The 112,588-nt window shown below is 49.6% G+C and overlaps 2 protein-coding genes across 6 annotated transcripts; one reads left to right on the plus strand and one right to left on the minus strand.

The window, feature by feature from the left end:
• Positions 1 to 3,991: 3,991 nt before the first annotated feature.
• On the plus strand, positions 3,992 to 33,235 carry LOC122372315 (chromodomain-helicase-DNA-binding protein 1-like; the record flags this gene model as incomplete). The annotated part of the gene is made up of 12 exons (XM_043349384.1): positions 3,992 to 4,180; positions 6,056 to 6,160; positions 11,462 to 11,608; positions 12,824 to 13,055; positions 13,406 to 13,571; positions 27,201 to 27,405; positions 28,486 to 28,911; positions 29,892 to 30,070; positions 30,573 to 30,732; positions 30,992 to 31,206; positions 31,872 to 32,114; positions 32,482 to 33,235. Coding segments are annotated over 12 exons (2,550 nt in total), but the record flags the coding sequence as incomplete, so codon positions are not given.
• Positions 33,236 to 36,818: 3,583 nt separating this feature from the next.
• On the minus strand, positions 36,819 to 71,237 carry LOC122372314 (arginine kinase Scy p 2.0101-like). 5 transcript variants are annotated; one of them, XM_043349378.1, is made up of 4 exons: positions 70,692 to 71,237; positions 54,138 to 54,364; positions 38,269 to 38,405; positions 36,819 to 37,857 (listed from the first exon to the last, which is right to left on the minus strand). In XM_043349378.1, exons 1-4 carry the CDS (start codon positions 70,751 to 70,753, stop codon positions 37,093 to 37,095), a joined length of 1,191 nt encoding a protein of 396 aa, XP_043205313.1. In that variant the 5' UTR covers positions 70,754 to 71,237; the 3' UTR covers positions 36,819 to 37,092. The 5 variants fall into 5 exon arrangements, with proteins under 5 accessions (XP_043205313.1, XP_043205314.1, XP_043205315.1 ...); XM_043349379.1 differs by lacking the exon at positions 70,692 to 71,237 and adding an exon at positions 65,237 to 65,742; XM_043349380.1 differs by lacking the exon at positions 70,692 to 71,237 and adding an exon at positions 56,893 to 57,637.
• Positions 71,238 to 112,588: the final 41,351 nt, after the last annotated feature.

The raw sequence follows: 112,588 nt of genomic DNA on the forward strand, positions 1-112,588 counted from the left end.
TCTTTCTTTCTTTTTCTTTCATTACTTCGTCCTTTCTGTCTTTCTTTATTTTTTTCTTTCTTTTTCTATTCTTTTTTTTACTTCCTAGATTATAATATTTTCTCTTTGGTGGGGAAAGGATCATTCTTGAGTGATCTCAACCCTTTCCTGCCCTGGGCGCGGTCACAGGTGTCTCAGGAGCGTCCAATTCCATGTATTTAGTTGACGTATGGCGGACGATGTTCATTTCCGCCCATCTCCGTCACCCTAGGCGCGGCATTCTGATCTGAGGCGACAGCTCCCCTTGTCGTCTGATCGGTGGTGAGAGAGCTCTGGATTAGGGGACGTTCTCGGCGCAGGTGGCACTTCTAGATTACCCCGTCAGGCATTTAATCAGGGCTGTAATTGATGCTGATCTTTGTTGGTATGTCTACGGCGAATGCGATGATACAGTGTCAGTTTAGGAGTGTCATCCGCCCTTCCTTTGTGACGATCTACCGACTGATCCAGTCTGTGGCTATATGGTCTTACGGTGATATTTCTGTGGTGTCTGGGTGTTATTGAGATAAATGGAGGTCGGACTTTAAGTGGGCTGAGGCGTAGGCTTACCATCGCTGCTCTGTTATCCCGAGAGGAGACCGATCTTAGTGATAGATGGGGGAGTGTCGAATGCTCACTGGCCGCCCATGCTCTGATTCATGGGAGGTCACCGGTTAAATTATATATCCCCGAGTGGTTTATGTCTCTTTTGTCGGTTAGGACCAACTGCCATATAGCGCACATGACACAGGATTTAAGAAGTTTATTTTGGTTTATTATTTAAATGAATAAGTATCGACAATGGGCATAGTACATGTGCACTGTGCAGCGTGCAGCTCAATGATTAATCAGGCCATGGAAAAGAACTGAAAGAGGGCAATGCGGACGCTTCCTCGTTGGCCGTGAGCCAACGGGAAGGGAAGATCTACCCTGCATTGGCATCAGTTGCACTTAACCCCCCCCCCCCCCTCCTTCTCTCCCTGTCATCGCCTGGACGTCCGGTGACCTTGCGAAACACCCCCCCCCCCCCCGCCTCATTCCTGGTCTGACCCGCCTCGGTCGCCCCCCCCCCCCTCCCCTGCCGTGACCTTGTGCTCCTCAGTCCTCTGCTGAGGGCCCGCGCTGGCCACTGAGCTGCGTGTGAACTCTGCACACTGCAGGGGTCGTTACAGAGGTTTATTGTCGCGACCTGCGCTCCTGCAATATCCGCGTACACGAGATCGCCGGATCGCTCTCTCTCCCTCTCTCTCTAGCTCTCCATATCTCTCATCCTCTCTCTCCCTCCATTCCTCTCACTCATTCTTTCTCTCCTCCTCGTCCTCTCTCTCCATTCCCGTCGTCCGTCCCTCCTTCATTCTCCCTGTCTTTCCGTCTTCTCCCTGCCTTCCCTTTCCCCTTCCCCTCCCTTTCCCATTCCTCCCACTTAAGCCGGACGCGTTGAATAGAGAAGTGTCCAGGCGGTACCGAGAACAGACGCCAGCTGCACAACGGGACCGGCCCGGTCAGCAGAGCTCCCGGCTCCCGGGACTTTCCTAACGGGATGTCTTTGTGACAGAGGTCAATCTGACTTGTCGCCACTCAAACTGCAGTAAACTAGGGACGTTTGAGGTCACGGGACGGGCACTTGACAAAGGGCACTTGAGGTCGTGATGGAATGCTAGGACACATATGTGTTTGGAGGAATAGGTAGGACATCGTCTTTGAGATGCATGATTCTGAAGGAAAAGCTCTGCAATGTTTGCTACATCTTTATGAGACATGAGAGAATAAAAGCGTAGCATAACGTAAAAATGTGTTATGCGGGGCGGGGTTCATGTGGAACGCTAGTTTTGATATATCTGTGACAGCTGAATACCTGGGAGGGTGCCGATGACTTGGTCTGCTGGTCAGTGGTCATTGACCTGAGGCCAGTTTTACCAGCAGAAAAATCGCCTGCTGTCGGTATTGTGTTTCTTAAAGTCTCCCACAAGATTAACCAACCACGCGGAAAAGTAATCGTTTATGTGAAAACATATCAGTTAGGCTTGCTGATATTATTCAATTCGGCTTTTTTTCTGTCGTGGCAGACAAAAATCCTGAGGTGGACTTAGTGAAATAAATAACTGCAGAGAAATAAATAACTGGAGTCGACAATTTTCTTATTTGCTGGTAAAACTGGCCCATGACCCCCACGACCTACCAATAACCTGACTTACTACGGGCACTGACCTTATCTGCCTCTGGCTTGACCTCTCACTGATCCAACCGATTGATGACCTAACCTGTCGGCTACCTTATCTGACACTGATCCAATCCTCTGACTACCTGACCCGCCAATGACCTGACCTGTCGTTGACCCCGTGGTACGCTGACTCAGCCCCCTCCCTACCCGTCCACACTGCGCCGTCTCGGAGAATGCCGTCGGACCGGGCCGGGCGGTACATCCACGTCATCTAAGGACGTCGAACGTCCTTGGTAGGCCGACGGGCACGCCGCGCGGAACGTCGCGCGGAACGGCCGACTACGTCAGAGCACGACGGGAGACGTGCGCAGACCGGCACGGACGTATGCGGGGCATTGCGGACGTGCTCTGGGGACTGTGGGATGGGATGGCATAGCTGTGATGCCGGTAGAGAATGCTATAGGGAGATCGTGGCGTCATGGTACCGGCATAGTTCTGGCACCGGTAGTGAATGCTGGATTTACTTGGGGAGGGAGGTCATGCCGTCGTGACGCATCGGTGAAAACGTATCGTTGAGCACTTCAGGCTTTGTTCAGAAAACAGGCTGTGCCCGTATCGGCGAGAAAGTCGTACACGCTAAATAAATAGTTCAGCATATTTACGTTTTAGTAAGCGTCATGAATCTCATCTGCGACCCAATTAATCACAGAGAAAGAACATAATTTTAACAAACGTATTTCGTTTTCTAAATTCTCCCCTCCACTTCAATGAGTCCCTACCGGCCGGCGTTCTGTCGCTCGTATAGCTTGTTGTTACCAAAATGCGTGACAATTTAGCGATCTTCTCTGGGGAATGGTGACAGGATGTCTCATGATGTCTCCCACGCTGCGGTAGACCCGATGCTTTGTTGTGGTCAATGTCCCGGGCCTACCTAAGCTGTCGTGATGTCGCTACTGGTCCATCTCCCATGAATACCCAGAATGCAGCACTGCGAATACCGAATCCGTTAGGCCGTGCTGTGTCATGAATGTTGAGTAGCCAGTAGCCACATAAACTAGGAATATCATAAAAACCGAAGCGCTATGGAAGTGACATGCCACGTAACTGGAAACGTGCAGTTCCTCTGTAAATCCGGTGACGTATGATGCGGGCTGGTGAGCGACCTTGAGTGGCCTTGCGTGACCCCTACTGGTCACTGGAGTCTAATGGTAGTGATTCATCTGACGTCATGGGCCCGGTGACGTCAGTAATTCCCAGTGACGTCATTGAATGGAGACAGTTGCGGGGTAGTCTCACTCCGGACATTGCTGCGGAGCGGGTCGCTTCCTCTCTCCTCTACCCCAGGTTTGACAGGCCTATCTGTGCGATGACAGCTACCTGCTCGAGATATGACCTTCGGTGACAACGCACCGCAGTGACTCAGATGAACTGTTGGACGCCATGCAAACGGCGTGGACAGCTCCTCATTCTCCTGATGATAACCTGATGATTAGGCACAGATCCTGTCTCAGTATGAAAATTAATGTGACATCGCCTCAACCCTAGCCTCAGTTTTAAGCTGGCTTGACCCCATCTGGTCTTTCCTGATGTGACCTCATAGCTGGCCTGATCTCACCCCTGAGCTGATATCGCCCCTAACCTGACCTCACTTGACCTGAGGCCTCTTGCACCAAATTCCTCTTGTGCCAATGCTTGGATTATTTTGCATCGCACACCCAATCCAAGAGTCAAATGTGACAATTTGCGTGTAAAATTTACCAAGCACCTGTAGGATTATGTATTGGGCTATCTGACTTCTGACCTCTTTTTCAGCAATGCGACATCGACCTGATCCTGCAGCGCGCCGAGACTCGCGAGGATGAACCGGAGCACGCGCCGGGAAACGAGCTGCTCTCGGCGTTCAAGGTGGCCAGTTTCCAGGTGGATGAGGACGATGTTGCCACCCTTCCTTCCGCAGAGGAGAAGGCGGCTGCCGCCCCGCCGCCGGATGAGAAAGACTGGGCGAGTTCGGGAGGTGTTTGGGGGATATGTGGGATTTGTGGGATGGTTGGATCGCTATGAGGAGGTGGAAATGGCAGGTGTGTGGTGTGTGGGTTCGGTTTTGAATTCCAGGCTACGTTGTGATCGTGGTCAGCAGAGCAGCTGATTGGATGAGTTTGTGAATTTGCTTATCAACATTGTATCAACGGACCGAGACCCGAAATGCTGGTGACGCCACGTAGTTATTAGTGAATTCACTTAATAACTGATCAAGTCATAGTCATTGGTGTTGTATGCATCAGGGACGCTGGAACAAGTAGCTTTGCTGTTCTGGACTGATAACAATCGTTATGCATACTCTGACACCGCTCTTCACGAACGCCAAAAGTACCGCCTGCCTGAAGGAGAAAGAAAACAATCCATCAACGTCCTCCAAAATATTTTCTGTCCTGTTGACGGAAAAGGCCCTCTCGCAAAGCTGATCTCACACTACAAAATGTCAAGGACCAAAGTATCGATCAGCGGAGCAGCGGCATTCTTTATCAGTATTTCTGGCACTCTTATCCCGCCATCGAACTCAGTATCTACAAGTTATCAGGCTCATCGCCTTCGCACTGTTTTGATTCCCAGATATTATCTAGCATTGTTGGACGATGTAGCACAATATTTATGTCTCTTGACAAAATTCGGCGGTCGATCACGCAGCCTTGGCATTAAAGTGCAGGCACATATTTCCACGGGCCATTTATTGTTTAATCAGTGTATGATAAAATACTCGGCGTGAGTTTAAAAAGTGGGGATCTCTCCCCTGAGCCCCGTGGTATTGTCGGGAGCATATCGTGCAAGTCCTCGATGCTCCAACTGGTCTGTGTGATATAAAACTGTGAACCTTTTTTCCGTGCGTGCCTTCAAATGAACCACGATAGCATCAGTAGAAGATACCCATGTCAGAACAAAGGAATTAAATGGAAATGCGCTCATAAATACCAACTCTGGAGTGCTGGGCGTATGCTCATTGCTGGCAGCGGCATTCATGCAGCGTCCTCCCTGATCTCTGCGATGATAAATGGTTATCGCGCACTGTATTCTACGGAATCCGTCAACTGCGGCAGAAGCTGTCGGACGAGCCGGTCCGTTACCGTGTGTGACAGTGACTGTCGGCTGCCAAATTGGCGTGACAGTTCGGTGGCAGAACGTGAGGCACGCTACTATTGACAAAACGGGAGTTGTTTCTCTTCACGTTTTCAACCAAGGATGGTGTGAATGAATTGTAACACTTAAAATACATTTTGAAATTTTGACCAATGATATCTAAGTTCAGTAAATATATGCATATTTGTGGTGAAGTGAGCTGTCAATTATGATGTCGTACCTACATGTTTACGAATATCTGATGTATCAATCGAAATTCCATTGTTATTTCTTCCTGTTGCCATGTGATGTTTGGGTACGGATTATACCGTATGGCTCGTGATGAGGGCTGAGGTCAGCCAAAAATCAAAATAAAACCATTGCTTGTTATCCTGTCGAGATAAAGCCTCGTCAGCATAAGCTGTTCGTTAATCCATGACCCCGTGGCCGGTTAATTGATCTTTGACGTTATCCCGCGATGTTTGTTCGTGGCGTTGATCCATGAGTTTGTGACATTGATCTGTAACGCTGTTCGACGACGTTATCTTGAAGCGTTATTCCATGACTTTGGTCGGTGACTTTGGTCTGTAACGCTGGTTTGTAACGTTCGGTGTCTTGAAACGCTGTCTCGTGACGGTGTCTTGTATTGGTATCTTGTTTGAATGGTCTGTAAATTTACCCATGTGATGATCGATGGTCTGTGACGCTGTTCCGTTATTTTTGGTACGAGGTAACATTTTGTGACGGTCATATTTCCGCCTACAGGACGAGATCATCCCGTCGGACCTGCGGGAGAAGGTGGAGGAGGAGCAGCGACAGAAGGAGATGGAGGACCTCTACCTGCCGCCGCGGTCACGGAAAACCGTCCAGGTACGCGCCGCAAACCGACCCCTGACCTCTGACCTGAACTGACTCGACCCGATACCTACTGGGCTCAGTTCAGTTCTGAACTGACTATGGGTCACCATACCAAAGGCGAGGAGTTAACACGTGGGCTGAAGCTACTTTCAGTTATTACCAGACTTTACTGCAAAGTATGGGTTTTCCGGTGTGTTTCCAGGTTTGTTGGTGTCAACGTTATTGCTGCCAACTGAGTAGAATGTGTTTTGCTTCCAGTTTAAGCATGATTGTAGTCGTCGCATAAGGTCATCCGTAGCTCGCCTCTAAGCTGCAAATGCTGGAAGCACGGGTTTTTGCAAAAATCCGGGTCAAGCTTGGCCTAGCGCGCAAAATTAACATAATCCGCAGCATTCTTAGACACGTCTCCAGAAGTCAACATTTACTATTCGATATCGGCATTCTAACGCATTAATCATACCGCTAATTGACCGCCACTGCCAAACGTGGAGCTCAACTCGTCCTTTGGACAGCCTTGGCCGGTGTACGACCTCCCGGCTAGTATTTTCAACTTTCAACCGAGCCAGCCCTGTCCAAAGCCCGGTCTCCGCTAGACGCGCAGTAGAAGTCCTAGCGGATGTCACTGAGCGTGGCTTTCAATTGGCACGTGGCTTAGACAACAACGACCATCGAGCGGCCTTGTCTGCGGACTTGTCTGCTGCGTAATCGGTTTAGAGATAATGGTCAGTGCGTTTTATAGTCAACGGCGGTAGTTGGAAGCCAGAGGAACCCTGCCGGACCTGGCTGCTACGTGTGCTCTCGGAGCGTAATCGGCTCAATTTGATCCCGCATGGACCGACCGGCATAGCTCAGTGTTGAGATGCATTCCTGGGTGAACTGTCCTTCCCGGAGGTACGCCTCGTGGGCGCCGGACCGGCGTCGTGCTTGTGGTGTGCGGACGTACAAACGCCTGATAGCCGTCGTACGATTAATGCTGTATAGCTGTACAAACTCCGTACTAGCGCTGGCCTGGCGTCGACGCCGCTTTTAACTAGTGTCCCACTGTCGACGTGTGAATGGCGTAACGGAAGCAATAACGGGTGGTCAGTATGAAACTGGACAAAGCTTGAATTGTTACTGTGTCGAAAGTTTTCAAGCGAAAGCAACGAAAATCGCGTTACTGTGCCATTATTTTAGTGTGATCACGCTTGCCCTAATGGATGTGCGACACTGGACCTCTGTCAGCCTCCAAGCGCACGCGCGCTGGCAGCCCCGCTATTGTCTTTCGCGGCACCTCCGGGTCGATTTGACGGATGGTCTGCTGGATTCTTCGCTTCAATTGTGCGTCTCAGCTGACCTGTCACCTTCCCTTATACACTTTCTGTTTGATGAGCCCCCACAGATCGTCAATGGGCTAAATCTGAGGGGTACATGGTGGGTTCATGTCACGTGCTATTTCGGGCACCCCAGCCTCCTCAAGAAGTTTCGTGTTCTAGCGCACGTACTGTGACTGTTGCAAGGTCGGAACCTAACAGAGCATCATGCTCTGTGTTCTGAGACTCAAGAAGTGGTAATAACACGCCATTCAAACACTTTTCATAGCACACTTCGCCCTTCATATTGCCTGTGCTCGGCAAGTAACTTGACGCGTGAGCCCCTCGGACTCATGGCAAGCCAGACGGGCATCTCGGGTGGATGCTTGCTCTCAGGTCGAAAGCGAAGGTGCGATCCACATGTGGAATAGTGTCTCCACCAGCTGAGGTGTAAAATTCGGCAATGGAAGGCATTTGGCTGCCACTGCAATTGAAATAAGATTCATCGTCCATATGCACCTCCATGTTTTTGCTACCCTGCATTGGACCCTGTGACAGACGGCGCAGGCGGGTTTTCTGCGAACGAAATTGTGCCTCCGTCCCGTCACCTTTATCCTATTCTTGTACCTGCTTCGTGCTTGTTGACACATTAATTGGTCATATGTTTTGAAGATTCCAAAATTTCTTCCCAAAGATCACAAGGAGTGCCCCAACTGTTCGGTGACGGCGCCGGTTTGTTTCTTCCGGTGCTGAATGAGCCTTTTCTTGGTGATCTTGCCGTTCCCACCATGCAAAACATCTGCAAGTCCTCAGAATTCATCGATGATCACATATTCTTAAGATCTGGTTACACCCTATGGCGTAATGTGACGCATAATGGTAACATTTTTGTAATTTGTGTTATTTTTACAAACTTGCGCGAACAGGTTCCGGAACGCTTGCTGACTTACCGGAGCAATGTTTTCTTCTAGTTAATAGCAGAAAGTTGAAATATGAGCTGGTAATATAGAATAACTGGAAGCATTCACCTGCCAAAAATAATTAAAATATGTCCACAATTAGAGATGCTATGCATAATCAAATTTTGTCCAGTTTAATACTGACCACCCGTTATCTATGATCTAACTTCTACAGCTCTTTTACCTTCATCGAGCGTTTCGCTTTCATCGCTTTTTGATTTATTTCATCCATTGTGCCAATTGAATCACTTCTCTCCAAGGCCGTTTCTGACGTTTATCTCCTGATTGAGTTTTTTCGATCACATTTTTTTACCGTTGACGTCAGATGATACTAGTGTTCTCGGCCTTTACGTCTTTTCCTAACAGCGACTTGTTGCAATTCTATTGAAATCATTTCCGACTTGCTAGCGTCCGCGTCGCGACTAATAAATCCTCAAAATGGGAGGCATTGTCTGACGAGACGAGTAGTGGAAGACTGGATATGCATGGGCGGGCCCCAGCCTTCCAGCTCCTGTCTGCGGTCTCCCTCCACCTTTCTGTAGAGTGGGTGAGGGGACATGTCCGGGGTGCGCCGTTATCAGACGGGGACATAATGTCGGTGACCTGTCTGGCTTCCGAAACACGTCCGTCCGTCTTCCCGATGCGTCAGACAGAACAGCTGGAGGGAGGGAAGGGGAGAAAAGGCAGACAGAATGTCTGTGTTTTCTGGAGGATGATTTGGGCTGTCTGCTATTCGGGAGAGAGAAGGGGGCGATAAATGTCTGATTGAGATAAATGTCTGATTGGGACGGACGAACTGTCTGTTGCGCTTGGAAAACAAGACAAGCTCATTGTAAGGTCAGGGGGGGGGGGGGGTAGATGGGCATGTCCGGAGGGAGATATGTTCTTTTTTTGGCGTTAGGAGGATGTAAGGTCAGGATTGTGCTAGTCAGGGTGGGGCGACAGACTGTTTTGCCTGTAGGGAGAGCCAGGCTGTCTGGTATGTCCCAATCCAACGACGCATTGTTTTTCCGTCAAGAGGAGTGGTAGACTGTGGTATGTTTAGAGGGACACCGAAATATCTGCTGGCCTGCGTCCAAGCTCATATATCGCTGTTTGGTTGGATATCGTATGCAGGTCGTCGAGGGGATTATGACTGTATAGTGTATGTGCATCGCTGTCATTGGGTCACCAGCGTCAATTAGTGAGCTGAATGGAACCGGCTCCGTTTGACTGCTGCACGCAGGTGGTGGCTAATGGCTTGATGTCTGGGCTCAACGAGTAAATCTGACTGCCTTGTTGAGCACTTTGGTTGTATTACACCAATGATCTCTCGTCATTTGTCATTTACTTTGTTTGGGCCACCTCGCCTTGTACAGACATTGCCTTGGCAACTGATGGCTATGTTCAAAGGTCCTAAATACGCCTGATGCACAGTAGTATATTCCTGTGTTAAATACGCCTCTTTTTTACCCTTCAAAGGTAACCCGTTCTGAATCCTGGGCCCAATCTTACCAAATGCCGTGAATGCGCATTCACGGCATTTGGTAACATTCAGAACTATTCCACATTCACTTATTCGTTCGTTCAGGCAACATTCATAATCATTCACGCTATCAAAATCATTGGACAAGATTAGCTAGATGTAAATAAAAAGGATATATTTGATATCAAATCCGTTAACTCCGGCCTGTGCTGCCAAATCCTATTTACGGCATTGGTAAGACTGGGCCCTGGATTGACGCCAACTGCATAAGTTAACCCTATTAGTGGCAGGCTCCTGGCTACCCCATATTAGTGGCAGGGGGGGGGGGCTGTTTACGACCCCCCCTTGATATCTCGAGATCTAACGGGCCGATTTTCAAAATTCAAACGGCATTCGATTTGGCTCAACGAGATCTACATTTCTAAAAAAATAAAATTAAAAAATGTCAATAGGGGGGGTAGAGGGGGGTAAAAAAGGGCAAATTGCAGATACATTTTAGACTGTTTATCACGGCCAGGTTTCTGAACCAATCTTAACGCAACTTTTGCCGATCGATAGAGAATGAACCAGGAATTCACATGGATCCTAAAAATATGCATTTTCAAAAATCATAGGCGGATACAGATCATTGAGATTGGGGGTACACAAAAAGTATAGTAAATAAGGTTTTTGTTGGTACTGTTTCTAAAAAGGGTGGCAATGGTCTTGTTATGTTACAATTTTCTTATGAGAGAACGACTAAAATTGTATTGGTCATGCATAGGCGGTGTCAGGGCACCTATGTTGGGAGGTAAAAAATAACCCCCCTTTTTGGACGCCTGGATCCGCCTATTATAGCAAAAACGTGTCAAAAGAGGATGCACAATAACTTTGTATATGTTATCACATGATACCTTTCATTCACTGTTCGTAAAACTGGTGCAGCATCGTGATCTTCGCCCAAATGACTCGCTTCACGAATAGGACCCCCCAATTCCCAGTGCTCTGGAGCCGCCCCTGGTAAAGTTATGAACTTGAAATTTCCAGGGAATGTGCCCAATTTAGTTTTAGGAAAAGTCAGAAAATTTCAGCATCGTAGCTTCAGCGGTTTCGGAGATATTCCCGAAAAACCTGAGGGGTGGATAAAAACAACCCCCCCCCCCCTGCCACTAATAGGGTTAACTGCAAATTTAAGTCAGCCTGTGAACTCTATGAATTTGTAATGCGCTACCTACGTGTTCCTCTCGCTGCGCTTTTTCTAACGTAGACTCTCGCGAGATTAAGCGGTAGGTTTTGCTTTTAGATTCCCGGTTATATCTCAGAAACTAATCGATCTGTGATGAAGCCATTTTACACGATCATGGCCGGCTTGTGAACCAACAAGTCGATCGCATCTTCAACACTTAAAACCTTAAGACGACGAAGATATAGCCTGAAGTACACTAAATTTTCTAGGTGCAAACCCTTTCGTTAAAACCCGCGAGACCTGTACTTTGAGTTTGATCTTTGCTGAAAGCAAGTAAACTTTCATCCGCCGTTTAGGCACAAGTAGCTATTTGTCGCCACCCCCTCTTGGTTTCCCATATACTATCCATTTACCTATCATCTTCTCCCCCAGGCGGCGACGGCAGAGGAGGAGGACGAGAGAGAGCAGCGGAGGAAGCGGCGACGAGACGCTTCTGACGCCGAGTCGGACTCTGAGCAGGCCAAGAAGCGGCCCAGGAAGAACATGAAGGAGCGTGTCAAAGGATTCACGACGGACGAGGTACGGTGCTGTCAGAATCTGAGTTAGGGGGATAGCGCAATGGGCGACTGGAGCGATGGGGGCTGGCAATCATGTGGGATTAGTAGGCTGTTGGCCTGATACTGACTTTCGTCATACATGCTCTTGTTTATCATCGGAGTCGGATTCCGGAGTAGGTTTTGTGTTGTGAAGTCAGGCTGTTTTCTTTTGGGACTGAGTGTGAATTGTCATAGGAAGTAGTTTTTTTCGATCGGGATAGAAGGCTAGTGAACTGAGCTGTCATGGACTTGTGATAAAGAGAATAGACACCAGCTAACAACCAATCGGCGACAATGTAGTGCTGGGCGTTACGCTTCACAATTATATAGTCTTTTTGGCCATCATGGTATCGCAATTTGCAGGTGCCATAACTGGTGTATTCCACCTTCAAGATGCATACCAGTTATGTCCCACCCCTCTCGTATCAATACGACAGTCAGAACGTCAGTGTACTAAACCCCGATATGGCACCGTTAAAACCCAGTACAAAACGTTTGCGGATTTAAGGTGTTCCGGCTAATTCAGCTCACACTGATTTTGGCTTTGATTGCATATCGCTGTGCAGTTATTCGGCTGGTTATTCAGCACATTTTGTTCGGTATTCATGTAACACAGTTCGCGACATTCATACACACGGTCCGCCCACGGACAGGTGAATTACAAATAGCCGAGACTCGTGGAACCGTAACCGAGCGGAGGCGAGCAGAGCTGTCGCGATCTTGTTCGATAACGCACGCAGAGCTTCTCTGTCAGATCATTTCCGAGAAGTCTAAAACGGCAGAATTTCACATGTTAGCATGATAACGATGTTGTATGAAGGTGTGTCGCGTTTTAGATCCGCGTGAGGTGAATGTCCCTCTCAGGGCCGGTGGGTAGGAGGTGAGGGAGGGGTGGGATGTCACAGGACGTGGTTGTGGTCTAGTTAAGGTTCGGCTCGCCGGCTGTGACCATCGGGAAGTACGGGATCGAATACAGGCCGGTGGTTATGTCGGCGGTATAGTGGTGTTCCTCCTTACCATCCTTATGACGCTTCTGACCAATATTTTGCCGGTGTTAACAGCCGCTTCTGTTCCCCTTCGTGCAGTTAAAAGTGTGAGCACTAAACGGCAATATAAAAATATTTAAGTGTAGGTAGACTGTTTTTTTTTCACTGTGTCTGTATCCTCCTACTCACTTTTCCTCCTTCCCCCTTTACAGGTGCGTCGGTTCTTCAAGGCGTTCCGCCGATTCGGCTGCCCGATGGAGCGACTCGAGTCCATTGCCACCGAGGCAGAACTGCAGGAGAAGCCCCAGTCCGATCTGCGCCGACTGGGGGAGACGATCCTGGCCAACTGTCACGAGGCTATGCAGTCACAGAAAGAGGCGAAGGATAACGGGACGGCGCCGCCGCCGGCCGCCGCGGAGACCGAGAACGGGGACGCGCAGAAAGGTGGGGATAATGAAGAAAGGGAGGAGAGAGAGAGAAAGGGAGGTTTGTGAGGAAGTGACTGGAGGTTTAACATAGTGTTTGAAGATGGATTTGAGGCGCAACACATTGATAATGCGTTTTTGAAGACATGCCAGAAGTAGAAAACAGCGTTAGAAGACTAGTCCATAGTGATGTATTTTGGTGATTTGCTAGTGAATATGTCAAATAAGATCATATTGTTCTGAGGTCTTGGTCTTCGTTCCGCTAAATGTGCTGGCAGGGCCCGCAGCACGACCTGTTACTGCTGACATGTCTCCAACTCATTCCTGTGTCTCTGACATGCTAATAACTTCCCCGGTCCCTCTCGTCAGGAGTGCGCAAGAAGCGCGAGTGCGGCCCGTCGTTCCGTCTCTCTGGCGTGGCCATCAACGCCAAGACGACGCTGCAAACGCTGGAGGATCTGGAGCCGCTGCACCGAGCCATGCCTTCTGATCCCAAACAGCGCCGTCACTGGCGCCTCGAGCCGCCCAACGGACGGTCAGTGACGAACGTGGAAAGTGACGGGGAATGAGGAGGGCTGGGGATGGTTATTATCTGTCTGTCTGGGATAGATGCATGCGTTTCTGCTGGGGCGTTTTTTTTTTTTTTTTTTTGAATGTACACTTCTCACTCAGGGCTTCTGTTTTCCCGTTTCATCCCATTTTCCTTACACATTCTTTCACTAACTCGCTTACCACCTCACTCACTCACTCACTCACTGTTTCACTCACTCACTCACTCACTCACTCACTCACTCACTCACTCACTCACTGTTTCACTCACTCACTCAAATCCATATACCCCGTAAAACGTTTTTCATGCTACAAGATTCCAACCAGGGAAAAGTTCTATACGCGACACAGAACAATGCTCGTTGCGTTCCGAGACAGCCTGATCATCTCTACCCACCCCCATTCTTGCGTGCTGGCATAACGGATCACTGACCGACCAAAAACGGAACGCTAGACATTGTCTCTCCAGAGAACACTGCAAAAGGCGGTAGTGTGATTCAATAATTCAATATACCCTGGTGTGCTTTACGAAACTGGAGGGACCGGAATAAGGACTTTTTCGAAAATGTGTCGTGAGCTGAGAGTCATTTTATAGTTGTTCACGTGCTTTTGTTGATGGTTGCTCCCCATTCTGAGGTGGAGCTCAACGTTTATCCTTTATGTGGGCCTCTCGATGAGAGTTGCAAAATTTCCCTACCGCGCTACCGGCATGCCGGTAATTTTTCACTACCGCAGGTTTTTCCGTGGTATCTGGCATGTCTTGCCGGTAGCATGCCGGTATTTTTGATTTTGCACAAAAAAAATTATCAGCATATGATTCAAACTTTGGACACTAGGAGGCTATTGAATTGTAATAACAGCAATCTTAGCCACTGCAAAATACATTTTGTGATAGAAGTTCCATTGCTAATGGTAGGGGTAAACAATGAAAACACATGAACCTCAGCACAGGCACGTATCCAGGATTTCGCTCAGGGGGGGGGGGGGGCGACAGCTGAGAAGGGCCCGGAGGTCAGCTAAAAGGGGCCCCACAGCGACTGCCTATCCTGGTGTGAAAAAAAATCGAGAATGCCGAAAAACAGTAAATTTACGATAGAATTCGACCTGTTGTAAATGAAAATGCATTGTCTTGCGTTTTTTGACCTTGGTAAAATGTTTGCAGTTAACTTCCGTTGAAGTTCGTTTTTGCAGCTCACTTCCGTTGAAGTTCGACGTTCTGAACATTATGAACAGTTAGTTATTAATCGTGACTCGTGCCAATATTACCTCTTTACACCCCACTGACTTTTTCACCGGTTGCGTTTATTCATGACATTGGAAGCAGCATCAGCCTTCAGCAAGCATGATTATGTACAGTGGATCTTATTAGGATCTCCAGACGTAACTAGATGGCGTTGAGCCTTAGTCGAGTCCATGTCAAATTCAAGGAGAGGTCACTACCGAGCTGGGCCCGATGGGGAGGTGGGCGGGGAGGGGGGGCGGGTGGCGAGGTCACGGTGCGGGTGACCTGTCAAACAGCCCCGGCGCGGTGGGGCACTGCCGTAGGCAAATGGCGCACTCCAGTGTTGTTCCATATCGCGGTGGTGGGCCGGGCGGCCGGTTAGCTTGGCAGCTTGGAAGGAAAGGATAATGAGGCATGGTTTTGCTGTGGCCGGTTCACCTACTGTTATTTATGATGCACCCAGAGTAATGCAAATGTGGCGTTGATAATGCAGCTGGCAATGGAATGCTAGCGAATGCTCCGAGCGCCTAGCTATAAGGATTAAGATTTTTTATGTCTCCTGAAATTTTCATTGAATATAATTCAAGCACTAGAGAGATCGTATTCGTTCGCCAGTTTTTGACCGGCTGGCGTTTCTTGCGTAGAGCGCCCTTGGGCAAATATTTAGGTATAACGCAGGTGATTTTTTTTTTTGCTGGTAAGACGCCTTTAGGGTCAAATCAAGCAGTGGCGGCGGAACACCTTTAATGAAGTGGGGGCACTGCCGACTTTTGGTCCCATTCTTCCCATGCAACGCCCATAGCGCTAATGTTAAAATGCCAAAATCAAACGGGGGCACGGTGCCCCGATGCCCCCCTCCCCCCCGTTCCGCCACCACATGAAATCAAGTCGCTAAGAGACGATGAGGAAAAGTGGACGAACGCCACATTTCTGTGCATGAAGTCTCGAGTTATAAAAAGCTAAAAGTTATTTTACGTGTAAGCTAAAAAACAATAAGATCAGTTAATAAAAATATTTGACCCGAAATTAACTTCTGTTTTGTCTGACCATGATTGCATGTATGACCCCGGTCCAGCCTGGTTCAACTCGGCCCAGCCTGGTTCGGCTCCCCCTTTTTTAATTTGACCCGAACCTTTTGAATGGAAGGAATCACAAGGACAGAGTCCCCGCTAAGCTGAGCTTGTTAAGCGTTGAAACCTGCCATCTACCCTCCGATCAAGCAATTCCTGGTCTATTGCAGACTATGGTTTTGAGGTTTAGTCTATGGCAAAATGGTCTGTGGTTTAGAGTCCAAATTTTAACGTGCGCACATAGCCGCGCACGGCCGGTCCCCTCGCTGACTTCGCCTGGCAGCGGCCTGCCACCAACCACAACCATACCCGTCAGGAGGCTAAAAAACGTCAAGCACACGTCGTGTTTTGAACCCGGACTTTTGCAACCGGGACGTGCGCCTTCACCACATGGCACATGGAGTCCAACGCTCTACCGACCGAGCTACCGGGACGGACATTTACCTTGGGGTTTCGCCTCGTGACATTGACAGACGTCAGACACTTTGGCCGAACTTTAGCCGAAACACTGAGCAAGCTGCGCAGGGCGATAGGTGCTCGTAGCGTTGAGGTTGAGTAACCTGTGAGCTGAACGCGATGTCGTGAGTTCGAGCCCCACTCCCGGGTCTGGTTTTATCTAGACACAACCAAAACCTTTCCTTCTACTGCAACACAGCTAAGCACGATGACATCTTTCCCCAATATCTTTCCCCAATATCCTCCCCAAAAGTCAAAATTATCGCTTATAAACGTTTAGCTAAGTTTCATTTTTTAGGAAAATATTTTTGGTCATTTGTCTGGAGCCATTTCAACTCTTTTTTCTTTTCTGATTCTTTTCGACCCGATAAAACCCACCAAAACTGAACGTGCCAAATGAAAAATATCTAACTCAAATAACAGTTTAGAAAAGCCTCATCATGCATCATGAAAAGCATCATGCAACTATCGACTGAAAAGTTGCATGCTATGAATACGTCCTAGATTGTTTCAATTATCATTGTTCAACATTTTGGCTGGAACTGACGCTGCCTCTGGCTTGCCCGTTTGTTTGAGATAATGATTCCCTTCAGTCGCGTTCTTGCCGGTTCCACATGAACAGGATACCACCATACCGGAGTGAACGCACCCGCAACCATCATCCCCTCCCCTCAGCCTCGGCGCAGTGGCGGGCGGCCCTGGGCGGCCCACTCCCGGTGCTACGCAGTTACGCACGCCCCATGCGCGGTGATACCGCGTCACTCCCCCTCCCTCCTTCCCCCACAATGACCGGTGACCTCACTTCCCTCGGGATTTGGACTCGCCCTACCCCGACCGTAGCGCCACGTGGTGGCTCTGGAGATCTTAAATAGACCCACTGTACAAGGGTGTAATTTTATATCTCTTTGTGGGGGCAGATGCATCCACAATCCTGAAATATGCCCCCACAATGATGAAAATGCACCCACAAGTCTTATGTCACAAGCGCCCTTTCGAGAGCACGGCGCCCTTCGCATGCTCTAACGGCGTCCTCCTGACCGCCTCGCGTTCCTGGATAATATAGCGTTTTTAATCACTCGGCGCCCTTCTGGGAGAATGGCGCCCTTTTGAAGGCACTGCACCCTTCTCATGGTCTAACGGCGCCCTCCTGACCGTCTCGCGCCCTTATGTCTCTGTCCACCGTGCATCCCTCGACTGTTCGGCGCCCTTCTGGCCTCTCAGCGCCCCTGGACCACATAGCGTTTTCAATCACTCGGCGCCTTTCTATGAGAATGGCGCCCCTTTTCATGGTCTCACGGCGCCCTCGTAACCGTCTGGCGCCCCTATGTCCCCGCCAACTTAGCACTACTGACTGTTCGACACCCTTCTGGCCTCTCAGCGCCCCTGGACCACATAGCGTTTTCAATCACTCGGCGCCTTTCTATGAGAATGGCGCCCCTTTTCATGGTCTCACGGCGCCCTCGTAACCGTCTGGCGCCCCTATGTCCCCGCCAACTTAGCACTACTGACTGTTCGACACCCTTCTGGCCTCTCAGCGCCCATGGACCACATAGCGTTTTCAATCACCCGGCGCCCTTCTAGGAGAATTTTATGAGAGACCATGCCCTATTTTATGAGAGACCGTGAGACCATGCCCTTTGCATGATCTCACGGCGCCCTCGTAACCGTCTGGCGCCCCTACGTCCCCACCAACTTAGCATTACTGACGGTGCGGCGCCCTTCTGACCTCTCTGCGCCCCTGGATAATATAGCATTTTTAATCACTTGACGCCCTTCTGGGAGAATGGCGCCCTTGTCATGATCTCTCGGCGCTCTTGTAACCTTCTGGCGCCCCTACGTCCCCTAAGCGGCCTGGCGCCCCTACAGCTGGGCACCCACAATCATTTTGGGAAAATTACACCCCTGATAATGTACACTTGTGATCGATCCTAATTGACACTTCTTTGCCTCCTATCAGTCTCATCTCACATTTTACCACCAATGGCATTTCCGGTTGAACAAAAGGCACATACATGCTCGGTAAATAACAGCGTCACAGACCAAGCAACAAGCGACCAAGCAACCACACGTTACCAAACCAACAGTCACACCACTTGCCGTGGACGATGCACGGACTCGGACTCACCGGACGGAGTCGCTGGCCCCCGCCCGCGCCGCCTCGCACCTCAGTGCGGCTATCTACGCGAAGCGGCGCCCCCTGACCACCGGCCAGTACCACGGGCCACCGGCGCGGCGGTTCGCGGGACGGGCCGGCGGCCCCCATATGGCGGCCCGGCCCGCCCACTGCACAGCAGATGCTGGGGGGCCGGGCACGGGTTAGCCCGGATGGGGTAGGGCGGGGGCCACAAATCGCACGTAACGACCCCGCTCACGACACACACAGCCCAAGAGGGGCGAGACAGGCAGACGTGCGGGTGGGGGTGGGGGGAGACGATTACAACCAGGCACTGAAGGTAAGGCCATTTGCCGTTCACAAACGTTCCGGATGTTTGTTAAGTTTTCGTCACATTCGTCTGCACGTTGCAGAAGCATGCATTAAAAAGCTGCCAAATGCGCTTCAAATGAAGGAAGAAACAAGGTAAAAAAAAGCATGCGAATTGGAAATGATACCTTCTGTACAGAATGCTTGCTTATAATAAAAAGTAGTTTAGCTTAGTTTAGTTATGTATTGTTGGAGCTCATTTTCTTTGGAGAACTGTAAACCGGAGCATCCCCACGAGGTCAGTCGACAGGGGCCCATCATCGGCTGTTGCCTGTTCCTCGGGCCCGATGGCCTGAGCAAGGCCTTCTCAGCGGGCCCTTCCGTTTCTGGGGCCCGGCCAGGACAAGCTGTTCCTGAGACTGAGCCGGAAGTGAATATCTGGGCCCGCTTTCTTGATACATTGTCGAGGCCGAGGACCCATTACTCAAGCTCAAAAGCCTGGTCCAAGGCCTTCTAAGCGGGCCCTTCCGCTTTCGGAGACCTCCCGGGCCCCAGATTGTCATTGGCTTGACCCGATCCGCTTTTGGGGCCCGGCCAGGGAGCACCGGCAAGGCCTCATGGGGCCCTTTTTGGACCCGAAAGCCTGGGCAAGACTTTCCCAGCGGGCCCTTCCACTTCTAGGGCCCGGACAGTCCCTGTGACTGGGCCTGGAAGAGGAGTTTTCGGATCCGCTTTTCATAACCTCTCGAGGGCCAATTAGCTCAAAAGCGGGACCTTCGCGCCCGGTAAGGGACCCGTTTGGGGCCCGGCAGGCGGCAGGGCCATAGGAGCCCTTCCTCAAGCCTGAAGGCTCGAACAAATTCTTCTGAACAGGCCCTTCCACTTTTTGGCCCTGCCGGCCCAAAACTGTCCCTGGTTTGGCCCAAAGCTCACGGGCTGCCTAGCGGGCCCGCTTTTGGGGCCCGGCAGGGCCCAGGGGGGGGCGACCGCCCCCGTCGCCCCCCCCCCCCCCTTGGATACGTCCCTGACAGGCCCTTCCGCTTTTTGGCCCTGCCGGCCCAAAACTGTCCCTGGTTTGGCCCAAAAGCGGGCCCTTCGGGCCCGCTCACGGGCTGCCTAGCGGGCCCTACCGGGCCCGCTTTTGGGGCCCGGCAGGGCCCAGGGGGGGCGACCGCCCCCGTCGCCCCCCCTTGGATACGTCCCTGCCTCAGCATTTCACAGGTTTGGCTCTAAAATTGGAATTGTCAAGAATCTACTGTGGTCTATTAAAGGAAGAATACTCATTCATGTTGCAAAAGCACAACCAATTAGTAAGTCTTATGGTAGGTAGTAGGTATATTACAATAAAATAAATAAATGTTCATGGCAACATTCCCTAGGCAAAAGGCAGAATCAAAACAACACAAAACACGGAAACTTGAACTGGCCTGGAGTCCTGAGATGTGGTCTGAGATGCTCTACAAAAAAATTTGACACTGAAAATCCGGCTGAAAAGGCAGGTGTTGGTAGCCCTGAGCCTAACTGGTCCCAAAATGAAATGAAAATGAATTAAACTGGCATTTTGTCTTATCTTTGCAAGAAAACACAACATGCAGACCAATTGAATACAAAGTGGCGCAATATGATCTCCAAGGATTGACTTTTAAGATCATCTGTCCCCTAAAGAAAGGATGTAAGCTGATGACGTAATATTTATTCATATGCCCTCTTGGTTGAATTACTTAAGAGAAATGAATTTTCTTGTAGTGAATAACACTCACAGTGTTGATTTCAATTGGAATTTAATATTGTTCACGAGGCAGTAGTTTGCAGTCCTAAAACCTTTTACGCAGTGTTTTAATCAGCTGGTTAAGAACTGTGTTATGGCGCATCTGTTTCGAAATGCTTTGTAACCTTGTGTTTGTTCCCGCGTTTGAGATGGGGGGAGGATATTATATCGTTTTTATACATATTATTTGGTGACTTCTCAGGACAAGTGAGTTATTAACACATATTTTTACATGATTCGTATCTTACTCACGAGCCAGCAGGCCATGGCGGATAGGATGGCCTTAGCAGATAGGAAAAGCAGATGTTGATCTCGCTTCCTCAGTTAGGAACATGGCCGAATCTGTAGTTTTTTATATTGTGATTTGAGACAATGGGCCTGTTCCAGCGCCTCCAGTAGAAATTCTTGACTGGAGGCTCTACCAGAGGTTTCACTGGAGGCGCTGGAATGCAATCTGGAGATTTCTGGAGATTGGCGTCATAGATACCAAAAGAATGACGATTGTTCTCTCTTGAAACGCAAAATTTGTTTTCAATTTTAGTAAAAAAGATTTACAAAAATATAGCAATGTAATTTTCTTTACATTCAAGTTGTAAAATTCTCAGTCAAAAGTTCTTTGTTTACATTCGTGATTGTCACATGTGCGCCATAATTGTAGACTTGAGCCTCCAGAGAAATTTGGACCTCCCAACTCTCTGGAGGCTACTGGAGGTTTCTGGAGCTTTGGCGAGAGCTTTCTGGAGCTTTCTGGAGGCGCTGGAACGCTCTCTGGAGGATTCTAGAGCTTTCTGGAGGTTTCTGGAGGTTTCTGGAGGCGCTGGAACAGGCCCTATCTATAGTTCATTATTTGGTTGGTACCTGCAACATTTTAGGAGAATGTGGAAAAACGCTTGTGGTAAATGTGATTGCTGCTCACTGTGCAGTCTTCAAAAACACATTTCAGTAATTCAAGTTCTTTTTGTCCTTGCTTTTTTATGAATGTGTTAATGCATTTTGTAGGCAATACCTCTTGGATTACAGGTTATTACGGAGCGAGCGAAGCGAGCGTAGTCTTTCCTTATATTAACGGAAATTTCTGAGTATGAGCGGCCGGCCGGCCGTGGTCACGCTTTTGCGAGGCTTATATCTCAGCAACCACTTGACCGATTTACACGCGGTAATTTTTGTAGGGTAGCTTCATTCCTTCTACCAAGTATTGGACTATTGCCGATGCATGTGGGTGACCCCTTATGCACGTGCCACGTGCAAAACGAAGAGGTGTCACTTTTGTAATTGTTGCAATATCTCGGTAACTACTTGGCCGATTGCGCTGAAAGTTGGCATGTAGGTAGGCACCCACTAGGCAATGCATATCCATGTGCTAGAGTTGGGGTGCTGCTGCACGTGCGCACGTGCAGGGGTCGATTCCAAATCTCGAGAACGGCTGGACCGATGGCGCTCAAATTTGGCACATGGTTAGGGACCGGTTAGTAGGGTGCCGTGCAAAAGTCAGTTGGGACCCATTTTGCACGTGCGCACGTGCAGGGTGCCGATTCCAGATCTCGAGAACGGCTGGGCCGATTGTGCTCAAATTTGGCACATCGCTAGAGACCGGTTAGTAGGGTGCCGTGCACAAGTCAGCTGGAGGTACCCCCTCGAAATTTCGCACGTGCAAGGCTCACCCTCTCGCTCGCTCCGTTAGTCGCCCATAAGGCGTTATACTGGTATTTTAACAGCTGTAGACTGGAATTGAGTTTCAAAATTGTGGTATTTGTGGGGCCAACTCAGCCAAAATCAGGCTGCTGGTAGTTTTGGTTGGACAATGGGTGGCTGCTGGGTGGGGCGGTTACTGAAATTGCCAAAATGTGGCATCTCATGTAGGGGTAAGCCAGAATCAAGAATGGAGGTTTTTTAGCATGCCGGAAATTTGGCGATTTTTTTTGCTTGGGGCGTGGTAGCATGCCGGTATCACAGAAATTTTTTGTGGGGCGGGGCGGTGCCGGTAGCAGCCCATTGGGAAAACTTTGCAACTCTACTCTCGATGTTTGCAAATACGCTGATTTGAAAGTCAATCTGACAAGGCAGTTAGCGTTCACATGTGGTTGATTTGCCTGCTTTTCAACTGTCATCAGTTAAATTCGCAACATCTGTCAACTAAGCGTTCTGCTTCATCGCTGTCCTCTCTCTCTCTCTCTCTCTCTCTCTCTCTCTCTCTCTCTCTCTCTCTCTCTCTCTCTCTCTCTCTCTCTCTCTCTCTCTCTCTCTCTCTCTCTCTCTCTCTGTCTCTGTCTCTGTCTCTCTGTCTCTCTGTCTCTCTGTCTCTCTGTCTCTCTGTCTCTCTGTCTCTCTGTCTCTCTGTCTCTCTGTCTCTCTGTCTCTCTCTCTCTCTCTCTCTCTCTCTCTCTCTCTCTCTCTCTCTCTCTCTCCCTCTCTCCCTCCCTCTCTCTTCTCTACGCTAGTTTTTCCTGTCCACCACCTCCCACCAGCCAGCTCTCTCAAAATTCCCTCTATACTCCAAACAAAGAAATCCGTACGCACTCAATGCCCACCGGCCCCGCCGCCGACTTTGCAAATCCCCCGGTCAGCAGGGTCGCAGTCTGCAAACCACACACGTAGTCCTAGATGATGGAGTGGACCTGATCAGATCCTACTGTGTTCTGTCTGACTGGGGGTGTTGGACGTTTTGTTCGACTGTCACGTGCTCAGGCTGTATTAATATGTCGATCCATCCTCTCGGGGTTTGGTGACCAACCGTGGGGAGGGGTGAGGGAGGTATGCTGAACGCCAGTAATTGTAGGGGATGATGTGACGTGCACGTGCGCGGAGGATGAGGGGGCAGTAGGGTGACTGGTGATGATATTAGATATGTGGTGCCGTGCAGTGTATTGGTATTGTGATGCGGCGGTAATGTATGTGAATGAGTGCGGTCATAGAATGGAGTGAGGAACTTGTTTTGAGCTAGCGAGATAATCTCAGTTTTGTCAGTCGATATGGTGGTCTGGCTAGTTTTTTTTTTCAAGCTTCTAGCAAGTGCGGATGTTCTCTTTGGTTGGAGCTTCTATGTCTATTAAAGTGACTCAGCGATTCTTGGGTAAGCCGATTGGCACTAGCAAACGGAGCAACATTACCTAACCAGCTAACCCTGAACGGATAGGTATATGCGGCCGTCAATACCAGAGCCGGACTTGACCCCGCCTTATGCCCCGGAGAACCCTACACTGATCTCGACCACAACCTGCTCCCAACACCTCCGTAAGGCAACCCTATTTCCGGCGTCTGAAGTGTGCGGGATGTCCCGGCCCTTCAAACCTGTTCCCCCACGCGGTCGTCCGGGGGGGGTGGGCGGAAGGGGTGCGGTTCCGGTCCGCAGCGGGCACAGGATTCTCTGTGGCCAATTGAATGTTAATGGCTGTCACTGTCAGTCCAGGATTCCCTATATGGGAGATCGGTGCCGCAACTGGTTTGGACTGGATGGTCGTGAGTCGTGAGGGAGAATGGGGGGGGGCCTTAGGAGCGTATATGGGCTGACTTGACCGGTGCGAGTGCACACTGGCACTGCGCAGTAATGTAAAATGTCAATTGCGCAGTGCTCGTAGGACACTCTCTCTGTGCAAGCACTTTGTTGGTGATATGCTAAGATATATGCAGCGATACGTAAGCTAGCGAGAACATTTAATATGCAGGTTTCTTGGTCATACCTATCCGTAAAGTCTTTTTATCCTTTCCACCGTAGATGACGAGCTTAGATGATAGCATGTAGATCACAAGCTTACAAGCCCACTTCTGATGCGTATTTCTATTTCAAGCGACTTCGCTCATCCCAGCTCGTTTCATTTCATTGCAACAATAATCCAGTGACATCAGCTGTGGGGCTCGCGGACTCAAGCTGCTTTGCGCCTGGGTGGGCCGCTGTAAGGTGGTTTTATTGCGGTCGAAACGTGAGGTGTTTCATGCTAGTCCTCCGGGCTGCAGAGGCCGAGGTCAGCCGTGACCAATGGATGGTGCTGCAACTGTTCGCTTGAACGGTCAGAGGGGGATGGGTGAACGACGCAGACATTGGGAATCTCATTGAGAATGCTACATCAAACTTGATAGAGGATAATGGGTAATCATCGATGCCATGCGGATCGAAGTAGCGTCGGGAAAAAATCTGAAAATAATGCGGCAGTGCTTCTATGCATTAGCCGGGTTTTGGAGTACGAATCTAAGAACACCTAATCCCATCCTAAGCAGCTGAATCTGTGGCAGTCCCGCTGTGTATTCCTCGCGTGCCGCTTTTGACGTGCTGTCCTCGTCTCGGAACATCATGAAATCCGCCTCGATATGGTAAACCCCGTTATCCCTCCGTTCTCGAGGTGACATCGCATGGCTCCACGGCGAATCCATGGTGAATATTTAATTCAACTACCCACCTAGCATCAGCAGGACGTCTGTCTGCCCTTGCTCCGATGACGGGTTATGGGACGCGACAGCCGGTCTCCTCTGTTCTAGAGACAGGTTACTGAATATGGCAGCCAACTGCCGCTGGATTTGTCTCTGTACAGATAAACTCCGGGCTGTTAATGGGCTCATGTGGAACCCGAGGGTCGTACTGAGGTATGGGGCTACGCCGCGATATGACCGTGTTTGTCAAATCGCCGACCGTAAAGTGATAAACGCTCTGCGGTTATGTTTAATGCTGTAAGGATGGGTTATGTTTTCGTTTGTATGATTCACGTAATTCTGGTAATTCTGGCCCTACACATGACGAGATAGTCTCATTATGACGTTCCCTTTTATAATTAACCTTGCAAGGACGTAAGCGAACTGTGTTTGTGTTTTACTCAGCCTCACTTCACTCATGTATAATGCAACTCATGTAGGTATGCACGTAGAAGTGCAAAATGGGCCAACTTGAGCACATGATACAGTATGACACGACTTATTCCGTGTACGCTTGAAATGCCTCTTTATAAATTGTTTCGTAAAACAATTTAAAGTGACCGTAAGCGTGACAAAGAAGCGCTGTCAAGGCAGTAAGCTGCAGCCTGTCTAAATATTCATGTCACCTCATGAGATGAAATGACGATAAAGTCGCCGCCAGTCACACCTGCCGTCTCGACCCCGGCCCATGGGTTAGCGCCAGTGGCCCGTGTCATACACCGTATTACGGCCAAATTGTACGCCCGGCCGGTGGCCGTGTCACACGCCGTATTAGAGACAGTTTATACGCCCCGTTGGATTGCAGCCACCTCAGGGAATGGGCTCTGAGTTTGTTTTCCTGTGTTATGCAAATCCTCGGTTTTCTGGTACGGGTGCTAGATGAATCTGTCGCTAAAATCCTCGAGAGCTCCTGTGCAGTGGCCTGCATTATGCACAACGGTGCACTCTGCTGTTGAATCACACACACTGCTGCATCCGAAAGCGAGATGTCCCTGGTTTCCGGGAAATACCGCTAGTTGATATCACAGGTCAGCTGTGCTACGGACATTCACACTGAGTTTACCCCGGGAGTTGGAGTTTCCAGTGACAGTGGGTCGGTAGCCGGCCTTGTGACGATTGGGAAGCCTCAGCAAGTCTGCATATTGTGAGATGGGGAACGGCATGAGAGGATCGCCTATTCACCGACACACTTGTGCATTGGGCGGAAATGGATACAATTTCTCGTTGTGACTGGTAGTGTGCCGTACGGCGTACACCCATGAATGCAATACACCTGGCTTAAATACTATCACCCTTTCACACATTGAGAGTTTTTTTCAGATTAGTTAGCTGACGTCTCTTCACATGCTCCGCTCGCCTTTCATCATCTTCCTCTCTGAAAACTACCACTTGTGTCCCCCCCCCCCACACACACTCATTCATTTCCTCAGCCGAATTGCGTAGTTGGCCAGTCTGGCATGAGACACTTGTGCCAATATACCCTAACCGCATGTGTGCGTGTGTGTCTGTGGGTGTATGTTGTGACGCGTAGCTGACGATATGGCCAGTGGCAATCGACCGGTGTTGGACCCGCCGTGTGTCTGTTTCCGGCTTTCTGTCCTGACGAAAGAAGGGAGGGAGATAATGGTTTTGCTTTTTTGACTAGTTTTCTAAGTACCCCTTATCCTAACCCATCACGCCCAGTTACCATCCTCCCCCCTCCCCCTCCCCTCTTTCCGCCCCTCGCACCGTTCGTAGTTCTCAACTAACCGACGTGGCGCTCCGCCTGCCGGCCACGTCGGTTTAGCGTCAGCCATCCCAGCCCCCTCTCCCACTTACCCCCTGTGAACCCCGAATCAGTTCCCGACCAGCTGTGGCGCACTGTGGCACGGAAGTGCGTGTGTTGGAAGCGTAGTCGGAATCAGCATAGCCGTCAGTTGGCTACTCGAAGGCTTGTGAGTGTGAGTGTGAATATTTAGTGTGATCTGAGAGTGATCTTTGACTGAGCATGAAGCTTGTGACTCCAGGGTGGATGTTTGTCCTGACTCGGTCTGTGATATGAACCAAGGTTCATATGAACATTGAACATGTAATATTCTGACCTGTGGTTCTTCAGAGTGAAGGCTTGTCCTGGTTTGTAGCGTGACCCCCTACCTTTGACCTGACGTATGTCCATGATGGACATTTTGGGACGTAAACCCTGACCCCTGACCTGTGACATGACTTCTGGCCTGTGACCTCACAGAGTCTGGGAGGTGGACCCTGATCCCTAATCTGACCTGACCTCTGACCCACAGAGTCAAGGACACCCACTGGGACGTGGACTGGAGTATCGAAGAGGACTCTCGACTCCTCCAGGGAGTATACGAGTACGGAGTCGGCGCCTGGGAGTCCATCAAGATCGACCCGGCCCTCCGACTCGAGGGCAAGATTCTGCTGGAGAAGGCAGAGTCAAAGCCTCAGGCCAAACAGCTACAGACGCGAACAGACTACCTGCTCAAGGTCAGGATCACTAGAGGTGTAGAATCGGCTACAGCTGATGACGCTTGTTGTTGCCTGTTAGTGTTGGTGTCATTGAGTCAGCTAAGCTGAATTCTGTCTCCAAAATTCGCTGCCAGAACGATGAGGTAGATCTCGGAACAGGAAGTGTTATCGTCTGAACTAATTCCATGCACAACATGGCAAAGCTTCATATCAGATAAGATACACAGAACATGAGGCACGTGAATCCACTAAACTATACAAATTCAAAGTCCACGAAATATCTTCTTTCGCGTGTTGTAGTAAGACGAGGGCCTCCTCTTAAACAAGTGTCGCTTTTGCGGGTTGATGATCGCTACATCTTGATTTTCTGTGGTCGCAGTCTCCTCACCATAAGATATGTGTGGCGATTAAATCATCTCTAAGGCGGGAAGTGGCACTTTGCGGTCTGAAATCGTGCTACCAGTGAAATATTGACGTCAGTCGTCACGTGAATGGTAGAAAAGTGCGAAGATTGACGCGTTTGGAATTCAAACTGCGGAATAAAGCTGGCGGGAAAAGAGCGAACTGGGCAGATCTGGGTCACCTGACCACAGGCCGGTCTGACTTACTCCGAGGTGTCTAGGCATGAGATTTATTTACAAAAATATGACTCGTTTTATACCATAGCTAAGGAAGCGGAAAGCTAAGCTGTGCTTGATCTAGGATTTGTATTATCTGAGAAGTCAGATTCAGGACGTCGTTTTTAGTTAACTTGTGCCAACTGCAAGTCATTCCACTGGGGTATTAGCAGCACATAAGTCATATGCGCGACATGGTTCACTGTTCTGACGCCTTTAGCCTTGGCGCAGTGTTCTATGGTCCTCATTCTTACAAACTTTGGTCACATGACTCGCATTTTGTGTCGATCGTAAACATAAACCGATCGTAAAGCGGTTTATGTTATACATTGATTCCTGTTGATCGCTGCTACCATTTTGATAATCTGTTTTACTTGCAGTAATAACATATCGACCCACTTACTAGGGGTCCTTTGGCTCTCTGTCTTACTGCAACAAACAACTGAGCTGTATCTTAACAATGCTCGTCTGTTCTGTTCAGATCCTCCGTAAGCAGCAGCTGCAGACACACCACGGGGGCGGCGGCTCCAAACGGGGCGGCAAGCGATCGTCAACCGTCGGACGAACCAAGAAAGCCGTCAGTCGAGAAATCATCGACGACGACATCTCATCAGACGAGAACACCCAGAGCTCCCTCCCCTCGACGGCGGCCAAAGACGGCCATAAGGAGCATCATCATCATCACAAGGAGCACCATCATAAGGATCATCACCATAAGGAGAAGGACTCCAAGGAGGGTGCGGGCAAGGAGACGGCCAAGGAGCAGAAGGAGACTAAGGAGCCGGTGAAGAAGGAGGTGAAGAAGCGCCGGAAGAAGCCGCCGGCGCCTCCGATGCACTTCACGGCCAACCATGAGCCGGTACAAATCAGCTCCACGGAGGAGCTACCCGAGAGCGTCTTCTTGGAGGTGAGTGATGTGGCCAGAGGCCAGGCCGGGTCGAGGTTAACCCACGAGCCGCTGGGGGGGGGGGGGGGCATAAAGTTGCCCCCCCCCCTTTACGTTTTGTAAAATATCTCCGAAACCTGATGAGCTACGAACGTGAAACTTAGCATAGCTTCAAATGAATACCTAGGCAATGTTTGAGCAAAGTTTGGTGGTTGTAGCACCTAAGATGACGTCACAGTGACGTCATAAAGTTTTGTCGTTTTCCGATATGGACCGTTTCTGATGATGCTGAGCATGAAACTCAACTGTAAATGAACTAGAAAGCACCTGCTGTCATCCTAAAACATCTAACTACACTTCCATCTAGTTTCTGACCATTAATCGACCCTTTATATTCGGTCCCATATATCTGATGTATCGTGAGGAATATGAGAGTCGCAAATCTATAATTTCACTTATGACGTCACTGTGACGTCATTTCAAGTGGGATCGACACCAAATTTGGACACAACCTTGGCTAGGTATTCAGGAAGATGTGTGCAAAGTTTCGCTTCTCTATCTCTTCGCGTTGCGACGATATCGTCGCAGAAGTAAAGGGGGGGCAACTATATGCCCCCCCCCCCAGCGGCCGGCGGGTGGCGCGGAGGCCCAGCGGCCGCCGGGTTAAATGAGCTCTATGGATTGTCCCGGCGGTGAGGTCGGTTACGAGGTCAGGGTTCGATGAGGTGCCGTATACCGTCTTCTTGGAGTTTTGAAGTGCAGGGCCATTGTTCAATACGGTTTGGTACATGTGTGTTACAAATTTCCCCGTTTCTTCTCTTCTTTCCGCAGCGTGAAATTGTGCCACTAAATTAAGTTTGATTAAGTCTTCCTCTCTTACCTTTGTGAGATAATACTCGGCTCACCCTCTGCTTTGCCTGCCAATGTAGCATTTAAACATGTCGCACATCCCTGTCATTATATTGTTCTCTAACCATCGCCATGTCCCTCTCCGCCACCAGTGTAAGGAGAAGATGCGCCCCGTGAAGCGCGCTCTGAAGGCGCTGGACAGTCCCGACCCGAGTCTGTCAGACGCCGAACAAGTGAACCACACCCGCCAGTGCCTGATCCAGATCGGCGCCCACATCGATCTCTGTCTCAAACAGCTGCAGCACGCCGACAAAGTCAAGGAGTGGCGCAGGTGCGTGACGGGGGATGTGTGTGCCTTTGTGTCCTCTACCATCTGATAGAAAAATGTCAGTCAGCCGATCAGTTGGAATCGTAGGCTGCAGGGTTGGAGAAGTTCTATTTGTCAGAGTAATCCCAATTGAGTTTCGTTTGGAAGGCTATCGCGCCCAGATCTTATAAATGGTTTGCTGGGCTCCCTTTCCCGTTCAGTCTGGTCTGTAGCCTGTGTGCTGGTGGTCGGAACGCTGAGCAGTAGCCCGCGCCATCTAGTGAGAGATTACGGGCGGCCGGGCTGTGTCTGACATCCATCGCTGCAGGGGACGCTTCCTACTCTCTGACCGGGCGGCCGAACCCATCCATGACTGTTACCCCGTGGCCGACCTTGTCACCTTGCCACGACCTCCATTTTTACCTAAATTTCCCTCATTTTCCAAACCTCAGCAGCAATCTACCCCTTCCCACGATTTAACCATGTTTGGTAGCTAGTCTGACAAAGTTTTCATCCCTTCCCACAGCAATTTGTGGCACTTTGTGTCTCAATTCACCGAGTTCGACCCTCGCAAACTGTACAAACTCTACAAGCACGCCGTGAAGAAGATGGGCGGCTCGACGGCACCGGTGGCGGCGGCGGCGACCGCCCCGGCGTCACATCAGCATCATCATCACGAGGAGCGGGTAGGTGGAGTGGGAAGGAGAGGAGTTCAGAGAATGCTGTGCGCGTCAGGGTACGTTTTCGGTTCGTTTGTGCATTTTATGTCTACGTGTGGCTCTTGCATTCAGTACGATATTTCGAAAACACATTTGGTTAGTGGCTATTCGCTGTTCAGTGCTCTCTCGAATCCGCCGATGCCAGCGCCGCCTAGCATCGGCCGTTTCTGGAGCCCGACTCTCGTGAATATTCCCCACGACTTGACTCGTCTCATCTCTCCCCCAGGCTGTGTCTAAGGACCGGGACCGTCCCCACCACCACAAGGACAAAAAGAAACGAAAGCGGGACTCTCCAGACCCAGGCGGGGAGGGGGACCCCCGCTCCGCCGCCGCCGCCGCCGCCGCCGCCCCCGGGCGGACAGGGGACGAGCCGCCCTCGGCCGCTGCCGCCCCCGCCGCCACCGCCCACAGGCATGGCGACGATAACGACCGGGACCGGAAGTAAGTGTTCGACGATGAATCAGAAAGGCAGCACACGTTTGCCGCGATTCTACTGTGCTTAAATGAGAGATATGAGGGATAGGTTTGAACTCAAGCTAAAGAGATTGTTTCAACGTAAGTAAGCCTTACTCACTACTAAGCGAGCATTCTTCTTTATTTGTTAACGTCAGGGCGTGCTCGAAATAACTAGGCTGGTTACTGTTTGCCTATCCGGAACATTTTTCGCTGGATGCTGTATCTACCGTGTATTGCCATACCCTCCTTACTTCATTTTCCGTGGTGCTCAGCCTTACTCCCTTTCTCCTTCTCCTCTCCTGTCTTATAAAATGCCGTACTATTCTATTTACGGCATTTGGTAACATTCACAGTGATACCAGTGCTGACAAAGGTCTATCCGATTCAACGAAATGATTCTTTAGACCGTCAAATTACGATGGTCTGAAATGCGTGAAAACCATTTTGCATTTGATAGTCGTTTTCTGCAGCTGAACTTCAGCCAGTGCTGCCATATCCATTCCACGGCGTTTATAAGATTGAGCCCTGGCCTCTCGTCTCCGCTCCTCCGTTCTCCTCTGTCCTTCCCTTCAACTCACTCGTATTCTCTATCTGTTCCTCTCCCTCTCTGTCACCTTCTCTGTCTCACCTGTCTCGTTCTCTACCCCCAGTAAACGGGACCGGCCCCGTCACAGCGACGACCGTCCGAACCGTGACGGCGGTCACGACCCGCGCCAGTCACGTGACCCCCGTGACCCGCGTGACGGCCGGGGCGGCGACCGGCGCGACTCGTGGAGACGCGAGTACCCGGCCGGAGCGGGCCACGGCAGTCCGGGCGGCCCCCACCCCGGCGGTCACCACAGAGAGGGCGGTTATGGAGAGCATAGAGATGGATACGGACGGGATAGGGATAGGTGAGTGAAGAGGGAGGGACGGGAGGGAACAAGGGAAAGAAAGAAAGAGCTAATTGCCTGACAGTTTGGGTCAATGTTAGAAGGAATAAAATATGCAAGGGCTTTTTCTTATTGTTTCTAACGTGTAGGGTTATTGTTGTAAGCATAGTTAATTTTGGTCATGCGTTGCGTGCGAATGATCAGTTATCAGTATCGCATTTGTATCAGTTTTCGCTTGCTAAAAGGTCTTGTTGTGTTTCGTTAGCGGTTCATTATTCAAACGTACATTTTGAGCAGTTAAGATCACACCTTGTGAGCTGCATCTACCCGGCCCAATGAAAAGGTTCACTACACCTTTCTGACCCTGACCCCTCCCCTATTCCGACAGGTCCCGTGACCGAGACCGAGACCGAGACCGGGACTACCGCGGCGGTGACAACTACCACCACCATCACCATCACCACGGGGGAGGGGGCGGCGGCGGCGGCTACCGCGGCTGGCAACAGCACGGCCGGCCCGCCGGCTACGACCGGCACGGCTACGGCGGCGGAAACTACGGCGGCCGGCACTACGGCGGAGGCGAGGACAGGTGGCGAGACCGAGACCGGTCCGATGAGAGGCCAGACCAGCGGCGGGACGACCGCCGGCCGCCGCCCACCAGTGGCTCATAGCGACGGCACGGGCCGAGTGGTGAGCGGGAGATTTAGGATCATTGAGGGCGTGTTCACTGCGCATGGATTGAATGCATGTAAGTGGACGCCTGTGAACGGACTGCGGGATTGTGAACTCAGAACGTGGCTTTTTGTCGCGGGAACCTTTGTGTTGATTAGGTTTGTGGCTCGCGGCGACTAGAAGTGCGGCGTTCGAGACGTGTTGACCCGCTACGACTGTTGAATCAATGAGTTGCGGCGGCCGTTATGAAGTGAGACTCACCTCTTGTGACCTGGGACACCCAGCTGGGGGCTGAAGCCGCCCCGGGTTGGTCGCGTGACGCACCTGGCGTCACATTATGTGACGGTGTGACGTGTTACGATGTGTGCCGACCGATGGGGGTCCTGTAGGGGTAGCAGGCCGCGCTGACAACACTGTGATAGGCCCCGGTTTGCGCGGCCGCCCCTCAATATACGGTACACAGCACAGAGTCGACAGTTTTTGGACGGTTGGAACACGTGACAGCAAAGTTGACAGTTTCTAGGAGGCGAGTCGGGACGGGAGCTGATCCGACACACGACTGGGATTGATTGGGTGGGGGCGGGATCGAGGCTAGCTGCAATGGCTCGGCTGATTCGAGCGTTGTAAAATGGTTGGGTCGGTCTCTGTGCGGGTGGTTAGGGTTCAATTCCGAGCAGATTTTCGGAAAGCAAGTGCTACCTAAGCCGCTCTCTTAGCTGATCAGTGACTCTACCAAAGTTGTCGACGCTTTCGCCTGCTGGGAGAGATGAGATTTGGGTGAGCGTCTGGAGGAGCTTCAGGAACTTACTGCCACAACAGATGTCACTACTGTTCTCTGTGGCGAGTAACCAGATTTTACGTTACGTAAAAAGGTCTGGCTTCCAGTCCTGTTGCTGTACTATATCCAGGCCGATGCAAAGATAAGACGTGTACTGAGTACCTATGTTGATGTTGGTTGCCATAGTTACCGGTTGTGGCCAGAGAGACTCTCAGCAGTCGGTCGATAGGGACGCATTCTTGTATTCGGAGCCAGGCCGTTTTCAAGAACACGCATTAGCCATATCAATCAACCACAGGGGCGGATCCAGAAAATCTCCAAGGGAGGGGCCATTAGAAACCAGGAGGCCCCCATAATCCCACCTGTTGGAGGCCCCATCTTCCCACTTGTTGGCCCCCCCCCCCCAAAAAAAACTGCGTCTATTGAGCTTATCTAGCTGTTCAGGCAACATCTCAACATGAATAGCCACTTTATTTTCAGGAGGCCCCCTTTTCAGCTTTTTAACTTTTTATTTTATTTTTGAAAAAATCGGCCAAGGGGGGGGGGGGCATGGCCCCCATGGCCCCCCCCCCCCTTGTATCCGCGCCTGATCAACCATAAGGTATTTTCGTCCTCGGGGGCCAGCCCATTCTCAAACTCTCATACTACCATGTCCGGGCAGACGGTCGCCTCAGGCAACTAGCGAAGTTGCAGATGGGCGTCTAATGGAGGAGCATAGCCCTCCAGGATGACCGTTTACACGGCCGGGTGACGTGTCTTATCGGGGGAGCGCGAGTCCTACCTTTCGGGATAACTTTTCCCCTGCGCGAAGCTATTTTACAGGCACGTATGCTACCTCTGGTTGGGCGATACCCAACTGTGTAATATTGCGGCAGTAAGGACCAACGGCAGCCGTGTGGTTCTACGTCTATGGTTATTCATGTAACGACTAACGAGTAACGACACTGAGGCCCCTTGTACCGCATCTATATTCATAGCTCGCAGCTGGTACCGAATTACGTAACATGTGCTATGTGGTATTGATCGAACTTTTCAGAACCCGACTCAACAACGCCGGCCTGGACGATTCGGCGAAGAGAGGCGGACTACGATATTACAAGCCCGCTCGGCACCCAAACCAGCGTTTTGCGGTTGACCGGCGTCTTCTCATGCCGTCTTGCCCTTCCACTTCCTAGCGGCATCAGGCATGTCCTGAAGGCAAAGCGAAACTTTCCCATCGGAAAAGTGGAATGGCAACAACAGTGGGAAGAAACCCATAGGCATGATAGGGTGTTATTGTATGTTATTTCTGTTTGTTGCTTGAACATGTGAGTTTACCCCTCATTGAAATTCCCTTCTGAATTTGTCATCGTTCTTTTACCTATCAAGCAGTGGTGGAAAATAACTAGTCTCGAGTGTAACCGCACCTTTCTACCCCGCCGGAGTGGGACCGTACCTACTTCACATTCCACTTCATACACCGCCACTTCAAGCGGCCCACGAGGTAAAATCGATCACGAGACGCGACCGCGAGCGTCGAGTGGAGGCCCGATTGTGGCGGAGTGGGGTCGGGGTCGCCTGAGGTGTGCCTTCCTATCTTCGCTCCCCAACCTGTGACCGAGGAAACATCAGTTTACCTCGTCCTGCCCAGTCATGATTAGGCACTAGGCAGTAGGCAGGATCATGGAATCGACAGTTCGGTCACAAGTGTGACTAGGCACTAGGCAGATGTCGACAGTACGGACACCTGCCTAGCCACGACTAGGCGATACGCAGAAGGCGGAGGGCGGCAGGGATGGCATCGGAGGTTGCCGCTCGACGGCCACTTTCGGGTAGATCTCTTTAATTCAGACCCATCCAGTGATGTAACTTGTAAGACGTGAGGTCTTAGGCTGAGACGGACTTTGGACTAGCCGTCCCGAAGTCGCACACGATCGTCATGACGGGATCAGGCGTTAAAAATTACAATGTATCGCGACGGAATCAGACATAACTACTGTGAGGTGGTGTGATTTGAACCGGTAGGGCCATATTAGCTACCATCAGCGCAGGAATGACTGGCGTGGGCTTGCTTCACTTCACCGTTCAAGCAGTTTCTCCAGTTGGCGTCTGGCTCCAAGTTCCAACTAAGCTGTCAGTTGTTTGGCATTGTTCGGTGATGTTGACAGCTAATAAAGATTGCGACAAAAGTGAAATCCGGACCCTGCGTCTGTTTGGCCACAACTCGAGAAGTCTCCGCGACCGAAATAAGTGCTAATCAGAAGTAAAACTACCGGCAGAATTCACATAGCACTTAGTAACATGTTTCCGACCGTGGTCGTCTGTTCAGCTCAGCTACTGGCTAATCCACTGTCGACAAGGGTGTTCCAGCTTCTCAGCTCCCTAACAACCTCGCATGGCTTGTAGCCAGCATCATCTACCAGGCAAACAAAGTCGCCTGCCTACTACAGTTCATACTCGACAGACGATAAAGTATAAAGCCCACCGCGTACTGAACTAGCACCTGTCATTCAGCGCCCCTCGAGACCGACCTGATCTCTGGTAACACACGCCGCGTTCCCCAGGAGCCAACAGTTTCCGTTTAGTCTCAGATCCCGGCTCCGTTGGTCGTATCCAGCGCCCCCCCCCCCCCCCCATCCGAGGAGGCAGCGATCCAGCCAGCTGTTCCAGCCATGTCAGAGGGTGCTGTCCTAATGAAGTGGTGGTGACATTCGGAGGCAGGTGCGTGGGTTGTTTGCGACTGCTCACGCAGGCTTGAACTCTCACCAGCAAAGACAGGAATAGATCCGGTTACAGAAAAATGCGCGCAACTGGCAGGGTAAATGAGCTTCGAAGAACGGAGAACCCCGTCTGCTCTCGAAGCTATTTATAATTCGCGTTTGTGGAAGCAACGAATTACGAACCATTTGTATCGAAATCTTTAGCCCTTCGTCCGGCTTTGCAAATTAAGCAGCGGCGGAAATTTGAGTTATAACTGATCCAATTTTAGAGCTGGAAACTGTTGAACACTGACCACCGCAGGCCATTCCCAACCAGAGTTCAATATAAAATTTCTAAGAAACCACTTAACTGTGCTTGCCAATTCAAACCTAGAGCAGGAGCTCAAGCACGGCTGAATCTGTTCGTTCCGACCACTGTTCTAAATATATACCCCGCGCATGTGATGTGCATGTGTTTATAGCTCGCGTCAACAGTTTGGAAAAACTTGCCACGCCCGTTGCAGACTATTAATATCACCCTACCCGTCTCTACTGATCTTCCTCCTCCAACATCCATTCCCCGATCAACAGACCACAGAAAGATCACATTTTATTAGCCAGCCGTCCTGCGCCGGCCTCGGCGCGGCGCCGGCAGCTCGGGGAGCGCTGCGGAATTGACAGACACCACGGGCGTCGACACTCTCTCACTCACTAACTCACACTCGAGCGCCGCGACGGGCCGGCGGCCGGCCGGCTGGGGGGTGGGCGGCGGCCGACACCGGCTCTCCGACCGGCGCCGGACCGCCACCCTCTCTCTCTCTCTCTGGATTCTCTCTCTCTCCCCCTCCCGGGGCTCTCCTCCGGCCGGCATCTAGAGTGACTTCTCGATCTTGATGAGCTCCAGGATGCCATCGTGCATCTCCTTGACGGCCTCGTACTCGGTCAGGCCCATGCGGCGCTTGTTGGAGATGTCGTAGATGCCGCCCTCGGCCTCGGTGTGCTCACCGCGCGTGCCGCGCACCTGGAGGTTGTACTTGGCCGCCACCTCCTCCAGCTTCTTCTTGTCGGCGGCCAGCTTGGGCACCTTGATGTGCACCGAGGCGCGGATGGTGGTGCCCAGGTTGGTCGGGCAGAAGGTCAGGAAGCCAAGCCGGTCATCATGAGAGAACGGAATGCGCTTCTCGATCTCAGTCGCCGCGTTGACCAGTCGCCGGTACACCTGGCCCAGGTCGCCGCCCTTCTGCATGCTGATGATGCGCAGGTGGTCCTCCTCGTTGCACCAGACCAGGAAGGTCTTGTCGTTGTTGTGGAAGATGCCGCGGCCGGTGGGCCAGAAGCGGCAGGCGTTGGCCGCCTGCAGGAAGCGGTCACCCTCCTTGAAGAGGAAGTGGTCGTCGATGAGCTTCTGCTGCACATCCTTGGCCATGCCGGTCAGCGGGTAGAAGGTGCCCTTCAGCTCGCCGTCCAGGCCGCTGAGCGTGGAGGAGACCTTGTCCTCCATCTCCTTGTACTGCGCCTCGGTCAGGCACGGGTTGAAGGGGTAGCCCTTCATGGAGCGGCCGCAGCGCACGCGCGTGGAGATGACGAACTGGCCCTCCGGGTCCACGTTGCCGACGGTGCTCACATCGCCGAAGTCCTACCGGGGGGAGGAGAGGAATGAGTTAGAGTCGGCACAATCAGTTCCGCACCAGGGATGACAGTTCCCCCTTCACAACAACCCATTGAACACATCACACACTGAAGGAATCGGGGGAATCGGGAATTTGACAAAACGAACATAATGATATCGCCTTCGATCAGAGTAACACAAATATGTTTTCGGCAAACATTAAGCACCGCGCGGATATCAACAACAATATTTCTCAGACTGATAAATAGATATATGCCCGAACGCATCTACCTTTTAGCACTTAAGCCGCATGGGCAGCTCAAGAAACTAGCTGACATCAGCCACTTTCCACACAAGTTCCCAAACCCATCCTTCGCTTCAGATTATCAAGAAACCTATCAATAACCTTAACCATCTCACGGCGCTATCTGTACTCACCTTGTTGGGGTGCTTGTCGGTCTTCTTGAATCCGCCGTGGTAGTCCTCAATGATCGGGTCGAAGAGATCGGCGAACACCCGGTAAGCCTCATCGTCCGGGGCATACACGCCGACGCCAGAGTCCAGGTTCTCCACGCCTGAGAAAGAGGGGAAAGGCGGGTCAGATCAGCTGCTGGTGTGGGTTTCTGATACCAGCTGAAGGGTGTGGGTCATACATATCGAAAGCTTGAAAGTCTGTTTGATACGGAGAAAAGTTAAAACGCATGACCGAAGCGAGCTTAACAGCAAAGACCAACAGGACAGGCTACATCACTAGCTTTTTATGTTCAGTCACTCGTCAGCGCGCATTTTTGGATCTATTTGCCATCCAGCAATCAATTTTTTCCAGCGGCCCCAGTCGCCACCGACCGCTTTGACCAAACTATGTAACTGTGCCACTGTGCATACCTCATCCATGGCATGCAAGTTGCCATAAACCATTCACACTGGTTCAGCGTCGGCTGCCGATCCTTCTCAGAACCAGACAGGAAATCGTTGTTTGTTGTTCCTGCACACCTGTCGTACCCGGCTCTTTTCATTCCCACCGGCCCATCCCTCCAATACCGCCGCCGCTACCCCTCCCCCCCCCCCCAGCGTGGCACCACCTGATGACTCATCCTGACCGTGACCTTCACAGACAGACCTCGGACACCGCCGGCCGCCGGCTCCGGAGTCCGTATATCTATAAACCTGCGTCGACCGGTTTAAGGCCGCCCCACACTGGAACTCGCATGCGGGTTGCGAGTTTCGGGTTTTCGGGTTTCTTCAAGATCAAATAATACAATCTAAGCTGAGTGACCCACACTACCATCTAACAAGCGAGTCTGCATGTTTTTAGCTTGCGAGCGACCTTGCATCGCATTTCAAAAGTTGATTTTGAGTCAACTTTCGATTTTCCTCGCTGCGAGATCTGCGAGTTCTGCGAGGTTTGTGGGTTTTTCGTTGGAGTCGAATTTTGGTTCGTTGCGCTGGTATTGCGACTATATGTAATTTTCTGAACGTGTACCGGCTTCACTGCATTCATGAAGTTACCATAGGGGAACGGTCTAATCACTCTATGAATTAGTATTATGCCCGCAAACTCAAAACCCGCAAACTCTCAACCCGCATGCGAGGTCCAGTGTGGGGCGGCCTTTAGGCGAGTCGCTGCCCAGACTACAGACATTCCTCTCATCTATCCCGTCCATAGCACGGTGTAATACTGAGAATCAACACCTAGCCAATAGACAGGAGACAGTGGTGTGACGCCGAGTCCGGCACCGCTCACATATGGCAGCACTAGTCACGCGGTCATATGGCAGCCTTCAGCCGGACGGACGGGGCGGGGCACACAGCCGGTCCGGTGGCTGCCATCCGTGACGACTGACGCCGTGAACCGGTGGACACGGGTAGAAACAGCACCGCGACCGGCAGGCGACGGGCTTAGGTGGGTATCAGCCAGGCCCAACCGCATCCCAGACGCCCGCGACTGCCAGCGGGCACACTGAGGCGACAGAAAACTTCAAGACTTCTGACATGTCAATGAACTATTTTAACGAAGGAGCATGACACTTGGCAAGGGGTGCATTTCTGTCAGCGGGGAAGACGCATTACAGAAAGGCGTGTGAGGAGTGGCAAAAAAAACGCCAAGTGATCATCAGTTACTATGCGAATTTCGGTAAGATTCACCGGAAGCAAAGATCCACGATCCTCGTTTTATATACTCACATGAGCATTGAGCAATGAATTTCGCGAGCAGAAAACGTGAGTAGGTAATATGATGTGTGGATACAAAACGATGCACGATGCATCATGCAAACTGCAAAAGCCAGCATTATGTTTCCTGCAGATGGCCATGAACGTAGCCGCTTCAGGATTTTGAGGTGATACCACAGTGTAAAGAAATGAGAGAAACAACGGAGCAAAGAAAATGCATACAAGACTAACATCGACACAAAACACGTGTCATGCAGAGACTTAACAGATCGTTTTCTGATCACCTCATTCATCCATAACCCGCATTCCAAATGAGTCGACGTAATGCCATTCAGCTCATTTTCTATGCCAGCCACACCTTTCGAGTTACGACCCTCGACAACTCGCAAACCGGCTTTGTCTGAACATACACCCTATCACCAACTGAACACACCTCCAGGACTGTCGCCAAGGTAACATCCTCCCCGACAACTCCCAGCATAGACTCCCGACACAGGACAGTCGCGGCCTGACGGCAAGTGCAAGATAGTGGCGGACGAGCAGACAGGCGGCAGCTGCATTGCAGAGGCCAGAACAGATCGGAAACATCGCGAAATACTGAGAGATTAACGAGCAGACCCGCACACCGCGATGGGAGACGACAAATACGTGAAATGGTTGATAAAAATGGATCAGAGAAGCCGACAAAGGAGCACAATAGTGCAGATTTGAACAGTCGTGACGATAGGGACAGAGCATTCCAACAGAATTCCAGCCTAATTAAATTAGAGATCAAGGATAGTTATGGTCTGAATAGCTTTTTGCAACCAGGAAAAATTTCGCATGGGTGGTCTCAACAGCTCCATCACAGGCTTATCACTTTCAGGGCGGCGTGCCAACTGACACATCACCCTTTCACCGCTCCGTCTTACTCCATCAGTCTGTCCCGCCCCTTCCAGCTGCAAACGACGCCATCCCCCTCCCCAACCCGTCTGTCGGTCTAATCTGATCTGTCCGGCCCGCCCTACCCCAACACACGCCGTCTGGCCCCAGAGCTTCCTGCGTGCGGCGCAGACCAGATGCTGTTGACAGACCAGTGCAGGGACTGCACGCACTGGCGTGTGGCGGCCTCGTGGGGCTGGGGTGGGGTCAGATATACGGAGGCGGGTGGAACGCTGCATGGCAGCTGGACGTAGGCACTAGATAGGGATAGTGAAACCGTAGTAAGGGCCAATGAGGATACGACGAGACACGAGTGCTGAGCCGTGTGTAGCCATTCAGCAACAGACTTCAGAACGTTAGGAGCAAAGACGGCAAATACTAGTCTGTGATCCCTCGACTCGTTCCAGCCCTGTGCCAGCTTCAAAGGACAGTCACCCCAACTGCTTAGCATCCGTCCAGCGTTCCATGCCCCAGTCTGACTGTTTTTACCGGCAGACGCCACCTCTGCAGGGTACGCGCCGCTCGGCGTGAGGCGCATACGTTGTCTGAAGACAATGGCAGACTGCCGAGACGTACTCACTGATACCGAGCGAGCGATCTAGCAGCTTCAGACGCCGATCTACTGTCGGCAGCAAAAAACTGCTGCTCCCGGCTCTCCCTTCATTCCTCCCTCCTCTCTCTCCCCCGACCGATAGCGGTTCCATCGATCGTAGAGAGCCGGGGAGGGGCAGAGGAGGGGAGCGGCTCGGCTCCCCCAGTGACGCACAGGTCAGCGACCCCGGCCGCTACCCAAGGTCACGGGCCGTCTAGACACCCCCGCCCCTCCCTCCTCCCCAACGGTCGACACGCAGGGGGGGGGGGGGGGAGCAGTCGTGAAAGCCGCACAGGAAATGCCAGAGATAATTGACACTTCGCGACTGGGCACGATTATAATGAATTCGTGGAAAAGCAATCGTGAGAAACCTTAGACGAGCAAGACCAAAGCCAATGCATCTATCGTGAAAATGATTCGACCAGTCTCATTACAATACTCCGTAGTTGGCGCCAGTTGATTTGTCAGCCAAGACACTTTCAGTCCTCAGTTCGCAGCAGGGGCCGACGGCCCTCCGCCATCAGCGTCTGTTGCTACCCAGACACGCTCCCATTCCTCGCAGTGATGGCGGCTGTCGGAGCAAAAACGCGACGCAGAGAGGGAGGGAGGCGTGTGGCGCACCGATCCACCAGCCAGCCAGCTAGAGCGACAACATCGCCGCCAAAAAGCCTCCGCCGTTCAGCGGTAAAAACGCAGACGCGACCGGGCGCCAGCGACGAGGTCGGTGAACCGAGCGAGCCAGGCGCGGCGCCACATGGGCGGTATGACGTGCCGTTCGCAGCGATGGGGGTAAAGAACCGACGGATCAGCGCGGCGGTGGCGTGCAGTGATGCACTGGGCCGTAACGTAGAGTCCAGTGGTGGTGACGGGCTGCCCTGAAGCCCACAAATGCCTGTCAGCACGGGAAGCCCTTCTATGACACCACAGCGTGGCTCAACATCAGATCCCTTCCACGTTTCTACGGCCGTACTACCCAGAGTCGCAACCTACGACGGGTAGGTAGAACGGCATTCCCTAGTTCTACTAGTAAATAGCACCTAACTAGTAGAACTATAGGTTCCACAAGTTCTAGTAGAACCCCTAGTTCTACAGAGCTACAGCACTAGAGTGCCGTCCCACCAGGAATAGTCACCACAGCCGTCACTCGTCGCCGTGGCGTCAGTGACGGTACCCGGAAGGGGCGGACCGACTGGCGCTTGTTTAAACAGCACGGCACAGAACCCACTCCGTTGGAGGCGGCAGGGCCCCGCACAGGACGGGCGAACGGACCGGGAAAGGGCGCTGGTCACTGAAAAACGCTGGGCGGGGAAGCAATGAGCAATGACAATTTCCAGAAGAATTTTAGCTAAATGAACGCTTGATCTTTACCAACACGGCATTTTGCACAAGTATAGAATTCAATACAAGAAATAGCTATTGTAAATACATGTTAAAAGCATCATTACCCACTGCACCAGCTTCAGCGATGATTTCAATCAGGGATAGGGACAGCCTATCGTCGATTAGGGGCTCGATTAAAGTGAGCAGACGGGGGCGACACAGAACGAGCAATCGAAAAGAACATGGGCGGTAGACGGCGGGCGGCGACAAGAGGAGGCCGGCGCGGCGAGCGAGGTGGCCTGAGACGGGACAGGGGCGCTGGGCCGGGCCGCGCCGAGATAGCGCACGACAAACAGAGGGGATGGAGCGGAGGGGAGGGGAGAGAGAGAGGAAACACGAGGGGTGACACAGTCGGCGACGCGAGCGCGGAGGTGAAGGAGGGTGTAGAGAACGCGTCGGAGTGACAGACGGCGAGAACGGAAAAGTGTTTAAGCGGAAAGCGTTCGAGGACTGAGGGCAGGACACACGTGGAACGGACATGACCGGTAAGTCATCGAATTTTGGTTCTCCTACGTCGACGTACTTCCAGCCACAGATGCCTGAATCATGTGGGCCCTTTTATGCGCCGGGTACGCCTGCGCTGTATCGGTGCAACAATTCAACATGCCTGAACCATGTTGACACAGTAAACCCGCCGTTCGTCAGGTATGCCTGAACTGAACCATATCGAAGCAGCGCCAAGCCACACATGCCTGAACCATGTGGGCTCTTTTATGCGCCGGGTACGCCTGAAAACCACATCGGTGCGGCAATGCAACATGCCTGATTCATGTTGACAGAGTAAAAGTCGCTGTTCGTCAGATATGCCTGAACCATATCGACGCAGCGCCAAGCCACACATGCCTGAACCATGTGGGCTCATTTATGCGCCGGGTACGCCTGCACCGTATCGGTGCGGCAATTCAACATGCATGAATCATGTTGACACAGTAAAACTCGCTGTTCGTCGAATATGCCTGAACCATATCGACGCAGCGCCAAGCCACACATGCCTGAACCATGTGGGCTCATTTATGCGCCGGGTACGCCTGCACCGTATCGGTGCGGCAATGCAACATGCATGAATCATGTTGACACAGTAAAACTCGCTGTACGTCAGATATGCATGAACCATATCGACGCAGCGCCAAGCCACACATGACTGAACCATGTGGGCTCATTTATGCGCCGGGTACGCCTGCACCGTATCGGTGCGGCAATGCAACATGCCTGATTCATGTTGACAGAGTAAAACTCGATGTGCGTCAGATATGCCTGAACCATATCGACGCAGTTTCAAGCCACACATGCCTGTCCCTGAACCATGTGGGCTCATTTATGCGCCGGGTACGCCTGCATCGTATCGGTGCGGCAATGCAACATGTATTAATCATGTTGACACATTTAAACTTGCTGTTCGTCAAATATGCCTGAACGATATCGACGCAGCGCCAAGCCACACATGCCTGAACCATGTGGGCTCATTTATGCGCCGGGTACGCCTGCACCGTATCGGTGCGGCAATTCAACATGCATGAATCATGTTGACACAGTAAAACTCGCTGTTCGTCGAATATGCCTGAACCATATCGACGCAGCGCCAAGCCACACATGCCTGAACCATGTGGGCTCATTTATGCGCCGGGTACGCCTGCACCGTATCGGTGCGGCAATGCAACATGCATGAATCATGTTGACACAGTAAAACTCGCTGTACGTCAGATATGCATGAACAATATCGACGCAGCGCCAAGCCACACATGCCTGAACCATGTGGGCTCATTTATGCGCCGGGTACGCCTGCACCGTATCGGTGCGGCAATGCAACATGCATGAATCATGTTGACAGAGTAAAACTCGCTGTGCGTCAGATATGCCTGAACCATATCGACGCAGTTTCAAGCCACACATGCCTGTCCCTGAACCATGTGGGCTCATTTATGCGCCGGGTACGCCTGCACCGTATCGGTGCGGCAATGCAACATGCAATAATCATGTTGACACATTAAAACTTGCTGTTCGTCAAATATGCTTGAACGATATCGACGCAGCGCCAAGCCACACTTGCATGAACCATGTGGGTTCATTTATGCGCCGGGTACGCCTGCACCGTATCGGTGCGGCAATGCAACATGCATTAATCATGTTGACACATTAAAACTCGCTGTTCGTCTGATATGCCTGACCCATATCGACGCAGCGCCAAGACACACATGACTGAACCATGTGGGCTCATTCATGCGCCGGGTACGACTACCCCGTATCGGTACGGCAATGCAACATGCATAACTCATGTTGACACAGTAAACTCGCGGTTCGTCAGAGATGCCTGAACCATAGCGACGCAGCGCCTAGCCACACATGCCTGAACCATGTGGGCTCGTCTATGCACCGGGTACGACTGCACCGTATCGGTGCGGCAATGCAACATGCCTGATTCATGTTGACAGAATAAAAGTCGCTGTTCGTCAGATATGCCTGAACCATATCGATGCAGCGCCAAGTCACACATGCCTGAACCATGTGGGCTCATCTATGCGCCCGGTCCGCCTGAACCGTACTGATGCGGCGATTCAACATGCATGAATCATGTTGTCAGTTAAATTCGCTGTTCGTCAGGTATGCCTAAACCATATCGACACGGCGCCCCGCCTGACTATGATGAAGCCAATGACGCTATTCGTTGGGTGCCGGGTGACGTCACCAGAACAAATGCACACATCAAAGCATTGTCGCCGTGATGGCCGCCGGGGAGTGCCAGCTGTGTTTTCGCGGACGGGGCTACCCCCACCCATTCCGCTGCACGCGCCCACCGGTCGGGCGGCCAACACTCGGCCGTCAGCAGTAATAGAGCCGTTACGTCACCGCCGCCGGGCGTCGCGGCGTGTAAAACCAACGCCAGTTCACGAGGGGGAGGGGAAGGCGCGGGAGGGACGCAGGGGTCACCTCTGTGGGGCCAAGTGGTTGACCTTTTGTCCGATAACACTGGGAAGGGACCCACGACTCCAGCAGTCGGTCGGGAGTTATTTGCACAGGATAACCCCTCACGCAGTCAGGGAGGACAAATGGACGCAGCGCCGTCATGGGAGACGGGGGGGGGGGAGGGCGGCCGGCCGGCGGGACACTAGGGTACCGGCGGTGCCCATATAAGGAGATATACGAAACGTTAACGATGTTTACCCGTCTGTGTGCACAGAACCACGGCCGCTTAGTGCGGCCAGCGGCGAACAGGCGCACATAGACGCTCGGCTCCGCGCCGAATTGGACTGCGCCCTCGCCGGGGGAATGGCCCCACCACAAGGATTATGGCGACCACCAATGGACGGCACACCACATCCGGCACATAATATGGCGGCTCCAGCGCCCGCCACGCCGGGCCACGCAACAGGACACGTGGCTGCGCAGCCACAGGCGCCTGCACCAACGACATATGCGTGGACCGGAGCCGGCGGTGACCGGGGACCGACCGGATATGGAGGGGAGCAGGCATGGCAGGGCACGGGACCAGGAACAGGCGGTGAACACACGGTGTACATGCACGCCACTGCCAACCGGCCGCCGCCTCCTCCCGCTGGAGTCGCCGGCGGTCCAGCGGTGGCGCCGCCGGCTCGGCCGTGGCAGGACCACGACGGCCGGGAGCGCAGTCGCCGCCGATCTAACCGCAGTGTCAGCCCGCCCCGGCGTAAACGGCGCCGTGACCAGTCGTCATCGTCGGAGTCATCGGAAGATGATGACACGGCAGACAGACGGGAGGAATATCGCATGACGCCGCTGCGGGCGCGGGGAGGAGCGGCGCCGGCCGATCTGCGCTTGCCGGCAGTCACAACCAAGGCAGCGAGGCAGCTGCGGAATCGGCGGAATTACGTGGCGGTGCGTGATGCGGCCGATCCGGTCGAACCAAGTCCCAACAATGTACTAGAATACATCGGTCGAGTGGCAGCGATCGTCACGCATACCACATACTACTTCCCACAGTGTGGGCTACAAGCGACGAGCTACCTGACGTGGCTGATCAGCCGGAGCGCCGGCCGCTCCCTGAGAGACGTCCAGACGGCGGACAGCAGGGCGAGGCAGGCAATGGCGCTGCGTCCCCGGGATTTCCTGACAACCCTAGATCTCGATCAGTTCTGGCCTACACGTGTAGCTTCAACAGCTACAACAGCAGAGCGAGCGGGGACGAATCACAAAGAGGTGTGCTTTCAGCACGTGCGCCGGAACAAGTGCACCACGCCGTGTCGCACGGGTCGCATCCACCCGCCATGCCAGACGTGCAATTCGACCCAGCACGCGACCGCCTTCCATGCCGCCTTTTCACCCCGAGGCACCGCCGGGTGGACGGCCGCTGACCAGCAGGGCGACGCACAGCGGGGCCGGCCATGGTTCGGTCCGCGATTATAGTCGGCGAGGGGGCAGTGTGGACGACAGGCCCGTCCCTGCTGATACGGGCGTGAACGTCGAGCGCCTTGAACGTTTGTTCAGTGATTGTCCAAACATACGGAGAGAGGTCGGGGACCTAGTGGTACGGCGGTTCCGGGAGGGAGCGGACATTGGCTACTGCGGACCAAGCCACGGACGGTTCACAACCAACAACCGCTCGGCCACCTCGCGAGTGATGGGAGTGTCCGCCGCGATAGAACGAGAAGTGCAAACGGGGTGCACCCGAGGCCCATTTGCATCACCGCCGTTCGAAAATTTCACGGTGAACCCATTGAGTGCTCGGGACAAGCCAAACGGGGACGTGCGCCTCATACTGGACCTATCCCAGCCAGTGGGCAGTGCTGTGAACGAGGGGATCGATCCAGCGGAGTTCCGAGTGGTGTACACCTCAATCGACGAGGCTATACGGCTCATTTATTTAGTCGGGGGCAAAAATGCCCAATTATTCAAGGCGGACATTAAAAACGCGTTTAAGTTAATACCGGTGCGGCCAGATCAGTGGCGACTGTTAGGGTTTCAATGGTCAAATGCGCTGTATTACCAGGTATGTCTGCCCTTCGGCGGTCGCAGCAGCCCACGGCTGTTCAATGACTTTGCAGACTGCCTGGAAAAGTTATTTCAGGCGAACGCTGGCGGTGTATTTGTGCGACACTACCTGGACGATTTTTTCGGTGTCGGACCCGCGTTTTCAGCGGACGCGGCAGAAACGTATGACAAGATACTGACTTTGTGTCGCGAGTTAAATGTGCCGTTGGCGAGTGACAAGTGTCTGCCTCCGTCCAATCGCATGGAGCTGTTGGGCGTCGTGCTCGACACGGACCGCATGACGGTTGCCCTGCCAGATCGGAAAGTGGCCGACCTCCATCAGGCGCTCGGAGCGCTGGCGGGCCGCCGGAAATGCACACAGCGGGAGTTACTGTCGTTAGTGGGAAAACTTATGCAGGCCAGCAAATGCGTGCCGCCCGGGCGCGCATTCACACGGCGATTACTAGATGCAGCTTATGCTGTGAACGGCTTGCAGAAACGCATACGCGTCAATGCAGCGATCCGGGCTGACCTGGACTGGTGGCGTTGCTACCTGCCGCTCTGGAACGGCAGCTTCCCTATGGTGCCACCTGCAGAAGTGGAGACCGCTACCGTGACCTTACACACGGACAGCTCGCGCTGGGGGATGGGGGCGTGTCAGGGCGGCGAATGGTGGTCAGCGGAATGGCCCGACGAGATCAAACAGGCGACCTCTCTGTCCATGACGTGGCTCGAACTCATCCCGGTCATGATCGCATGCCTCGTATGGGGAGACAACTGGGGAGGAAAACGGGTGCGCATTTACTCAGACAATATGGGCGTCATAGGAGTGTGGGGTAGGGGATGGTCCGGGAATGCACAGATAATGTCTTTGATCCGCCAGCTCCTATTCTGGACAGCATACAAGAAGTTCATTATCGACATCGCGTACGTCGCCACAAAACAGAACGGAGCGGCGGATGCGCTCAGCCGGAATGACGTTGCGCGTTTCCGGCGATTGCGCCCCCATGCATCGCAACGACCGGTCCCGTTGCCGTGCACGCTGCGCTCGTACTTGGCAGACCCTGTCGCCGGCGCCCATTGGCTAACAGGCTTTCAGCTCTAGAGTGCTGACCCCTGCTGTGTAACGGGGCGCATGTCCCCACCAGCCTCCTGCCTGGAATGTTGTTTTGCCTAGTCGAGAATACACGCCTTTTCTGTATATCCGTTTATACATTCTGCTCCGTTGGCGTGTTTGGCGTATTGTTACCGCTCAGGACACGAGCGGTTATACGAGTCGGGTGCAGACGGCCATCAACAGCCAAAGGTAATGCATGTGATTAGCGAACGGCATGAGACACCCTAATCAGGGATAGGGACAGCCTATCGTCGATTAGGGGCTCGATTAAAGTGAGCAGACGGGGGCGACACAGAACGAGCAATCGAAAAGAACATGGGCGGTAGACGGCGGGCGGCGACAAGAGGAGGCCGGCGCGGCGAGCGAGGTGGCCTGAGACGGGACAGGGGCGCTGGGCCGGGCCGCGCCGAGATAGCGCACGACAAACAGAGGGGATGGAGCGGAGGGGAGGGGAGAGAGAGAGGAAACACGAGGGGTGACACAGTCGGCGACGCGAGCGCGGAGGTGAAGGAGGGTGTAGAGAACGCGTCGGAGTGACAGACGGCGAGAACGGAAAAGTAACCCACCCTCCATCCCCAATTTATTGTTACGTTGATGATGATGATGACTATTATTATTATTTTTTATTATTGTTATTATTATTCTTACTATTATTAGGTAACGCATCCTAGCATCATTCGTCGTCGGCCCGTATTGTTACCGCTCAGGACACGAGCGGTTATACGAGTCGGGTGCAGACGGCCATCAACAGCCAAAGGTAATGCATGTGATTAGCGAACGGCATGAGACACCCTAAACCATTATTCGTTCCCAACCAATTACCGGTCCGCAGGATCGGTATTACATAGTCTGCTCTCCTCCCACCAGAGCACAATTTGTTCCAGTCTGCTCTCCTCCCACCAGAGCACAATTTGTTCCATATCTCCGTTCATCACGTCCCAGCCACCATGAACAAATACTGGGACCGGCGGGCGCCCCAGCGAACAGTGGGAAGTCGTGATTTGCGTCCCACCAGCGGGACAAGGGAGCAGCACTCAGCAGGGAAGAGACTACGGGTGGGACGCCGCCCTTAGAACCGTTGGTGATTCAAACAGTTTCGGCGAACTTCGCTGCACAAGGAGGGTGGATGGAGGGGAGTTTTTGCCCTTCAAACTGCTTCAGTTTCACGCCACGTCACGCGGAAGGGAGGGTGCCAACGGCCGCGAGGGAGGGGAGCGCTTTTTGTTCCAGCAGGGGAGCGGGGGGGAGGGGGAGGGGGGCGAGGTAAGCCAGTTTGGACCGCTGTTGCCACGCGAACCGCCGGACGCTTCGGACCAAATTTGGGTACCTATTCAGTGGCAAGCAAATGGAAAATCTGGTACAATTTACGGCATAATGACAGAGTCGGGTGGTCAATGAATATAACGCTCACGTTGTGAAATCCAAAGAGGCGCTGTCCCAATATTTGATAACTAAAAAGCGATACAGTATCTATACATTTGATTGACTGACCACGCCATGAATGCACCAACGACTGTTTGACTTAACGTTCACGTTATCTCAGGGTTTGATGTTTGTATATTTGTTCATGAACAGTTCGTGAACAATGTTTGTTTGTTTATTTGATAGTTTACGAATTTTAGCATTCCAGGTCACATGTTCACCAACGATTCTCTGTTCACGAACAGTTCGTGAACGTTCATGAACGTTCATGAACAAGTCATCATTTCTTATATCTTTCTAGCAATTGTTATCATACGGTGCATACACGACTGCAGACATGTTTTACATGTGAAAAATGCACCAGTCATATCTCAAGCACATGGAATCGTGATTCATAATTATTCTTGCAACGCATGAGGCTTAAATTGTGCATTTAAGACCTTGCATGACGTCATATAAGACGCTACTAAGGTTGTTTGGTGCAGTAAGGAGCTTTTCGCTAATAACTTCCGATCAAATTGAGCTAGCGAGTCGGTTGAGCCATCACTTAACTCAGAAAGAACTGCCACATCGAATGATATGCAGCATGACATCCTCCATGCAGCTTTGTGACCCGAGTGGCTTTGACCTGACCTTGACCTGAGGTCAACATCCTAAAAAGACCTAATCCAAACAAAAAGTATATCATTCGACGCGCCTGGCCACGACGAGCACGATGGTGCCACAATCGCGGCTCTACCCCCATTTGTGGCGAAGTTATTTACCAAAAACCAAACCCCTAATTTATGACACTTGACCTGACCTCCAGGGGTCACCGGTTGGTGCAAGACATTGAAATCAGATACCAATCTCTTTGGTTCGTAAAGACGCACACGCTGGCTTTTTCCGCAAGGTTCTATCTCAATTAGGAGCGAAATGACTAGGGAGGGGGTCTTATCTACCCCCTCTTTATGGTGTTCGCGAACAGTTCATGAACGTTCGCGAACTGTTCGTTGTTTGTTTACCAAAATTTGACCGATGACGTCACTTGTTCGCGAACACATTTGTTCGTGAACAGTTTGTTTATGTTTGTTTATTTGAAAAAATAAACAAACACCAAACCCTGCGTTATCTTGTTTACTTTTTTTAATCTCATCTACAACAAACAATCCTTGTTGAAATCAAGAGACCCTTCAATTCATCGATTTCGCAATTTTCCTGCGCCGAGCTCAGAGCTGCATACCAAATTATTCCACGATACAAATTCAAACTGAAATTAAACCTTATCATCCTTGTCATATCAAGCCCATAATTTCGTTTCGGCCAAGCCACGGACATGGCCTGCGCCTCATTTCTACTTTGTCGAGATTCCTCCTGTTACTGCGCGGCTCAGCCAGCAAGGACCAGGGCCGGCAGCCGGGCCCTGGCCTGACCACTGAGCTGCCTTTGACGTCAGAGCTCATCGACCCAGGCTCAGCCCCCGGCCGGGACCACACGATAGGCGAGCGGCGCCCCAGCGGCAGCATCAAACGGATTCTCACTGCAGATATTTCCAGCTCCAGAGCCGGAGGCGGAGGTCAGTGTGGGACCGTGCAATCACGGACATTGTGAGCGGAAGGGAAAGAGCGAGAATCGTATGTCGGAAGTGTTAGGCCATTAAAGAGCCTAACCCAGAACGGAAATTAACTGACCGAACAGGCCAGGTGCGAATCAGAGCTGACAACAAAACAAAGGCACGTACAGCAAAAATGACGTGAGGCTGAAATCAGGTCTCAAGGCCATGCTCGGTCGTGTAGGCGGCTTTCCAAAGGCTGACTGGAATGCACTGTTGTGGGATCAACACCAAGGCTGAACCGAACTAAAACGCTGCCTCAACCGGAGATGTTTTGTGGATGTTTGTCACGACCGGGGAAAGTTAACCGGTCCCGTAGTTCAAATGCTGCGAGTCAATTAGGCAACCGGCGAGGAGTCTCAGCGCGGAAGTTCACATTTTCAAGCGTTTACTAGCGGAGAAAACTGGAAACTGATGCAGCACGAGGCGCAAGCAAGCTTTTCAATGCCTGATGACTGAATGAAAAAGCACCAGCCGTAACATGCAACGAATCTACCAAATTCAGCAGTATCCATTGAACATTTGAGACATCACTAGCCCTTACGTCCAGCAAGGTCACCAACCAACTTTCAATATTCACATCAAACTGTTGGCAGCACCAGAGCGCCGCCAGGCCGTCCCCTATCTTCCACCACAGCGCCCGATCAGACACATTGCAGAGTCTGGCATCAACGTTTGCCGCCGCGGTATACACTGTCGGGTGTGGTCCGATAAATAAACACCGCCTATCACGCCCCGGGGGTCAGCCCGAGGCGGGCCACGCCCCCCGCTGAGCGGCCGTGACGTGGACAGGGGGGGGGGGGCTTGGTGTGGGGTGGTAGCCGAGGCAGACACAAATCGCATGGCATTATGCCCTATGCAGCTCTTCCAGTAGTTTGTTAGAGAATATCTATTCTGTAAGCACGAAGCCTCTAGAGAGTCTGAGAAGCTATACTCCCAGTGGTATTATCAGCCGAATAGCTTTATAAGCCGTGAATTAGAATCATTTTGAGTAGACAATTTCAACAAATGGATGACATTTTGTCAGCCTGATGAAGCCATACATATCTGTACAAACGTAAGTCATTGAAATTCAACCCACAGATCCATATAATTCATCCCAAAGTTCCCACATTGATTCAGTGGGAGTTGGCCAAGGCGGCAGCGTTTTTGCCACGCAGAGCCGCCACTGCTCCGAGCAGTGAGCGCGGGCCGGCCGGATGGGCTCGAGTGAATGGGGCCCGCCGGGCCAGTCACGAGTGTGGACTTTGTACCGGCGAGAGCCCAGTCGCACACAACGGCGGAAGAGCGGACGGCGGTCTCTGAAGGAAGGCTACAATGCGCGCTGTGTGCTATTACGACAGCTTCTGGAGGACAGAGACTGAAGCCTTGTGAAGTTGGTTTACAAACACATGAACCATGGAAACAATATCGCCACAGAAAAAGAATACTTCCACGAAATGTTTGACCCGCCATGGGTCATGGGACGGCCCCTCGGCACTGAGTTTAGTCTGTCATTGGGGCACCCCTCGACCGGTCTTCATCTGGAGATACCGTTAGCCGTACCGTTCACAGCATTCGTCAAACAGCCAAACTGGGCGCTATCTTACAGTAATATCAGGCTCCAAGGCATGGACCCATTGCATCAGAAATAGCAACGGGAGATACCCATCAATACACCGCTAAACAACGATCAACTTCGACAGAATGCTGAACGTCAAGAGTTAAAGGAGCGAGAGGCTCTAACTAAACAGTGACCATCTCTTGGGCGAGATGACAATGCAATGTCTGTCAACGCTGGCTTTAGATGACGTCAGGGAGTTGACTGATCGTATACCAACGGTCAATCACAGGAGCGAAAATATACAAAGCGAACGTCACCACTGAACAGTTCTGGTAGTGGAAAGCCTGGACCACACAAAATCTTCGAGCTGCGATAGCCGATGGAGACGACTTTTGAAGCGAGTGGTCGAGAAGCAGCAAAATAATCCAACAAAAGTACGCCGAACTAGAATACGAATTTGAGCCTCAAATCCCTTCAGTCGCGGATTTAGCCGAAGCCTATAAGCTTTGCATTACATTACGACGGTAACTGGACCATATTGTGACCTCAAGCCCCGCGGCAGTAGCACCACGTGACCTCTGACCCCACCCTCACCCACACCACGTGACCTCTCCCCCAGAAGACTCACCGGACTGGATGACATCGAGCAGGGTCGAGCCGAACGAGGTCTTCTTGTTCTTGAGGCTGTCGTAGACCTCCTTGGTGAGGTACTTCTTCAGCAGCGACTTGCAGTCGGTGGCAGCCTGCAGCTTCTGGAAGCCGGCGTCCAGCTTCTGCATGGTGGCGGCGTCGACCATGTTGGACGATTTGGCGGCGGACTTGGAGTCTTTGGGCGGGCTCTGCGTGCTCTGCAGGCTGGAAACAGCGGGCGAGAAGTTAGGTTAGATCGGCTGATAAAATAGAGTAAAACGGGGGGGGGGGGGGGCGAAGGCGTGGCTAGAGGAGAAAACAGAAGCTTGTTACAGAAATTACAGAGGGATACACTGTGCAATAATTGTAGGAAAAGACAAAATGCACAAGACACAGACATCACGAGTTTTTAACAGCGTGAAACATTGAACACATCAGTCTAAGGCCTAAGCTCAACAGCTCCGCAACGTTGCGGACAGCCTCCATTGACCAGTAAATTTCCAACATAATAAACAGGACTCCTCCATTTCAACAGTGGAAAACTACAAAACCATTCCATGCAAAAGTCATCGGCATCCGACGAGCGCCCGGTTAGTTGCCATGGCAACGGTGGCGGCCGCGGCCGATCCGCCCCTGCCCGTCAACAGCGCCGGGCGGCGGGCGGGCGGACGCTCGGATGGGGAAAACGGTCGGGAACTTCGTCTGATGCAACTACGTGACGGCGTGCGGTGTCCGCCACGTCAGCAGTCACGGGCGTACCTGGCTAGTGACGGCCGCAGGGGCGGGACGCCGCCGGTAAAGGACAGATACGCTACTCGGACCGGCAGAGAGGAAGAACCGAGGCTTCTACCGCCGCGGGCGGGGCTCGATAGAGGTCAAGGTCGGGATCGCCTTCGATCGGGCCGGAGCGCCAACCACGCGCAGACGACCAGCGCAGACAGCGCAGCGAGCGGGCTATAATAAAATACCGACTGGTGCCTCATTTACAGAGGTTTCAACTTACAGCACAATAATTGTGAACGGGAATACAAACTAGGGAGAGGGGGTGGCACGCTCAAATCCCGACTGAAAGAGGGATCTAGTACCTACTCCGTGAAACCCCGACAGGCAGGGCAAAGGAGACTGAGGCCATTTCTGCCCAGTTATCAAATCCCCAACTCCATTATTTTTCACTGCTTATTTCTACAAAGCCAACGCCCATTCCAGTTAAAATTATTCAGCCCTAACGAAAATTTGTTCCCTATTCAGTGTTCAGCCTACCTCAATGATTTGGCAGAAACAATTAAACTATCACCGGAGCCCCTCTCGAATGACCTCTGGACCCTTTAGAGCCCCACCCACCCTCTCTGAAGCCCCACCCTCCAGACACGAACGCTACCTGCTCGGTTCCCGGACGCAAGTGAGGCCGGTCCCCGGGCTCAACGCACGGACGCCGGCTAGGGGGCGTGACGTCACAGGAAGTTAGTTCACCGATCGACCGCTAGGCGCCGCCACCATGCACAGGCACGAGGCTGCGCGAGGGGCGGCGCCCTCGCGTATCGGAGGACCATGGGGGAGGGCGTGGCAACAGGGGGAGGGGAGGACAAGACTAGAGATGCCAATCGGATACCAACTTTTTGTTATACCGATACCAAACCGATACCAACTTGGTATTTGGTATTTCAATCCTAATGTGTTTGGTATTTTGTTGGTATTATGAACCCTTACTAATGAAGAAATTGGTAAAAAGTTGGTATTTCCCTCATCTTTCAAAGTTGGTTCGGTTTCGGTATTTCCACACGGTTTTGGTTGGTATTTGGTTTAGTATCGGTATTCCGATTTTCTGTAATTGACATCACTAGACAAGACAGACTAGAAAGATGGAGGAAACGATGAAATAGCGGTACAAAATGTAACAACCGTCGGGTACAACATGTTGCACATTTCGTGTTGAAAAAAAATACAAACAAATAATGGTTGCTAGCCACCGGGGCAATATTAGTCTCAGGGGCGGATCTTGGCGCCTAGGGACTAGGGCTCCACCGTCCTCAAATAATAAGGGAACATTTAGGCTTTAGCCCCGGATACCGAAATCCCCATCGCTGATCAAGGCTTGCACACTACACAATCATCGGCAAAGGCCACTCTGGCCTTCCTCGCCCAGCTTTGTAATTTGTACGGGGAAGTGACCCAAGATTCTCACAGATAGGACTGAAAACTACGGACGGTAAGGTGACCCAAAAACAAAGCTGTTGGTCGGTGAGTTTTCGACAACGCGTAAGGTGATTATAACTCATCGCAGGACACATTGGTGATTATCAGTAACTGTAACGGGGTTTATGAGAGCGTTTGACACATCAGGGGCCTTTTGGGCTTTGCCTCTGAACTACGGGCCTTCCGGGGTCAATTACCCGTAAGAGGGGGGGGGGGGTGGCGGCCGGCGGGGGGAGCACTGAGCAGGGAATAGGGATGCATTGCGGAACTATTTCACCTTTCTTTTTATCAACTAGGCATGTAACGAATCCAGGTACAGATATTCTTAGAACCACCTAAATAGTTTAATGAAGCGACATGAAGAAGCCCTCGGCCACGGTTTACGCATTGCGCAATGCGCATACCTACCTATCGCGAAAAGCCACCCGCGTAACTACACATCTTCAATCCGCGATGAACTGCAATCCATATCGTTGTGCAATTCTCACAGTATGAATTTGCAGACTAAATAAAATTTGTAAAACAAGTTCCCAACCAATTCCCAACCACCAAATACAAACCTCAAAATTCCGCGAGGATTGTGACACTGCGCCATTTTGCAGAGCAATCAGTTTCGCTGGGACGAAAAATAAATTGAAGACTGGTCGCAAGAGCTATGCTGACATGGAATCAGTAGCAGTTCACGAAGAAAATAGCTTTGAAAATGAGAAGGAAATCACAATTGTTAAAATGCATTAAGTTTTCAAGAATAAATCTTGCGATGACCCAGATGAAATCACACGCCTTCTTGGCCGTCAACAGCGGCACCGGAAGGAAAGTTGATAGAGAAGGCGCCAGTTTTGACTCGCAAAAAGAGTTGTAAAAGCCGTAAAAGCCGAATAGGATAAAAATCTTAGAAAAATAAAATGAATTGACATTTAACCCTATTTTATCAAGTATATTTCTATAGATAAATTTGCGCACAAATGCTTTCCAATCGTTTGTTTTTTAGCTGATAAGCTAAAATCGGAGTCTAAAAGTCGATTTGGTAGCCACAATTTTTCTTCTTTTGAAGGAAAGTCTCGAGGTAGCTTTCTTTTGAAAGTTTTCCTCGCCCACCCCGAACAACACAACAGTCCCGCGTTTCGTTGGCATCGGGCCGGTGACTAGCGGTGGATCCAGATTCCAGGGGCGTCCCAATTCAAATGCCCCCCCCCCCACAGCAAAAGGCAGCCGAGGGGGCCAGCGGGGGGGGGGGGGATACTGGCGGATCCAGAGCGGCGGTCTTCGACGCTGCGGCCCGGCATTCTTGTCATCGGCAAGAACGAAACTATTCCGTTTGTCAGATTTTGATTTATGTCAGATTTTGACAAGTCATGAATCTTTACATTGTATATTGAACTTTCTAAGGTCAACCATGATTATTGACCTCGCATATTCACACGCTGACCTCCGTGATATCCCAGCAGGCGGTGGGCCTCCCGGCCACCTTCCACGCGGTGGGGGGGGGGGGGGCATTTTTTTTGCTCCCCCTATCTCCGAAACAACTGGACGGATCCGGAAAATTCAAACTGTGTTCGATAGCCAGCTGTCAAATTTGTCGAAGAAAACCAAATTTCATTGACCTCGGGGTCACCGATGACGTCACAGGTCAGGTCAAAGATAAAATGTTTCACCGTTCACGGGTCTTCTAGGGAAAGCGCTATAACACCGAGTAAAACGCATTTTGTCGAAAGTCAGCGATAGGGCATCAGTTTTCTAGTACATATGTTGCTATTAGAGGTCACTGGTCATACCAGGTCAGGTCACAGGTTAGGTCACACCAAGGGTCACCAGTTCACCACATGACCCCAACTTTACTAAGGTTGTGCGATGCATGTTTTATGGCCAATTTTTCATTTCCAACTCAATGGTGTTGGTTATAAGACCATCAGGTACGGTTTAGGTCACTTTCTGGTGGAGGTCCGGTCAAGGTCCTTTGCCTGTCCCGTAGCTCAGTTGGTAGAGCATTGGACTCCCGGTAGTGAGAGCCCGGGTTCGAGACGCTCCGGCGCTCGATATTTGAGACTCCTGACGGGGATGGTCTGCGGTTGGTGGGAGCAGCCGCAGCCAGTTGAAGTCAGTTGAGTGGGACAGGCCGTGTCCGGCTTTGAAGGGCACGGTAAACTTTGGCATCTAAATTCTCCCGTTACCCGGAATGGCGCGATCGGACGCCGGTAGGGGTCGGGGTCTACGTAACAAGCTCAGCTTAGCGTGGGTTCTGGCTCTGTCAATCCGTCCATTCAAACATTCGAGCTAAATTTATTAAAAATAAAATAAAAAAAGGCGAGGTCAAAAAAGGTCAAATTTCAAAGTTGATAGTTTTGCATAAAATGGGTATTGATTCGATGCAGCTCGTCACGGGGAGTCTAATGGTGGTCTTTGTTTTGCGCTACGAGGTCTAGAATTGCTAAAAAGTGAGTGAAAATTTGACGTCATCAATTCTGAACAGTTTTTTCGCTATAACTTGGCCAAAAAAAGAGGTATCGATCTCAAATTTGGTATGTACAGGTCTCGCGGGTTTTAGCGGTAGGTTTAAACATTTTTCTGTATCTCTAAAGCTGTAGGCTTGACAGCTCTTCCCGCGAAACCTTTTCTTTGGGTCGAAAATGGCAGAAATGACGTCACTCTGACGTCATTAGCGGCCAACCTATGAAAAACCAGCCTATGTGGGGGGGGGGGGGGCAAAAATGCCCCCCACCGCTTGGAAGGATATGAGCTGTGCTTTGTGGGGTTTCTTGAGGTCCTGAATCCGAAGCTGTGGTTCAGTTTTCACCTAAACGCCTTCAAAACTGTTCCTTGACCTTTACAAGGTCAACCCAGGTCAATTAGGTACGACCGTCCTCGCCGGCGGCGGGTGTGACCTCCCGTGTTCCCGGGAGTTACGTCACGCCAGTACTGACTGAAATGCAGTCAATACATCATTTTGTTGCTAATTCGTGGAGAAACACGGTCGTGAAAGTTTCATGTCGCTGGCTTTCATAGATTCGCCAATATTGGCTAGGTAACTTAAAAAATTATAGCTTTTCCCCGAAATTTTACCTTTGACCTGACATATTATCTGGATTAAATATTGACCTAGGGTACAAAATATACCACCAATCGCGAGCAATCGTTGAGAGCAATCGACTGATTTTTGTTGCGAAGCGCGCTGCGCTAAGACGCTTAGTTCCGAAACGCCAGGGGGGGGACGCATTGCCCCCCCTGTCAGTCCGCGTTATGAAAAATGCCCTGCCAGGGCGATGGTTAATATTTGGGGGTTTTGACGTGTGCGTTCAACCTTCAAAGCAGACATTTGTACCTTTTCTTCGCTGCTTTATAATGGTGATATCACAAAGGCCAGCCCGAAGTTACAGATACAAAAATCTGAGACAACTATCTAAGCTGAGACCTTTGTACAATAGGTCTACAGATTTTCAACTAACTTCTAAAAAACACTAACTTGACCTTGTGAGTGTGACCTCAGACCTGTCATTAGGTAACCTGGAGTATTTCATGCAATTCAAAATTGATGTTTTCTCTACACACGTAACAAACTGTTGTACAAACAAAAGCTCCCCCTCCTTCTCGATCACCGGGGCAAATGTTACGCAGCGTAGCTGCTTGAAGTATAGGTAGATGTCTACCTAATATCGGCCGATGTTCAATGTAATTGGTTCACAAAACACTGCACACCATCTTATTGCCCGTTTTATTCTTTCACACCTTGTTGTGAAAATGATGTTAACGAGAAAATGACAGGATCTGAGCTAGTCCCAGCATCATGCTGGTCGATTACACTCGACTGCAAATAAACATACAGACCAGTCATATATATAACGAGTTTCCATTCCAAGTCGTCAACTTCATTTTTTGCCTTCTTCGTGTCTTATTCCATTCACTCATCCCAAAGTCTTTTATCAGTCATCCCACACCAGCCTTAGGCATTCCTGAGCTTAGGAAGTAAATCGCATCTTATTCTAATGAGTTCGTTCAGCCTTCCACCACTGCCGCATCCGCAGGTTCTTCATCAGGACTTCCTTCGGTGGGCTGTGCCTGTGTTGGCTGCTCATCAGTGGGCGGCGCTGTCTCCTCGACTGGAGTCGTCTCCGTCTGTTCGGGAGCGGCACCGTCACATTCTTTGATAACGGCCGTGCATTCTTGAGGGGGTTGTGGTTGAGCATCCTCTTCATTCGCTCTTGGTGATTCCTTCTTTTTCTTTCCCCCTCCAAAGCACGCAAATATTGCGAAAACGTTCTTCTTTCCACCCATTTTTTAGAATTCAAAATATAGATAATGTTTTTAAAATATTTATCGCATAATTAACTGACCATGTATATATTTAATTCGGCGTCAACTACCGTTGCGTCTGATTGCGTCCTGCAGTTTTAATTTTATTCGTGCACGATTCAGCACGTGCTTTTCAAACATGGGTATTGCAGCCTAATTGCACAATGCACATACAATATTTTCGTTGGACGCTATTGGATAAAACTGGTATCCAATAAGCTCATAACAGTTTTATATTTGGCCTTTACTACAAAAGAATTTGGCCTACGGATTAAAATATTCGAGGGAAGTAGCTTAACGGCTATTATATAAACTTTCTTCGATACCTATTGTGATCATCATCAGAAAACATAAGGCTTATTGAGTTTTAATTTTCAATGAAATAAATATAACCACTTAAATGAGATATTTATTCGTTGTTAGGTAAATTAAATCATGACATTTAGATCAACAAAGAACCTTCTTTGTCATTGACATTATTTTTCGTTTCTTGGACCCATCCCCGCTTTTGCTGATTAAATTCCAAGTGCCTTTTGGAAGGTCTTGGAGGCATGACTTCATATCTTGACCCGGTGACCTGACCTCAGGTGACTTGGGCTATTTTTTACATACGACGTTAAATTGATGTTTTCTCCACACACGCGAAAAGCTTGCGTGTGCGGTGTGGCTACAAACGCCCCGTGACCAACCTGGAATAAACTATTTACACGATTTTGAGAATGAGACCTTTGCTTCATATTGTCCATCTTTCACGTGAATTATTACTATTTAGTGCTACATTGTCAAGTGTCACTGGTCACATACGTCCGCCCTGTCGTCCTATCAACTGGTTTGTTACTTCTGCACAGAAACCACCCAACAGCCTTGTAGGTGGCGCTGTCACTGCACGGTACACTTTTGTAGGTGGCGCTTGCTACACAAGAACCTCTGTCCGATCCCATGCCGAATGTTTACATATTGATATTCAGGCAATAGATACAGTCCACAGCAGAAGTAATGTGCGGTTTCAGTCATGGGTATGTTCTGCTTCTGAAGCTTAGGAACGATTAGCCAGACTGCAACGAGACTTTAAATGTAGCTTACATGTATCTTCACTCTTGCAGCTACAACTTTATCTATTGACGTCTTCTTTTCAATCAGTCCGCATTTAAAAATCGTCAGTCAAAGCCATCCGTTGAGATTGGTAAAACCACACATTACTTTAGCGGTGGGCTGTACAAAGCATTAGCAGCCAGCAATCAATCTTGCCTGACGAATGAGTGTCAACCAGTACCAACTCGCTGTCAGACTGAAGATAATGTTGATTAGGTTGCCATTGAAATCAAAGATAGACTTCCGGTACTCGGTAGGTAACACCCAGGACTAACACCGTACCTAAGCCTACCGACGTCGTTAATAATCCACACTACAGGGACAGCCGTCAGCCGCCGCACTCGATGTAATTAGCAATAACTACATATGCACTTTTCAAAGGGCATTTTTTTTTTAGGTGCCTCATAGCTACTGAAAAAAGCATAAAATCAAAGCAGATAGCTTGAAATCGGCTTTTAAAGATTCAATCAATGGATCGTGTACCTAAATAAAATACGATTCACTCATTTGCTTATGAAATCCTACCTTATGATGTGATTATATATGTTGTTGTGCTCAACTTATGATGGTTTCACCAAAGCAGGTAGGCATCGCGATGTTTCGCCTATTTGTGAAGGTATTTGCATTCATTGAGCATCGACAGTCGCAGTCACATCACATCACATCACATCATATCACATCATAGCTAGGAATTAATCCCCTCACAGCTAGGAGCTAGTCACCATCTCACAGCGGGGAGACATGGTCGCAGACAGATTGCTGCAGCTCAGCTAGCTGAGGCCTGAGGTCATGTCACATAACAGCTGGTATGCTACAGTCACACCACAGCTTGGAGCTGCAGCCACATCATCATCACAGCTGGCAGTTTCATTCACATCACATCACAGCTGGCAGCTACTGTCACAGCACAGCTGTGAGCTGCAGCCGCGCCTCCAAAGCTCATCCCCAGAGCTGTCAGCAGCTGTGCCGCTCCCTAGAATAACAAACAAACCAGCTCCTCAAATGCAGCGGCACGGCAGGCGACTGCGGGCGCATTGCACGAGTGTCTCGCGGCTACGGCCAACCTGAAGGAGCCTTCAGCTGGCGTCACATAGAACAAAAAACGCCTCTCGAAAAAGAAAAGACTCCGCTCGAAAATGACATGTTTGAATTTGAATTTGAACACATCTTGACTTCTTTTGAGTGTCAGGCCGGCCGATCGTGGAAATCGTGATATCGGTGGCTTGATATCGGACAGTCAGAGACGTCATGAAAGATAACACCGAATTCACCAGAATGAAGTCGAGATAATGAGATACTGTCTTCCTCAGCCAGCCCTGCCCGGCACACTGCCTCTTCAGGTGTTGCCATGAGCGCCATTGGTGTCATGGATGTCACCAATGTACCATACCTATGTAGATGTCGTGTCATCAGTCATATGATGTCATAATATGACATTTCAGGCTGATGAAGCCTGGCGGTACTTCAGAGGAGGGCCCACTGGCTGGAGAGACGGGGCTGCAGCAGGAATGCCGGCTAAATGGGAGGGGGTGGAGGAGGGGGAGGTCTCCGGCGGCTCCGGTGGCACGTTCTCGAGTTCAGTGTCTCAAGATGTTGTCTCAAGTCTAGTGAGCCCGGTGCTCCACCGACAGAAATGGAGCCGTGTTTCCATTGTGGGCGTGGCAGGAGCCAGAGTTTCAATGATATAGATCATAGATGCCATGTTGCAGCTTCCAATCGCATCTGAATTTTAAGACAATGGGCAATTAGGCAGCAAGATCACTAGAGATCCAGATCCTAAGAAGAACAAATAGTACCTAAAGTTGTTCGTGTAATTTATGTAATGGCACTGGAAAGAAGGGCAGGTGAAGTTTTTCTTGTAAAACATTTAAGCGGTGAAGGACATTTTGACGGCGACCAAGCGCCGATCTAATTGTGTTTATGGTAGACATCTCCCGAGAAAGGGGAATGTCAGGCGTGAGACGAACAACTATAGGAAGAAATAGCACAAATTAACGAGTTGACTAATGAACATTTACTTAATATTTAGTAAATAACTTAGCTTTCAGCCTAAACGAGCAGCAAAGTGCGCCGCAGCAGTTGCTCTTGAATCCGACCACGACACACACGTGAAACGACATTGTGCACAATGACATTACACCAATGACACACTCGACCTGCACCGAGAACAATCCTCTGCAGTCTCACGATAAAGTTGCATGCAACACCGCCGACGCCTCAACTCGCCGAATCACGAACATAAACAACCAGGAACCAAGTACCATGTGAAAACATCTACATGAAACATGCCATATTCACAATTTGTGGACAAAACAGACGGACAAAACAACTCACGGATGAAATATAAACATCAACATCTCTGACACAGAGTCATAGACTCGGTGTCGGCACGCGACCCACAGCTGGGCCGCGATCAGCTGACCGGCTGGCACGTTTGACCTTGACAAGGTCAGCCGGCCGGACCGTCTGCTATGCTGGAAGGCTCCGTTGCAGACGGCGCTTTAGTCTGGGATGGGACTGGCGGGCGGGGGCGGGGGCGGGGGCGGGGGCGGGGGCCGCCCGGTAAGGAATGCGGACGCTGGGCCCACGTCACTGCCAGGCAGCGCCCGTCACCAATACAGTCACCAGTGGCAAACAGTGCCGTCACCAATACAGTCACCAGCGGCAAACGGTGACCGTCACCGAACCAAAGGCGACGGGATGCAGTCACCAATGGATTCACCAATAATATCACCAATGGAATCATCAATGAAATCGAAAATAGAATCACTAGTGGGATCATCAATGGGATCAAAAATGGGATCACCAATGGAATCACCCATTACATCACTAATGGTTCACCAATGGAATCACCAATTGGATCATCAATAGAATCACTAATAGCAGGAAGTGTCGGTTACTGATGCTGTTACGAAGTCAAGCCATCACCGTTCACCAATAGTGCAATGAGCAATCAATAACAGCTAGTGCCTAACCTGTCACTAATAGTGTCACCAATCACCAATGCTTAGAGATAGCCCAGCCGCGTAGATTATGTCTGAGAATGGCGACGAATATAGTTAGTGCAGTAAACATTACCCTACAAAACGACAGTCGTTTGTTGACACAAACACAGCTTCGGCAGGGATACAAACATCGACAAACAGAACATTGGCACAACAAACAAAGGGATCGGGTGCGGGCTGCGGGGAGGCGTCGCCACGACATCCATGGGCGTTATCAAATGTATAATTAGTCTGTAACTTGCGTTACTGCGTGGAACTATTCGGTACTATTTGTGGATGAGCACAAATGTAAACATATTTTAGGTTAGGCGTCAGGTAAATCTGTAACGTGGTGACTGCATGGTGACTCAAACACCCGCATCATAACTTAAGCCATTTATAAGTTTTGAATCATAAGCGGGCGTATCATTTAAAAAAGTTACGGATAAAAATAAGCCACATGAAACATGCGATAGAAATTCTGTAGGATAAATACTCAGGGTAGGTACCCCAGAGTACTGGAACATCGCTAGGTACTCACTTGTGCGACTTCTTCTTTCCAAAGATGCCCCCCATGGTGACGTGTGTGTGGTCAGGTGGTCCTCTGCCCTCAGCTCTCTCACCCTCTCTCCTAAGACCGGCACGCCCCACCTACACCCCCAGTACACTCCCGAAGACCTCCGTCCGCGCCGTGGCTCGCCCCTACCCAGACTGCGCCGGGGACCGGTCCCGTGCGGCGCCGGCACAGGCCGCAATCATACCCGGAGCTTCGGTCAGGGGCGGTGCGGCGCCGGCTCTCCGCCGCTCTCTCCAGGCAGAGGAGCGGAGCACACCGGTCGACCGGACCAGACAGGTGACGGCTGTGTAGAGTTGGGGTCCTTTTGGGGCCCAACGGGACCTCAGGGTGACCCCAGGAGTCGCAGGAAATGGGTCAGTAGTGGCGGCGACCGGTCACGGGTTGGTCGCCTTTGCCACCGGACCCGTCACGATAAAAAGTGCCCTCGAGAGCGGTTATCTGGTGTTTATCGGGTCTCGTGATGCCGCCACTCGTCTGGCAGCCGGTCTGGCAGCCCGGCGGGGACGGGGGCGGGGGCGGGGGCGGTGCAGCGGCAGCGGACCGGAGCTGCACGGGGCCCGGCTCGGCGCGTCTCACATGGCATCGGTCGATTCGAAAGATCCGACTGAGGCATCCTGTGACTCTGCCGTCAGGGCAAAGGTGTGTCTCTACAGGAGTACAGGTGGAGCTCGAGCCAGTCTACTGGGTGACTCTTCCTCTTTCAGAACTCTTATTTTGATGCATCTTAATCATTAATGCCAGCCGATTAAAAACTTCCACTACAAAATAAAATGAAAAGATCCACGAAGCGCATAAAAAAAGATACACGAAGCACATTAACACCTTTTAAACAAGAGTTCGTTGCAGTTATGTAGATGTAGAATGACAAGGACTGAGCAATCACGAGGTACCCAGTGCGACTCGCAGCATAAGTAAAACAACGAATGGTTGCTGTGGATTTCCCTTCCACAGCACCCACTTGTCTCACAAATGTCATAGATATCCTGTGTCTGTTGTTTACATGTCGCAGTTGAAAAACAGCGAGCTCAAAGAAAACAGATAACAACGTCATGTCAATGTCTGGTGCCTTCTGGCTTGAAGGGACCAGGGAGAGTGAAGTCAATTGAAGAATTTATATTATTGGTAAAAATGTATGAGTATGGTGTAACGACGAAGTACTCATTTCTCTCTTTCTCTCTCAATTTCTTTCTATCCTCTCTCGCTCTCGCTCTCTCTCTCTCTCTCTCTCTCTCTCTCTCTCTCTCTCTCTCTCTCTCTCTCTCTCTCTCTCTCTCTCTCTATCTATCTATCTCTCTCGCTCTTAAAACAAATGTTTCGCTTATCATTAGTTGATTTGCTTTAGTTAATCTAAGTTTATTAGCGGCTCAAGAATGGACGAATTTTACGGTCCAACACAATAAACTCAGCCAATTAATCGCACGATTGCAGTGGTCGGCAAACTTCAGCATATTTTGGTGTTATGAGCAGCGCTGAACCTAATTATACATTTCCGTTCCAAGTTAAAAGTCATTTTCACCACGAAGTCTCTCTCCCATTATGAGTCAACGACCAAAAATTCATCCGGCTCCACTCAAACAACCACCTAAATCCAGCGGTGACACAGCACCGTCTATGTTTAGTTGGCTCTTCACCCTTGCCCCGGTAGCTTCTGAGGGTTTCGTCTGCGCGATAGCGGTAGAGAGAGTGTCTGAGAGTGGTTGATCACGGGTCTGTGTCGTGGCACAGACGGTCATCAGAAGACCAATATTAGCAGGAGAGATGCTATGCTGCTATGTTGCTATGAGCGAGGATACTACGCCATGGCCGTCCATGACTGATGCTTTAGTTCGTGTTTATAAAGCTCCGCTTATTTAACGATTGCGGAATATTTCAAGCGCTATAATGAACAGCGCACGAAATGGAAACCCTTATTAGTTGTTCCCTGATTCATTCCAACGTATCATTTTCCTGATTTGGCTGCAAGTTCAATATTCATTCCATCTGATGTCTAGTCACTACAAGCCGTTTCCACGACAGGCTATCTGGCGAATGCACCTAATTGAACCAAATCTGCGCCAAATCTCTTACAAGAAATATCTGCATATCATGTATTTGTTTCAGTGTTTAAATCGAAAATAATGTCTGATAATTTGAAAAAAAGAGGTCTGGAAGCATCTGTGCCACCCAAACTGACAACTTTGGGAAGAAACACAATGAACCTTATTTAAACAAATCTGCACCTAATCTGCACCAAATGTGTACCAGATAGCCGTCGGGAAAACGGCTCCTATGTACCTAAAGCACAGTTAAATTGGTCTATAATCGTTAAAAACAGACCATAGCCTCCCTGCATGACTTTGCAAGAGTCTCTCATGACGGTAATGGTCTGATCAAAGTTATCAAAGATCATTGCTATCTTATTGACCGATCAGCGGTTGGCTATTAATGATGCTGTTTTGATAATGCAGCATTGACATGTTTATCTTGATTTGTATGGCCCAAACTCGAAAGCATTATGTTGATACATCAGGAACAAAACAAATGCTACTGAAAACATTTTTGAATAATAGCTTTACGCTAATAAATAGTCTTAGCAAAGATCGACCGAAGCCATAAACTTTAAAGTGCCATCATAACCTTCATCCAATACACCTACTGGTATAGTCAAACTCATGTCATATATCACGCAAGTAAAAACTCGACTGAACCCACAAACACATCATATACCGGCATATCACCCAGTTTCAACGACGTTGTTGTTGGTCCTGAATCATTGAGGCCGATTAGATAAGCGTCCCACGAGAAGAGATGAAGTCACGGTGGCTTTGCGCTGCGCCGCCGTCCAATCAACCACGATAGTCTTCTGAAAACTATAATAGCACTGTGCTGAAAGCTATTCATCTTGCACCTGATTAGCACGAAACGTGATAACTCTTGTCAAAATGTTATGTTTGATGATATGCCGGATTTTTATATTTTCCGCGAGATCTTGCCACCATTTTGCGCAGCATTCGCTTGCGGACGAATTATTAGGTTATAGTTCGTTTTTTTTTTCAAAAGGACGCTGGCTCAAAGTTCATTATCGAAGCTCTCACGTGAGTTTTAGCAACTTTAGCGTCTGGCTCGGAATTTCTTGCCGAAAAAATGATTGATTTCAAATTGTGCTCGGTAAATACATGGAAATTGTGACTTCAAAAATGAGCATACTATGATGACGTCACTGGTGGCAGCTGGCACCCAATGTCCGTACGAAAGCATTCATTGCCGACGAATTTTGAGAAAACTTCGTTTTTTGCTCTTACCGAGGCCCGAATCGAGTAAGCGATCCTTTCCATGATAGTTTTGCATTGCATTCCAATGCAAGTACCACAGCATGACGTCACCACTGTTCTCATGTCTAGTTCCAAAACGCAGGCATGGAATTTATCGGGAATAATTCACATGTTAAAATAAGGCGACGTTCGAGTTTCTCAGGTTCAGTTTTTGCCCGTTTTGCTCGCTAAAACACGTGCATGTTCGAAAAACATACTTGGAGCCAGCGTCCTTTTGAAAAAAAAAACGAACTATAGCTATTTTCAAAAGACTGGCGCTGATTGTTATGCCACTCCACAGAATAGCGACGAGTAAAATGAGTAAAACTGTCAAGTCAGTAATGGGAATAATTAAATCTACCGCACTTCCTTGGTACACGTAACTATGAGCTCCAGTTTAGGCTAGAGCACTATGTGCATAGACGTCTATAGACGGACCATGCCGTTAACACGCGCACCGACGGGGGGGGCGGATATCCGCCCCCCTGAGGTTTTTTCGCAAATAGCGGGAAAACCGCGGCGTGTAGCGCCGCGAAATTTGGTACGACTATTTTCTCATCAATTTTACACATGGTGTGCAAGTTTGAACCTCCTAACTTTTAAGGTCAGGTCACCAGGTCACTTTGAATGACCCAACCTCAAGTCACTTTTTTGCAACTTTGTCACCGTGCCAGAGCTACAGTAGATGTCGGAGGCCTTTGAAAGTCGCAGGGTGTTATAAGGTCATTAGTAGCTACAATTTGTATATCTCGGAATTTTGATATCGATGACCTAAGGTCAGGTCAATTTCTCGACCTCCCCATTATAAGTCAATGGGGGAAAAATCAACTCCCTGTTTTTACCACTAAAACGGGTCGGAATGGCCCCATAAACCATAAATGACCTCATATACGATCAACCTTCACTACCTTGAGGTCTGTTTTGCTGTTGGGCAGCTTTAAGGTCATGTGACGTCATCAAAGGTCACCAGCGGTTTTTTGACAATAACTCCGTACAGGAACAAGATACAGCCGCGCGGATGGTCTCATTGTGTTCAGCCCGTCAAGGCGCATCGAATGATATACATGATGACCTCGAGGTCACGTGACCTGAGGTCAACCTTTGACCTTGACCTTTCGAGGTCAACATATATATCATTCGATGCGGATTGACGAGAGGATCACGATGCTGCCCTTAGTTTGTTCCTATATTGACTAGTTCGAAAGTTATTCGAGAAAAACTCTCTCCATACCTAGCGCCGCCATTGACCCCTGTGACGTCATCTTTGACCTGACCTGAAAATGACCTTTGTAAAAATTGTAGACCTTGTCCGTGCGTATCCCTTGCCGTTTACCGCTTGTCGCTATCTTGCTTCGTTCTCGAGATCTCAGGGGGGCGGTCATCCGCCCCCCCCCCGTCGGTACGAAGTTGGCGCAGACCCCCGTCGGTGCGCGGGTTAACAGTCATACGACGAAAATACAATTGAGGTTTCAAAACAAGTTGGAAAGTAAGACATGGCTTCAGTATACCTATATCTTTTTGGGCATTCTTATATTTAGTTCATAAAAAGTCATTGTTCTTAAATGTACTTGACTTTTTAAACTATTGCCTAGCCTGAATAACTACTTCAGTAAGTCGCATTGACTACCTACTCTCAACTATCATCACGATAGAATCTTCAAAGAACATCTATAATGTCATTTGCAGAAAGCCCCACTTCATTTAGCGGCTCTCCACTCTGTCTGGTCACTATCGAGTCCATTTGATCGATCGATAGCCCCGCCCACCAACGGAACTTGCAATCGATGATCGTCCTGGCACTGTGCCAAAAGTGGGCCAGGCGACTCCCCCTCCCCTCCTAAGCGGTATAGATGATGATATCCTTTATATACGAACAATGTGGCGTGTGTTATGTAATAATACAGACGTATTAAGACATATCAAGCACCGGCAGGTCTATAAATGTTTGCGCTGATCATATTGCCAAAGACAGCAATGATCATAGACATTGGACAGCATGAATATGTGCTAGGATTTTCGAAAGAAGGAGATCTTGTCTAATATGCGTCAAATGTGGTAATTCAAGTAGCTTTGATGACTCTGTTGACCTGACACAAACCAAAACACAAACAAAATAGAGGTCGACTCACCTTCTCAGTACTGGAGATCCGTATGTCCGTATCCCCTCTGCGGCATACCAAAGGCTGAACATGACTGAAGCTCAACCAATCACCACTCAGCTTGTAGGTTAGTCAGTGTAACCCTTCCTTCAGTCGTCTTGTTCACCACTGAACGCCCAAACACGCCAGTGGCGAGCTGGTGAACCTAATCAACTTGACACCGGTTTCGCTTTCCGCAGGTCAATTCAAGGTTGCGCCTTAGTCCTGGGACTGTATAAGAATATACACTTCCAGAATCCACGCGTTAGCCCCTCACTCTTTACAACCTGGATCGCAGTCCCCAAAACATCCCTAAACCTCTCTCGTCCCACGGTCCCTAGCAGGCCACCGATCAATCCACAAACTAACCCAGCCACAGCGTAAGACCAGACACAACTTCCACCACCACACAGTTTCGCAACTGAGGCCGGTTCTCCAACACTGCGGCGGCAAGCAAACCGACGAGCACCAAATGCCTCGAGGTGAGCTGCCTAGCCGGTCGGTGGTCGAGGTGTTCGGCAGCGCATGTTTCAGCCCTCTGCCCCGCCCCCCTCCCCCCTGAGCGCCATGCCGGCGCCGCCCGAGGGCATCGACCAGGTCACGTGACCAGCAGGAGTGGGGGAGGGGGCGGTGAGGGGGGGGGGGGGTGGCGAGGGGTGAGTGTAAGGGAACAGGAGTGACGGCGAGGGTTGACGCCACGGGCAAGACTTGGCGTCAGTTCCATTGGCTGGGGTCAATTGGCGTCCCATGAGTTGACGGTCCCTGTTAGTCCTCGCCCGGCGAGGGGGGGTTGATGCAACCCCCCTAAGGTTTTTCGCAAATAACGTAAAAACGGCGGCGCGTAACGCCGCCAAATTTTGCATGGCCTCTGGGGCAGCCTTTTCGCACCTATCCTAAAAATTTAAAGTCTCAGTCTTTTCAGGTCAGGTCACTAGGTCACAAAAACCGGTACAAGGTCAGGGAAACTGGACTAGTTTAGCGGCAACTGAATGACGGAGTTATTCGTTGATAGCGTGGGTGCTATGGCACGTAGCGCTACCAAATTGCAGACACAAATTGGGGCGTCTATTTGTCACTTGACCAGGGACTTTTAGGTTCCAGTGACCTGAGGTCAGGTCACAAGATCGCAAAAACCGGTACATTGTCAAAATGACATTGAAAATGCACTATTTTGTTCATGGAAACTAGAGTTCTTCATCGATTTGATTCAAACTTGCAGGATATGCTAAGGTCACCGAGTGCCATCATATGCATCCCACATCTTCAAATTCGGTTGACCTGAGGTCATCTAGAGGTCATGACAATTTTGAAGGAAATTTGCCCGAATGTGTAAAAATTAGAGATTTGTGATTTTTTAAACATTTTTGTGTTGTACTACCATGATTTATATCTACTTGGTGTTTGCAAGCTACAAGAACGCTTAGGTCGGGTCAACTGAGTTCAACTAAGGTCAAACTATTTTTTTGCTAATAACTTGGCGCACAATGAGGCTAGAGCTTCAAAAACGGTGTCGTTGTGTTCCTTGTGATCAGGCAGTTCGAATGATATGCAACATGATGCATTTTGATTAAGTTAAACTTAATTAATTACTTTAAGTTTACTTAAATTGAAAACAAAGTATATCATTCGATGCGCACGGACATCCTGAGTTAACTGGTGCTTTTATTTTTGCTCTTTCTTTACCGATAAGAAGTTATAGGCGAAAAACTTGAAATGTCTTAGCGAAACTTTTGCACTTATATCCCCCAAAAATATTGACATAGAGCCACCAAATTCTCACAGGGGTGAGATCTCCTATGGACCCACCTACCCTGTAAATTTGGCGTTTCTTAGTACCATAGGAGCCAATCGCTGGTGGGGGGGGGGGGGGTCGTACCCCCCATCGCCGTCTGTGTTATGGAAAGGCCCTCGCCTGGCGCGGGTTAGGTGCCTCATTTTTTACTAGGATTTTTTTATCCGGTGATATTGCCACATCGAAAGAAGTGCTGAGTAATGGGATGCAGGGAAGGAAATTTGAAATAGTATTGTGGCAAGCTGGCAGTCTGTATAATCTTCTTTGAAGTACTTTCCTAGTTTTTTTATTTTATTTTCTGTCCACTGCCTTTCACTCTCCCTCTTCTCTCTCTCTCTCTCTCTCTCTCTCTCTCTCTCTCTCTCTCTCTCTCTCTCTCTCTCTCTCTTTCACTCTCTCTCCCTCTCTCTCTCTCCTCTCTCCTCCCCTTCTCTCTTTTGCCATCTCAGAACAGAAACGATTCATCAGCAATCTGATACCGTCACATGTGCAAAAGCCAGAATGACGTGAGCAGTGTGCAGTGTGCACACAGGCCCGGGATTCGAGGTACTGTGAGGGTGACCACGGAGTTATCGATTAAATGATAGCCGGTCTGTCTGGCACGTAATTCCGTTAGACTGTGACAAAGAGGATGGAAGTTAGTTTCTTTTTGGCTGTGATTTCAACTTAAAAGTGACCATCCCACCTTAACATTAGTTTTGAGTTGATATAGCCAAAATGGGGATCCTGGCTTGCTCTTACCGGTTTGAGCACTCACAACATCGAAAAATACCTCAAATCGAAATTATCTAATTTCAAAGTTGCAGCACTTGGGATTCAGAGGGGCTAATGCATTTGAATGCCTCCTCTGAATGTGTGACGTCAGCGCAGATCTAGCGATTTTAAATCTTTTACTTAAACGTTTGGTAACACGTAGTGGTATATGCTATTTTGCGCGCAACATTTGCAACACTTTCAGGATGCCAAATTATTGCTTTCAAATTACGTCGTATAGGAACAGCGGAAGTCCCAAAAAGTAAACAAGAGTTAAGGTGTAATATCTTGAAAGCCGGTGAATATTTTTCGGTAAAATTTGGTTGATATTCGTTTTTGCTTAATCTGAACCGAACGACATCAATCTCATGCCAATTCATTAGGTTTTCTGAAGGTGGGAGGGTCCCTTTAATCGCGGAGCTGAATTTATTATAGGGGAAGCCGGGGGAACCCCGGGCGCGGGGGAAGCCCTGCCACCCCGTTTGCGGCTAAATTATTCATAATAAAATGCTTAAGTGTTTGTCCTTTCAGCGTGGCAGCTGAGGTAACGCCAGCGTAAAAGTTAACGCTAACAAAAATTGTATATTGTTAAAGTTATAGATCAAAAATGATATTTTAAGGGTTTTTAGCCAAAAACTGAGATATGTTGCGCTGTTAATGTTATAACATACAACCCTAATATTTATACGAATGTTATGAAAGGATCGTTTAAGTGTTTGTAGTGAGGGGTGACGAAGCAGGCTGGCTTAAGTATGACATTTTTTCCAAACATCGCTGTTCTAAAATAAAATTAGCATATTGGGGTAACCCTGGGCGAGTGGACGAGCTTACCCCCAACCGAGAGCTATGCCACTAAACCACTGTTTTCCATGAGATGATATGTACTGAGTAGGTTTGGTTTACACCTAGCCCAAAGATAAATTTCAAAGATAAACATGTCATCATCGACAAAGCCTCTTCGGCCTGTCGCTCTATTCCAGTGCCTATACCTATCAAGTATGGATTAAGGGCGATTGCTTGCCTGGTTTTTACTGTAAAATATGGGAGATATCCGCTCCATTTTAACGGTTTTTAGTTACCCTCCATTAGTTTATATCAATAAAATTGACTAGGTTTATGTTTGTATGCTACAAGAACAGTCATGTCACTTGAGGTCAACTAGGGTCAAACTACGTTTTTGCAGATAACGCGACAGACAATGAAGCTAGAGCTTCAAAAAATGGTGTCGTTTTGTTCTTCTTCATCAGCCGAGTCGAATGATATGCATTATGATGCATTTTGGTAAATGAAAAAAATAAATTTTAAGGAATTTTGAAGTACACATTTTTTGTCAATTTTGCATCACGATTTTCATCGATCTGTGCTCTATATGTGATAGACGCTAGCTAAAATACCAGTAGTGACATAAACTCTAAGACGTCCAGAGCTAAACAGTACCTTAATATTTCACTTTCCGTCAATATTTGGAAGATGCGTAATGGTTTTATCAACTCGTTATAAAGCGTTGGAGAGGTGGCCGGCGTTACCCCTATGCCGGGCTTACCCCAGAAAAATTAATACATTTTTAAAACTCGAATTTCGCAACTTTATACTGTTTCCACAAAAACAAGTTTTTGGGACAACACGGCCAATTAATTTATCTAGCTAACAGGATATTAACATTTTATTCATCACGCAAGGTATGTCATAAACATGAAAAAGAGCTTACTATGCCGGGCTTCCCCCGGCTTCCCCTAGGTCATGATAATCGGGTAGGGATAAAGGTAGGCTACGCACCTGCTATCGATGATATCGATGACCTAAGGTCAGGTCAATTTTGCTACCTGACCTTATGTCAATTTTCCATAACGTTTGACAATGAAATATCAAAAGGTCAACTGAGCAAATTTTCCTCCTCCTCTTTGGACGAATAAGAGCTATGTTTGAATCCCGCTATTGCGCCTCTATCACGAATTGGCTTTTCTTTGCCCCTGTCTGACCACATTATCACAGCGCTTTAGCGCACTATCTTATCAGTTCGGACAGTATGACCTGCCCGGGGCGGTGGGTGCGTCGGCACTTGCCGAGGGCCAGTGCCGAACAAACACTAAAGATAGTGCCAGAGCGCTGAACAACCGGCTGGCAACGCGATAGCGCCGCGCTTGAACCTGGTGATATGTGCGACTTTGGTGGTCATTGGTCATTTTGAACGAAAGAGGAGTGTGCTTCAGAGCCGTTGCTGTATCTGTTTTATGAAGTGTTTGGCACAAGACCTAACAAATAAAGCACTCATTTATGGCATGTCGTCTCAATATAATAATATGTGGATCTTTTTCGCGACATTGCTACCCTCTAAACCGATGATTTGTAAATGTAGCCCTCCATTCATTACGGAGCGAGCGAAGCGAGCGGAGTCTCATACTGAATTAAGGGAAAATCCTGAGTATGAGCGGCCGGCCGGCCGGCCGGCCGTGGGGACGCTCTTCAAAAGCTAATATCTTAGGAACGGGACATCCGATTGACAAGCGGTCTTCTTTACTGAATGTCACTTGGACGTAAAAGTTCTGTGGTGTGATGGCCATCATGCGTTCTTGCCAACCACCGCACGTGGCGCGTGGTAAAGTTGGACATTTTTTGAGAACCCCCAAAATTGCAACATCAATAACGGCACAACGGTTGGGCCGATTGAATTGAAACTCGGTACACAGTTAGGTCTCCATCAGATAATTCATCTGCATGTGTTAAGGTTGGGGTGCTACAGCACGTGCGCACGTGCAGGGGGCGCTCCCAGATCTCGAGAACGGCTGGGCCGATTGCGCTCAAATTTGGTACACGGTTGGGGACCAGTTAGTAGGGTGCCGTGCAAAAGTCAGTTTGGACCCCGCTTGCACGTGCGCACGTGCAGTGTGCCGCTTCCAGATCTCGAGAACGGCTAGGCCGATTGCGCTGAAATTTGGCACATCGCTAAAGACCGGTTAGTAGGGTGCAGTGCACAAGTTAGTTGGAGGTACCCCCTCGCAATTTCGCACGTGCAAGGCCCATCCTCTCGCTCGCTCCGTTGGTCGCCCCAAAAGGCGTTTTACTGGTCTTACGACCCGCTATGACCAATACCATTGTGCTCCCCCGCTCGGTACCTTCAAAGCATTTTTTTTTTCGAAGCGTCTGTCGTTTTGATTGGTTGATATTGCTCTCCTTCTCTCTCATCTATTATTCGTGTGATGGAACCCAAGCCCCAGAGGCCAGACGTGACATAGCATAACCATGAAACGTTTTTGTGTTTTGCCGTGCTGAAGCACTAAGCAGTGGCCGGCAAATGCCCCATCGTGGGCCCTTCCTTTCACTTCGCCTCTGGAGATAAAAGGGTTGATGAAGTTACCCATCTCATCATAGGGCAGGTGCAAATGAACTTTTGCAATGATATGAAACCTACCGATAAGAAATAGAAGCCTATTTATGAAGTAGGCTCACTTAGTGACTAATTCAGCTCTGCCAGACAACATTAGTCATTTGATATCTGTCGTGGGTCAAGAGGCACCAGCTAAGAATCATTATTGCAACAAGAAGCTTGATATTTAGTGGATTGAAACATACACGAACACTGAGTGTTTCTCTGAAACCGAGTAAATCTAATCGGAATAGGATAAGACCGTTGGGGTTGGACTAGCCCCCACTCACCACACCAAGGGCCTCATCGTATTCGACGGAGGCACTCAGCAACCGAGCTTCAGAGCCTGCTCCTAGATGGCAGGCGCTGTCTCGGTGTCGGCCGTGAACTGCTGAAGCGAGGCATCGGATCGGAATGTCTGTGAAGCATCAGTCGAAAGTTTCGACTTTAGGCTGATATATCGACCAACGCTTATGACCCCTTAAGCTCGTAGATATGCTTAATGTGCCGTTAATTGCAGAAAGGGAGACATCGGGACAGAATGTAAGCGAATCATCAGTCGAGACACAGCCGTCTAGATAGGTAATGACCTAGGCTTATGACCTCTTACGCTCGTAGATGTGCATGACACTTCTAACTACCATTTGATACACCACTGTCTTGGACTGTTCATTCAATCGGTGGGTAGATATCACACATATGCTTAAATTTACAATAAATGTCCGCATCAAGTTGGCATGATGGTAACGAACACAACGTCAAAAATATATCAAACGATGAGGAGTATGTAGCTTTCGGTTGCACATGGAGCTCATGGCTACACTATTTAGCATTTTAAATGCACAGCCTTTGGAGTACAGTCGTGTACAGGTTGATGGTCCGCTACTCTTTATCCACCGGGTTCCTATGGCTCAGCATTGGCAGCAGCCGCCTGGTACCGGTAGGCTGTGCCGCATGACCCGAGAGTGAAGCGGCACAGCCTACCCACACTGTATGACATCGGCTCGGGTCGCCTGCTAGAGCGATTTTACCGGACGCTGCGTTACACCGGCTTGGGGGAGGGGGGGGGGGGTAAGGGTCAGGCCTGTCAATTTGGCTCGGCTCGGTGGATGAGGCCGGCTGGAGTGTGGCGTGCGGGCGGGGGTGATGTGGGGAGGGAGTGAGCGGACCTGGGGCTGGGCGTGTGTGGTCACTTGTCGCATAGAACCGATCGTAATCCACCCTCCAAAAATTCGCTTTAGAGATATTCACAAGACCCAGGGGGGGGGGGGGGGGGTTCAAACACCCATATCTCAAGTGGGGTGCGGAAGGACAGGTAAGGGTCCATACGGTCTCCTCGTGAATTGCAGCAAAGAAAGAAAACAGGTCAGTCACCAAATAATCTTTCTGAAAAGTGGACTAATCGCAAAGCCTCCCACACAGAAATAAACATCCAGCACACGAAGCGTCTCGAACCGGGCCTCTCACTACCGGTCAGTTTGACAGTCTAGCACTCCTACGCTGAGCTACACCGGATCGCGTATTAAGCCGGGGCAAAGTCCGTCCGGGCGGGCGGCGGGGCCGGGCGGTCGGCAGCAAAGTCAATGAATATTTTTGTGGTTTCGGGTGCCGGTCGCTCTAGCTTGGTGGAATGATGATGGATCATTGGCAAAACTTTCAACGTGGAGTCCCGGTTCGAGCCTCATCGGGGCTCCGGCTACTTTTCCGAGTTAGAATCTGGTTTGATTTTAGTGGTTGCGAGCCATTTATACGGTTTTACACCTACATGTCGATTGTCGATTGATTGATTGATTGATTCATTCGTTCACTTTTAATACATGTCGACATTTAGCATACGAATTGACATCCAGGATCAATCTACCATTTTCATAAACATATTGCCTAAATATCACGCCCCACACTACTCGCCAGCCCACGCCAACCACCGATACGAGGCACGAGCCCCTCCCCCCGCGCTGGTCTGACGCAACAGCTGGTCTACAAAGCGCTCCACCCGGCGACCCGAGCCGATGTCAAACGGCGTGGGTAGACTGTGCCGCTTCACTCTCGGGTCGTGCGGCACAGCCTACCGGTACCAGGCGGCTGCTGCCAATGCTGAGCCATAGGAACCCGGTGGATAAAGAGTAGCGGACCATCAACCTGTACATGTACCAAATACCTACCAGCCCCTGGTATGATTCGGTTCGGTATCGGTCTCGCGATTCGCGGTGGTCTCACTCCTTGTCGGCTGAAGCTGTATTCGCTGTTGCCAGGAAGAGGATAGCATGGGGTCCTCTCTCTGGCGACACTCATGGAACCACTGCTTTGGGTTCCGTCGCGGTCTGATGGTCCCACATGGCCTGGGCCGCTGGGCGCCGGCCCAGGAAGCGGACGGGAAGAGCACCAGGCGAACAAAGCATCTAAACTCAGTCGGGCAGCAAAACGGGAGACGACTCAGGTCCTGAAAAAGTCTAGGGATCACAGCACAGCCAACAAATTAATAAGAAGGGATGTTTTTTTTAAAGAAGTTGTACCGAACAGCCCCTTTCCCGAACAGATTACGACATTCATACCAGTTCCAGTGGCGCACAATAGTTGAAGCATACCAGTGTCCTCGTTAGCGCATTTGCATATAAAGCCAAGCCCCCTTGATGGCTCGTTAGCACCTACAGAATGCTCATAACATGTTTGGGTCACGTTTGCTATATCACATATTTGCATGAAGTTTAAAGTTTGTAGAAATCTCTAACGCCAACACATTCATGCAAGGTTTGCACATTCGCAGTCAAAAGCATAGTTCACTTGGCTAAATGTTCATTAGCTCTCTCGTAAAGAACTCGTAACTCGGTAAAAGCACATACCTATGTAACACGTGTCCATAACAACTAACAATCAACTCTATCACAAGTGCGCCACCCTCCCGTAACACCGTGAAACCCAACCTTACAATCACGACCACCACACAAGCTCACGCCCGCGACACAATCACTCTAATTTGTCCTTTCTGCGAACACTGCTCATTTCACACTCTCCCCTCTGGCGGCTCGACTCGAGTGGCGTATTGTGTCTTTGTCAGCTGCCTAGCGGGGCCAGCTCCGTTGTCGATGCCCCCTGAAGTGTTGACGGGACTCGGGTGGCTGGGGCCGTTCGAGCGGCTGGAAAATGAACGCCGTCTCACGACCGACAGAAATGGATAGGCCGTGTAAAGCGTCGATATCGTCGACACGGTTTCTCGACGCTCAGACACCTACGTCATACTGCAGCGGAGTAAGGCTAAGGCAGATATGAAACACCGGTACATGGGCGATAGGAATTCTGGGTATCGAATATTATTTATTTTCGCATCCTGGTGTTCTTCTTGCTAGTGCTGTTATATTGCATCCTGGTATTGCTAATTTTAGTTTATGTAATAGCCGAATATTGCAAATCCGATCATTCCTGTGGGATCATAACAACCACATCGCTGATCGTCAGCAAGAACATAATTTTATAAACGCTCTATTATTGCAGGTCCTGCAAAATTGATATTAATTCCACTGTGCAAATGCACATGTGTACCTTGCCAATTACCTTCGCCATTACTGCTTCCGCTAGTTAATACCTTGACGACTCCTGACAACCGCACAAACACACACGTAATCATTACCCTACGCGTGAAATGTGTCCTTACACACGTAAAACGTGTCACCTTCCCACTCCCTGCGTTTGATGCGACACCTACCCTCAGTGTAAGTAAGTACCCGCGCGGTTCGGTAACACCCAAAATGACTCTGTGCGTGACGGCTAACGTGACGGTTTGTCACGGCCTGTCACGGGGACGTTCCACCCACCCGGAGTTGAGGATTAATGGTGTGCTGGGTGGGTGTAACCGACTGGTAATGGTAGCGCAGGTATAGCGAAGCAGACAGTGAAGTTTGAAGGGCGTGGTTGATGGCACGGACAGTGAAGGGCGGGGCTGAAGACAAGGGGTTGTTAACTGCAGTGGGCGGCACCGGGAAAGCGTAAGGTGCTCACTTTGGTCACAAAGGACGGCGCGTGCGTGCTGAAATTTGGAGAGTGGCCGTTGGGAATGTGTGGAGGACAGCGACTGGTCAGACCTCTGCAGCACGATTTAATCATTGCGGCTTTCCACTGCTACACTAATAGCATGCAAACGCGACAACTTTCCACCAACGACAGATGAAATAAAATGACTGTACAAAAATCATAAGTGCGTTGCAATGTCTGTCCGGTGTCCAAAAATTTACTGTGCAATGCAATGACTCTCCTAGGCGCGAAATGCGAAAACTCTTCACAAATGAGGCGTGGAATTGAAAGTGGCGACTCCACAAATGGGGGTCGGGGTATGAAATATAATGACTAAGTACGTACACTAACGTTCTCCCTCATTCATTTCAACCCAACTTGTCAACTCACTTGATAGAAAAACCTAGAAAGAAACAAGACACAAAGTAATTAACAAGTCTCATTACACGAACTTTATTGTCATAAACAACGTGTAACATTCACATTACCAACAACTCACACACCGCAATGTTCACTGCTCCTGAACTTCTACAGTATCGCACTTCGAGCTGTGTCTGCTAGACGTATGACTTCACGGCACGCTAATGCTAACGAAAGTCGTACCCTGTTCAAACATGCGTCCAACCCCACAACCACATCACTCGCCACAGAAAGTGCGCAGCAAATTGACCAAATGGCCGCGGTCAGTTTGGTCAACTGACCCGCACTGTACATACGTGTTCCGGCTCAATGTACATTCGTACGTTAGTCGTGAGGAACGGGAGGGGGTGGGGCGGGGAGAGGGGACTTGGCACGCGAGCAAGTCCCCTGGAGTGACGCGAGGTAGGGAGTTATTACAAGTTGGTTAAAACTGGGTGCCGTGGATTAGAACAAATAGTGTGAGGCTACTGGAGCAATGGAGCAAAAGAACAAAGCATATGATACCTAGATTCATAAAGGAAGTCAGTGAAATTAAGCGTCGTTTGAGGTCTGAGCTATCGAACGTTCATAACGAAAAATTCACCGGTTAAACAAGCGCTGATAATTTGTTTTGCATGTTTTAACACATGTCTCATGTTCCCTGAACAGCACTCATTGTTATTTTCAGGTGTCAAAAACCAGACCCTTATTTGTCTCCAATCCACAATCACATCTATTGTAAAATTGCTCACATTTCCAGTCAGGCTGTTGCAACAGCCAACAATCTCGCCGGGAATTTTCAGTGACCTCACCACCTGGCCGACGGGCGCAGCGCCGACCATTCGTCTAGGTCACAGCCCAAAGCGGGGGGTCGGCGACCGAGCCATTCGGCGCAATGGGACCTCATTAGTCGGGCGCGCGGCCCGGCTGTCCAGAAAACCGGCCACTCTACCGAGCCGCCGTGGCCATTTGACGGGGTTAAATGCCGCGGAAGAGATGCGGGCAGGGCTGGATCGTTGCGAAGGGCGATTTTGCAGAGCGCTCTGTCATACGCAGGGTTGTTATGGGGCACCCTAGCCGGCGAAGCGTGTTCATATGACGCTAATGCCTGTTAAAATGACTATGCGAATTGGCTGGGGGCTGGAGAGTAAGAAGGAAAATGTGCAAGTCAAAGTAAAGAACGCTGACGCATGGTTGGGCGCATGCTTTATTCATAGACGAGTGCTTTGATAATGGCCCTTAGGATGACGCTTCCTTTTTGACGAACTCAAACTTATATTTCCGTAAGACTGACTTGAAGCCAGTCGCAATCTAATATATAGCTCATCACGTACAACTTGTGTCCTGCTTGTAACAAATATAATTTCAGGAGCATTAAAAATGTCTGTAACTTCTTGCCAAGCGGTTAACTGAGTCCCTTGCCGGATACGAGTTGTGGAATAATCAGAACTGAGGCCATTATTATAAAATAAAATCGAGACACCGCCTGCAAATAAAAATCGAGACGAATTTATTTTATAGGTATGTACTAATGGCCTCCGCTGTTGGTATTTTGTTCAATGTTGTCACAACGGAAATGACGTGTGTTTTCGTCGATAAAAATACAAAAGACCTTTGGTTCTAGGTTTTCTGGTAAGGTAATTAATAATCGAAGCCCAGCTAAACCAGTGCCTATACTTGTTACGTCTGTAGCGGTAAATAAGCAGGCATTCATTTCCACAAGATGTACCTCCCAAAGTACCTACCTAAAACAAATCTTTCAGGGAAGGTTCTGTATTAGGCCTATTTTGGGCCAAGTTTTGTGTTGAAGGCCACCTATTGCACATCATAATTACTGAGCAAGGCTTTTCAAAATACAATTATAAATGTAAAAACTGTTTCAACATTCTGGTTCTTAACCCGCGCACCGACGGGGGGGGGCGGATATCCGCCCCCCCCTGAGGTTTTTCGCAAATAGCGGGAAAACCGCGGCGTGTAGCGCCGCGAAATTTGGTATGACTATTCCCTCATCAATTTTACACATAGTGTGCAAGTTTGAACCTCCTACCTTTTAAGGTCAGGTCACCAGGTCACTTTGAATGACCCAACCTCAAGTCACTTTTTTGCAACTTTGTCACCGTGCCAGAGCTACAGTAGATGTCGGAGGCCTTTGAAAGTCGCAGGATGTTATAAGGTCATTAGTAGCTACAATTTGTATATCTCGGAATTTTGATATCGGTGACCTAAGGTCAGGTCAATTTCGCGACCTCCCCATTATAGGTAAGTCAATGGGGGAAAAATCAACTCCCTATTTTTACCACTAAAACTGGTCGGAATGGCCCCATATACCATACATGACTTCATATACGATCAACCTTCACTACCTTGAGGTCTGTTTTGCTGTTGGGCAGCTGTGAGGTCATGTGACGTCATCAAAGGTCACCAAAGGTTTTTGGCCAATAACTCCGTACAGGAACAAGATACAGCCGCGTGGATGGTCTCATTGTGTTCATCTCGTCAAGACGCATCGAATGATATAGGGGAAGCGGGGGTAACACCGCCCCCCTAAGCTTTTCGCCAAAATGAGAGAATATGTGTGAAGTCTCTTGGTAGTTATTGTCTTGGTTATAATATTTAAATATTTTCTCACGTGTTTTAGGTACTTATTTTGCATGCTGCTAAAAGGTTTTCATGCATCACGACTTTTAAAAATACCTTGCATATTTGCCGCCTACAAATTGTGTGGGTAACCCCGCCACCGGTGTTGATGTTAACCCAACCCATCCCTACGAAAGCTTTCCATTGCTCAGAGATCGCGTGCGATGAGTTTCCTGTCGGTAAGTGGTGATTTTCGTAAGCAATCGGTAATGGACACCTAAATAGGTATAGGTTCACCAGCTGTTTGCCAGTTTTATACAAATGGCAGTGCTTGGTCGGGATGCATGAAAAATATAAAGTAAAAAATAAAATAAGCTGCTTATTCCCGACTTGGGAACATCTACGAACATAAATAAACGCGTGTCTTTGGAGTTTCATCACTTATCACGCTAAGAACAGAAAACACCACAACCTCAATTGGGGGAACACCGCCACGGGGTGGCGGTGTTCCCCAACTAGTATAAGCACAAGCAAAAATCGCCAGCGGCAAGAATGTACTAGACGGTTCAAGCAAAGCTATCTTCCTGGAGAAAGCCGATCAGTCATTTTTCGATGTAATCAAGTAAATCAAAATGAGTCTCTACTTGAAAACATTCAAAAGTGCTCCCAACTCATCGAATTTTTATAAGAGAACTAGAGGGACAGCATTACGCGCAGCGTAATAAATCAATTTTCATTAAAATCGGCCCAGTAACGGGCGAGTTATTGCCAGAATAAATTTGGCGTCTCCTCTTGGCCGGCGGTGCCCTGTTCCGGTATTCATTGCCAAAGGTCAACGACCTGCCGGCTCTGATTTTGCTCAGTTTGGCAAGCGAAGAAACTGAGCCTAAGGCGCGTGCCGTCTGCTCGAAACCGGCCGCGGCCCAAAATGCTGCAAAGATGCGCCCGCCACGTGCACACCGCTGCACGCACCCCCTCCAAAATTTAATACAACAAACAGATGCACGCGTCCGACTTAAGTCCAAAATTTCACCCCCGTAGCCCGCACCGTTCCGGAGCCATAGCCCGCCAAGCGTGACTGACGCGTCACATACATACATACATACATACATACGGACGTTTTGATTTTTATATATGTAAACTAGAGGGACAGCATTACGCGCAGCGTAAAGAGGGACAGCATTACGCGCAGCGTAATAAATCAAGTTTCAATAAAATCGGCCCAGTAGCGGCCGAGTTATGGCCAGAATAAATTTGGCGTCTTCTCCTGGCCGGCGGTGCCCTGTTCCGGTATTCATTGCCAAAGGTCAGTGACCTTCCGGGTCTGATTTCGCTCATTTTCGCAGCGAACAATCTGAGCCTAGGGCACGTGCTCTCTGCTCGGCGCCGGCCGCGGCCCAAAATGCCGCAAAGATGCGCCTGCCACGTGCAAACCGGCGAGCGCACCCCCACCAAAATTTAATACGACAAACAGATGCACGCGTCCGACTTAAGTCCAAAATTTCACCCCCGTAGCCCGCACCGTTCCGGAGCAATAGCCCGCCAAGCGTGACTGACGCGTTACATACATACATACATACATACATACGTACGTACGTTTTGATTTTTATATATGTAAACTAGGTGTCCAGCATTACGCGCAGCGTAATAAATCAAGTTTCATTAAAATCGGCCCAGTAGCGGCCGAGTTATTGCCAGAATAAATTTGGTGACTCCTCCTGGCCGGCGGTGCTCTGTTCCGGTATTCATTGCCAAAGGTCAACGACCTGCCGGCTCTGATCAGTTTTGCAAGCGAAGAAACTGAGCCTAAGGCGCGTGCTCTCTGTTCGGCGCCGGCCGCGGCCCAAAATCCCGCAAAGATGCGCCCGCCACGTGCACACCGCTGCACGCACCCCCTCGAAAAGTTGATACGACAAACAGATGCACGCGTCCGACTAACGTTCAAAATTTCACCCCCGCAGCTCACACCGTTCCGGAGCAATAGCCCGCCAAGCGTGACTGACGCGTTACATACATACAGACATTTTGATTTTTATATAAGTAACTAGAGGGACAGCATTACGCGCAGCGTAATAAATCAATTTTCTTTAAAATCGGCCCAGTAGTGGCCGAGTTATTGCCAGAATAAATTTGGCGTCTCCTCTTGGCCGGCGGTGCCCTGTTCCGGTATTCATTGCCAAAGGTCAGTGACCTTCCGGCTTTAATTTCACTCAGTTTTGCAGCGAAGAAACTGAGCCTAAGGCGCGTGCCGTCTGCTCGAAACCGGCCGCGGCCCAAAATGCTGCAAAGATGCGCCCGCCACGTGCAAACCGGCGAGCGCACCTCTTCCAAAATTTAATACGACAAACAGATGCACGCGTCCGACTTACGTCGAAAATTTCACCCCCGTAGCCCGCACCGTTCCGGAGCAATAGCCCGCCAAGCGTGACTGACGCGTCACATACATACATACATACATACGGACATTTTGATTTTTATATATGTAAACTAGAGGGACAGCATTACGCGCAGCGTAATAAATCAATTTTCATTAAAATCGGCCCAGTAGCGGCCGAGTTGTGGCCAGAATAAATTTGGCGTCTCCTCCTGGCCGGCGGTGCCCTGCGCCGGTATTCATTGCCAAAGGCCAGTGACCTTCCGGCTCTGATTTCACCCAGTTTTGCAGCGAAGAAACTGAGCCTAAGGCGCGTGCCGTCTGCTCGAAACCGGCCGCGGCCCAAAATGCTGCAAAGATGCGCCCGCCACGTGCAAACCGGCGAGCGCACCCCCACCAAAATTTAATACGACAAACAGATGCACGCGTCCGACTTACGTCCAAAATTTCACCCCCGCAGCTCACACCGTTTCGGAGCAATAGCCCGCCAAGCGTGACTGACGCGTCACATACATACATACATACATACGGACATTTTGATTTTTATATATGTGACTAGGTGTCCAGCATTACACGCAGCGTAATGAATCAATTTTCATTAAAATCGGCCCAGTAGCGGCCGAGTTATTGCCAGAATAAATGTTGCGTCTCCTCTTGGCCGGCGGTGCTCTGTTCCGGTATTCATTGCCAAAGGTCAGTGACCTTCCGGCTCTGATTTCACCCAGTTTTGAAAGCGAAGAAACTGAGCCTAAGGCGCGTGCCGTCTGCTCGGCGCCGGCCGCGGCCCAAAATGCTGCAAAGATGCGCCCGCCACGTGCACACCGCTGCACGCACCCCCTCCAAAATTTAATACGACAAACAGATGCACGCGTCCGACTTACGTTCAAAATTTCACCCCCGTAGCTCGCACAGTTCCACAGCAATAGCCCGCCAAGCGTGACTGACGCGTTACATACATACATACATACGGACATTTTGATTTTTATATATGTAATGTGCACTTTTCTTTAAATGCCCACATTGAGCTTCAATTACACTGAAACATCGGAACACAAATCAGAAGACGCTTACCATCGTGCAGTTAATAGGAAATAACGGATTTTTACACTTTACAGTTCATACTTTCCCCGCCAGATGGGGTGGCGGTGTTTCCCACAGTGGCGGTGTTCCCCCCGCTTCCCCTACATGATGACCTCAAGGTCACGTGACCTGAGGTCAACCTTTGACCTTGACCTTTCGAGGTCAACATATATATCATTCGATGCGGATTGACGAGAGGATCACGATGATGCCCTTAGTTTGCTCCTATCTTGACTAATTCGAAAGTTATTCGATAAAAACTCTCTCCATATCTAGCGCCGCCATTTTGAATTTTTCGACCCCTGTGACGTCATCTTTGACCTGACCTGAAAATGACCTTTGTAAAAATTGTAGATCTTGACCGTGCGTATCCGATGCCGTTTACCGCTTGTCGCTATCTTGCTTCGTTCTCGAGATCTCGGGGGGGGGGGGGGGCGGTCATCCGCCCCCCCCCGTCGGTGCGAAGTTGGCGCAGACCCCCGTCGGTGCGCGGGTTAAAGGTAGTGTGCCAGCTTTCCTGGACCGTATGGAGTTAATGGCCCAGATAAGGAGAACCGGATTTTTAGAACTTATCCATACCTTCAAAACTCATGGAAACGTCTTAAATTCTTCAAATTTTGAGTACCCCAGTGCGAAATTCGCCCCGACGGGTTGTCGGTCGTACCCCAACCACATTTCACACCACTATGAACAATAAATGCACACACTGAAATCGCTATTACCGATATGCTCATCCAATCAAGTTTCGATAAACCCGTTCATCATCATCTCCTGCGGTTTCGAACACGCCTGTTAGGTGGTGCGGTAGACCGCGCCCAAAGCCAGGGCCCCGGTAACGTGAGGTAGCCGAGTCGGGGCAGCGTGCGCTGACCCAAGCCGGGGCCGCGCGTCCTCCCGGTGTCATGTGATAGCCCGGGGCTGCCCGCGGGGATGCGGTAGACCGCGCCCAAAGCTGCGGCCCCGGCTTGGGTCAGCGCACGCTGCCCCGACTCGGCTACCTCACGTTACCGGGGCCCTGGCTTTGGGCGTGGCTTCTGCTCATACTTTGTGGTGCGGTGGTGGTGCGTCGGGCCGCGCGCTCTGACTTCGGCCAAGAAAAATGCGTCAGCTGATCATTGTCATTTCTGCCACTTGCGTGTGGTGAAATGGGGTCATAACTTAAGAAACGGCTTTTTCATATCAATTATTTTACATAAAATCATATTTCAAACCATAAGTAATGTTTGACAGCCAAATAAAAGAAACAATACCAATACAGGCTTACAGTTTAAGGCTCGACATTGTGTTGTCTACGATTAGACAGCTGATAACTCATTCCCGTACGTCGTAACTCTATAATGACCTTTGCTTATTGTCACATGTGCGCCGCATTCGCGATTGTTGCCGACGCCTGTTTGCAGGTCAGCCCACAACAGTTGTTATACATATCGAAAAACCGATAAACTTTTAGGCAAAAAAGGCACTATTCCAGGCCCATTTTTGATTTTCTTTGCGATATTAGGTAAAAACAGAAGCTTCTTATCCTAGGAAAAATAAAATGGGAAATCTTTCAAAGGTGGCACACTACCTTTAACCCGCGCCGGGCCGGGGGGGGGGGGGGTGTTTGAACACCCGGTTTTTCGCAGAGCCGTTTTTGGCACACCTGTTTGTGCATCTTCTCCGCACATGTTGTGAAAATTTCAGACCCAGGTCACCTTAGGTCAGGTCACCAAGTCACGCCAAGTGACCTAACCTCAGAAAAAATAAGAATGCTCGTCATAGCTACACCGACTGAACGATTGCCTTGAAACCTTTAGCGATTGATTAGAGCAACACTATCTATAAAATGTTTATCTCGGAATTTTGATATCGGTGACCTAAGGTCAGGTCAATTTTGCGGCCTCTCCATTATAAGTCAATGGGAGAAAATTGAAAAGGGTCTGTTTTGCACGAACGCTATTCTAGACACTCTCAAACATCGAGATGTAGGTAAAATAGACACACTGAACCAGAAAATGGCAACTGTGACCCCTCGTTATGTCCCCGAGGTCATCTCAGGTCACGAACAGAATCTAACAGTTTTTCGATGATAACTTCTGATAGAGGCGTGCTAGAGTGCTGAAAACGCCTTAGATGTGTTCGGCTCGACGTTGCGGATCGACTGATGTGCAACATGACCTTTTCCGGTCAGGTCATGACCTTGACCTGAGGTCAAATTTTCAAGTTGACCTTTTAAGGTCAAATTATAGTTCATTCGACGCGTCTCGACGAGAGGAACACGATGCTGGCAAAAGTAATGTCATAGCTCTTTTGAGTCAAAAGTTATTGCCGAAAAAACGTTTTTCGTAAAAACGGCTATTTTGGGAGTTTTTGCCCTCTGGAGGCTAAACCGTTAACCTGAGGTCAAATCTGAGAACATTACTCAGAAAGGTCTGTAAAAGGGCTATCGAATGCGTTTTTTTTTGCAGCGCTGTAGCTCTATCGGTTCCCGAGATAGCCCTTGGCAGTTTCCAAAATGTTGAAATAGTCAACATTTTACCTTTGGTGACCTCTGGTGACCTGACCTTTGACCTGACCCAAAAAATGACTGAAGTGTTTTCGTCCTTATTTTGGACGTTCTTTCGATTGCCGCTTACCGCGTGTCGCTACGTGGCCCAGGAGCCGAGTTAGAACACCCCCCCCCCCCCGCGGCCCGGCGCGGAATTTCAGAGCACCGGCCCGGCGCGGGTTAAGAAGAACCCGAAAGCAGCATAAATGGACAATATGGACATGGCTTGCGGACGGCTGCTATCGACGCCTCCCTCTCAGCGGTACAGTATAACTTCAGGCGCTAACTACTAGCGACATCTATCGTAAGGGTGAACACTAGCTTGCGTATCCGCCGCTAGATGTCAGGGCTGTAAGCGCCTGATATGTATGGTGTACCGCATGGTCCGTAAATACTCGTACGCCCGGTCAATAATTGAATGGCAGAATGGCAATGCCGTGTCGAAGGCTTGCCAATGTGTTTAGCACTCAGCGCAAGCAGAATACATTTATTGGGCTTTTGCTAATACAGTAAAAAGTGGTAACTTGAAAACCAAACGCAAAGCAGACTCGGTATGTATTATCAGAAAGCTCGGCCTGATTGCGTCAGGTGGTTCCGTTGGAACGGTTAATACGTCGTTCCCTTGTAACAGGTTTCCTTTGTATGGTCGATTTGAGATTATTATGAAAGCCAGAGTGTTCTCAAATTAGCGCTTCCATAAAACGTCGTGCTGGATATTTCGTCATTCTCAGATTACACTCAATAGGCTTCCACGATTAAATCCCCGTGAAGGAACACCGCTGCTCAACACAGTTCAAACACTCCGCGAGCATGTCATCACGCAGTTCTTTTCGTCGTTGCCGCCCCGACAGCTACCAAGAAAGGAGCATTGATCAGCGCGCGCTCCTCTATTTCGGGACTGATTCGTTCGGCGGTGGGTGATCGGTCTTGTTGCGTGCCATGTCCTCCGACACTGGCCCTAGAGGGTGTGTTGAGAGCCGCGCTGGTCAGTCGGGGGTGAGAATGAACCACCACGGCCACTCCCCGGCGCCGGATTATAGCACTTTGGAGCCAATTGTTCAAACACCCGCCAATCTATTAGACAGAGACGCGTTTTCATTATATGATTCTGGAGGTTGGGTGCGTTTATGTTATTAAAGTTTAAAGTATGATTACTGTCGACGGGAGTCGTAATTTTACGGGTGAACTTCCATTTACAGCATTATTAAAGCAAAGCTCACCAAAGTTGCCATAATTTTTGCCTACCACCTTATTTGTTATTGGCTCTGCTCATATAATTAGCATGTTTGCTTTTCTACCGGATAATAGAAATCATATGAAGAATCTAAGTCGAGGGAAATGGAAGATAAATCTGCCATTTTATTTCACGTTTTACACCAGGCTACTTCGATGCTCCTTTTACATCAATTACATCGGCAGAATGACATGTTCTGTCAAGTGAAAACTCTCAACAATCAACTTCAACTGTAAAAATAAGCCTGATAAAATCGTTAACGCAGCAATATTTCAAACCAATACAGAAACTATCTTCCGAAAATGTCTGTCATAGCCAACAGAGTTGTGCAGATACAAATGATCCTAAACCACAGCAGCAAAAAGAGTGGTTGAATGCCGATGACCGAGCTGATCGGATCCATTTCCCTTTTCCTGATTTCACCGTGCGTATTATTCAGACTAACGGTAACTAATCAGCACCACTTTCATCTGTAAAAACACTCGGCGGTTACCAAAGTCGAACGTTTTCTAAATCAATTTATGCGCACACTGACACCGATCCTGTGACGTCATTCCTCGGCGCGGTCCGTGACCGTCTCCGCGTTTGGTTCCGGTTCATTGCGTCTCTGTCGGATGCTGAAACGTTGACAGATGGTAAGGAGGAGTAGATACGCCGCCGAAACCAACCCCCTGGACACGATTCCCGTCATGTGCAGGCGCAGAGAAAATGATGACAAAATGATGACACATGAGCTAGAAGAGGCAATAACTCTTTTCGCAAGCTCGCTAGAAAGTTGAAACCATAAGAAAGTAACGTAACATTATGTGCAAATTAATTTCATCATGCTCTGAGCGAAGAAGACCCTCCTAATGCACTAGATCTTGTATTACGTAACAGCTAATAACACTTAAGATAGGTAGTCGATACCACATAAGCCAGCCTACCAGTAATAGCCTGCTTGGCCAAAAATAGACACACACCACCCCCACGGATCCGGCGTGGCCAATATTTCAGGTCGCAATCAGCTGAATGTTGACATTGTCACCTGTTTATTGTTATGGACAGCGGGGCCCGGCGAAGGAAGGTGTGACCGGTCACTATACGGTCCCACTGGCGCAGTGGGGCATCGACCACGCATACACAGCCGTTAACAGCACGCTGTGTATGTGTGTGTGTGTGTGGGGGGGGGGGGGGGGTCAATGTGCTGTTTGTTCAAGACATTGGAAATAGGCTTAAATGCTTCTGTCTTTCGTTCAGGTACAGACATCAGCAGATGGCAGCTGGGGGCTCCTATAGCAGCGAGTGATGACAGCCTACAAAGAAAACTTCAAAGAAATACAGCAAAAGAAGGGACGCAGTTTTCATAAAAGCGAACCATTGTTGGGAAGTTGAATTGATATAAATCTTTTCCAACCTTTGTAACTTGAGGGACACATTTTGAAACCCTTGCAACATCCGTGCTGACAATAGAAATAAAGAAAATATACTGCACAGTGCACATTCTATCAAAATGACGTTAATATCAATACAAGTTTCAGGGCCAATCTTCCTCCGTCAATAACATCACAATCAGTAAAACATCAGTATTGTCAATGACATCCCGATCCAGCGTTTCATACTTTTTTTTTTATTTCTTATATAACTTAGATAGTTTCAAAAAGGAGGTTGATCTTTGCATTGTTATATTGAATTTGGCATCGAATCAATTGTGCATTACTAACCCTAAACGATCATGACATGACGTTTACCTTTCGCGTGTCAAAGCGTGCTAACTGTATACCAACATTCCGAGCACATTCCGAGTTTGTTTGAAGCGGAGTTAATCGTCCCGTCAAGCTAATGATGAGCTTACAGACAACGTTGGTGGCATTTGCCAGTCTGTCCAACCGAGAATCTATCGCTCCCCATACCCTCTGGCACGATCGCAGAGCTGGTGACGGTCTAGAGGGGGGGGGGGGGCTGGTCGCGACCAGGGGGACACCGGGCGGGGACGAGCCAGCTGATGGCTTTCTGATGGCCTCAGCTATCGACCCGACGTCAGGTCATTTCGGGCTCTGGGACGGTGACACCTTGTAGGAGGGTGCACGTGGAAGGACGTTAGACTGTCTCTGTCTGATTAACTCCTGAATGTGGATGGAATAGAGGGATCAGCCTCACCTTGAGCGATGCTCTAGAAATCATAAGCAGACATGCAAAAAATATGTGTTCTTGCGAGCCGATATTAGGGTTAACCAAAAGAACTGCTTGCTTTGACTGTATGTAGTTAATGGCTACTGTTTAATGATAAATATATTTCTGTCCTCTCATGTATAGGTGATCATAGAGGCGTTGTATCATTAGCATTTTTAAAAGTCGTCCATACTCAATGGATGACAAAAATGATACACTTTTCCTTTCACATACCGGCTTTATTCACTAAAATTTTGCTAGGCCAGCCTGTGCCAAGCCCCATTTCTTAGCCTAAACTGAATCGGACCGGTCAGGCATTCGAATTTCTGTTTTTATTTGCTGGCTGCGTATCATCAGAGTAGCTCGCTGGTTACGAACGGTGACTGAATGCGCACGCGACCAGATTGGCAAACAACATTATCTGTGCGACTTTATTCCGGCGGCGTGGCGGGGCGGGGCGAAGAGTGCAGCTGAGGCTGAAGCGTGAGGGTGTTTTTGGAACGAGCCTGGACTTTGGAATGACACAATGGTTTTAGATTTCAAGGCTGAAAAGTAGTAGGCTAGTCGACAGCCTAAGAATAAAGGCACGGTTTGTTTAATCTAAGCAATGGCTTAGAGGAACGATTGGAATTACCGACTATCGAAACAAAATAGCGAAGATACGTTGTAAAATGATTTCCCTCTCTATCTATCCCTCCCTCTCTCCCTCCCCTTCCAGCTTCCCCCTCTCTCTCTCTCACCCTTTCTCCCTTCCTCCCTCCCCTCTCTCTCTCTCTCGTCCCCACCTATAGACCCCCTCTCTCCGAACAACACCCTGTTCTGCCGCGGAGTCTTGTCTCGGCACCGATGACAGAGCTGGCGTCACTCCGCCGTCGCAGAAACTGTGCACGGTGGCTGGCGCTCCTTTGATTGGTCGTTAGACGCGGCTGGAGACCATTTATTTCGGCGGAGAACAGCGACACGATGGGGCTGCGACATGCCGGGATGGGAGAGTGATGGGGAGATGGGGGAGGGGACATTGGTGGAGACGGGGAGGTAAATACAGTCTACCAGCATATTACTTCTAAATGCATTTCAATTTTAAAAGTAACGAGAATCGTGTTCACACCAGCTAAGACTGAAACCAACGATATGTTCTCTCTATCTTACATATCTAATGATATGTTTTCGAGCTGAGTTCTTTTTGGTTTTTCAATTTCCTTCAAGCGGTTCATTATTTATGTTCGATCCCTAATGCAGCTTTACAAATATACCAACGGTTCACCTTGCTGTGTATGCTTGCTTTTGTACGTAGTTTTTCTTCAATGATATAATTGTAATGCACCTCGCCTGCAAAGCACGTCAGCTTCCACACTACCATTTTTACCTTAATGTAAGTAAATATTTCTTTCACACCCATCCCAATCCGAGCACTGAATCCCCACCACCCGTCCTGTCAGGCTTTGTCGACATTGCCGCTATCTCTGGAGCCGTCGGCCTCTTAGCAGTCCCCAATTTTCTTCGTCGCCACTTGACAAAACACGACTCTGGGACTGGCGAGCGAGCCACAACTCCTCTGTCCCGCCCGGGTAGTCTTCTCTTCTTCCCAGTCTCCCGCTCTCGAGTTCCAGTTGTCGCGACGAATCTGCGAAACAACGCCGCACGCCACAGCCACTCGCACATTTCCATAGCGCGCTTGTAAATGAAAGGCGAGCTCGGTTCCAACGCAGAAGGAATGGAAAAATCGGGAGCGTTTGAGACGAGAGCTGTTTAGCTGAGGAGAGGAGGCTGGAGGAGAGGGGAAGTTTGAGAGAGAGAGAGAGAGAAAGAGAGAGAGAGAGAGAGAGAGAGAGAGAAAGAGAGAGAGAGAGAGAGAGAGAGAGAGAGAGAGAGAGAGAGAGAGAGAGAGAGAGAGAGAGAGAGGCTAATTAGTGATAAGTGATTGGTCACTTGCTGCACCAGTTGAGAATCGGTCACAAGGTTACACTGCTTATGAAGATAGCCAAAAATTTGTGCACAGCTTAATACTTGTTAGATGAGCATTGAGCAAAATAAACTTGAGCAGACGAAATGATGTGTAGTTTGCGCTACTTTCATACCTATTGTAGCAAGTGCTGTAGAAAGTTCATAACAATAATATCACCCATCGATGTGACAGCCTTGCAGTCATCAAGGCTTGATTAACTTCGGAAGCGTCACTAGCGACACACCAATAATTCTCGGACATCAGTGTCAGGAGAGAGCGCGGCTAATAACGCCACTCCCAATGGGCAATCCTGCGCGCCTGATTACCCGAGCCGTGATATACGGGTAGGCTCGACCCACGAGCCACTCACGCCATGCCCCCATGCATTTACACAAATGGTGCTTTAACGTCTCTTTTCCCTGAAATACCAGGTAGGATTAAATGGTGGCCTTTATTGAACATTTCCGCAGGGCCCAAGTTTATAGGCGCCGCGCAGAAGCAACCCAAAATTATGCGTGGTAGACATATATACTAAAAGTTGCAGTTCAGCCTTTTAGCATGTACTCACATCGATGTTAAGGCCGGGCTCCACTACGCGTTTTTTTCACGCGCGTTTTATCCGAGACATCGGTTTTTGCGTGAAATCGGTTTTGCAATTTGTCGGTTTTTGCGTGATATCGTTTTTTGCTTGTCATCCTGAAGCACGTGACATTGTTGTCATTAAACCCAGGCTCCACTACGCGGAAAATCTTTTGTTTATTTTGAGCCTATAAAGAATGTGCTTTGCAAGTAGGTACATTTAATAAAAAGTAAACCAAACTTTTATAAAATTTGTCTGAAGGGTTGAGTGGGTGGCTTTGAGCCCGGGTGCCCACTAAGCAGAGGTTGTTGCATAGCAGCATGGACCCAGCAATCAATCTTCACCCGCAGCCAGTTCAGCAAGTGGATGGCAGCACGGCACAAGGCTGGGCTTTCTCACGCCGGAGCCTCTGTGCTCGGCGTGTACATTCCTTTTGATGTACCTGTTTATTTTTTGAAGGGCACAAATGACAAAATTGAGCAGAATTTGATGCTGAAGTGTCTTGCACATGTTGCTAGCCTTGCACCCATGATAAACTTGCTTGAATACATAACTTGTTTCATAGCTAGCCACTGGTGGCTGAAGAGGGCGAGGGATTTTTTATTTTTAACATTCCGCCTACCTATGGCAATGCACCAGACTGGAAAATATCCGTACACTAGCTGGACGCCCGTGATACCCTCATACGCCGAAACTCGACACAAGCAATTTTGAGCTGAAATTTCTGCATTGCAGCTATAGTTCATTTAATTTCGAACCAACCTATCACCACTGCGCCAATTTCTATTTGAATTAAAACCCTTTTCCCTTCATTGACACTGCTTTAAGCGCAAAATGAAATATGTAGGGTTGCTATGTTTATTATTTCTTACCTTCACTCATCCTCTTTACACTAAAAACACTTCTACAAAAATTTCCTAGCTTCAACACAATAATTGAAAACATTTTTAACAACGTCAAAAACAAACACAAAATTACATTCACACTGTTTGCCGCAGCGCACAAGTCATGTCTCCCGGCCGTATCACGCAAAAAACGATGAAAAGTTCAAATAATTGAACTTTTTATAGGTACGAGATTTCCGAGTTTGCGTGACATCGTCATGCGTTTTACCGAGATTTCCTTAAAATCGGTACGGGATTTGCAAGTTGTCGTGTTTTGCGTGACATCGTTCCCAGTGTAGCTTGCCCAATGTTGAGCAATGATGCGAACTTTTTTTCGGGAACGATTTCACGCAAAAACCGATGTCCCGGATAAAACGCACGGAAAAAACGCTTAGTGGAGCCCGGCCTTTACACTCAAGTCATGAGAAGACAAGACAGCCTCATGTCTACCATATATCACGCCAACGATCAAAGATAATGCTTCGAGATTTCTGTGTGTAAAATGTAATGCATCCTATGTAAATGTCCCAAGCGTCTTCTTTACGTTACTGTGAAATATAAAAGCCCATTGAGTTTGTTGGTAGAAAGGATCCCGAGCATCAATAAATTTCATGAAATGTAAACGCAAGCAGCGCTCATTTGTAGGCAAATGATGTTCCGACGGAGCACAAAATACAATAGGCAATCGCCACTCACGCATATTCGGATACCCTTTATTGCAACTCAGCTATGCAAATGTCAGACAATGCCCAAGATATCCATCAGACATCAGACAATAATAATAAAGACTGTGGCGCTCTGCTGATAATAGATCCGGAGTTGTCAAGAGAGGACATTTTTCATCTCTATCGTAATGTTAGTCCGTAATTCAGCTCAGCAATCTCTGACGGTTTTATTCGGACAGCGGTACTCACCATTATTCGTCAGGCTGTGGGCATCCATGTTTTACGAGGCCGAAAACAAATGTTTTCATCAGTTCAATCTCACGATTGGTCGTTACGGTTTTGACAAAGATCAGCACCTTATGATTATGAATAACAGCGCAATATTGAAAATCTCTTTAGGGAGACACATGTCTCCCAGCTCAGCTAGAAATGATGAAGCGATTATTTAGCGGGGACCCTTGTTCTGCAGTTCCCTAACATTCTTCTTCCCTGCTGTCTGTATATTTGCATCCATATTTGTTTGACTGATAGGAAAGCGAAACCATTAGTCAACATAGATCCATGATGACAGTCAATTAGAGTCACCTTATCTTAGCATGAGATCCCGCGTAAGATAATGACAGGACAATGGATTGCTATGCTGCATTTGCTCAATATACATATCCTATCTACATATGCTCTTTTCTTTAGTGATTTCAGGAGTCTCCCTTAACCCGCGCCCGGCTGGGGGTCCTGGATTTCCACGCCCTGCTGGGGGGGGGGGTGTCTGAACACCCCCCCTTCTAACTCGGCTCCTGGGCCACGTAGCGATACGCTGAAGGCGGCGTTCGAAAGAGCGCCAAAAATAATGACGAAATCACTTCGTTCAATTTTTTGGTCAGGTCAAAGGTCAGGTCACCAGAGGTCATTGAAGGCAAAATTTCGCCGATTTCCAGGTCGAATGTCGACAATTTCCAAGATGCCAACGCATAACTCGGGAACCAATAGAGCTACAGCGCCGCGGAAAAGCGCATTCGATAGCCCTATTAACGCCCTTTCTGAGTATTCTCTCAGATTTGACCTAACGTCAACGGTTTAGCCTGCAGGGGGCAAAAACTCCAAAAATAGCCGATTTTTTCGGAAACAGTTTTTCTGCAATAACTTTTGACCCAAGCCTTGCACGAGCTTACTTTTACCGGCATCGTGTTCCTCTCGTCAAGACGCATCGAATGAACTATAACTTGACCTTGAAAGGTCAACTTGAAAATTTGACCTCAGGTCAAGGTCATGACCTGACCTGAAAGGGTCATGTTGCATATCAGTCGATCTGTATCGTCGAGCTGAACACATCTAATGCGTTTTCATCGCTCTAGCATGCCTCTATCAAAAGTTATTTGCGAAAAACTCTTAGATACCATTCGTGACCTAAGATGACCTCAGGGCATAAACAGGGGTCACGGACACCATTTTCATGTTCAGTGTGTCTAAACCACTTGTAATTCAGTGTTTGGGAGTGTTTATAATGTCTTTCGTCCAAAAGAGGCGCATTTCAATTTTCTCCCATTGACTTATAATGGGGAGGTCGCAAAATTGACCTGACCTTAGGTCATCGATATCAAAATTCTAAGATATACATTTTGTACGTGCTATTGCTCTTAGCAATCGCTGAAAGTTTCAAAGCGATCGGTCACTCGGTGTAGCTATGACAGACATTGAAACTTTTTATGAGGTGAGGTCACTTCAAGTGACCTGGTGACCTGACCTTGAATGACCTTGGTCTGAAATTTTTACAACATGTGTAAAATTGATGTATGATAAGGTGTACCAAAAACGGCGGCGCTCCGCGCCGCCGTTTTTGAGATATTCGCGAAAAACCACAAGGGGGGGTGTTCAAACACCCCCCCCAGCAGGGCGCGGGTTAATTCTGTCCAATGTTTTCTCTAGCCCCCTCCCATCCCCGACCCGATCTGTCTGTAGCTTCTACCGATGATTGCCTCCATCGGACGCCGGATGCTCCACCGCGTCCGACGTCGGGTCATCGGCTTTGGCGAGTTTCATCGTCTCTGGCGGACGGCTAATTACTGACAGTCATGATCCGACCGATACTGACGCGGCGTGAAAAAGATGACACGACCTCCGGGCAGCGGAACGAGGCTGTAGACGAGACTTCCAGTCCAGGGGGGGGGGAAGGGGCAGCCGCAGACGAGACATCTAGTCCAGGGGCGACCACAGGCGGTCATATTCAGCCCGAGAGGCAGCCACACACGTGACACAAGATATTCAGCTCAGGGGGGGGGGGGGGGGGGGGAGCAGCGATAGACACGACAGTGAAAGACGAAACAACCAGCCCAAATGCCGAATGTGACCACAGTCAGCCCAAGCGTCACATCACAGTCCACAGGCCACGAGCGCAACACTCAGTCTATAGGGATCGAAGGCGGCAACAGTCAATTCAGTCTACAGGCGACAACAGACGTGACAGTTTACTTAGGTGGCCAAATACAGCCCACAGGCCCCAAACGCAATACTCAGCCCAGACGACCGCCATCCGCGAAAGTCAGGTCACACGGCGCGGCGGTCGGGCGAAATGAAACAGGGAGGATGTGTTGTGGAATAGGAATCAGCACAGAAACGACGGGCAGCTAAGGTTAAAGAGGCGTGAGGGTAGCAACCAATGAGAGAAGTCGCATGTCGAGAGGAATAGTAACTAAGCTTGCCAGGGAGAATAAGGTAAAGAAGATGACGGCATCAAGCTGTGAATGCACTTACAAACGTGAATGAAACGCTGAAGAGCTTATATTATGCTGAAATGTGTGATAAATCGTAACATGCAATCATTTGTTTCCTTCCGGAAGAGCTTGGGCAATGGATGAGCCAGGCGCATGCATCAAAATGATGACAGAATATAAACATTGAAATTATAGAAGGCTGTTTATGAGGACCACGAGATGAAAAGAATAACGAGTTTACGGGAGCTGGTAATAAATGACCACGGTGCCGTGCGCTGCGAGGGAGGCGGGTGGTCCAACGGTCGCGATGGTAGCTGTTTTCCGGAGCGATTGGTGGTCGATGGGGTGGCGTATGTGACACACCGCGGTAACTGGTCGCATAATTAATAGCCTGCAGGAGGAGCGGGGGCGCAGCGGACGCGGCGGATGGAGAGGAACTGATGGAAGAGAGGAGGGGAGGATGAAATGGGGTGATGGAACCAGCGGAAACTATCAGGTGATGGGAGGGACAGGAACCAGCCGCCGGAGCCAGGAGGAGTTCTGAATGAGCGATGGACGGCACAGCAACCAATGTGGTTTAGTGAACCACCTTTCTCGCATTCCGTGCTGCCTACAATGCTTTTGTAATACATACCACCTTAAAAGCTTGGATCAGTATCTTCGATTTACTAATAGAAGCAGGCGGGACAAAAAAAGCAGCAAAACATTATTTCAATGGCTATCGTATAAAGCTCCATCGGATCACTATTACAAGTACGTATTAGATGGCACCATGATAAGTTTGCGACATCAACCCCGTATTTACGTGCACGTTTCTTCGACCAACGCGAAAAAATCAGTTAAACAAAAATCGTTCAGGGTAAATTATTCATTTTGCATGTCATGCACTTTCCGTAAGTGAGCTATAAGGCATATTCATTGGGTCATTAACGGGGCCACGACGCTGTTGTGAATTACTGTTCCCATTATTTCTGTAAATGAGCATTTAATTACCGCATATTGCGGAGACGGAATCGCACTAATAGTACAACGCAGTGTGAAACTATTTTATTCAGCATTAATTGCGAGTAAAGGCGAATATCCATGTCCAAATGAAAATTGAGCATCTTCTCATGCTGAAATAAAAATGGCCTGACACGGCACCGTCTTGAGTCGATTCAAGAAACTTCAAACCAGCCCTTTGTAATTTCAGTATCTCCAATACCATTATCTTCGACAAAGGAGAAACCTGAAATTAAAACAGGACTTTAAACAAACCTGTCCGGACGCGCCCACTCCATTTTCGGCCTTTTCCGCACCATCTGCCCGAGACGATCCATTCTCGCTGTTCGTTTTGTGCGTGGACGTGGAGCGATATTCTGTCGCCGATGGAAAGGGTGAGTGTCCGAGCTAGTGGGTGCTTGTGTGTGTGCGTGGGGAGGGGATGAGACTTTACAGCTGATGACACTCCAACGACAGAAGAGAGAAGTGTGTAAGGAACTGGAAAGGGCTCTTGAAGGAAATGGGTGGGGAGAGGGCGCCGTGGCTGAACTCTGTAAGCTAGATTTCATGCACCCTCGTGGCTTACGTTGCAGACGATTACGCTTACTATTACGTTATTTTCGCTGCAGGACTCATTCCAAGCCCAGCCTCTCGGAACTAACATCCCATTGTCGACAATTCCACCCAGACCGCGGACTAGCACCGCGCCGTTACAGCTCGCAAGATGGAGCGGTTTGCAGCGCCGTCATTTCGGGCAGGGATACCGCCGCCCCTGGCTAGCCGGTCCTGCAGGGCAGAGGTCGCACTATCAACGTCAAATCCCCTACGGGACGGCCGTCATCCCCCTACATATTACCAAAAGCTCTGTTGTGAGAAAGGCGTATGTGATGTGGACTCGGAGGTTCAATTTTAGGATTAGGTAGATGACTGGCTGGTCAATGCTGGAGATTAGCTATGTCTGTTGGAGATTAACTTGACAGTTCTGGGGATTTGACCTGGGTCATGTCAGTCACCCGAATTGTTCTGATAGCGGTTAGGTTTTGTTTCGCGGTTGCATTCGTAGGACTAAGTGTGCATATTTCTATAATGCTGATGGGCCTGGCTTGTTAGACATTTTTTTGCGCTGCAAACTTGCCTCGCTTGTTTTGGTTTCATGTTACAAGTTATCTCTGATTTTACTTGCTCTCTTATTGTAATTCGTAAAAAAAAGCAAAAAGCATTTCTATCATATCATATAAAATTAATTGAAAGCACATCAAACCTTTATTAGAAAGAATTGTTATGCTAATAAACCAGTGTAAAACTCGGTGCGGTCTGTTTCCTTCCCACGCCCTCCCTGGGTCAGTATTTTTTTTTTTTTTTTTTTTTTTTTTTCCGGGAACACAATTTATTGAGCACATTGAAACACAACAGAATGAAACAAGACACCACATCGTTACATTCATTTTTCCATACTCAACACACGCCCCGCTATTACCATTCTCCAGTCCCCCTCCCCACACTCTACGACCTCGGCACCTCAAAGCGTGCCCCACTACGGGCACCGTGCCGTGCGGCCCGCCCGGCCAAGCCGGGGAGGCGCAACCCCGCCGGCCCCCGCCCGCGCCGCCTCGCGCCCATGCTGCCATCTCGCGAGGCGGCGCCCCTGCCCGCCGACCCGCCCCGCGACCCGCCCACCAGCCGAGCCGGTTTGGCGGTCCGCGCGGCGGGCCGGCGGCCCAGCCCCCCAGCATATGATGGGAGGCCAGGCACGGGTTGGCCCGGATGGGTTAGGGGCGGGGGCCCTGGTCGCACCTGGCGACATGACATACAAACTCTCGGCAGCTCTTCAGCGCCGGCTCGGCTCTGTTCGACCTTTATCGTACATTCTTTTACTATCGACGCCTTTCTGTGAACAAAGTAAAGCACCCATTCTCGTTCAGCATATGGGACCATTTCTTGGAGAATGCCTGCTGTTTATCATTACGTGCCGCTATATTTCTCTCAATCTCAATTTGATGGCAAATGAAATGTATCAGACCTTGCACAGATGGCACAATTGAGTTCTCTCCTAATTTACACTGTACAATGTGCTGCTTAGTGAGAATAATAAGTAAATTTATGGCTGAGCTTTTACTCGTAGCTCCAAATATTACATTATCGACGGTATTTAGGGATCGTTCATTGATTTTATCAAACAGGAAGGACCATAGTGGCTTAACTTTGTCACAACGAAACAAAAAGTGTTCTATAGTATCTGTACGATCGCAATGTTTGCATGTTGGGGTTTCAATAATATTTCTAATAAACAGATATCTCCTGGTCGGCAGAAATCTATTCAGAACGCGATACTGTAGAGTTTGCAATTTTGTAGATGTCGTACAAACATAGGGGATCTGGAACACCTTTTTCCAGTCGTCCACCTGGTACCCATTCTGTTCCCACCTATTGATTGCGCATGACTGTGCCTCTCCTAATTGTGCTGAATAGAAATGTGCGCTCTTCATTTCTGATATTTTATATCGATTTTTGCCAATCGTGAATGTCACGTGAGTATTTTCGCTGCTTAGCTTGTTACATCGTTCATTCACCAATCTGTCCTTCCACATTTGTGGTATCCCCCTTGTTAGCAATTGGTACGTCATGAAGTCGACTTTGGCTGTTGGGAACACAGTTTTTAGGTCTCGTAGCGACATAATGCTGCCGTCGTTCCTAACCAAGTCGTTTATCATTGTAATGCCAGACTGGTACAATCCGTTTATAAATACAGTTTTTCCACCGATACGAATACTTCGATTGTACCACAATCTTTCGGTTAGTATATTCTCACTATTATCGGTGGGACGGTTGGTATATACCTGAAAGTCTGCGAACAGTTGTTTATAAAACACAGGAATCTTAAACCGTCTTATATCATCATTGCCCAGACACGATTGTATCAAGTCACTTAGCTTGTATTTGCCAATCCTATTCTGCAATATCCGACGCCATGGTGACTCCTTGCATATGAATATGCGTCTCAGCCACGCACATTTTAGTGATTTGCAAAGAACTGAAACATTCGGAGCATTCAAACCGCCATTCTCGATCTTTTGGCACAATATGTTCTTTGCGACTTTCGGCGGTCTGCCCCGCCATAAGAATCGCATGATTTTGCTCTGGAGCATCGCTTGGTTTTTAGCTGGTATCCGTTCACAGCTGCACAAATACACTAACTGCGAGACTAAAAGTGATTTAGAAACAGTGATTCGTCCTTTAATCGTGAGTGTCCTCTGTCCCCACATATTTATTACATTATCAATTTTCCTACAAATAGGCTCAACATTCTGTGTAGTGCACGAGTGACTCGCGCTGAAGTATACCCCCAGAATTTTTAAGCTGGTGGAGGCAGATATGCCTCCGATAGACTCCTCTACGTCTTTAGATGCTCCTATCCACATAATATTGCTTTTATTCATGTTTAGTGCCAGTCCAGACGCTAAGCGAAACTCGTCTAGCACCTGCAGGAATTCTTCTGCGGATTCACGGTCCCGAATAAAAGCTGTAAGATCATCTGCATACATGCTTAGCTTCACTTCTACCCCTGACACCTCGATGCCACGTATACTCGGGTTATTTCTTACATTTGCTGCGAGTATTTCTAGAACCAAGACAAATAGCATTCCGCTGAGTGGCGATCCCTGAAAAGTGCCCCTACCACATCTAAACCATTCGGATGTGTATCCATTGTTCGTAACTGCTAAATAGGCACCGCCATATAAAATTCTAACCCAATGAGTGAAACTTTCTCCAAAGCGATACGCCTCCAACGCGGCAAATATGAATTCGTGCTCAAGCGAGTCAAAGGCGGCTCGGTAATCACATGCCATCAGTAGCCCTTCAATTTTGTCCATTTCACAATATTCAATTACATCACTTATCAATCTCAGATTCTCGCCAATAAATCGCCCCTTAATGAATCCAGTTTGCTCTGGCGATACCAATTTATGAATGACTTTACCTAGCCTATTGGCAATGACCTTCGCAACAATTTTGTAAATAACATCAAGAAGGCAGATTGGTCTTTTGTTTTGTAAGATCGTCTGATCGCCCTTTTTTGGTATCAATGTGATTATTCCCCGCTTTTGAGTAATAAAAAAGTCGTTTGTATATGCATCATTAATATACTGGGTTATCATGTCTTCTATCTCGGACCAGAAGAACAGAAAAAATTCTGCCGTATATCCCGTCACTCCTGGTGCTTTGTTTTTGTTCATCGTGTCCAGTGCCTCTTTGCATTCCTCTTTAGTGATAGCACCTTCACACTGATCGCGTTCTTCGTCGGACAACTTAGGAATGCTATCGTGTTCTATAAAGCGACGAATTTTGCCTCTATCCACCCCTCCAGAGGAAAACGCCTTACTAAAGTAGTCAGCACAATACCGTAGAATTGCCCGATCGCCGACAATTTCACGGTCATGGTCATAAATCCTCGTGATTGTTTTGAGGGCCGATAATTGCTTCCCCTTGTTGAGAAAGTAACGTGTTACCTTCTCTCCCTCCTCCGTCCATTTAACACCCGAAGCAATAATGGCCTGAACACCACGCTTCGTTTTAATTGCGTCTAACCTATTCCTAGTAATACTGTACACGTCTCTCTGGACATCGTCCAATCTACTAACATCTTTTTCTAATTCTGTGACTTTCTCTACCAATTCTTTCTCTTCCTTTCGCAGTTCGTATGCATTTGTTTTTCCTCTTTGTAAACATATAACTCGAATATCACTTAACAGCATTTCAACTCTAACACCGATCGGGATATCTGCAGTGTACGGCTGCGATGCATTTCGCGCCATACATAACTTCTCTTGTACTAGCTCAACGAAGACGGGGTCAGACTCATGCAACTGATTGTTGTACCTCCATAGACCAGGGCCACGTCGCTTGTTAGCAGCTTTACCTACAGCATCAACCACACTATGGTCGCTTCTTATGCCCGCAGATATATTTATTTGAAACTCGAATTCAACTAGACAGGCGGCGCTGATCAGTATATAATCTATCCTGGATTGAATTAGAGGGTTACTGCGCCTCCACGTGAACCCATGCGTCTGTGGATGCTGTTGTCTCCATATGTCAACAAGGCATAACTCCTCCATAAGCGCTCCTAATTTTTCACTAGCAGAGGTTTCTTTAAATCTGCTTTCGCCGGTATCACACGGACCTAGATGTATATTTAAGTCACCCCCAATTATCAAGAATAACTCGCTGAAGTCAAGAAGTACTCCGCGTAATTTTTCCAGGAATGCAACCTTGATTCCTTGATTATCCGTCGCGGGGGCATAAACACCTATTATTGCCAATTGACGACCATCGTCCATACTGATTCGAACTGCAGCGATTCGCCCTTCTGGACAAATATATTGTTCGCTGATGTCACCACGAAACGACTGGGGAAACAAAATTGCGACACCAGCCTGCTGTAATGTGCCATGACTGAAAGTAATGTCGGCCCCCCATTCATTCTTCCAAGCTGATTCAATGTTAGCTGATGAATGAGTTTCCTGCAAAATGACAGCATGGTGGGGATATTGCATATGCAAATGCCTAAATATGGTGCGACGCTTTTTTCTATCTCGCAGTCCTCTTACGTTAAATGTCGCGATTGCTATCCTATCCATGGTATTTGTTCAATATTCAACAAGGTCATCCAAGTAAGCATTCTCCTTTTATGTATGCTGAACTGAATGAATATCTGCTCATCGGGTACTTTGCAGATATCATCACAAATACTCAACCGAGCCGAGCCGGGCTGGCCTGCTGTCTGGCCCAGCCTGAAGGCAGCGCTATTAAACGTCACGAGCTGCGTCCAACGAAGGCCCCCGTCGTTTGTAGCCTCACTTAATGGTTTGGAACATCCTATGAGTATCCCACGCTTACCCTGTGCAGTTTTTCCCCCACCCTCTTCCCTCCCCACATCGCCCAGCCTGGACCTACACAACATAGGCCCCAGCCCGGCACTGGCGCGTCGCTCACGGAGGGCTGGCCGGACCCGCGGCGAGCCGAGTACTGTGGTAGATATATAAACTTCGGCTACATGCCCTATATCAGTAGTGCCACCGGTAGGTATACACTATACAGCTCTTGGCAGCGGCGTTGCCAGTGAGTGCATATCTTATCAAAACCAACTGAAACGCATCTAGCGAAAGAGAGAACAATATTACCTAGATCTTGAGTGATTACGCAGTCCGATCGAGCCCGTTGCCTCACAGAGCTGCTATGCATCGTCACTGAACATCACGATTAGTACCACACTTCCAACGGCAACGACATGACACAATAACACAAGACATCTGTACACGAAATTAATAAATCACTACTTCATTCCAGCATTTACGGGATTCTCCTAATAACGGCGATTATGGATTACGCGACACATTTGCCATTCTCACCAGTTACTGCAACTACTGCACGTTGTCACACAACCCGATCTATGCTACAATCGTGGGAACAAGCTATCACCCTCCCCTGCCTAAACGCAACCGGGTCCCAGGCACCGTAAACTACGGCTACCGACGCCTCAAGCCCTGTCCCCTGACTGAGCAATAAATCCCCTTTATCCACAGGTCAAAGGGTCCGCTCCATGTTCCACAGCGTTCCTTGAGCCGCGCTCCGCCCCCGCACCCCGCACAGAGCCCGACTCCGGCGCGGAGCTCGCAGCAGAATCCGCTGCTGTCTCGCTTCCGGAGCGCGGCCCCCGCAGACGAGCTCCCGTGGTTCCCGCGGACGGCTCCCGTGACACACTCACCAGTTCGCCTCCGGTCACACTCCTATGGGACGCCGCAGCGCCGGCGGCCCGCTCGGGCCGCTCCGGTCCGCGCTCAGAAGCATCGGGTGAGCGCGGCCGCCCGTCCCGCGCGCCGGCCGACCGCGGCCCGCCGGGCGGCGCCGGGCCAGGCCGCCCGCTGGCCGCCGCCGACCTCACCGGCGCCGGGCGCAGCCCGCCGCGGACGACACTCTGGAGGTGTTGCCAGTCTCGGATGCGAATGTTTTCGCCGCCTTTCTCCTTCCTGTAGTAGACGTGCCCCCGCCTGGTGAATACTGATGCTATCTTGGCACCTCCGTCTGTCTTACGGGCGACGAGCAGTTCATTGTAGATGCGTTGATGCTCAGGTGTCAGGGACTCGTTGATGAACAGTGCTGCCCCGGCAGCGCCTCGCTGACCGGCCAGCTCGAACCGACGATCAAAAAGCTTATCTCGCGTGTCTCGCTTAACAAACTTGACAATCACTTTGCTCTTACCCTGCAGACGATGGGCGGCCTGAATGTCAGCTTTGGACAGTTTGATGTCCGGAAAGCGTTTGTTCAGCACGTGGACGACAATAGTCTCTATGTCCTCATCCTGTTTCCTTTGACCAAAATCATCACAGGTCAGGATGACGGAAGACATCCTTCTGTTCATGTCAATGCCGTTGACCTTTTCTTTCAGTGCCTGCAGTTCCGTTCCCTGAGACACCAGCTCCTGGCGCATCTGAGATATCGTAACTTCCTTTTCATGGCATTCTGCTTCTAGGATCTCGATCCGACGCTCCTGCTGTGCAAACCTCGTCTCCAGGGCTTCTATGATGTTGGCGTTGCCCGCCTCGATGAGTTTCTGGATGGCCTCCAAGGTCACCTCCGACTGCGCGCGCGCCGGACCGGGCGGGGCGGCAGCCCGGGGCCGGGGGCGCTCTCGTGGTGAGCGCGACTTATGGCCGACCAGCTGTCGCTTGGCGCGCTTCCGCTCGACCTGCCGAACCATTTCGGGCACGGACATTTGGCGTTTTCGCGCGCCCGGTACGCTATCGTTACCAGACGGGCAGTCGGCAAACACCGAGTCGTCTCTGTCCGACTCAGGCTCTGAGTTGGAAGCCATAGTGGACGACACTGCTCGCACCGGGTAATGGTTGCCGGCCGGCACACTGCCACACCTCCCAGTTCACTGCTCAAATATCAATGTCCGAAAATTCGCGCTCTTCTAAACGCACACCACCGCCATCACAGCTTGCGGAGCACACTGAGCATCGGGCTCCGTCCGGCCCCGCCACACTGTCCGGCCGCCCTCCCCGCTCCGCCTCACTCGAGCCGCATAACAGCGGTCCGACCCCGAGCGAGGTCACGCGCCGACTGTCCTGGGTCAGTATACAGAGCGACTAAAAACACTGTCCAGTCCTGTACTCACAATGGATGGCGGAGTAAACAATTCACCGGAAGAAGCGCGCACAAGACTTTGGCTCAGCTCTAGACTAACTTTTCGTTAATTTTCAGCAGTCAAGACGCAGAAAAGAACACAACCCAGATGACATTTGAAGTGGTAGTTGATTCATGAAATAAACATCGGGAAGCATTGTGATTAGGCTTCATTCTCATGTGTATTACATATTCAAGTGCGCAGGCATGTTTTTGAAATGTCGCCAAGTTATCAAAGGTGGCATTTACGTGCTGTTGCAAGGCAGGTGCATACATTGCAGGCTGCTTGCAGATCTATTCATCATGCTCATATCACTCTTCGCATCTGATCGCACTTTGCTTATTAACGGACGTCACGAAGCCCTGACATATACCGGGCTGCTCACTGTTTGTCGCCAGGTGGCTTGATTATGACTTATCGGTCATGGGCTACTTTCATTTTGTATAATGAGTCACTGTTTCATAATGCTTTTCACACTACCGTCACAATAAAACACACATCAAGTTCAACAATAATCGTGGAGCAGCGTAACTTACCCGCCAACACTCAGGGTATCATGTCTACCCCCCAGCCGGCGACAGAGGCGGGGGGGGGGGGGAGGATAGACAAGGGCAGCCGGCGCGACCCTCGGAACCGCCTGGGGCACCCAACCAGCGACGCAACTGGGAGACGCGGCCTGGCACAGACAGCGGGGCAACACGGCAACGAAACAATTCCGTCCGGCACGACACGGCCGTAAAATAACAGCCGCACAGAAATGACTAGGCATTGTGATGCTGTGCTGCCTCAATGTGTGTGTTCATTTTTAATGACAGCTGGGATATGAATACAGTAAAACCTTCAAAGATGCTAGCGGGCTGAGGGTTTTTGTTGGTTATTTTATTCTGGCTGTGGTTGGTTTATTTATTTTGTGGTAGTTTGTTAGCTATGTAAAGCTGCTTGGCACATCATTCTCCATATAACGCGCTGGACAAAAAAGCCTGCAGATGACCCGATTTCCGGCTCAGTAGATTTCCGACGTTCAAGCTTTTCTGTTTCTGCAGATGAACAATTAAATAATGATATTTGCAATAGCAGAGGCCAGAGGAGCAAAAACTGCAAAAGAACAATGTACAATTTAAGAAGATAACACTAGAAACAACAATGTTTTTTATGTTCTTGTTTTATGAGACTTTTGATAAACTTCTGCCACGCTAGCTCTACCACAAGTTTGTTTCCACGTCCCGTGATTATCCCGGTGTAGCCCATTACTGAATAATTCATCCGTCCTGACAATGGTGGACCGCGCTGAGGGCACTGTCGCCGTCCTTTCCCACTCCGTAAATGTGTGATCAGGCCGTGGGAACCTGCTAAACGTGTGACCAACCAAAACGATAACTGAGGGGAGGAACTGGTCGCAGGAGACCGACCGAACCGGTAGCTCTATTATTCAGTTATTTGATTTTTTAGACTGTGAGTGCCTGATTGGATACTTCAGTTGGAGACACATGGGCTATGTAACGTTTAGGTAACAAATAAATGATTTAACTCGGAACAGACAACAACAGTCTCAAAACATTTGCAAGTGTTCTGGACGACGCCGATGCTGTTCGCAATGCCACTGCGCGCTGCTGAGCCCGTATCTGATGTCTCTGCGCTCTGCGGAGGCTCTTTGCTGACCAGTATGGACCCAGCCACCGCGCCGGGGCAGATACTGCCTGCATTTGTTTGCTCAGTGATCCGATTCAGAGCGCTATCCAAAGGTGGAATGGGCCACTCCAACCGCACGTAAAATGGCCTCAATTCCACACAGCAATAAAAACAGAATCCTGCGGTATAGCGTGGAAGTGCCGATTTCCAATGGAGCTTACTTTCTGATGGGGGTCCAAGATTGGGCTTTTAGCTATGCGCTGGATCAATGCTGTGGATCTGACCTGCCTCAGTGTCTGAGAAAATTGTCGGGCATCTCAAGAGCAGACTGTTTGGTGTGATTGCGCCTGGCTGGCCATCGGAGAAAATATTGAGATACAAGCATGATGGGTGCACTGTGCAGTGTAGATGTCTTAACATTGAATCGTTCATTTTAAGTGCAGTTAATAAAAATGGTATTTTGTTTTTCATAAAATTATTAAGTAATATGTTGTAAGGCAATGCATGACTAAGGCATGAGGCAAAGAAAGGAGAATGACGGCAAGTGTCAGTTAAAATGCGAAGGAAACTTCATGGTAAGAGGGGATGGAAAGATACAGAGGGGAGGAAAAGGAAAGAGAAGGAGAGAGGGAGAGAGAGAGGGAGAGAGAGAGGGAGAGAGAGCGAGAGAGGAAGAAAGAGAGAGAGAGGGAGAGAGAGAGGGAGAAAGAGAGAGAGGGAGAGAGAGAGAGAGAGAGAGAGAGAGAGAGAGAGAGAGAGAGAGAGAGAGAGAGAGAGAGAGAGAGAGAGAGAGAGAGAGAGAGAGAGAGAGAGAGACGTGCAGCGGAAGGGAGGGCACCACGCGAATGGGCGGGATGAGGTAGGGTAGGTAATATATCTTCTGAAAGCAATGTTCCATTTAAGCTGCATGCCTCTATTACCGTAAATTCATGAAGGCATGAACAGCCAATATTCTACGTCGGCTAATCTCAGCTCCATTGTAATTGTGCCATTTCATGCACTATGTTTAGGAGCCGACCAGATTAATTCGCGAGGCGTGTAAGATTGAATTCGCCATTTCCCAGCGTAAGGACAGATTAGATTGCGCTTTGGAAAGATTGGCCATCACGTTAACTGGCGTAATGCCTGCTGGATCGGAGGGCCGGCCGTATTTTCCGAGAGACCTCTATCGATGGTCTCTAACTATGCATGAGCCTGGGTGGCACAAAAATCCGGGATCCAAGTCAAAGGCTTCGCATGCATTTTTCACAGCTTGGCTAGGATTTGGACAAAATCGTATGTGCAACTTTTTATGATATCTGGGGTAATGTGCAGACAAAATAGTTGAAAACAAAGCGAGCAGTTTTTACATTTCTAGTTTGTTTTTGCATTCGACATGTGGCTCAGCTATGCAGAATAGCTCTTATTTGTGCACTACCTCCAATGTAATTTTTTGACATGGTCGCTATGATATCCCCACATAAAATTTGAATGTTTGGCAGCATACATTTTCTTACATAGTGATACATGCAGGAAGACATTTTACTGAGGAATCTTCACTAGACTAATTCCCTAGAATGTGACAGGAGCGTTTAGTCATTTTGTTACAGCTAGCGGCACGTGCGCCAGCTCGGAGTTCGGTGAAGTTCGGAGACACGTTGCGGGCGCGCGCGAAGTTCGGGAGGGATGACTCAGGATGCGTGGGATTCAGGAGGTTTGCTCCTCGGCGGCTGCACGCTGACTTTAAAAGGGGCAGAGTAAAGCTCAGAGGGTGCTCGTGGGTCCAGAAGGGGTGCCGACGGACGCGAAGGGTGCGCGAGGGGCAGCACTCGGCCGTCTGCCGAGCGGTCGACCGGAGCGCTCCTCGGCCGTTCGGACGGAGTCGCTGTATTCGATCGATGCTCACCCAGCCCGCTGTGGTACAGTCAGTACAGCGCTGGACGGGGCGGCGGCAGCACGGTCTGTGCTCGCTCAGGTCATCGGTCAGGTCACCGGTCAGGTCATCGGTCAAATCACAGGTCAGGTCACTGGTGACACACGGCGGTCGAGCTAGCGTCGTCAGTGGAAACCGAA

This window comes from Amphibalanus amphitrite, unplaced genomic scaffold (assembly GCF_019059575.1).
Source record: "Amphibalanus amphitrite isolate SeventyFive unplaced genomic scaffold, NRLGWU_Aamphi_draft 001344F_arrow, whole genome shotgun sequence".
In the NCBI taxonomy this organism is placed as follows: Eukaryota; Metazoa; Arthropoda; class Thecostraca; order Balanomorpha; family Balanidae; genus Amphibalanus; species Amphibalanus amphitrite.

What these genes read in the sequence shown, in the direction of transcription:
- LOC122372314 (XM_043349378.1), bottom strand. Translation starts at nt 70,753, where the DNA reads ATGTTCAGCCTTTGGTATGCCGCAGAGGGGATACGGACATACGGATCT. An exon ending in GCTCGATGTCATCCAGTCCG is followed by an intron (nt 38,406 to 54,137) that starts GTGAGTCTTCTG and finishes CCTCTTTCTCAG; the next exon opens with GCGTGGAGAACCTGGACTCT. An exon ending in CCGACAAGCACCCCAACAAG is followed by an intron (nt 37,858 to 38,268) that starts GTGAGTACAGAT and finishes TCCCCCCGGTAG; the next exon opens with GACTTCGGCGATGTGAGCAC.